Here is a 144,179-nt window from a genome sequence, read left to right on the forward strand (position 1 = left end):
GGCAATGGAAACGTAGTCTTTTCGTATGTCTATTACTTGATTTCAAGTCTGTGGTTGTACTCGGTGTGAATAGTGTGAATAATTACTCAATCATGCAAACTAACTTTACAGGGTTTGGGTATGTTATAGCCCTTGTTCAAATTGTCTTACCTTTGACCTCTTGTTATTCATGTATCTCTTTGAATTGTTTTAATTATGCCTCATTTAAAAGCAATATTGCTAAGAAAATGAAAGATAACCCACAAGGGACCAGCTATAACATCTCGTGCCACACATACATCACCACACACTCTACCCCCTGAACAACAGCACAATCATCTTCTCAATATAGTAGTAACCATTGGTGTTTTTTCCTGTAGATCCGTCCTTTGTGGAGACATTACTTCCAAAATACACAAGGACTCATTTTTGTGGTTGATAGCAATGACAGGGACCGAGTTGTTGAAGCTAGAGATGAGTTGCATAGAATGTTGAATGAGGTAATAGTATGGATAATAATTGAGTGAATATGGAAGACAGTTTTTTCAGATTATTTGATTTCTCAGCTTAATTCTGGATGTTATTGGATAATCTTATTTTGGCAGGATGAGTTGAGAGATGCCGTGCTTCTAGTTTTTGCCAACAAGCAAGATCTTCCAAATGCTATGAATGCTGCAGAGATAACTGATAAGCTTGGTCTGCATTCCCTCCGTCAGCGCCACTGGTAAATATTGCTCTCAATATTCTTCTCCTCACCATCCATATCTTCCTTCCTTCCTTCCTTCCTTCCTTCCTTCGTCACTCATTCTCACCTACATGCACTGTACCTCCAGGTATATCCAGAGCACATGTGCAACATCTGGTGAAGGGCTCTATGAAGGACTTGACTGGCTCTCAAACAACATTGCAAACAAGGTTAGTGCTGAATAAGTGAATAAGTGGATGATTTGCAGACTGAGCAATTTAGACTACAGCTTGGCAGTTTAATTCATGCCTTTTATTTTTTGAATGATTTACAGGCATAGAGATTTGTTAGTTAAACGCAAGGAAGTTGAGTTTACTTCGGCCATTATGATCTCCAGTTTCTAATTTTCTTGCCCTACTTAGATTTTCATTACTTGAGCATGTATTTTTCTTGAAAAAGAACAGCGGTTTGTTACTGAAGAACAATTTGAATTTTTTTTCCATGTATAACCAAATAGCATTGTTTACTATTTGATTTGTTAAGTCAATTGAATTATATAAAGCCTCGTATTATGTCTATGATTCTTGCCACAATTTGTATTCGACTGTGTCCCGGCAAATTGAAGGGAAGACATGGTTTTTATTTTGGAACCCATCTCTCTTTCCTTTGAAGGAAAGATATTATACTATGTAAAATCAAATTCTAAAGCATATTAAATTTAAATTATTATTATGGAGCCACTAATTGAGTAAAACATGTGAAAGAACAATTTTACAAAAAAATGAGCTAAAATTTAATTAATTGAATTAATGGGTGGACGTACAAACAGGATTTGGCTTGGTGACTTCTTGATACCCTATTCCAAATATACAAGTGATGCAGCACTAAGAAATTAATACTATCGGAAGTGAGTTGTGAGCTTTTGATCACCCCATCCATCTTCAAGATACCTCAACGCAAGTGTTAAACGATATAAGATCATATTCATTTGTGTTCAATTGGCCAATTGGGGACAAAAACAAAGACTCAAACTGGAGAATCGTAATAGTTTAAACATCCAGGTAGCCTGTAGGTATACCTGAAAGTGTCACGGAAATTTCATGTTGGTACTTGGTATGGAGGGCCAGGGTATTTATCACATAGATTGGTCCACAAAAAAGGATCCAAATCTTCAAATTTCCAGGTTGTAAAGTTGACCATAAAAAGTCATCGAATTCAAACTTTTTGAAAACCTTCCAAAAGGTTTTGAATGGAAAAAGCAATGTCCAAAGGTCAATACTAAGTATCAAAACCTCGTTAGTTCCCGAACATGATTGTATGCTCAAAGAAAGAGTAACAGATTACCAATGGAATGACAGTAACAAGCAAGCTTACCACTTCCAACCAGTTCTATTCTGCAAAATGCTTGACAAATTGTGCGCATTTTACTCAAGCAAACAGCTGATGCTGATTAGTCTCAGTGGAGCCAATAACCTCTCCCATCACTTAGAATGCCTAATCTTTACTATACTGATTCACTTAAATAACTGTTCAACCGTCTTATCTGAGCTATTTTTCTTGAATCTTCGCACACATTTCACAACTCATTCTAAAAGGCATAACTGGTCTCTGGGTCATGTTTCCTACAACTTCTGCCACAGTTCAAGACCCTGGCTCTTCCTTTCATTTTGCCATCATCAGTTCAAACCTTTAGAAAAGAGAGAACCTGGTGTCTCAACTGGGCTCACCGTACTTGCAATGGTCGCCGAAATATGGCCATTTTCTGCGTCAAGCTCTGAAGGGCCTCGTGTCTATTTGCTAGTTCCATGAGAACCTTGATTCTCCTGAACGACACATGACTTGGCTTCTGCCCCTTCTCAACCATCTCCAAGAAACACTTCTCTGCTTCCTCCAACTTACCCATATCACAAAGCAAATCAAACAGCACATCAGAAACCAATGTATACGACCCAAAACCCTTCTCCACCATGTCCCCCCATAACTGCATCGCCATCTCCACCTTCTCATGCCTCTTAAACAACCTCATTAAGAACATACAAAACTGCGTATTCGGAAGACACCCTTCAATCATCATCCTCTGGTACATGTTCCAAGAGCTCTGTAAATCATTGGACCAGCAAAAGACCCTAAAGAACAAATTGTAAGTAGTTGCATTTGGACTCAAACCCTTGCTCGCCATCTCCTCCACCAAACCATGAGCATCACCAAGCCTCTTGGCAATACAAAAGTTCCTGATGTTGTACGCCGCAGCATCAGGGTAACACCCATACTCCTTCAAAACATTCCTAGCCTTATCAGGCTGCCCAATCAACCCCAAGCCACAAATGATACAGGTATACGTGATCACATCCGGCGACAAATCCCGGTCACGCATTTCATCAAGAATGTTGACTATTGATTTTAGGGACTGTTTCAGCTGTTCCGGCGTGGAGATGCTGCTGAGGATGCCCAAGACTTTCTCTACGTCTTGGTTTTGGTTGGAGCTTAAGAGGCGGTGCAGAATTAGGGTTGAGGGAGGAATGCAATTCGACGGGGATTCAACGGAGTAACGCCTCAGCAACATTTAAAATTTGTCAACCAAACAGAATATGAAATTCTTCATCATCTCGAGAAACATGGCATGATGCATTATCTTGTTTTTCTAAATTTGTTCATTTGCATGTTCTGATGGCCATTTTTCTTTGATGGCTGATAAAAGTAATTGGTTTTGTTTCAAGTGTCCCAGATGTTCTATTAACCCTTTACCTTCTTATGGACACTTGATTGACCAGAAAAAAACACACCATTTTTTCTTAAAAATCTGTTCATCATCAAATCAGGGCCTAGCCACATTAGGTTGTCTTCTCTATAGAAATAAAGTTTTTACAAAATAGACCTTGGACTTTAAAGAAGAAGAGGATATTCATACATTGTAATTGTTCACTTTGAAAGGCATGTAGGGTGTTGTTGTTTTACCCTAGAGTCTGTAGCAAGTTAGCAGCCTTAAGTCATTGGCACATCGCTGTGTATATGCTCGATTATCATCGGACGTTTAGATTGAAACTTGAATTGAACCAACAATTAATTTTAACCATATATTCTTGCTTTATGACTCGTAAATTGTTTGCCAGGGACATTGAACGGTAAATTCTTGTTAAATATGTTGATCTGGATTGATTGCTCTATTCCATAGCATGTAAAAAATATTATCAATTATGAAAAAAAAAGAAATTTTTTTCTTTTCTATATATTCCATAGCATAATAAAATACTTTTTTCAGAATTAAGTGTCATTTTTAGTACACTCACGATCGACAATCATCTTATTATCACCTAAGAAAACAAAAATAATTTTTCTCTCAATAAATATTATTTATTAATTTGTTAGTTTTTATTAATACAAATAATTGAATATGCGATTTTTCTTTCTTAATCACGCATAACTGAACCAATTTTATATCTCTAAAACAATAAAGATGGTGGGTATATCCAGGTTGAGTTGTGATTTGTCCAAAATGATAAGTTGATAGCTCCAAACTCTATAGTTATCCACTTAGGCAGGCTGGTGACTTACCCAAACACAAAGTAATAGGATTTATTCATTTGAACTAAGCGAAATCAGACTGCACGAACAATGGTAAGTACCTACAAAAACATTTATGATGTTTAAGTCAATAAGAACTCCATGCAAAAGCTAAAAGTTATAAACGCATATCTATCCTTTTCTTTAGATACCAAAGCGCATATCGATCTTACTGACATTAAATCACAAAAAAATATTATATTAATAACATCACAACGCATAAACAGTGCATGATTACAATGAGTCCTATCAAACAGAGGACAGCCCGCCCCCACATATACACTCTTTAAAGCAAATAGCCTATCCTTGCACCTGACCATCGTATAGATTTATAGACATATAAGCTTTTAAAACTAGCCAACATAGTTCATAAATCTTAATATATACCACTGTGGCCAGAGCATATAATAAGATACGTATAGTAATATATCCCACTGACATTAGTAGTTACTAGTATTTATAAGAATAGTTGTAGGTTGGATTTCTACACTCAAGACCCATGATCTTCATAGAGACATTGCATTTATGTAATTATGTATGCCGTTTTGGATTTGTAAATACTAACTTAGTCTAGGATTTTATTTGACCAAAGTCAACAACACTTCAAGGAAAGAGCTCTGGATCATAATTGGGCCTAGTCCCCTAATACATAACAAGTTAAGAGAGAAAGTAAAAAATATTTGATCATGTGATAAGAAAAAGAAGAAAGAAAAGAAATAAAGAAAAAATGAAATTAAATATAGGAAATATTTTATCATTGTTGTATCACTTGGAATTTTCCTCTTTGTCATTTTATATAATTTGAATCACACATTATGTTTTTCATGAATTATGTGTTCGTTTAAGATTTTAATTTATATGAACTGTGAACTAGCATGACTAAATATCTTCGCAGTGAAAACTGTCATTTTTCGGTTCAAAGTTCAAACCAAACCTGCATCATGCATGCGATTGGATCATCTCACAGAATCTTGATGACTTCAACAATTTTTCCAATTCGATGGCTATTTGGTCTTTTCGTCAACGAGCCATAAAACATATCAACGAATTTTCTCCTTTATATTCTTGCGCTGATCGCTCCCCATTAACGAGAGATAATTACATGAAGTCTAATTCTTCTTCTTTCTCATTGACTAGTCACTTAGCTTTAGTGCACAGATTTTCTCGGAGTATGTTCTTACAAATTAATCACCCAACACATTCTAATCATGAATGAGAAATTCGTGTATGTGTGCAGAAAAGTGGTGGGTAGTGGGCAATTTTGCTTCCCATTCCATGGTCAATACTCAATACCATTCTTGCTTAGTGGGAATAAACCATGGACCCATCTCATGGTTTTCTTTTCCATGGTTCTTACGTATTAAATCAATAGAAATACTAATTCAAGATTAAATTATATTATACAAAACAAAATAAATAGAAAGAAGGAAGAAATAAATAATAAAACGAATGGTGTGATAAAGTGAGATAAAGAAAAAGAATATATATAATATTATATAAATAATCTAACTCATAAATTAAAGTCAGGTTGGAGCACAAAAATCATGCCTTAGTGGTCGGTCTCGTAAAATAAATCATTTAGCGTATGCAAATCGTGGCCTTACATCACGACCCCATCACTCTGATACGAAGCATCCCCAAGAGCATCTTTAATAAGGGTTCATGAGATTGGATTCATCATTGCTTAAGAATTTTTTATACTGAAGATTAAGTTTTAGATTATCTTTAATGGAAGAATCCATTTTGAATATTTGGATAATTTTTTATGGATCTCATGATATTATATATGATATAAGAATTTTTTTTATTTTTTATTATAATGGTAAAATTCAATTTAGACTCTTAAATTTTACTTATACAAAAGAAAAAAAAAATCTTTCTTTTCTCTCAAATGATATTTAAAAAATTCTCAAGAAAGAGTAGTGTTAGATTTAGTGAACAAAAGTTATTAAGTTAAAAAAACTCAACTCAAGAACTCGTATTAAGGATGCTTACATGAGAAAAACTTTCAAAAACTCATCTTTTTTTAAAAAAATATTATTTTGTAATGTCTCTTTCTCAAACTAATTTTAAATATGGAATCCATATATAAAAAATATCTAAAAAATCAAATTGAAATCTACTACTAGAGTAAAAAAAGAGAATTTTTTTACATACTATGTATATGATATTATAGGACCCAAAAAATAATCCAAAAATCCAAAATAAATTTTTCCTTAAAAAAAATACTGTAAGAAACTCCTTTTCTTTAATAATGGAGTAGTACTAGAAGTTTAGAATAATGAATGTATCAATGAGTTTAATTTATACTTTCATCAATGTAAAATTTTTATCTTCACCAAAAAAGAACTATAAAAATCTTATATTATTAATTAGTAATAAATAATTATTTTAAAAATTAATAAAATTATCATTTATAATAATATACATAATATTTTTTTAGTATGATGAGAGTGTAAAAGTATACATGAACTATTTACCCCTTTTTTTTTATCAATTTAATGAGTGGAGTAAATCCTTATAAATTAAACAGTCATCCAAAATACAAACAGACAATCGTAGTTAATTTTAAATTCTGGAATAATTTATCATTAACTTAATCCTTTAATACATAAACTATTATTAATTAAATTACGTTTTTGTTAAAAAAAACAAAGATAAAATATGATGAACTTTGTTATAAGAAGTCTTTAATGTTAAAGAGTTAAGGTAATGACAATATGGCACTTATCCATTACTAAAAAGACTAAATTGTTGTAAAAAATCGTTGAAGTATATTAACAACAAAATCAATTAACGATCAAAGTGAGATAATACTTTGTACACTTAAAGGAAAAGAATATTAAAGTTTTACTATAAAGAGTCATATATGCTAGTATATTCTATTTATATAAGGTGAGATAATTAAATGTAATAATCAATGACATGTGGCCTGAAATCCTACAAGCATCTGGAATGAAAACATGCTCTTTTAGGTTACATGCACATACTGTAGAATAAGAATGGTAATGTTGGTAATGAAGTTATAGTAACTACAGTATATTATACTACATATTTCTATATTCATGCTTTAATAAAATTAAATATTTGTTTTCGGATTCGTATCCGTCCATATAGTAATTTTACTTTAACATATTAGATTGTGTAAAATTTGTTTTTTTTTAAATAATATATATATATATATATATATATATATATATATATATATATATATATATATATATATATATGTATAGAGAGAGAGAGAGAGAGAGGTATTTTTAGATTGGATATCAAGAGATTTAATTAATTGATTGACCATGATATAAAAAAGTTGTAAATTTTTATATAATATTCAATTTCTACCAATAAAAAAAAGGATTGAATAGATGGGCTTACATGATCGTAATCCCTTGTAGCATACATAATGAAGTTCTTAGAATTAATTGAGTATGTGTTTAGAACTATGTTGGATGCGCACGTCAGAGAATGAAAGAGACACAGCAGCAATAAATAGATGCATCTCATTCAATTCAAGTCACATTTAGCACATTAAACGCGAAACTGAACACCATGCCAATATAATAAATGATTGTTTTTTTTAATAAAAAACTGTGATTATTACTTAAAATTTAAAGCTAAAGACCTGATGTAGATATTTTTTTTTAAGCCCAAGGGTGGGGTGGGGTCGTGAGGATTGGAAATTACTCAAATTAGTAGGATGGATAACACCCATGCTGCCCTGCTTCTTACATATCAACAGGGAATACTACACAATATATGTTTTAAAAGACAATTATTTAATAATTAGTAATATAATACAGTTTTCATTAAGTTAATATTTAAATGTATACTTTATGAAATAAAAATATTAATAACACTCCGTACCATATTCTTTATAACACACTTTGTTATTAGTTAAAATTTATTGTTCTAAAAAAGATTTCTTCATTGATGAAGGTGACTTAGTCCAAAATGTTTCAGTAAAATATATTATTTAATTAGCCTCTCTATGTCAAAGTGAGGTAATTTATCATAGCCTACTAATGTATTATTTTTAATATTCATGGTTTGAGACATTATGACATATTAAAATATTATACTTTATTTTGAATTTCGAGAATTTTAATATGTGATTGTGAATATGCTAGCATTATGGTGCACTTAATCCTTTGGAGATGACTGAATATTAAAATAAGGGGGGTGCAAGTGCACCCCCTTAAATGAATTTAGGTCTGTCACTGGATCGACCCAAGGTTTGATTTGGTGGGAGGTATATTATAAGAGTTTCATTATGATCTAATTTGAATGATATAGATCGCTTGAGTTTCAAACATAAAGTGTGTAAAGACTAAGTTATAGGGATCTAATTATGATTCGACTCAAAGGATATATTTACAAAGTTATTAGAAAAAACATTCAACAAATGAGAAGTGAAACCTACTAAAATTTATAATTTTTAATCAATAATTTAAAATATTTTTAAAGAAAAAAAGTTATATACTGACAATATAAAATATTTTATATAATTATCTAATCACAACTATTACTCATTATATATAATAAGTTTATTGATTTTTAAAATAATTATCTTAAAATAATAATTTATAATTAGATTTTTCTATAAAACTATTTTACACGTTAAAAAGTAAATAGATATTAAACTCATGTTAACTTTACTTTTATTTTTTAATCAATACTTTAAAAAAAATAGTCAACATTTTTTTAATAAAAAAAGTATGTGTGACTGTTTGAACAACAAACGAGAAAAACAAAAAGGGGCGAATGTGTATAATAATAATTACTTATAGGAATAAAAGTGTGAAACGGTTACCAGATTCCAGATCCCCCACACAACTTGCAGTCTTTGCACCAGTAATCTTTGCGCGTGTCTCAGACTCAGAGGGATAAGAAAGAGTCAACAGACAAACCCCAAATAGCAAGCTTACTAGTTTAATTAGTTCCATCTCAATCCTAAGAGTAGCTAGTAGTATAAATTTATTCTAGTAACAATAATATTATTGAGAGATAAAAATAAATAAATTGTAACAGTATAATTAAAAATGAAATGGAATGTGTGTGGTCCGCGTCCCTTTTGGTTCCGTGGAGTGAAACGTTGGAGTGTCCTTGCTCCTTATTCTTATCCAACTCTATTATATATATATAACTCCACATGCCCCCAATAAGTGAAACCATCAATCCCCTGTATATATAACCACTCTTCCTCTCCTCCAAATTAAAACACTTATCATGGATGTTAAGAAAGGTGGGTCTGTAGTACAAGCACAAGTGAAGTTGCAGAAGCATAACGAAAAGGAGATGGGCATGAGAAAAGGTCCATGGGCGGTTGAGGAGGACACCATTCTGGTCAATTACATCGCCACACACGGTGAAGGCCACTGGAATTCCGTGGCACGATGTGCAGGCATGCATGCATCTTAATTTCTGCATGTGCCAAGTAATAATGGTATATATGTTAATTATGAGATTTATCAATTACAGGTCTAAGGAGGAGTGGGAAGAGTTGCAGATTAAGGTGGCTAAACTACTTGCGCCCAGACGTGCGGCGTGGAAATATCACACTCCAAGAACAAATATTAATTCTCGACCTTCACTCTCGCTGGGGCAACAGGTATGGTATAAAAATATTCCACTCTCTCTCTCTCTCTATATATATATTAATTTGTTTTATAAGGTTGGATGTACACATATATAACATAGTATGAATGAATGAATGTTTTTTGATAGGTGGTCAAAGATTGCTCAACAGCTACCAGGAAGAACAGACAACGAAATAAAGAACTATTGGAGGACCAGAGTGATAAAACAAGCGAAGCAGCTAAAGTGCGATGTGAATAGCAAACAGTTCAGAGACACGTTGCGTTACGTTTGGATGCCGCGCTTGCTGGAGCGGCTTCAGCCCACATCACAAGCACTGGAGCCAAACCAAAGTGGACTTGTGTTACACGCTTCATCATCACTGCTTCCTTCGAATTCCGACCGTAGTATTGAAAGGGGGTCGGATCTGTGGCCAGGTTTCAATAACCAAATGTTGTTGGAACAGGGGAGTGGCGGTGACTTGTTGGAAAGTTTGTGGGATGACGACAATATGTGCTTTTTGCAACAGCTTTCTTATGACCTCCAAATGAAATAAAATACAATTCCCTTCCGTCACGCATTCTGCAATGCACAGTGCTGAAAGTTGAGCATGCGTTCAATGAATATTGTTTTCCTCACTTTCATGTACATATTAAATCTTAGAGACTAAACTAGTCACGTGCCTAAAAGTTGATACCAGTTGAAATAATATGGTTTATTAATCTTAATTGAAAAAAATAGTCTATGCCTTTGTTTATGTAGTTATCATAAGAATTACTCCCTCCACTACATATTGATTAACATTCAAGTCTTTTTTTTTTACACAGATTAAAAAAACAATCACTCCAATACGATAGTTTAAGTTGTAAAAGTGTAAGTAATAAAGTGGAAAGTAGGGTTATTGTCCGAATGAGGACTTAGTTGATTACCAAATACGTAGTACTTCTTACTAAGCATTAGTTGAGCGAGTTGAATGTTGGGAAGATTATCACAAGTTGGTCGTTAGCAAGTTAGTGAGAAAAGAAAATCTAACTACTTAGCGCACAAAGACGTAAGAAAGAAACAAGGGCTCAAGTTGAAATGGTAGATCAATTTCCTTTAACTTTTCACTTCTAGCTAGATCACATTCTTTCGTAATCCTAATCTCACACATTGAAGTAATGTCCAAATATGTTCATGTAAACTAGTCTCAATTCTTTGGCAATTAATTCATTATTGACCAAATAAGAACCTTAATTCCTTATGTGTTTTCACTTAAAAAGCAAGCATTGGGTTCACGATTCATAAAGATCCACAAAACAACATGCTCCTGTCCTTAAAATATATGCATTATGTGTCTTTAATTCTCAGTTTTTGCCTAAGATTTAATTTTCCAATTGTAACGTCAAGCATCTAATCAGTCAATTGATTTTCATCATATCAAAAGCACTAAACATAGAGAATCAGGATCAAAGTGAATCACAAAGTTCATAAACATCTAAAGTGAATCATAAAGTTCATAAACAAACAATCGATGATTACAAAAAGACTTAAAAAAACAAAACTTTTAGCTCAAGATTGGAGCATAAGAAGACATCCAATAATGGAATCCATGAAGCTCAATATTCATTCCTAGAGCAAATCTCCAATGAAAAACATCTAAGAACCAAACCTCACTATACTCTTCCACCAAGAGTAAACATAGAAGATTGAAAACAAGAAAATTAAGAAAAAGAAAAATATATTAGGTTTAATTGTATATCTTATCATCCAATTATCATTTCACAAATTTTTCCATTTAAGCTATTTTTTGGGTATAAATTTTATCGCCAAAATTTTTAATTTTCGCGCATAGATGTATCTCTAAATTTGAAACAACACTAAAAGTATCCAAGAAACTGTATATATAAATTTTGTGCTAATTTAAATTTGCACTCTTCAGCTCTGTGTGACACTGTGATTGGCTATGGGAGGATTCTTCAGCTCTCTGTTTGTCATACTGTGATTGGCTATGAGAGGGTTGGTCACTGTTTGTGCTTGCTTCTACGACTGTAAAAGCATGTAATTGGTCTGCTTTTTAACTTAGAAAAGAGTTTGTGAAAAGCAAGCAAGCAATGTGTTCCATGTGAGTAGGATAGGACACTTCCAACCCAGTCCCCAAATCAATGGAAGTTGGTGCTCCGGGCCATCTCTGAGGTTGACCCCTCTCCTTTGTTAAAGATCACCATGAATAATAAAGTTCTATCAAGTATTTATTGTAGCTGCAATACGCAAAATGTTATCAGACACCTTAAATTGACATCTGCACATGTAACACGATATCATAAGTAACTTTGTTTTGTTAAGATTCTTGGCCACCACATCTCACAACTTTGCAATGATTTGAAATAAAGGGAAATCATGCTTACTACGAATTTCTCCTTATGTATGTAATATTTTAGTAATTTTTGTTGTCTTGTATAAGTTATTTAAAAATATATACAAAAATATTAAACATTTTTCTAGGTTTATTCTTATTTTCCAACAAATCACGTTAAATTATTTTATACTTTCTATTAAACTTCACGTTTCAATAGTGGTTGTGGTGCTTAAATGAAAATCATTATTTCGAGAGAATGATTTTTTTTAAAGGATTTCAACTTTCGAGAAAATGATGAAAGATAATAATGGATAGAGTAAAAAATTAAAGAGATTGATGAAATTTAAATACAACTTATTTACTGTGTGTTTGTAATATGATGTAATTTAATTCAGTTAGTCGAGTTATAGTAAAATTCTTTATTTATGTTTTTGATTTAAACAGATAAAAAAATAATATACAAATATTCAATACATTTGTAAAATATTTTAAAATATTATTAAATAACTTTTGTATTTTTATATAAAAAATATTTTTTGATAATAACTTCTTATTTTTTACTTCATATCATGTGTTTATGAATATATTAACATGTAACATAATTGATACTTAATCTTATATTTTTTAAGCATATGTTACTTAAAAATACGAACTCAATTCCACCTGATTGACAACATATTGGTTTTAGCTGTCGCTTTTGAAAAAAATATATATTTCTATTTATTTATCATTTTAAGATTTGGAGATAGTATTAAATAATACTTTCAATTATATCCTTATAAAACAAAATATTGAAAGATTATTTCTCTCTCTTTTCCTATATTAACAGTGTATATTATATCAAAGTGAACATATAAGAAGGATAACTGGCACACTAAAAAATTCGAAGTAATTTCAATAAAAATAAATAGTTTTTCTTCTTCTTAAAATTTAACCAAATAAGCAGAAGGAATAAAAATAAAGAGAGATACAAATTGCTTTTTATCTCTTCTATCATATAGGAATATGCACTAAATTTATCTTTCAATTTTCTTCTCTACAACAATAATTTTTTTTACTTAACTTATCTTTTAACTTTTTTTCTATAATAATAATTTTTTGGTAAACTAAATTTTAAAATCATCATTGTTTAAAATAGTTGATAATCAAATAAATATACGAGAGATTAAAAACACAATTTACCTAAAAAAATTAAAAATAAAATAAAATAAAAAACTTTAAATCCTTAAAGAATTGAAAGAAAAAAGAACTTTAAAGAATTAAAATAAAAAATATCCTATTTTATAAGGACCAAATTTATAAGTCTGATTTCTTTAATTTATTTTTATCTAACAAAATAAAATATGTATTGTTGACGATAAAAATATTTTATTTTATTTTATTTTCCTAATACATTATTTAATAATAATAATTTTTTTGCCGGTATAATATTTTTTTATAGTTGTAGGTTATATTTTTATTTTAAAAAAAGTTATAATTTAAATTAATAATTTCCCAAGGCTTGTTTGTTAGTTGAAAATGCGGCGTAATTCTTGGTATAAATTCAGAGCTTGTGCGCGAGCGCAACTCTGCAACGCCGATGTTGAGGACTTGTTCTTCTCCGACTCTTTGTTTTCTGCGGTGATCTTATTTCATTTTCAGTGTTTAATGTCTTTTTGTTTGTTATTTTTTAAACGTATTGGTTAAATAGTTCATGATGATGACCACATGAAATTCAAGCTCAACGGTTTTCTCTCTTCGAGTGATTGCTTTGCTGAACTGAGTGAGTGATCTCTTCCAGAAAATCAAAATAAAATCAAATGGGCCATCGATTTTCAATTCTCGTTTTTGTTTCAATTATTATTATTGTTGGGGAAAAAGAGTTTTCACGATGAGGATAGCAAAACTCCCTCTTCCAAAATTTCAAGTTGAGCAAGTCCGCTGGCTGAATCGAACCATAAATTTTATTGCCACCACTGAGTGATCTCTTTCCCCTTTTACTTATTTTTTTTTTCTCCATTCGCACCTAATTAGACCTTGTATCTGTCAATTTGATGATACTTTAGTTGTGAATGATGTCAGTGATGATCAAACATTTTGCTACATTGGTTGATACAATTTACAACGATATTTTGGCCAAGACCAAATATGCAACTCAGCCTAAAGTTTGGTAAATCCGACGGCTACCAAGTGGGTGGAATTTGAGTAATGAGTGTGGGATTTGGTGCTATTTGATTTAGATAGTTCTGTTCTTAATGCGAGTGTGTTTGATTATTGGCTAAGTGGAGAACTCCTTTGTTTATTTTTCAGGTTAAGCAGAATAGATAAATAAGGATTGGTGCTAGTTACAGCTCTTGTATTTTTTTTTTCAAAATTAACAATGTAAAATTCAGTTCTCATCTCCAAGCCTTGGATTGGGGCGTGTAAACTAGAAACCAAAAAGGCAGAACATTGGGTTAAAGAAAATGAAGTATTGAGAAAATCTTAAGATTTATCTTCTTGTATGTGAAAATGTTTTAAAGCACCTTTCACTGTTAACAGTTGTGACGTTGTGATAATGAATTATGAAAGGACGCTAGCTTGTAGTTGATTTTAAGTGTGTTTAAATAGTATGTTTTGTGATAACGAATTATGAAATGAACAGTTTTCAATGAAAAAAATGACATCAGATTCCTCAAAATTTTGTAAATCACGTCATAATAAACATATGTTTGGATAAATATTGTGAACATATTCTTGGAAATTATAATAGACATTTCCAAATTTCAAGTTACAAAATGAAAAGCAGTAAAAACTTATATCCAAATCAACACTGGCATCCCTGCTGTTATAAGGTGCTTGATTTCTCTTCTAAGAGTTAAACTTAAACCAATACATCAAATGTAAGTAACAACGAAAAGGGAGTCGCCAGAGGAGTTAGACTTGTATTTGACGTGTGGCTTTGGAAGAGTATTCAAGTGCTAAACTTTATTAAGCTCCACATATGTAGCATCCAATTTTATTCAGGCATATTTTTTTTTATTTAATTTTTTCAAATCATATTATTAGTTCTCGTTGGTTTTCCTTTTGGAATTTACATGTATGATGTATGAATTATTGTCTTTTCCTATTGCTTTAGCTTATGGAAGCTCTTAGATCACTAATTTGAACTTGTATTCATGTGTTCATCCCACAACAGCGGTGCTTAGTTGTCGTTTTGTTTTTTTAATCCCTAATTAAATTCACTGACAGGTCCCTAGCCAAACCATGAATTTAAGGTGATATTTTAATTTGGACTGGACCCATTGCGAATTAATCCAAAGGCTGGAGGTGGATGTTTGCCATTAAGCATTGATCAAGAAAAGGAAAGTAAACACATGGTAACTGCTCCAACTAGTAAAAAATTTCGTCATACACACGTACTTGAGGGAGACAAGTTTTTGCTTTTCTTAACTTGCTTTGCAATTGCACGCACTTCTTCAAGTCTCTATTTACTTAATCCACTTTTTCTTGCGCATGCACAACTTCCAAAACTATCTCCTAATTAAATTGTTTTTGTCACAAATTAACTCCATCCTTTGCATACTCGATTGCATGCGGGTTTATGGACGAGTGAGCGTGGAAAAGTACGTGGAAGAGATGGCAAAAGCGAAATCTCTCTGTTCCAATTATTAAGGTGCATGGGGAGGAAGTTAGCCTCATGTGGTATGGATTGATCAAACTTACGTGTTGTTTGTATAGGTGTTTCTCTGTTTTGATTATTCTTCTCATCCTTTCTTTCTTGCTTTCATTGCTGTTATGATAATTTGGTGATGGTTATGAACTTATTAATTATTATAAATTGTTTGGCTTTCTGGTAAAAATTGTGGACCAGACTATTGAAAGCGATAAAAAATTGTGAAACCGTTTAAAAGAATGCTAAAAATTAGAGTTTGAGGGGGTCATTTAAAGAAATGGATCGACCTTAAGGCATTACTACTATTGATTTGCCATAGTGGTAGAAAAATATAAGGGGAAAAAATAAATAAATAATCTACTAAATATAATCTAAAGCTTTAAAATACAACTATAAATAATTGATTAAACAAGTTGAATACTAAATTATGTATTAACGCTAATTATAATGATATTTCAGTAAGATATACTCTTAACTATATACCTAGCCAGACAAAATAAGTGGAATAGAGTGTAAGATGAGATATGTCATAAAATTTAAAAAGAGATTGTGATTTAAATGAAGACTTACCATAAAATTTAATAAAATTAAGAACAAAATATCCAATTCAAATTCTTAAGGGTGAGTAACGACAAGAGGGATAAAAAGATACATGTGTGAATTATCCGTAATTCAGTATCATTGTAATTGATTCTACATTGATGAGTTATTCACATTGTCACATGCATGATGGCCAGTCTTTTACAATAGAGTTATATGACTTATATCGAGTGAAAATATTGACTTTTATCTCTGGTTAAGAGGATTTGTTATGAATTGAAGCCTACTATTTGCAATTGGATATTTGATATCAAGGAAATTGAGATCCTCTAATAAGATTTTAGAATCGTATAAACTCTAATAAGATTGATTATAATCATATGATGATCTGTCTGATTCACGTCATCCCACAGAAGATCACAGGGTTGCAACTTTGTGTCATGGCTAAGACGATAAGCGCATTAGCATTCATGATGAATCACTATAATTTATCAACAATCAGCGTAGCGTACTGCACTTACCTTTGATACAAACTGATCAAGTAATTAAGCTAGAGATCTCTTGATATGTGTTGAACTTATGTTGCCACCTATAAGAACGTATAAATTTTCATATATTATTAACTTGCAAGTTGCAACATTTAAATTTAGTTTATTTGCAAGATTAATTACCAACTTAAAATTTCAACTTGTTAATAAAAATTGAAGTTTACCCTGAAACACAAACCGATAGAGAACTATTTGGATTTTGGAATCACAATACTGAGTTTGACTGAGTGTTAACACGCACTGACTCTTTAACACCACGAAAAAGTATTGTTATTATTTGGTTAACTTGTTTCTGTTTGCGTGTGAAAAGTCAAAGTCAAAGGGTCTCAAGTCTAAATGGCAAGGTCAAAATCAAAAACAAAAAACATACCAGGAAAAACTAGTTTAATGTCTCTCCTCTAGATATAATTTAACAATTCAGCGTTCTGCAAGACTGCAACTATTGGGCAATCTTCGCAGCCTCCCACTTTATCTTTTGACAAATATTCAATCCTCAAAGTGCTCATCCTCCTAAATCCAATGTTAGCTAGCTAGCTCTTTTAAGCCGTGTTCTCGCCCTATATAAACCACCTTCTCTATCACACGCTTAACGGAACAAGCTAGAGATATTTTTTCACAACCACCTCTTTCAATTCTCTCCTCTCTTATTCCAAATTCAAATTAGAGGAAAAAGGGTCAAATAATAATTAAGTGTAATATGGATACGATCAGTGTTCAGGCGATGAGAAGCTTATCAGATAGTGACTCATTATCATCTGCAACATATGCAAGTGAAGAAGATATGAAAATTAAGAAAGGTCCATGGACTGAGGAAGAAGATTCTGTTCTGATCAACTACGTCAACTTCCAAGGCGAAGGTCAATGGAACTCCCTCGCTCGCTCTGCAGGTAATTAATTTAAGCATTCATATATTGGGATACTGAGAAACTGTTAATAAGACTCAATTATATATCATGTAGAAATTAATCGGGATCATAGGCTTAATTATGTGTTTGATTATTTGACATGCAGGTCTAAAGCGAACGGGCAAAAGCTGCAGACTGAGATGGTTGAACTATTTGCGACCAAATGTTCGACGTGGGAACATCACCCTTCAAGAACAGCTCTTGATTCTCGAACTCCATTCCCGCTGGGGCAATCGGTACGTATATTAATATTATAAGGGATACTTTATATATAGTATGGCATCATTTAATTAACTTACTATAGTTTTGCAAGTTGATCAAGCTAATTAGTGTTATTATTCAATGAAGGTGGGCTAAAATAGCAGAAGAATTGGGTGGGAGAACAGACAATGAGATAAAGAACTATTGGAGGACTCGAGTGGTGAAGCAGGCCAAGCAACTCAAATGTGATGTAAACAGCAAACAGTTCAGGGACACGGTGCGTTTCGTTTGGATGCCGCGCCTTATGGAGCAGATTCAGGCTTCTTTCAGGATTGTTCCTTCAGATTCTTCCCATGGCCTTGATCAAACCACATTGTGCAACACTCAACAAACAGAATCTAGTACTGATGCCAATCCCACCATGTTTTGTGACAACTCAATGGTTTCATCGTACTCATCAGAGGTTGATCTTCAGCCTCTTTCTCTTTCTGATACAAGTACAACTTCATCATCGGAAAGTGCAGAGAAGAAGGAGTCCATATCCTCCTCCCTTTGGCAGCAATGGGACTACTCTGACCTCCAAGCATTTGAACCATGCAATGGTTTTGGTGATGCAGACTTGTGGACCGATGAAAACATATGGTTCTTGCAGCAGCATCTTGCTGATCACTTATGATCCAGTTTTGCAATTAACAAGTTCAAAGATATATCATAGTTTGCCTGATATGGCTAATTAAACTACTGAATGTCATTATTTAACTGATGATTGATTGTTTGTAATTGTCCTATTATATGATATATTAGTTTTCTTATGAAATAAGATACTTGTAGTTGAATAGTAAATTTCTCCAAGAGCATGTAGGAACTCAATTTAAGTTGACCCTATTTTTAGTGTCCGTTATTGTTACATACAATTTGATACTGTAACATTTATTAATGTTTGCTCTAATGATAAAACTTCAGTTTTTCTAGTGAGATTCATTTTATCTTTCTACTCACACGGCATCTCTCATTCTAATTTTGACCCTATGTTTAAAAGTTGTTATATGATTAATTTTTCTTAATAGTTAAGCAACTTTGATTGTAATTAGTGTAAACAGTTTTTTTTTTCTTTTTGAAAGTAAGCGTGAAACGTTGATAAATTGATAGATAATTTAATGATAAATTGATTCCTAAACTTTACAATTTAATGTCAAATTGATTAAAAAAAATATAACTTATTATTAAATTGATTATTGAATATTATAACTTGTTGATAAAATTGTTTCCCAAATTAAGGGTAAGATTAATTTATAATAAATTTAACACATTTAGATACTAAATTTATATTTTTCAGTTTTCAAGCCGAATTTTTCACCCAATTATATTTTCAAAATAAATTTCACTACTTATCCTTAAAACAACTTCTATAAGAATTCCTTTGTTCTTATAATATTTTAAATTATTTATTTTTAAGAACCAGAATTCCATTGAAACCAAATAAAAAAATTGGATTTGCTTTTAGGGAAACAAATAAAAAATCTATTCGGGACATTGAAACCATGTAGCAAACAAGTATGATTATGATCCTCTAGAAACTAAGTAGCAAACTATGCATTGTAGTTTGCGTTATAATCCTCTAGAAACATATGAGAAGAAGAAAAACATGATGGAAGTTTGAAATTAATTAACAAATCAGGAAGACTGGGATCACTGGATCAGTATTAGTTTATTGGTTTAAATTCAATGGGTTTCTCATTGGATGCACCACTAAGTGCCGTAACCTTTGAAAAACAGAACCTTTTACGATTCTTAAGTTATTCGAGTCTTGAATCGTTCACACGTAATTGGGCGGTCAACTAACTATATTGTTTCTTTTTTCTTTGCCTTTGGATGTCAGTCTCTTGTTGTAGAGTTGTGGTCACAGCTGACCTCATATATCCCAGATCAAAACACAACTGTTTTATTTTCGTTGTTTTCATACTAGGTTTCACTTGACTGAATGCTGTTTCACCTTGCTTAAAATTTTCAATGGTTCATTAATTCTACCTACTCTTCTACCTAAGTATCTATTATACTTTTTATTTTTATTTACTTAGTTGTCCTCGTTTCATATTTGTCCCCTCAGAATTCTGTAACAAGCCGCCAGAGAACTGACAATATTTAAAGTGATATTAACTCAGGTCGCCATTTTTAAATTTAAAACTTTTATAATGTGAATGAAATACTTAAATTAAACAGAGAGAAAAACATAGTACTTTATCCAGACTTAAATATAAGAAAAAACAATGTCCAAATTTAATAGACTGTAAGCAAAATTTCAACTAATTTAATTTTATTTAATGTTAGTATTCCAAAAATATCATTAAGTTAATTTAAATGTGAACACCATTTTTAATAAATATGATTAAAGGTAGTTTTAAAAATGTAATTTTTATGAAAATAAGAAAATTGTATGATTTTGACTAACATCCCTAATTATTAGTGTGAATTAGGTATTTTTGCCTTTCATTGATCATTTTAACTTTGATCTAACTTACATTTAATAATTAAAAAAACCTACTTAGATTGCATGTAACCTTGTTTGCTAGCGATATTTGGTTTTAAATAATCGAAAAAAATGAGAGGACAAATTGACTATCGATCATTTGGGTTATGCCGCCGTTTATTTGGACTGAGAATGGGTAGTAAGTTGAAAAAACAAGAGTTGGTATATATGTCTTAATTGCATTTGGACTCTGGATGAGAATACATTTATGATTTTCAACTTTGTGAGAGTGAGAAAATATAATTACGTAGTCGAAAAGCGTCGGCACTAAGATGTCTTTGCCTATGACTCCGTAAGAAAGATTCAACATTTTGATTGCTAGTTTACTCTTCATCTTATTGTACTCCATCACCATCACACTAAACCTCGCGTATTCTTTTCTTTTTCTGTGTTTATTATATACCCTTGCTATTATATATGTAAAGTTGTTAGAATAGAACCCGTTAACGTCGTCCCGTGCGTGAACCGTGAGACATTTACTAGCTGCACAACCCTACGTAGGGAGATATATAACTTGATATTACTATTTTCAGTATTTTGATATTTCTGACACTAACATCTACGGGATAGCTAGGTGATAATGATAGTATTATCTTTGCTATGCATGCATTTCTTGAATTTGACTTACGTGTAGGTCGAAATCTAAAAGTTAGCATATAATGTGATAATTGTGAAGGGATTTATAAGTTCTATTTTATTTATATTTATACACACCTTTTATGTCTCGGGTTAGGTATTTAGAGTATAAAGATTGTATAAATGATTTTTGTTTTGTTATTTTTATATCGCACTAGTAAAGTCATGAGAGTAGGTAAATTGTACCGGAAAAATAATCAAATTAGATAGATGCTTGGTTAATTGAGGATTATTCAATATTAAATTTATGAATATTTAATATTTTTTAATTTGAATTGGGTTTAATTCAATCTCCAAAATCCAACTTATGAAATGATATTATCCAAATTTTTATAAGTTTCACTTTAATTGCATCTAATTGCATCTATAACTGATGTGAAATTATACAAACCTGACAAAGACAATCTTAGATGCAACAATACAAGATTTATTCAATAATGTACTTTTATAAAATAAAGGAATTATTCCAAAAAATAATTATTAAAATAATATTTGCATAATTAATTTTAACACTCTTCTTACTTTGTATTTTATTTTTAGGAATTGAATTCAAATACTAGGGAGTTTCCTTTTTTTTTTTTTATTAACAAAGACTACTATTACAAAATATTTAATTACGGAAAACGGAAGGTGGTCTGACTGTAGCCCTGATTTGCTTGGGCTATTTATTGAGCACGTGACTAATATCTTTTGGGCGTTGCCCCAATTCAAGATCTCTACATTGTTGGAGGAAAAAAAAACACTCTTTCATTGCAAAAAGTGAACTTCTTGTGACTTGTGAGTATTTTTTTTTTGTTATGAAAGTTAGGAGAAAATTAAATTAATGGGGGTAGGTAATGAGTCTTTTGATTAGGTTAAAATGAAGATTTTTAAATAATAAAAACATATTTTTAAAAAACTAAAAATGGATATGAAGTGGATCCTTTTAGGCATGTGGATAGGTATTAAATATTAAATTATTCTATTTAAAATTATAATTACAGTTATTAAGTAAGAAAAGAAGTTGATGTTTCAAAATGTATAGATAATAAATTCTCAGGCATTTTATATTTTTATAGAACCATATTTTGTTTAGAGAAAATGTGAGTGTGTGTATATAGATAAATCATAATACAAGAGGCATATAGAGGCCTTTCTAACTTAATTTGATATTTATTCAAGATTTAGCAGTACTTCAACATTGTGGCTCCTAAAACGACAATGAGAGTGAGTAATTTACAGAAGAAAAGGTAATGGGAGAGAAAATGATTTTTTTAATCTTTGCGGGAGTTCAAATTTTGGCTTAAATATTTTTTTATCCTAGACTTATGATTAAATTTTTGTTTTGGCCGAATATTGTTTTTAGCATTTTGGACTCTCACAAATTTTTTATTCTATTTTTATCCCTCTAATGTTATTTAAATCACCTTTCAAAGTGTAATCAAAGCAAGTTTTTAAAAAAAAACAAAAACAAAATTATTAGGGACCAAAATTTTGAAAAAAAATATTAAAAATTAAAGATAAAACATATATTTAAGCATTTTTTTCAAAAGACAAAGGAACGTGAGTAGACCATTTACTTTTCAATTATGAACCTTTTCTATTTCCTTTTAATTGGGAAATTAAAAAAGAACAAGTTCGTTTTTATTTTAAAAACTCATTACAAAGTTTGTTAGTTACTTATAACTTATAAGTTTCAATGTGGTCAATCGCAATTACATTTAATATCTATTTTGATCAGTTCATTTAATATCTATTTATATCTCAGGAAGGATTATTTTCAAGAGAATGTACCAAAATAACCAAGAGTTATTTATAAGCTCGGTTACTTATATCAATATTATACATGCACTACCCTTCTAAAAAGAATTCACTTTCTATGTAACCCCGACGTCATTTTCTTCCATTCCATTATTTTTTTTTTGTCAGTTTCACAGAAAAATAATTAATTTGTTATCCATTTTACCACCTTTTATATTGATTGTTTATACATATTTTAAAATCAAATGAAATCTTGTACAAGAGTGTGTATTAGTAAGGATATGTTAGAAAGTATGCATCATATTTCTCTCTTTTTACACATGACTACAAATGATAAATCATATTGCGTGACCAACATGCTTGATAAGCCTCATGCAATAAATATATAGTTTTTTATATAAGTTCTACCCCACGACTATTTGTTGCCTATACATGGAATTAATTATGTGTGTGCTATGTGCCTATATATGAAACAGGCCCTCCCACCACTACCATTTATACTTTTGGAAAATGGAATACAGCTGAGCTTCGGCAATTTTCTTCCTCCTGCTTCATTATTCCTTCACAGGGGATTAGGGGTCCCAGACTCCTTCCTCAATAGCCACCACCAAGTTTCTTATTTTGTTCTAGAAAATGCTTAGTGCCCACTAAACAATTGGTACAGCTCTAAGGGGGATGAAAAGAAAAAATAAATAAAAGGTTGGAATATCCTTCAACTTTATTGTCATGTGTTAGAGTGTTATTGTCATGTGTTAGTTACACTCTGTTGTTCGTTTTCCCGTAGATGAGGGTTAGTTTGGTAAATAATTAAGAGATCTCTTGTTTTATGTGATTTTTTTTAGACAAAATTATATTTTTGGTTCTCTTAGTTGTCTCTAATTTCGATTTTAGTCTTCTTCTAAATTTATTTACGAATTTAGTTTCTAATTATGTAAAATCACGTGCAAATGTAATTCTCAAGCCAAATTTAAACGTTGATCGTCACTTGTCACGTTCTTTTGAGTGGAGACAGTTAACATATATTTTTTTATGTCAGTTAGTTCAAATCTAAATTTGAAAATCACATTTACAAAATTTGATAAATTGGATGACTAAATTCATGAATAAATTTTAAAAAGAATTAAAATTAAAATAAAAAATAATTAAGAGGATCAAAAATATAATTTTACTTTAGTGACATCTTAACTTACGAGTTATAATATATATATATATATATATATATACTAACAATACCATGGTTGCCAAATCCCATTAAGTCATAATTCTATTTCTTCTTTCATTATTATACATTACATCCAGCTATACTCATACACAGGCTGATTTTGACAAATGGGTATCAAGGAATGTCAAGAATTATCAGAAAAGGAACATTTTGGAAGCCAAATTGAAAGTCGCTGCACCTGGTCCAGATTTGAAGCTGACGCAGGCTGAGAATAACAAAGTTAGCATAAGATCGAGTTAGCCAAGATGGTACTGGTGACTTCAAGACCATTACAGAAGCTCTTAATAGCATTCCACCACGCAACACAAGGAGAGTTATAGTATCGATCGCACCGGGTGTTTATAGGTACTACGTTACAGTCTCATCTATATAATATATATATAATTTCGTGAAAAGATATATATTTCATTAATTTTAAAAATCTCTTACATTATTTTATATAGTAGCTACTCATATTCATATAAGTCACAACATTGAATTGAAATTAATTGTTTAGGGAGAAGGTGATGATCCCCAAAACATTGCCTTTTATTACATTGTTAGGGGACGCCGGGGATCCACCAACCATTACCGGAAATGATACAGCATCTGTCTCCGGAAGGACGTTCCAGAGTGCAACTGTGGTGTAGATGCGAGCCATTTTGTGGCCATCAACATAAAATTTGAGGTATGCACGCAAACTTCTTTAATTAATGCTAAAATGACGTTTCATTAATTTTAATTCTATTGATAACTAATTTCAATTAAAGAATTTGACTCATCATTAGTCAGATTTTTTTTTTCATTCATATTTTTTTTTCTTTATAGCTCAGATTAACGATTTATTTATTGATTGATGATGCATTTTATTAAAAAATAAATTGATAGATATCAATATGAATACAATATTGCAATTTTTGTCTCTAAGAAAAAAATTGGTATCAGTATCCACGATCAGGCCAGTGTGATCACCTTCAAAAAAAATATTATTATAAAAACATTAAGGTTAATTATAAAAAATAGAATTTACACGGTATACAAAAATTCACACAGTCAGTATATTCTAATTAAATTATAAAATGTAACAAAATGAAAAATTTTAGTTAATTAAAAGTAAAATGAAACGTAAAATAAACAAATAAACATACATTTGTGTTCACACAAACGTATATGTATCGCATAAAAAAACACAAACGTATTTTTTTTTACAGTATTTTTTTACATCTCACACACAAACGTATTTTTTTTAATGAGTTAATCATTTTTTTATGAGTCACACACACAAACGTATATAAGATTTAACGAGAGTTAGTTTCATTTCACATGTGAATGAGAAAAATAAATATCAATTATTAGATTTTATCATAAATGATTAAAATTAAAATATTAGACTAAATCTAGAAATTTTCACATAATTTAATATTTTATCAATTAACTTTATCTCAAAATACAATATACTTTTTAGAATATAAGTAAATGTTCGTATTAATTATTTATCTAAAATTTTACATAGATTTTATCACATGATTCGACAGTTGGATTTGTAAACCTTTAAATTTAGAAGAAAAAAAGCTATTAAGAGAGTAAAAAAAAACTTATACTCTCATATTAAGTTGATTCATATATTAATATATAATATATGGATTTGTGAACTTACATCTTTTATAATTATTTAGAAGGAATATGTAAATCTGAATAAAAAAGAAAATTCTGAATAAAGAAAGAATGGATATTTTAATAAGTAATAATTATAATTTTTTAAAATATATTAAATGTGTAGTTCGGTAACGTACTTGAAAATTCTGTTAATAATCCATAATTGTTATTTTGGAGTTAATTTAAAAAGAAGAGAGCAAACAAACGAACATAGAGATTTCACTAAAACATATATAATTTTTAACAATATTTTTTTGTTTAATAACTATTAAAAAAGTTACTAAAAGTTTTTGATCAAATATGAATAAATGTTTGTGATATTTTATGAAGTGTATAATTCATATATACAGTGAAAATATGAAATGGAAAAAAATAATTTTGTTGGTGGAGGATGGTAAATTATTGTGTGCATGCTAAAACAGAATAGTGGTCCGCATGTAATTGGAAGGAAGGGAGAAGAAGCATCTCAGGAAGCAAAGCTGGTTTCTACAATTGCAGTTTCTAGGGATCTCAAGACACTCTCTATGATCACAAAGGCCTTCATTACTTCAACAACTGCTCTATTCAAGGTCCCTTTACCAGGTCTTCTTTATGTTTTTTAGCACTGCAATTCTAGCCCAATATGCCTCCCGGCCCAATCAAACTTACTCATCATCATTTTATTATTTTCTTAAGAAATAATTAGCTACACTATGTATAAATTTTTTATTTCATTTTTTAAACATATTCTTTATTGTTAGAGTTTAATTGTTACACATAATTAGTGTAATGTAAACAAAAAAAATCAGTCTAAAACATTTTACACTATCAGTCCATTAAAAATAATCATTACTATGACTTTTAAAATAATTATTATAAAAATCAATAAATTTATTATATATAATAGTATATAATTAAATAATAATATAAAATTAAGTTATATTATTAATCATAATTTATTTTATTATTATTATTATTATTATCTTCTGAAGTTTACTTAAAAAATGCAAAATTTTGTTAACCCCACTTGCCTTTTTTTTTTTTTTTGATAAATTTCACTCATAATTTTACACTACCAAGTATTAATAGTAAAAATATGTTAAAAATATTGTGTTAGATAATGTATGGATGTTACACCATTTACTCTTCTATTTTCATACTAGCATGAACTTTTGTTGGTTAGTTAATTTACCATTGGTAAGTTTTTTATTGAATTGGCAAGCAGAATTGCTATCTAAATTCCACAACCAGGAAGGTGGCTTCCATCACTGCTCAAAAGCGTACCAATTCGTCATTGGAGAGTGGATTCTCATTCAAAAACTGCACAGTAATAGGTAGTGGGCAGGTTTATCTCGGAAGAGCATGGGGAGATTATTCCAGAGTTGTTTTCTCTTACACCTTCATGGACAACATAGTTCTCGCCAAAGGATGGAGTGATTGGGGTGACCAAAAGCGTGACTCGTTAGTTCAATATTACATCGCACCACACTTGGAATCCTACGTTTTCTTAATACAAAATTACATAATGAAGGGTTAATTTTGTGTTTCATTGGTTTGTGTATTAATTTCAGGAGAGTATATTATGGAGAATACAAGTGTAGTGGACCAGGAGCTAACTTGGCTGGAAGAGTGCCATGGACACGGGTGCTTACGGATGAAGAGGCCAAGCCTTTTATTGAGATGCAATTCATTGAAGGGGACACTTGGCTTATTAGCCCCTAAACAATTATAAATTATTAGATGCTTCAGAATCATCCATAATCTCAATCAATAATCATACTCAGACGATACCTAAGCAACATATAAAAATAAAAAGATGGAGACTTGAAAATTATGTTATAAATTTAATATGTATTTACAAATTAATAATACCCTATTTCTGAATTTTCGCTATTCATCAATGCTAGATTATTTACAAATAATCGTTTACGTTGCTCTAATTAACTACTAGAAAATAAGAGCACTACATTCATTCATGTATGTCGCACCAAGCCTTGTTGCTTACATTACATGTGTTCCTTAATGTTTAATACTGTTTATGATGGAATAAAGACCAATGTTAGCACAATGAAACACCACACGCGTGCGCAATGCTAATTAAACCAGCTTTATACCCATCAATGTACGGAAAAGAAAAGCATTAAATTTTATCTTCTAGCTTGTGAGATATGAATTGACAACATGATGTAGCAAGAGTAACCAAGAAACACAAACATAATGTAGTAGAATAAGACAGGGAAGATAATTTTAAGGCCAAATGCAACACTCAGCTAATTTCCAGTGTTTGGTCTACTCTATGTGATCACTGAAGAAACTCCAGAAGCCATCAAGGTTGTCCATGCCTATGGATGCTTTCCCAGCTGGTTTCTTCACCTCAATAATGTGTGTCAAGTCTTTTGTCTCTTTTTCTTTCCACGTTGGACTCTGTGGCACAAGTTCATGGTGACAACATCTTATCAAGGCTTCTAGTAATAGCAAGATTGAAGCCATTAGTAGACTAGAGATGGGACATTTGATTTGAAGGCTTTGCTAGCTAGAAATAGATGAGAAATATCAGATATATATCAAGTTCTGCCCTTCACCCTTACATGTTTTTAATATCAAATTTGAAGAAAAGTTTGTTCTTTCTTTTGTAGAAATAAAAAATCTGGATTGCTTATGAAATTAAACAATCATAAATATCACATTTAAGTCAGGTCTTCAACGGCTCTTTCATTTTCTTGCCAAATTATGACAATTAATGTAAAATGTAATAATGGATTTGGATCGTTCGAACCAGAAGTTTATATAAAATTGTTAGTTGGTGCGTGTTTAATTTGGTGAACAAAAATAGAAAATTCAAGAGCAGTTTATCCGTTGTTAATTGATGCCTTAAGAAATGCTTTGAAGACTAGACTAAACTGTTCCTCCAAGTTATGCAATGAGTTTGACATCTAAAATAGAAAGATATTATAAACTATGGGCAAGTTCATTATATTGCATGACCTTGCTGAAACTAACACCAAAAAACTTCCCACAAACACATGTACACTTGGCTTGTGATTAATGGCTTAGAGTAAGAATTTCTTTTTCTCTCGTCGACAGCATTTGCCTGAAATTTAAGTTTAACAACTTTGAAAATGATTTGTTATCGTTAAAAAATGGACATTAACAAAAAGAAATATAAATGATGATTGCCATCATCCCCAATAAGTTGTTACCCGCGCTACATTTTTGTTTTATAAATTTCTTTTGTACTACTTCAAAGATCATGGCAATAGTTGCATGAAAAAATTACTGTCCACCAACCGTATGCAATTTGGGAACTGAATCTACCCAAGATAGTATAGAGAAAATCTTCTTTCAGGTCAGTGTCTAGCTACACCTACCATTTTTGGTTAATTCAAGCATGCATCGTAAAGGGTTGATGCAACAACTGTGACTTAATTCTTCGTCAAATTAGTCGGTAAGACCGAAATTAGACAAGCAAAACTTCACTATCAGGCCTTCTTTCTTTTTGTTTAATTTACAATTGGTGTTTGCTTGTGATCGTGTGGCTGGAAGTGTTTGAATCATATTCATATGGAATATTACTCTTCAACCAATAAAAAAAATGATCAAATGACAATGACACTAAAACCATTTGCATACTTGAGTCACGACCACTAAAGCTGAAATGTTGGTAAATGTGATTTTCCTAAGTAAATCATCAGCCTAATCAAATCTTATTGTTGTCAACGAGTTGGCAATAATGACTGTTTGCATGATAACTGGTCTCAAACCGAGTCTTACTAAAAGGCTTGAAACGTGAAGAAGGGATTATCTTCATTGTTCCCTTAACATGAGGCCTTCTTGAGTAAATTGCTTAGGTCTTAATCTTGATGTGCTGCACTTTTTATGTACAGAATCTTTCGCATTAGATAGTGATGTCTTGAGGCTGAGAGAGCAAAACACCATTGGTGTGAAGCCACTACAAGAAAAAAGGGTATTTGTAACAACAGTTTTTGTTAGCAAATATTTAATATTGATGTAAAAATTACTTTTGCCAGCGAGAAAATTGTTTGTTGTTGCAGTTCGCTGCAATAACATCTGGTGTGAAAAATTTTGCAGCAACATTTTAATGTCGTTACCACTCCTAATGTTTTTGCAACGAAAGTTTCTGCTGTTACTACTAACACTTTAGCAACAAAATTTTTTGTTGTCACTAATGTTTTCACAACACAAATTTTCCTGTTAGTATACATGTTTTTACAATAAAGATTTTGTAGTGATTACTTTTGTTTTCAACAAACATTATTGTTGACACTACTACTTTCACGGACATTCACTTAATATTTTCACAACACAACTTTTTCCAGCCACCTAGGGTTTCTCAACAAAAGTTTTCGCTGCTCCTACACTCAGAAAAGGCTGAACGATGATACATGCTATCTTGCTTTTAAATAAGCTAAACTAAGAACAAGCTTATAAAAGGTTATAATTTACATATACTCATATATTACAAACATCTATTTGACACTTATGTTATTTTTAATTTTTATTTTTTTCTTTCTATCAAATTATATTACCTATTAAAAACACATTTTTCTCTCTTCTATCTCTTCTTATCATAAAAGTGTTTAAAAAAAATCAAACTTTAAAGCAATCAAAAAACCTTGTAGACTTAACATGCTGGACTATTTAAGTAAATATTGTTGAAACCAAAGACATAAAAAGATGTCTAAGTCCCTAAAAATTTCATAATTTTGATGATAACAAATAATACGTTCAAAGTGCTATATAAATGAATTTGCATCCAAAAGCATATTCATAAACTATCAGCATCTAACACTTTGTTTTTCATCTAACGTTTTTAAGAAAACTTAATTACACTTTGGTTTAGATATTCACTTAAATATGTTCTGTCCCTACAATTGCCCCCCTTGGATCCAATCCTGTCTTGTATTCTCTCTCTATTTTTTAAATATGCTCTTTGAACTTGAAAAACAAGCTATACATCAAGGCTCGGTACAAGAAGAAAATTAAAGTGAGTATAAGCAAAAACAGTAATACAAGTCTTCAAAGAGTGTCACTGCTACTTTTTTTTTCCTCCTATGCAAAAATAGACACGTCAAATGAAGTAACGCACCAAACTTTCCATGCACTAAATGAAGTATTCTTAGAACGGAAATAAATTCAAGGGATTTATCTCACAAATGATACATCATCATTCCAGCTTATATAAAGACCCAAAGAAAAGATTAAAAGTAATAAGTTTAACGATTATATTGGATAAAAACCTTATACTTTGATACAGTCTTTTGGATGAAACAATCTGTGCTCTTATTAGGTGGGTTCTTAAAATTAAAATTAAAAATTGTTTTTAACTAAGTTTATTATTGGAAAAAGATGACACGAATACCACGTTGTAAGAATTGTTCTTATTTAAAAAGCAGTTTTTTTTTAAAAGGATTAAGAAGCAGTTTTTAACTGTTAAAAATAATTAAGAGGTAATTATTGTGATGTATTTAAAGAAATATAAAAAGTGAAATAATTTGTGGGACTCATTTTAAGATCTTAAAGAATTATACATTTAAAATGAAAGGTTGCTAAAATTCTTAAAACTGATATGACATAATAAAACTTTATCCAAAAAATAATATATAAAATTAAGCTAAAAGTAACGTAAACATAAAAATATTAAATTACAAAAGATTACGCATATTTTAAAGTATACATGAATCATAGTAAATATAATAAAATGATAAATTTTATCTAATTATTATGATATTTCAATCTATTTTAGCATAAAAATTTGAAAAGTAAAACTAAAAAAAAGTTATGAACTACAGATAAAAGTATATGAAGTATTATGAGATATTTCACATATAAATATAGACATAGACATGTATTACAAAAAGGACATGACACAATTAGTACTTAAAAAGGATGCGTGTTTCCTTCCTAGCCAATAATATCTCGAAGTGCCAGTTAATTATACTGCTTGATAGGAAGCAAGAGTTTGGTCCAAGCCAGAGGCTGTACCAAGACGTAAAAACCAACAGTAGTAATCTGAAAAAACAAACAACAACAATAACAAGCAACCCCGAGACAGAAATGAAAAGACCTCAATTTCTTATGTGACCACAAGATAGATCAATAGAGCTAGCTAGCTGCAATAGCAACGAACCGGACCCCCACCCCCGCCAAATCAATGCAGCAATCAAAACACTACTACAACTGTCCGTGATCATTCATAACTGTGATCTTGTCCTCTCTACTTGTCATCTACCACGAACCCACCTCCACCTCAGAACATATAGCTCAAGCTTTGCCACTTCCATGTATTTTTTTTTTTATGGGCATATGCTAGTTTTTTGTTAGAATAGGTGATCAAAGCCACGACCTTCTCTCTTTTTTCTCTTCTTCATTAACCATTCAACTCATCTTATATCTCCTGGTCACTTTAATATATAATATGGGACTTACTTCAAAGTTCAAAGTGCCAAAGGACCACAATTTTCACCCTCTGCGCTACCTAGTAGCTAGCTCAAACAGATTCCCTCATTTTTCAAAGTACGTACTACAATATATGTATGTCATGACTGACTGGACCCGTTGCAGCTAGCTCCTACATTATTGCTGCCTGCAGTATAAGTCTAGTGATCCGTAATTCAACAAGTCTGTTGCCCAAGCTTCAAATTTTACATCTAATTCAATGGTTTTATATTTGATATCTCTAGATTTTTTAGGTAACCATCCAGTATTCCCAAGCCAAAAAAATCAGAGACTAAAATCACTTGAGTGTTGAGTTTCTGTTCAAAAACAGAATAGGTTGTAGTATTGAACATAAATAGCTGAAGGAGCCAACAGAAGTGTTGTAGAACGAAACTAGCAACCATACACATACCAAGATGGAGCAAAAACTGATTTGTTGTATTTCAGTTATGCAACATATGCAAAGTGTTACAATGAGCGTTTAAATACAATAGCTATAAAAGTTTTCGATTGGGCAGAGCAGAAAGCAATTATGACTAATGTGCAAAAATAATTCAAGCAACCCATTTTAGAATGCAAGCAATTTGATTGTATCATGTCTTGCAATTAGAGCAAATGTATAAAAAATATCAACACCATGTTCCTAAAATTAACCTTTTTACCACCAAATCTAACTGAGTTTTTTCATAAACCCATCAAAATTAAGTTTAGTTATACAGACTCACATAACACTAATTACCTTTTGATTATTTGGTCTGTTTACCAATTGCCAAATATTTGGTTTTCTCTATCATATTGATATTCTCTTGTATGAAAACTCTCCATCCTTCTATTTCAGCAACTTCAACATTCATTCAGTTGTAGCTAAATTGAATCTAACATAGATGTCATTTAAGGTTTTGGTAACTTTCATTAGAATAATGTCACTGTCATAATTTTCTCCTTCATCTCAGAAGTTTCCTCTTACAAATTGTCTTTTCTAGGCAGTCCCTTACTTAAGCCTTCAACTTAACATTTCTCCCAATTCCATTTTGATAGCTCATCAAATTTCACATATTTGCTGACAGTAATTCTTTTAGTGTCTAATTCGTGGTCATACACTGGTCAAATAATAATAAAACTACAATTGATCATCTCTCAAGGATATCTGATTGTTACTGGAAAAAATAAAAGGTTGATTTAAGAACAAAAACATATTGTAAATAGAAATAGAAACCAATTCAATAAAAATGACCAATCCATTTCTTCAACATCAAAATTCTTGATTCAATTGTATTTTGACCCTGAATTCAACCAATTAAGCATCAATAATTTCAATAGAATATCCACTGAATTAAGCAGCCAAAATTTAATTAATTTAGGTTTGACAATCAAGTGCCTGCCTTCTAAGTCACCAAACCAATTTCTAAATCGATCATTTTTTTTAATCAAATCGTTGATTAAGCATCAAAGACCCTATCAATCTCAATTTGAGTATGACAAATCATGCATCACGGTCCCTGATCAAGAATACAAACCCAAATTTAGATGATGACGCATCAACCCAAAAGAATTCGCAATCAAGATTTATAGAAAATGAAAAATATTGATAGAGAAATAATATAAACTAGAATTGATAAGCAGTTTAAAACTAAACCTCAATATCTAAAAAGAAATCTCAAATGGGTAATATACCCAAGCGAGAAATAAAGCACAAAACAAACTGTAAAGGATCTCTTATCAAAGGTCCTAAAAATAGGTTTAAATAGAGTATATCAAGGATAAATTAAGACCTTAGCCTGAAATTGGAGCTCATTAGTGTTTTAGTAAGAGCTTAAATACAAAACCTATTAAATCCCCTTATCAAGTAGAGCAAAAAGTAATTAGAATAATGTGCAAAATTAAACATCATTAGCCTTCAACTAGTTGTTACAAACACAAGCAACCATTAATCAACTTTAGAAGCGATTTGAAACTATAGAGAAAATATTTTAATTTAAAAATCTCAAATTCTAACACATTCATTGAAGGTTTTTCTTTGTAACAACACTAATTGAAGTGGTCGATTTCTTCTAATAAATATTAAATATTTTTCCATACACGTATAAATATAAAAATCAAACATCTAATCATATGCTTAAGAATGGCTATCTATTAATTATACCAGACCATCGTTAATGGAAACTTCAACTAGTTGTGAGACTCCAAGTGCCATGTGAAACCTGTTAAATTAATTGTCAAAGGAGCAAATTCAGAAGTTTCATCTCAACTACGGGGAGCTGTGGCTTTTTGATTGGTCAAGAGCTAGTTATGTACAGTAGACAGAAGAGATCTGGTTTCTGCTCTCCGTCAAAATTAAGTTGACTTTCAAATTCAAATAGCTGGCTTTCTTTCCTTTGTCAGTGTCAACAAAGACCAGAATATCAGTCTCCGGTTGCATCATAGATTGACTTTTACAATTTTAAATGCAAAACTAAACATGCTAGCACGTTATACTTATTCAACAAAAAAGATTCCAACTTTTTCAACACGTACAAATCAAGTGATCAATTAAACATTATTTTTTTTAATAAGCTTTAACATAAACTTGTTAAAAAACCATGTTGAAAGTTTTTAAATGGTACTAAAAATTACTCTACCTGAATTCCTTTAAACATTGTCAAACTTTGGGGGTAATAAAAAATACAAATAGAAGCTATATTTTAAAACTTTACGCATTTTTTAGATCCGGTGGCTCTGTACCATGATGGCCTTGAGCTAATAACTTTGCTTAAAATAAATATATAAATGATGGTGCTGCAGAATTCATATTAGGTCATAATTCGCTATGTCAAAATACCCTTGTATAGGAATTCAAAGGTTGCCTATATTTTACAACAGTACCAACTATATAGGTAGATTTTTCCCCCCAATGTAAGTCACTAATGGCGACCTTATAAAACTATAAAGGCTGTAAAACAAGAGAAAGAAAGAAAAATAAGGGGCTATATATGAAACACTCGAATTAACTATTGACAAACACAACATATTAATTAGGTGGTGGAAGAATATCAACAATGAATAATGCGATCAAAGTGTCAGGTTGAAGCAGGTGCGATGAGATGGGTATCTTGTTGTCGTTGGATCTTGAAGAGGTCAAGGCGAGCGTCTCCCAATCTTAGAGAATATGCTGCCTGCTTGTATTGGGCCCAGGTGAAGGGCTTATAGAGACTTGGATTGTGGGGTGTCACCATCTTCGGCAGTGGAGTGATCCACCAATTCAGCGGTGGTGCTGCAAAGTACATCATTGACATTCTGGCCTTTGTTGTGTTCGTCAACACCCTGTGTCTCACGCTTACAAACCTTCCATTTGTCAAAACCTTTACAAACATATCAAAACAATTTGTCACCACATTGTTGCTAGGAAAATGATGTTCATGAATATTTTTTTTAAAAAGTCTCATCCATAAGGCATGTCTATTGTGGGGGAATACATTCAATTATGCATAAATTAGTCAAGTTATAATTAGGATAAATTGTGATTTTCCTCCATCAAAGTTTTGAAAAATATTTATTAATTTTCTTAGTTTCAAGTAATCGTGGTTGTGAGTGTGATATTGAGTTGATTAGAAACCAACCTGCAAGGCATCACCAACCATAACGAAGAATTCATTGGGGTCAGGGGGGACAGGGATCCACAAGCCATCGTGGGTGGAAATCTGAAGGCCATCAACGTTGTTGGACCGCATGATGGTCAAGATCTGAGGGTCAGAATGCTCTCCAAAGCCAATATTGTTGTTGTTGTTATTATTATTTTCGCTCTGGAGTTGATGTGCCTCAAGTTTGGACGTGTCCCAATTCTTGGTGCCCTTTAGGCTCACGGGAGGGTATTGATTGATCCTTAGGAGTGAGTCACTATGGACGTCTCTGATGAGCTTGCTGAGTGAGAACTTGTCTTGGACCCACAAACCCTCCTCCACCATATCGAGAACCTCACATGTTAGTTCTTTAACTGCTTCTATGTAATCATTCACGGCACAACTGCAAAATCGAAGGCCAGAAAATTAATATAGGGTCATCACTCACGGTATATTAATTTGTATCGTGTAATTTTTCGCACCCAGGTTACAAAGAAGATACCTTTAATACACTGAAACAAACGTCTTTTCCTATGTTACCAAATACTAGCAGGCAAAGACACATGGAGGGTCATATGATGCACAACATTATTTTTCGTTTTTAAGTAGGAAAAAAAGTATTCTTCTTTCTGTATTCTTGATTTGATTGTGAGTTGTTGGTTTCTATGTGACTGTGTTAGCCCAATATTTGGTCCATTTTCTTATACTGAAATGAAGATACATGATCACTGGCTTAGTACGTACATGCTAGGAAAAGTAGGCAACGTGGCTCCACAATATGAAGAAAGACCAATACTAGTCATAGCACAAATAACAGAAGTTGTTAACATGGTTTTGCTGTGCTAACCGAAGGCTATAACCACATGTTGTATTTGTAGCCTTTTCGGGTCACTCACAATTCTGCCTAGCTAAAAGATAAGAAATTTGAAGCCAAAGTTAGCGCGTGATTTTCTTACAGAAGATAAGTTTAAGTACTTGCTACCTATATACTATGTAAAAAAAAAAGGTACTTGCTACCTATAAAATGCCACCAAGTAGATCCCATTTTCAAATACAAGTAACTAGTGTGTGCTTGGAATGATTTTGGATAGTACAAAATCAGGTTATAATCTTAGATAAATGTTGATATTAGTTCTATACTATGAGGAATTTAGTTGAATTTTTTTAAGTAATTTTTATATTAAATATAAAAATACAAAATTTTACAACAGAGTTACTTTAAAGATAAAAACATTTAAACATAAAAAAATTTATGTCACAATTAATTTTAAATAAAATCAATTTTTGTGAAATCACTGCCACATAATGACTTGCCGTAAACCCAATATCGTGTTATTATTACTATGGTTCTATGTGTTGGGCCCACCACTCGTAGACAGGTGCTCCATAAAACCAAAACAGTTTTATCTGCGGCCGAATGTGCCATGCATTTTAAAGAAGAAACATGACACATAGACGCCCATTTATAGATAAATTAAGGAGGTGGAAAAAACAAAAAAGAGAAGCAGAAAAAACCTTTAAAAAATGTGATATGCTCAAAAGAGAAACAGATGAATATATTATACGGGTATATGAATATACTTTTTGTGTAAAAAATCATTATTAATTTTAATGTTAAAGATGCTGCTTGATGAACCATTATAAAAAAAGTTACATAAAAATACACGATAATTCTTATATACTGGTATCACGGTATTTTGAAATGTGTACAATTTATTAATTTAAAGTTTAAAACCAGAGAATTCAACTACAAATCAAACAGGGTTTGTACTCCCAAGAAAAATAATTTACAAGGGTTGTTCGGCACAGCCATTTTTTGTGCACGTGTTGCTTATACCTTTTCAACCCAAATATTCATATTTAATGGATAGAAAGTTAATAAAAAAAGCTAGCATAATTGTTGTTATTTTACTTTATTGGTTATACACGGAAAGTGGTAGACAGAGCCTATTAAATTATATGTATAATTAACTAAAAGAAACCAAGATGATGATCAATATGAATAGAAGCCTAGATGGATCCCTCCCCTAATCGATCGGAGTGGTCTCCAACTAACGAAAAAATGTGTAGAAATCTTTACCAAACACCAAGTAGCCGAATCAACCACAATAAACTGCATAAATGCACTGATTCGAAAATGGTAAGGTGAGGCAAATTGAGTTTTTTTTTTTTTTAGAATAAAAATGATGAGCTTGTTAAATATTGAAGGAATTGTAAAATTCTGTAGCATGCACATAAAATTTACAATATAAAGGCAAGATGTCCCTGTCAAGGACACAAGCTAGCCCCAATGATATTATCAAGTTTCCTAAATAAACTTTTTTTTTCATCAATCATTTTGGGAAAATCTCGTCATAATAAATTCTACTGTTTATATCAACCACCCAGAATAAATTGTGTTCGTTTTAATTCATTCCAACCCTGTGAAATGTTATCTCAATATGGAAATATATCACCAAAAAAAGGAAAATGAAAGTTATATCCATTTCGTCAGAGCTAGAGACTCAAGCACCTACCAGCTTGGCTCTTAAGAAACACAAACAGATAAGGGCTTGGTCCCTACCCTACATCCTCACGGACCCCCCCCCCCCCCCCGGCTCTCTACCTATCTCTCTCACACACATGCCAATATACAGTAATTATTATATAATTTATATATATTCCAATAGTAAAGCTTATAAAAACGGTGTTATTTTCTTATCCGTATGAATCGAACTTAGTTACTTAGAGATTTATTTACAACATTTCACGCATGCCGCTTAAACTGTGTTACTATTTTCATCACGTATTATTAATTATGATATGAAAGATGTAACGCAAATATGGAATCCGTTATGTGTTGAAGTTGTTGAGAGAAGAAAGGAATTGAAATAGTAGAAGAGTAGTACAATTAATGAGTGAGTACCTGAACTTAGTAGGGTCATTTGCTATGGTTTTGGATCTCTCAGATATGGAAAGAGGGTTGGTATGAAGGAGGAGATACTCGAGGTGACCCATATCGCCATTGGGGCCAATATTTCTGCAACCATAGCCAAAAGGATTGGCAGGGCCAGCTTGGCGCTTCTCCGAGGAGGTTTTGGAGAAAAACTCCTTTCCCTCCTCTTCCAATCTTGCAATGACCTCTTTTTGCACACTGTGGTTCACCACCTTGAAGAAACCATATTCCTCACATGCTTTCACCACCAGTTCCGACAACTTGGACCTTTCCATTGAAAGGTCTATTGTCGGAACTCCCATGGCCTTTGTTTTCTTGGTTCTTACCATCATGGATGTTGGACAAGGCGCAACCATTGCTATATATATATCGAAGAAATATATCTATATATATTTTGATCGATACAGAAATTATCAAATGAATTGCTAGCTTATACAACTAATATTATGAGACTCAGGAGAGGGGTGTAGGTTTTTGGTTGGAGAAAGGTGGCATCATAGATCATCTTTATATACTTGACAAGTAAGGGGGTGGGAATGGGAGAGAATGAGAAGAAGGAAAAAATGTCATGTTTAAATTTTAATATTTTTTTATTAAAATCAATTAAATTATTACGTGCAGGACCGACATGGGGTATGGTGATTAATTAACATATTTTTTTTATATAGAGAGCAATGATATTTTATATATATAACAATAAGAAATTGATACATTAAATCTTATGTTTATTTAAGGTGGCGTGGATTTTGTAGACAAGACAGTCCAAGATGGGTGAAAAAAGCAAAAGGAATTATATAAACTTTGTGTGCATGAATTGATAGAAGAAATTGGTCAAGTCCGAAATCCTCCAATCCTAGCTATAGCCTCTTCGATAGTCTACACTAATTAAGACGAAATCTAAACAGAAAAATAATGAAATATTATAATGCAGCGGAGTAACTAACTAATCAGAATTAGTGTAAACAAGATCAATGTTCAACAAGTCATTAGCAGTAGAATAATTTATAGAAGACCTCAGATTTCTACTGTTACACTGTCACATTTATTTTATATTTTTGAGTAAGATTTGAAGGTAAGAAGTGGCCAGATTAGGTTTAGGTGAAAGAAAAATTAGAGACTTGGGAGCCAACTGGTAGCGGCTGTTTGCTGCCTTAATTGGACTCGGCTACTACCAAAGCTTTTCAGAACCGCGTGGTCTAAAAGGTGCTCTTGCCTGCTCTACATATGTTAGATATACGTGTTACGCGTATATTTTTGACTCGGCCACTTAATTCAAGCTTGCACTTTACAGCCCTGGGATCATTTTTATTAAATAAAATTATAGACCCGTGAATTCGTATAGTTTCTTTTATTGACCTTTTTGTTTTAATCTTTTAACTTGTAATATTTGTAGAATAAAATTTTTAACGTGTGATAAAACACATGTTATTAATAAAATGTAGAAAAATAAAAATTAAATTATATCTTCAATGATTGTTATGAAAAAGTTATATTATTTTGATTTTTTTAAGTTCTCATGACTCTCTCTACATGATGATATATTAGATGAATTGGAAAAAATAAGCTCACATCAAATATATGTTATATATAAATATTTTACTATCAAAATTATATTTAATAGTCATTATCACTCATTAGTGATTATTATTATCCATTAATAACTATTCAATTTAGTTTTTCAATCTTAAAACTGATGAATTTTTCATTTTTTAATAAGTTGAGACCAAAATTATTATATTTTTTCACGATTATAATTAATTAAATATTATACATGATCTTCTTCAAAAAACACCCAGAGTCAAGACTAGGTTGTTGGTTCAGTGGCACTGGTTTGGGCATTTGGCTGAAGGTTGAGTGAAAGACGCCACGACGCGAGACCCTTAGTTGAAGGTTTGAGGCCGAGAGTCATGTAAGTCTTCTTCCAAACTCGTTCCCCCTGTCTCTTTTTGTCTTGCAATCTCTCCCTGTTATTCTCTGTTTCTTTCTCTCACACTAACGGAAATTTACACCTGCTATATATCGAGTGCCACTGTGCCAGTAATTAGTTTCATACAGTTCTTGAATGCACACAAAAGATTATGTGATGTCTGCTGCATAACAGAACATGAACTATTCCTAGTGAGCTCTAAACATTGCTTTGATGGCTGATTTAAGCGTTATTTATTTAAATGTTTTAACTTTTTGAAAACTTATGCTTTGTAATAAACTAATAATATGAATTATGAATTTATTATCTTTTTGTTTGTAAAATGGTGTGCTTTGAATATATTAACTTGCATTTTTGTTTATAAAGTAAACACTCTTATTATTTTAAGTTTACGTAAATTTTTTTATTTTGATAATCTTAGATGTCATTAATTAGTCTTGAATCTTAATTATAATTAAAAAAAAACTAGTTAGAAAAAAAGATCTTATTAAAAGTGATATAAATTAGTTATTGACAAAATATGATTAAAAAATAAATTGTGTTGAAGGAACACAAGTTTAATATCAAATTTATCTTTTGGATAGATATATTAATAAATATTATGGTAGGATGTATCAGTAATATATTGTAACTAGTCAAAGTGGGCATGATGATGTTGGGTGGTGCTGAGAAACTAAAAACGGAGAATCTACTCTTTCTCTAATTTGCAGAAGACATTGTCGGGTATCCTTATTCTCTCAGGCTGTTTTTGTTGAAACATGTTCCTCTGTGGTTCAAAGTGAAACCATTTTAATTTGAGAGAAGTAGAAGGTTAATTATAGATCTCAACAAGTATATCATACAAACTTTAAACATATAGCAGGTGTTGCCCAGGCAGTGTTGGCCGTGAGAGGTTCAAATTTATTTTCTTTATTCATATTTAATTTTTATATTGAGAAGGTGGTGGCTTGTCAGATTTGGACCATGTTCTTTGGAGTCGGCCATGTTCCCCCACACTGTTTTTTTCGAACAAAGTTAATGGCCAAGCTTTTATATAAAGTCTATTTTTAACTAGACCAAGTTAGTATAAAGAGGAGTGAGAGTAAGGTCCTCTTTTTAACATATCTTTTTAGTGGTAAAAAAATATTAAAATTTATAAAATTATTAGGTATGAATATAGGATGTGTTCACCTCGAAAAACATTTACATATATATGTAGTCTTAAAAAAAACTAACATAAAAATAACTTAATCTTAGTTAATTACTCCAACCATTTCAAAAATATAAATAAGTAATTTCAATGTGAATGGATTTTGTGTTTGACAATTAATTTGTTGCATAAAGTAAATTTATTAACTATTATAAAGTAAAATTCAATATATTAATTATTTTTGTTAAGTTTTATTATTATTTTACTTCATTAAAGGAAAGCAATCAACCTATAGCCATTTCTCTCTGTTTTTAATTTTTTGTTCTTTCATAAAGCAAGCTCATGTCTATATATAATAAGTAATTGTACCTCATTCTGTTTCATTGATGCAAATAACAACTCGCGGATTTATTATACACTGCATCTTTATTTATATTTTTCTTGAGAATATATTGTAAAGTCACTGAATTATTTTATTTTTAATTTTATAAATACTCATTCTACTGCCACTATTTCTCTTACTCTCACATTATTATTGATGTTAATAACTTATTTATTAATTAGTACTACATTTTTATAGAACCAAACATGAAAATATAGTTGTATTAAGAATAAATATAAACTTTTTTATTCATAAGAATCAAATATATGTACCGAAAAATTTATAATAATTCACAACACATATTATTTAACTAATTAAACTAGACATTCTTAATAGAATAAATATAACTTAATGATATGCGTGAATTTATAGAATAATATAATTTTATCAAATAACAACTTACTAATAAGTTAATTATAAATTGATTTTTTGTCATCAATTTAGAATCCATGTAAAGTGAGTAAATTAAGTATAACTTTTAAAATATTTATTTTAAAAATTAACTATTTTTATTTATATACCTATTCCTAATTAAATAATAATGCAATTTTTTTTATCTTATCCATATATTTCATTTATTTTCATTTAGCTTATCATTGTATTATATTTAGGGTCAGTGTCTTAAAAATATTAGTTAAAGAATTAAAATAAAAAATATTTAATGTGAAGATCCTACGAAAGCCTAAAAAATAATAAATAATATAATTTTATATATTCTAATAAAAAATTAATTCTTTAACAAAAGTATCTTAAGAACCCTTATCAGCATTTTGCTTATATTTTATACTTTATAGTAAATGGTAAATGCTGGGACTGGAGTCTTTCTTGAATGTGGAAAGCAAGCAAGGACGAGAAGGGATGACAAGTACATATAATTATGAACCGCCCTTCTAAGATCACCCAGTAGGGTGAGTGTTGAAATATTCAACAGATGCCATGTGGCACCTTTTCGAGACGGATGTTCCCACTGGGTGGCCCATTCAAAAAGTGGCATAATCAACATTAATTTAATCTTTTCTCCTGCAAGAATCAAGATCATATTCATATATAATCGCCCATGGTAATGCTAATTCTGGGTTTTGAACTCATCCACAGACATTGCTCATTTAATTCATTTGTTATATGTTTTAATTTGATGGAACAGTGTTGATAATATATAATATCATATCTTCTAGTAAAATAATAAAACTTTATATCTCTTTCATTCAGATAATCAATATGTAGTAAGAAATTTGAGTACATTATAAATTTAATATTTATACCATCAATTCATATATTAATAAACTTTAGTAAAACTAACACCTCGAACTAGAAATCCACTCATAATATTCATGCAATAAATGAAGGCAACATGTTCGTAGTATTTACAAAACTACAAATATACTACTATAATAAAATTGTAATGTATGAATATGCAGTATATTACAATTAATACTATTTAATAAGCTGTTTTATTAAGCCATGAATATTCAATAAGTAATGAGACTATTGATTGATATTACGCATTAATTATATTCATAACCTTTTTAATCCAATACTTTTAAAAATTGTACTAAATAGACCCAATAAATAACCTCACAAGACTCGTGAAAAAAATTAAACCTCATAACCTTACATTCACCACCCCTAGCATTTTTATTATTATTTAATAAAAATACACACACCGGCCCAACAAAAATATTTAAGCAGCTGATCAATAAGCAGATGCTTCACATGCTCTAATTAAACATTTTCTCTAATGCGGACTACAGAAAAAGTACACGCTTAATAAGGTCAATTGACACTAGCACCTCATCTCCCTTGAAGATGCTATTAGAATCAAGACTTTTTGCCCAGTACTATTGTTCTCCCGTATCTGCAGATTTGAGTGAAATGATATACATGCATGTTTATGCTTCACCTCATTAATGCTGACCAAAGTCAAATTCAAATTGATAAAATGATCAAAACAATTTGAAATATGTCTCTCATACACAAGCAATATAATAGAAAGAAAGAAGAAAAGTTTGATGAAATTTGTGTGGAATCGGTGACAGACGCGAACATTTTGCCATGTGGCATTAGCCACCTGATGAGCAATGATTCTGCGTAAGTTACGGGAGGAGGTCTATTAGATTATTATATTAATTATATAAAATAAATGTATAACGTTGGTAAAGACAAGGTCTTTGACTCCTGAATACTCCTGGCTACCCCACCCGCAAGAATTGGTTATTTAAGAAATTCATTAAATAATTTTAAAATTGAGGAATATGCTGCAGGTGTTGACGTGAATTACTCTGCTACTTGCAATGGTAGGTAGAATATACTGATAATGGCCATCAAGTGGGGTGGCATTTTGATGATGACGATGATAACGACGATGGCGCAGTGATATATTATACTACTATATTCTTAATGCAGTTAGTTAATTACGAAAATGGTTTTAAAAATCTAGCCATTAGATAATGAAGAACATGCTATCTGCCGAAATAATTGGGACAAAAACGCCTTTTTCATCTCCAATCATATATTAATTATATATGCAACCTGCCACCCCCTTCCGGTTGCAGTTGCAGTTGGTAGTGTGCTCCACCCTTATCTGGTCGCTACCATGCTCCTTCTCACTATTTAATTTTGGTCCTCTTCTATTATTTTCTGGGTATATATATCTGGGGTGGGGTATCAAGCCTCTCTTTTTTAATATCTATTTTCAACTCAGTCATTTGGATGTCCCAAGATGTTTACCAACAAAATATATTATTTAATGAATATAATCATTAAGTATCATGTGAAAAATAATTTAATTTTAATGTGCTGATAGTAAAATACCAGTGAATAGAGTCATTGACATGAAAGTATTCTAGCTAGTAATCTTCAGTTAGAGTTTTAGATTGACATTTGTTTGGAAAATTTTCGTTTATAATTACTTTATTTGATTCAATTAGAATTGTTTCTTGTAAAAAAAAAAGATGTGGCTTTTATAAAATAAATATAAGCGATTTTTCCATTATCATGTACAATTAGAAATTGTCATTAATTATCTAAATTTATTATTTTTATAATAATTACTTAATGCATATGAATTAAATTCTAAATACGTAGGATAAATGAACAGATGAAATCGCGTCCTAATTATGGGTTTAGTATCTTTTATAGTATAAAGGCAATTTTGTCTTATAAACATTCAGTTAATAATTTTAAGAAACACGAATAATAATGCAATGAGAAATTAACTTTTAGAGGGAAAAAAAGTCAATTTTTTGGCTTCAATTTGAAATTTTCTCTCTTTTCTCGAACTAACAAAAGCTTAGTATTAATCTCTTAGATACTGAAGATAATTAATGAAGAGTAGTCCTTGGCTTAAGTTCTAGCTTGTTGTTCACATGTACCTTGAAGAAGGGCATGGCGGATTGTTAGCCTTGGATTCAGATTTCGGTCGAGAAGTAGATATTATTATACTAACAAAAATTTCTTCCGGCAGAAAAAAAAGATATGTGTTTAGTAAAATCTTGCACATTCTAATGATCACGTATCATGCATGACAAGTCTCGCAAATACTAATTCATTCATTTTATCAATTATTAGCTTATAAAATATGTATATATTCACTTCCCACCTCCGTCCTGCCGACATGTGTCATCAGGAATAATGAATAATGAAGTTCATTTATCTGTCTGTAAAGGGGGGAAATATTTGATAATATAATACCTTAACTTTTGTCTGAAGAATAACGATGTGGAAAACAACAACAAATGGAGACAGTTGCTTATGGACAACTACTGTTTGTGCAAATAGCTATATTGAAGTTGTTGACAGATGCCTATTGTTCAAGAGTAATAATAGTAAAATACTAAAGGTGTCTCTTCACACACTTAATTTTTACATTCCCAACTAATTAAAATTTACTTTAAATTGTTAAACCATTATTACAAAAATCATATATCTTATCATAAAAATTTATAATTAAATTACACTGGAATAAGCTTCTATATATTATAAGTATATTCTAATTTAATTCGTATAACAAATAATAAAATGTGAATTTAATTAAAATAAACTAACAGTGTATAAAAATTATATTATTATTACTATTAGTTACAGATTATCTTGTATAGTAAATTTGTTAATTTTTGTAATTAATTAATAGTGTAAAAGAAATTACATTGAAAATACAAAAAAAATACTAATAAACTCATAAAATGTTAGATACACATGCCGAATTAGAATAAAATGTTTAGAGAGCAAAATAAGATTTTTAAGGGAACCGAAGCTGTGTTTTATAAATTAAACAAAATTCAGGTTCTTGAGTGTTTACACAGCTTGAGTTGGATCCATTGTTCCCTATGATAAGTAATTCAACTATTCATGTACAGATGCTAAATGCATATTAAAAAAAGTTTTCTTTTTACCATACAAGCGCCTGCAATATTGAAGCAGAGTATACAAGGGCAATACAAGACAACATGGAATTGACAGCAAAAAATAAAATTAAGAGACAAATGTGATATATGAAAGGTTAGCTTGGAATATGACAATGAGAAGCAAAAGCCAAATACTCTGTCGTTTGGGTAAAAAAGAGGAAGTTTGTGTACAAAAATGAGTCAAGCATTGGAGGCTTTCTGTTGTGTCTTGTTGAGTGGACTCTTGTGCAAAGTTGAATCAAGAGCAGCTTACAACAGCTTTTTTGTGGAATTTGTGGCGTCATCTGATTTGAATTTTCTTTCACTAACTAACTAATATTTTTTAAAATAACTCAGGAGGCCTGCAAATGAAGATTTCAGACTTAAGTTATTTGTAATCTAAAATGTGCAAAGCCATCTATTCCGAATGCTTGCATGTGTTACAAATACAAGCCGTGTTACATTAAAATTAACTAGTTGGTTTTATTTATATATTTTTCAATTCGAGAGTCACATTACATTACAAACAAGTAACAACATTATTTATTCTGATGTTTCTCTCATTATTGGCGCGGCTATAATTGCTCTCATCAATCTTTTCTTCTGTTACAAAACGTTGTCCTGGTTCTTTTGATAAAATTATGATTGGAGAGAACTGTTGATAGAATTTTAATATATTTTTTATTTGGGGTCTGTGTGTTGACCTCCACGAAGAGGATAATGAGATTAAGAAAGAAAGGGAGCATAGTGTATGGTGGACCAAGCCATAAAACAATGGTGATCACCAAGAAACAGAAAACGAACCAGCCCAAAGAGACCGTATCTAAGGTGCATAGTGTCGTGAACGGGGACAGGGAGGACAGAATCGGGTGTAATACGTTGTTTATTAATCAAAACTAGAGTATCTAATTCAATAAATAAACTGTAATTTTAACCAAGTTACAGAACCTAAATTTTGTCCAGATAGAAGAAACTGGTTGAAACCAAGAAAAAATAAATTAGCTAGAGGATCTAAGATATAACAGTGGGTTTTAGTAATTTACAGTAATGTATAAACTTTATTCTGCACAGAAGCAGATCGGTCGTGATATTTATAAAATAAATATTCTAAATGTTAATATATATTTAGGATACTTATAAACATATGTCATTCAATTTATAATATTGATAAAGTAATGTAAAATCTCGTTAAATTTACATGAGGAAGAATATTTATTTAATAATTTATTTAATGAAAGAATTTATTTTGATATTAGTCTATCTAATTACTAGCGGGTTAGAGAATATTAGATCAAATTTTAAACTTGATTTCTAAAACTGATTCAATTAAATCTAAATCAATATTTTTCATTTATAAATTTGTCATGTCACTCATGTTTATATTTTTATTTCTTTAATAATTATAAGATTATCACAATTTATTATTTATGAAAATTATATTTAATTAAATATATTTTTTTTAGTAATTAAAATTGAGTAAAGTACACAAATATAATTATCAAGTTGTGCAAATTTACTTTTAAAATGTATATTAATAGAATTAGACTACTATTAATTATATAATGATATGCAAATTGGGAAATAGAAGGATACACTCTTTCAATAAACTTATAGGCTTAGATTTTATTATATCAGCATGCTTAATATTTAAAAAGCTACATAAATATATGATTTTAATATATTATAAATAATTACAAATATATATTAATTTAAATACATCCATTTATTAGGTTTAAAAGACTTTTTGAATAGACTAAACACTAACATATTTAACTAAATAAGTATTTATAAAAAGTTCTAGCTTAACTTATTTCTTAAACATTCATGGTCTAACCTAGTCTAATATAAGCTAAGTCATAAGTCCTATCAAACGACTTAACATATTTTTACTGACCCACTATAATCACTTCCCTATTAAGAAGACACAACATAATGTTTTTCAAACAATTAACTTAATTAGGAGGATTAGTTAATATAATGTATAAAGAATATCAATGTAATATTTTCAAAATAATTAAGATGGTTAGTGTTGGAATAGAGAAAATAGGAGAAATTTGTGTGAACTCATTTCCTCTAATTTATTGTCATTTTTAAAAAATAATTTGTTTTCATTAGAATGATTAAAATTTAACAAAATGGGCTATATAAACAATGATAGAAGGCAGTAAGGGAAAATATTTTTTTAAAAATTATTTTATGTTTTTTTAAAAGCTAAATTATTTTGTTATAATAAAATATTTTAATAATTAAACTTTAACATTGAATTGAAATGATAACTTTACCAAAACAAAAAGAAAATGACATGATAAACAAATATCGTTCAAAGAAACATGAGTATTGTTTGATTGTGTAAAAAAGAAATCTACACTAACCTTGCATAAAAATTAAAGTGAAGAAAATGTACATCCCTTCTCTTTTCCTGTCTCAAAAACTAATCCAATTATTTTCTTTCTTTCCTTCCCTGAATACGCAAAGAGGGATAATATGCAATATCTTGTTGCATGCGGTTCCTCTTCCTTTCTTCAGGGTTCCGCCACAACAGTTATCCTCTCCCCAGAATACGCAAATTCGGTTTGCTTAAGCCTCACTGTGCTCAGAGACAGCAGAGCCGAACAAGCCTGAGAACATCATGGCCTTCGGTGTCTCTTACACTTTTTGGCACTGGCTTCTTACTTGGTCCCTTCTCGATGCTGTAGGAGTCAGGTTCCACTCCACACAAACATTTGGGTTGGTTTTAAATTTCAACTTGCACTTTGCATATTACCATATTATTAGCTCAAATTTTTATTTTTAATCTATCTCTCCAAATTTATAGCTTCCTTTCTTGCTGGGGTTATTTTATTCCTCTGTTGATTTGCTTCAACTCTACCTAGACGAAAAGGTCTCGAACAGGGTTCAAGAGGCAACTTTAGCAAAGACAATTCTCTCGCCAATGTAAGTACCTACTGCATTATAGGTTTATAGTATGAAATGGAGAATGCAGAAAAAGTATGTATATATATATATATATATATATATATATATATATATATATATATATATATATATATATATATATATATGGGATTAATTATGATTTGAGTGCAATAAAATATCATGATTTCTTTTATTTTAATCCTTTTATAAAAAAAACTATTCATTTTAGTCCTTAGTTTAATAAAATGACATGGTTTATATCTTACTTAAGAAATTAAAAACACTTGTAATAAGCAAACTAAGACTATATCATTTTAGAGTCTAAGAACTAAAAATGTATCAAATATTTACAGAGATTAAAATAATAATAATAAAATCATGATATTTTCATAAATTAAAGTGATATTTAAACCTTATAGGGTTATCCAGTCCTAGATTGCTGGCGCTGTTTATAGAACTGAGTGCCGGAATAGCGGACAAGATTGAAGCCTACATTTTATTTGCTGCAGCAGACTCATATGGTTTTACTTGGATAGGACATGGCCAGGTTTCACCTTGGCATGCATTGTTGGGCTTGGTTGCCCATTGGCTGAGGTTCCAATTATGAAGTAAACCCTTTTTTCTCTCACCCAATTGAAATTTGAAAATATGTTTGGCTAGGTATTCATGAATACTTTCTCTTTTGCTTCTTTCAGGTTCTTCCACCTTTGGTACTATCCTCAAGCGAATATTGAAATCTTTGGCCAGGTACATGATATTACAATCAGTTCCCACTAAATGTTGATGATTTCTAATTATGCTCCTCAAACTGAGGACTCTTCCTAGAAAATTATGTACCTGTGCTGTCTATTCCATTAAGTAGTACTAATAAATAGCATCAATTTGCAGCCTTTGACGGACACATTGTGGCAAGGCATTATAATAAGGCCTTCTAGATCAATATATCACACTCGTGCATTAATGACTTAGCGCACTTGAATTAATTCTTTATTTTAAATTTCCAACTCCTCTAGCTCTTTGTTCCTATTGAACAGTAAAGTGAGGTATTTTTCAGTGATAACATTACTATAATTTTAAATATTATAGTGACAACTAAACAGTTAAGTTTAGGAACTACAGTAATATAATAGATTTTTTTTTTATACACTATCGTTTTTATTCATTGCATAATGCCATTGTGGCTGTTGCTTGCTTCCTTTATTTTCTATTGTATTATGGAAAGCTTATTCTAAAATACGAATTACATTTTTGAATGAGTTTTTCATAATGTAATGAAAAGTACATGAAGTAATAGTGAAAGTGCAAGAAGTTTTGTCTGTCGTTGTGTTTCGTTGTGTTCTGGTGACGAAATGATAAGCCAGAATTTGAAAAGGGAAAGGGAATGGGCTAGCCCGATGCCGAAACATAGCTTGTCTTGGCCCATTAAATGATTTGGGCTGGTCTAATTTTGGAAAGCTCATTCTTTAGTTGAGCAATTCATAGATGTTAAATTAGCTATCAGCAATTGCTTCCTAAAACCATAATTGTTTCCTGCACTTTTTTTTAATCTTATGGAAAGTTTAATCCAAAATATAATTTTATATTCAAGATTAACCTTTCTGAAATATTATTCAAAATGTAATTTTTTATATTTCAAAATCACTAATTTGAGATGTAAATTACATTTTGGATTAGGATGCAGGAAGCGATTGCCTTAGCTATCAGCTCGTCTGTATTTCTCCATCCTACAAATTCTAATGCCCACGTTTTTGCGTCACGCACTGTTGACCTAACGACCCCACTTGTACCTTTATAATGTAGTAAACTAGTCACTAGTAATAAAACAAGAAAAACACAACGAAAATAATTGTTTGAATTGGACTATGATAGCAAGCATTTTTTTTCCCTAAAAGAATATTTTCATGGTCAAAAATTATGAAACTAATTTTTAATACCTATAGATTATTGAAATAAATTATATTTTTCAATGAAATCTTCTTCACATGCATGATAAAAAAATTGAACCCCTATCTATTTGCTTAAAAATTCTAGTCATTCATCAATTATGTTGAGCCTTACTAATATAAATCTATGACAAGTTAATAAGTGTAGTTGGACATGATCCTACTCGAGAACGTTTGTGTTTGTCACGTTATATGGGAATCTAATTCTAAATACAACATAGGTAAGAGGGCTCTTTAAAAATAATAAAAAATGACAGTACTTTAAATAAGACTTGTTTTTTTTACTGAATACTTTAAATAATGATATATTCAGAGGATGCTTGTGAATTGAGTTAGATGAATTTAATGTAAAGTTCTAGAATCCAAGCTTACTTAAAAAAATTTAGAGAACTAATTAAAAATTTTAGTAAAAGCAGAGTGCGGAGTAATTAAACTTAAAATATATAATTAAAATAAAAAGTATATTATTTTGAAAATAGAAATATATTTCCAAAAATAGGCAAAAATATAATAATAATAATAATAATAATAATAATAATAATAATAATAATAATAATAGAAATCGTATTGTTACATAAAGCGCATAGCTAAGTATTAAAGGATAGCATTTATAATGATTTCTGGTGCCAGAATGGAAGTTAATGAATCTTCAGAAAGGCGCGTTCAAAATAAAATTCAACAATTAATGTAATTTATTTAATAATTTTTTTTTCTGTACAAATTTATGTAAGTTGTAAACTGAAAATGCCTACTGTGTTGAATGAACAAATTATTGAATATCCTGATATTATCTTAATAATCATCACCAATTTTAGATAAATCAATAATTTTCTGTCTCACTATTTTATACAATGTATCAGTATCGAGCAAAGTACGTCTTTGTTGTCCTTTTCGGGGGTTATCCACATCAATTTGGCATGCGTTTCATTCAATAATTTAAGAATAATTAGGGGTCAAACGGTTTTCATTTTTATTTTTTGTTTTTATTTTCTGTTTTCATTGCTTGAAAATTGTTTTTATTTAATAATAATAATAATAAAAAAGTCGAAATAGTGTATGAATATTGTGTCAAGTACGTTGTTGTTGTCCTTTGTGTGGCATTAATGTAAACCTAGCTACTGTCAACCGACAATAGTGCTATCCAATAACGAGATGACAAGAGGGGAAGGGCAATGACACCACAACTAATTCAACATGGAACCACAAATCACAAGGGAATTAATCAATATTGCCATGTAAATGTCACTATGACTATAGCCTATAGGACAGGGACAATTTACTTACTAATACAATCACTAAAACATAATGTTGAATGTACCTACTTTTGAATATTTCGTCGTTTGAAAACTCTACCGTTAAGCATATCTAATTTGAGTAATTTTAAGATAGAACACCTATTGTGAAGTTTCTTATCAAGTGTCTAAGTTAGACAAAACATGCTAAAACATTTCATATAATTTTTTTAAAAAAAATCCACACAAAGACAAATCTGTATATTAACTGACAATTTTAATGCGGACCACAAATTTACTGTTTAGAAACTAAAAAAGATTTTTGAAAAAAAAAATAATCCCTCGAATTTAATATTTAAGAACTAACAACGTTCCATTAAAAAAAACTGAAATCGTATTTTTTTATAAAAAAATTAAGAGATTAAAATAAGTATTTTTCTCAAAATTTAGGAGACTAAAACTGAATTTTTCCTAAATTTCAGAGACTAGTCAATTTTTTATAGTCTTATTCAGTATTGAATTGTTAAAATTATCATTGATAATTCTTGTGATAATTATTTAAAAGTCACATTTAAAGAATTAACTTAATGATTACTGTTTCCACAGCACCTCTGATGCTTTAATGAAATTGCTATTGCTGAAAAAAAAAAACTTAAAGATCACTATTGTCACTGATTATCCAAACCGGCAGTAGAGCAACCTAAAACACCATATGCCAATAAAACTTATTAAAGGGAGATACTCTATCAAACACTGTCCAAACGTAGAAATATGTGCGCTTTTGTCACTGATTTAAGCTTGAATAATTAATAAAACGGATTTGCATCCTTTCATGTTAATAAATATTAGGATAATGTTTTATATATATATATATATATATATATATATATATATATATATATATTTGCTAACATACACTAATTTGTGTTTTAGTTGAAATACATTAGTAAGTATAATCGTCTACTTTAAGATAATTTTATTTATGGCTTACTTACTCCAATTTAAAAAACATATGTGTAATTACTATTTAGCAAATTTAAAAAGTAATTGTTAACATAAACACAATTATTTTTTAATTGAAATGTGTTATCGTTTAAGATAATCTCTAACTAATTAAATATAATTTGTTAATAAAAATAAGACATTTCATATTTAAAGATGCAAATCTATTTTGAGACAATATAATAATTTAATACTTATATTTAAAACTCAATTATTTATTCTCTTCTCATTCTTTTTTAGGTTCCTTGTTTTACATAAAAATACTCAATTCTCTCTCCTCTCTCATTCTTCATGTCTAGGGGTGGAAATGAGTCAAACAGCTTGTTGAGGGCCCTCGGTTCGGCCTATGTAAGACTCAACTCGACTTGACTTGTTTATTATAAAGGTCAAGCTCAAACTTTTTAAAAAGTCTTTTTAGATAAAAAGGCCAAGCTAAAACCATAAAAAAAGCTTGTTAAGCTTAACAAGCCAGCTTGTTTAACTAATAATAATAATAATAATAATAATAATAATAACTTTATTTTATCAAATTTTATCTTATCCAGATTTTATTCTATCTAGATTTTATTTTATTCAGATTTTATTCTATCTAGATTTTATTTCCTCCAGATTTTATTTCATCTCATCTTATCTTGTCCAGATTTTATTTTATTTCATTTATGGACTTGGACTTAATAGATTTGTAAGCTTTGGGGTTGAGAATAAAATTCATTTTCTGCAAATCATCTCTACTTCATACGTTTTTTAATATTATGCTCTTTTTATTCTTTTTGATATACTTTGTGCTTTAACGACTTAAATTCAATATGATTTTGTATATCAATTATTTTTGGATTTGTACATTGGAAATTTTATAAGTTTCTTTTTTAGTTAGTATTTCACTAGGTTTTAAAATAATTAATTAATCAAAGATGTCTTTAGGCGGACTTTTAAATAGGCTCGTGGACCAAGCCAGACTTTTATATAAGCTGAGCCGAGACTTAAAAAAAAGACTGACAGGTCATAAGTGAAGCTCAAGCCTTACGTATTCAACTCAGACCGAGCTCAAGCCTAGTAAAACTTGACTAGACTTCCCTCATTTCCACCGGTCTCATTTCTCTTATTCTATCTCATCTCCAATCAATCAAGAGGGATGGGTGGGATTGACATAATAAAAAGAAGGATGGGTGGAGTCCGTCATTGTTAAGTTGTAACGTAGTACTGCATGCTTACACACGACTTAGATTAAGTTCTTAGACACAATTTCAAATTTTGCACCCAATTGAAATCAGGCTGGTTTCTTTATTCGTTCCCTTGTCTCAATTTATGCATATGGGAGAAAAGTCCTCCCCATGGTTGCAGGGTCGAGGACATTAAAATTAAGATAGAATGAGTTTCTGTTGGGATCGATCGGTCAGAGATCCCTAGATTTGGAATTGGATGAAATGTGAAAAGAGAAGATGAATGAAATCAACTATTTTTGCAATCTCAACTTTTCGGATGGAAAAGTGGAAAGAAGTGTGAGATAAGAGTACCATTTTTTTATCTCAACTTTTCGGATGGAAAAGTGGAAAGAAGTGTGAGATAAGAATACCATTTTTTTTATACGCTTTTAATTAAAAATATTTATATTATTTAAGAGAAAATAAAACTTTTTTTAATTTTTTTTCTCTCTTATTAAATAATTTAAAAATCGTTTTATTTCTAACTCTTCTCTCCCTTTACTTTAATTAACTTTTTATCTTAAACCAAACAAAACGTAAGTCATCACCTTAACGAACAATATTAAATTCCATCTTTTTAAGTAAGATATGAAAGAAAGATCCAACTAAGTGGTCAGTCAAAAAAATTTAGATATCACCAAAATCAATATGTAATTAGTTCACACAAGTATGGTACTGTTCAGAAAAAACATAAATGAATAGGGTGAAAACAAGTAACCTAAGAGCACGAGGGAGGAGATGGTCACGTGGAAACAATTGAAGTTTCTGTAAGATAGGGCTCCTCTTCATTCCTCATTATTATTCGTTTCCAACTTTCAACAACCTCATTTACACTAGCTAGCAACTTGCACTTGCACCTCCTTTCTTCGCTATAAAATTCTCAACTTGCTTCTTTTATTATATAAGCCACCCCTCAAATAACCAAACTTATCCTATGTCTGACTTCTACCTTTGTTTCAACACCAAGTTCAGACAAAAAGCAGCGAGGTACACCCTATACACATACACAGCAACCTAGTCTCATTTCACACGTACACCCACCCACGCCAACGTCCGCACCTATCTGTAACCATGTTTCTCTTACATGCCATGAGATTTTGACTTTAGTATCACTCACCCTTTTCGATTTTCAGTTGTCTTTTCTTTTAATGTTATAATTACTAATTAATATGATTATTTGCGATGAGTAAAGCCACTCTAAGTTTCTAACATTCTCCTTCCGTTCCCTGGGATTCGGAACCATGCTTCTAATGCGTGTTTTTTTTTTTTTTCTATGTAAAACTATTATGTTGCCTTATTCTATGCTCCGGGACCACGTAAGCCAAACTCTAACGAATAATTAACTTTTTTTAATTGTTGTGAAACTGTTAATAAGAACTTGATTACATGTTTATTTAAAAATTAGTTGGGATCATATATTAGTCGATCGATGGATAAGTAAGTGATAGTTTCGTTTTGGACCATGCAATGTAACAAGTCGTACTTTATTTTTGTCACTCTTATTTTAAGGACTTTTTAATCATGCTTGACTTTTTGATGCATGTCCTTGGATGATTTAATCATACTAGAGAAAAAGTGCACGAAGTTGACAGAAATTTATGGGAGTTAATTAGTGCTCGTTTTCCTTGCCAGGCGGCTGAATGTTTATACTTGCGTTGTGTCTTGTTGATCAGGTTTTTCATAACAAAGGAGAATGAAGGCTTTTTCAGTTAAAGTTGAGGAAGGAAGGGAAGGTAAAAATGGTAACCTTTCTGTTGGTCCAGTATACCGTAACCTCCTCTCAGAAAATGAATTTCCTCCAATGGATCCTGATTTCAGTACCACTTGGGATATTTTCTGGTAACTAATTAATTTCAGTCCTTATAATTATTCAGGAGTAGCTAGTAGGATATAATGTTATGATCTATGTTCTCTACTGAGCTTTGCCCACTTAATAATATGGTGGGGTCTGTTAAATGTAAATATAGAAAATATTGAAAGTTGGTAGTTGACCAATGAATGATGTTTTGATTATTGCAGTGTGTCTGTCAAAAATCATCCCAATAACCGGATGCTGGGAAAGCGTAAAATTGTTGATGGAAAGGTATCTAATGGAGACAATTTTTTATTTTTTTTTGTTATAGGACTTTATGTGTCATGAAAATCAAGTATTTTAGTTTTTGGTTCATAACGTTCATAGATTGGACCATATGTCTGGAAGACATATAAAGAAGTCTATGATGAAGTTCTGCATATGAGTTCTGCTTTACGAGCATCTGGTTCCGAACCTGTAAGTGCTTGTGAAAGGGCTTCCCTCGTAATTTATATGCACAGTAGATTTGTAGTTTTCAAAGGGAATTAATCTTCTTGATGTCTATTGTGGTGATCCTGTCACAGGGCACTAAAATTGGAATTTATGGATCTAATTGCCCTGAATGGATTGTGGCAATGGAGGTTTGACACTTCTATAACCCTTGTGTTCTCAACGTTTTCTCTCTTGTTCTTTCTATAATGCTACCATATCATAGTTCATAATCATGTTTATATTGGTGTAGGTTTGTTCTGCTCAAAGCTTTATTTGTGTGCCTCTCTATGACACCCTTGGTAAGTTTTCTCTGAAATGAAAATTGTCAAATAAATTCACGTATCCCCACTTCTCTCTCTCTCTCTCACACACATCTTTATTGTTCTGCGGTTAAGACTTAAGAGTCATGCCAAAGAATAGATATGATCCTAATCGAAGCCAATCTTCGAACTTTGTTCATTTTACATCTCTTAGTAAACAGCTATGGTGCTCATTTTCTTTATTAGTGACACATTATTTAATTAGTTTTCTGGTCTAAATAAAATAAAATAAAATAAAAAAGCAGCATTCAAATTTTAATTAAGGCATTTTTTTTTTCATTTTTAATCCAGGACCTGGTGCTGTAAATTTTATCATAGATCATGCAGAAGTAGATTTTGTGTTCGTCCAAGATAAGAAGGTTAAAGAGGTGAGGAAGAAGGAACAATTTTTTTTTAAAATAATAATTAATATTCTGCTTCAGATAATTTTATAAATCTGAGATTCAGAACAGCAGTTTATAGGTTCTTACTTAGTTTCTATACCATTTGCAGCTTTTAAATCCTGAATGTAAATCCTCAAAGCGACTGAAAGGTAAATTTAATTAGGTGTTTCAATTTCAATATTTCTGTGCTCGAGCTAGCAGAACGATTAAATGAATTAAACTAAAATTGATTATGGTTACAGCCATGGTGTGCTTCACTACATTAACAGAGGAAGAGAAAGCTAAAGCCACAGCAATTGGAATTAAGCCATATTCGTGGCATGAATTCTTGCACTTGGTTAGTACTTAGTACGTAAGGAATTGGTCATTCAATGCATAAATCATCCATCTATGCTTAGCACTGAATGAAATTGCTATCTTGTATAACTGCTCGGTTGTTTTCTTCAGTTGCTTGCACGTTTTTTATTTTTATGATGCAATTGTAGAATTGGGTTTGTTTTGTGAAGGTTGGATGCTTGCTCTTTCTAAAAACTTGTTCACACTGGATTAATGAGTTACTTTTTTTCTTTTGTAAAGGTGTTGTGTTATCCATATGAACCTCTTTAATTGAATCATTTGCTCTTTTATGAAATAAATGTAATCCCAAGCTGGCAGAAACTTTACAAAAAAAAAAAAAAAACCACCATATGGATATATATGTGGTGCTAAAATTGTTCTCTGTAGGCTATTCGTGTGATTCCTCGTACTTAATTATCTCTCTGATCTGGTTAAAACGAACACCTTATTATTCTTTCAGGGAAAAGAAAACCCAAAAAGTACTTTTCCACCTCAAGCTCATGACATTTGCACAATAATGTACACTAGTGGGACAAGTGGAGACCCTAAAGGTGTTGTTTTAACGTATGAAAACGTAACGGCTTTAGTAAGAGGAATGGATCTTTTCATGGAACAATTTGAAGACAAGGTAAATCTGGTGCTTAATACACAGGAAAAGTGTTATGATACCATTTAATTTTCTCGTAACAAAAGTGACATGAATATTAATAATTTGCATAGATGACCGTGGATGATGTGTATTTATCATTCCTACCCTTGGCTCATATCCTTGATCGCACTATTGAGGAGTACTTTTTCCGTAAGGGTGCATCTGTTGGATACTATCATGGGGTACGTTTGTCCTCCAATTTCTTGTTAATTTGGATTTGCTTGGTAGGATAATTAACTATTGACATGATACTATGGATACTATCATGAAGCACAAATATTCTGTGTTTTTTATTTATAAATTTTCGTGAATTTCTTGAATTGTTTGCTTGAAGGATCTGAACGCGCTGAGGGATGATTTAATGGAGTTAAAGCCAACACTGTTTGCTGGTGTCCCACGGGTTTTCGAAAAGGTCTATGAAGGCAAGGCCCTCAACAAAAAAAAAAATCTATTGCTTGTGGATTAGAAATGCGAGCAACACTATACATGTTTTGAACACATTTTTTTGTTGTTGCCTTAATTTTATTAGAAACTATAAAATTTTATGAATCTTATTAATTTTATAATTTCTAATAAATTTTAATTAATCAAAAAATGAGTTAGAAGAAGTGTGTTGTTTACACTTTGTTTCAATGAATGAGAAATTTGTTTCAGGTATCAAGAAAGCAGTGGAAGAACTCAATCCAGTGAGGAGAACAGTTTTTGGCATGCTCTACAACTAGTAAGTTGGAATTCTGTATGATGCTATATTATCAGCAACAGTTTCGGTAAAAGTAACAGTACTCTCATTTATTGAGATCATGGATTTTGGGCTGAGGTAGTTTTGCCAATTCACATTTTTCTTTGAATGCAGCAAACTTGGTTGGATGAAAAAAGGATATAAACATAGAGAAGCATCACGTTTAGCCGATTTATTAGCCTTCAGAAAGGTTGTATAATAGTATCTCTTACTTAAAACTTGTATTTTTATTTTAAAAGATCAACTTCTCAAAAAAAATTTCTTTTATTTTTCTTGAAATTAGCCTTCTTTTACATATGGGTAATACCTTCTCCAAATTTTCAACCTACTCCTCCTGTCTTACCCCCTCCATTTTAGGTCAAAGCTAGGCTTGGTGGTCGTGTTCGACTAATAATATCTGGTGGGGCAGCTTTGAGCCCTGAGGTGGAAGAATTCCTGCGTGTCACTACTTGTGCCTTTGTATGCCAAGGCTATGGTAAGGAGAAAAGTTATTATACTATAAGAAATATTAACAACACCTTTTTTTTCATCACACTTGAAATTTACTTGGGTCTTATTAAATATGTAATCTCATTTTCAAATTAGTGAAAATCCAGGTTACAAAAATTTCAAAAAAAAATAGAAAATTTAGTAAAAAAATGTATTATTAATCAAGAAATTATAATATAACTTGAAATGATGTGATGTTAATCGATGTTCACATAAGTGTAACCATATTTTTAAATTTATTAAAGAAAAAAACTAATAATATATCACATGAAAATTGGTCAAAATTACATAATCCGGAACCATATAATAAGTTTGATTTACTAGTCTTATACTAATTATAAATTAAAAATAAGATTAAACAGAGAAAATTTTAACATTTTTATGTTGGACATAACACAACATAATCAATACGTTACATTGACACACTGGTTAATCCAGGTCTGACAGAAACATGTGGACCAACTACTCTTGGCTTTCCTGACGAAATGTGCATGCTTGGTACTGTTGGAGCTGTATCCATATATAATGAAATAAAGCTGGTGGAGGTTCCAGAGATGGGCTACAATCCTCTTGAAACTCCTCCATGTGGTGAGATATGTGTGAGAGGGAAAACTGTTTTCACTGCTTACTACAAAAATCCAGAGTTAACAAAGGAAGCTATTAAAGATGGATGGTTTCACACAGGTAATTGAGTTGTCATTTCCTGCCTCAAAATAATCTGTTTTTAGGAATCTTAATATGGTCTAATGTGATTGTCTGTCATTGTTTGGTATCCTCAGGGGACATAGGAGAAATGCTTCCTAATGGTGTTATTAAGATCATTGACAGGAAGAAGAATCTTGTTAAACTTTCCCAAGGAGAGTATATAGCACTTGAGCATCTTGAAAATGTTTATGGAATCACTCCTATAGTTGAAGATGTAAGTATTTTCACTAGTTCAGCATAGTTTTTTTTTTCCCGATAAATGTTAGTTAATTGTTAATTTTTTGGTTTGCGGGAGGAATCAAACTCACCATATTTCCCTTCTTCTCTTCTCCTTTTACCACCAATCCAACCCTATAACTCCTAGTTCAGCATAGTTAATTGGTACACTTTTTAGTCCATAAACTCTCGATTGTTGGTATGTTTGTGATTCGTTTTTGTATGTTTTACTGTTAGATCTGGGTTTATGGGAATAGCTTCAAGTCAATGCTGGTTGCAGTAGTAGTTCCAAATGAAGAATTTGCCAATAAGTGGGCATATTCGAATGGTCACATAGCTTCTTTCCCCAAACTCTGCTCTCTTGATCAACTGAAGAAATATGTGCTATCTGAGCTCAAGTTGACAGCTGAGAGGAATAAGGTAACATCTACAAATAATGAAATGCTGTTAAAGTAAAAACTTTATTGCTTTAGGTATGAAAAAAAAAAACTTAAAATTATTATATTATTATTTTTGGAAAGATTTATAAACTATGAAGCATGGAGGCTACATAACAAACAGAAAACTAGAAAGACTTTGGTCTTGCAATCATATAACATCTGGTATATGATTCTCTAATTGTCTTGTGTCCTCTTCAATTTTTTGTCCTTCATAAAACTAGCTGAGGGGCTTTGAACATATCAAGGGGGTGATATTAGAGCCGCATGAATTTGACATGGAAAGAGATTTGGTGACTGCAACACTGAAGAAGAAAAGAAACAAACTGCTCAAGTATTATCAGGTGATCAGATATCCTCTTATTTTGGTCCTTACTTTGCTTACTCTCATTTATTGCAGTCTATTTAAATAGTGGTGTACACTAGAAATACTCACAAAATTGTTCATATTGTCACAGGTGGAAATAGATGAAATCTACCAAAGTTTGACAGGGAAAAAAGCATAACTTCTGAGGTTGCTAAATTCTAGACACGGATATGCCTATTTAGTAGTACCCAGTAACCCCGTTCCACAACTCTCATCTATATATATAATCCTAGAAGCTCAATGCTAGTATTTTGTGTGAGGTATTATGCAGCAACTAGCAACTGCTGAACCATGATATTTACCTAATTGTCAAAGTCTATATATACGAGAACAATTCATTTCGCGTGGAGAAAGTATGTTTGTTGTCAATCCTCATATGCCCGCGGCACGCTACAGCCTACAGGCATGTTGAATATAAAATCAATTTTTGCACACGGAATGAAATCAAGTCCATGAATTAGATTAGAGAATAGGTGGCCAGATAATAATTTCAGGATTCTTACGCTAAGTTACCCCGAAAGTTTGATAAAGTTAAAATGTTGTAAACAAGTACTGCTATATATATATATATATATATATATATATATATATATATATTAAGATGGATCACATCAGTTACAAATGACTAAAATATTCTTCCCCAGACTTTGAAAATTCTCTCTCTGAGGTAGCTTTTGAATAAGTTAACTCTAATCAGTTTCTAACATGATGTTTAAATTTACTCAATATTGTTGTTAGGCTAACATACTCTTGCGGCTAATATGTCTGATATTGAGCATTTAAATAATGGACAAAAGAGATAAAGATGATATGATGTGATAAACAGAGAGAAAAATGATAAGTGTTGAATAAGTGTTTAAAAAAAATAGATGTTCAAATATGTAGTTCTTCCTATTTTCAACTCACGGACACTCAGACTCTATACATCTACAAAAACAGACACAAGAGCTGAAGGAAGTAAATGAATATCCCATCAATCCTTTCCACCAAATTTGTATCACCCAATACATATATGTACTTGAAAAACCCTCTTTGTTGCAACTCTTTTCAGTATTATTACTTGCTAGAATTCATTTTTTACTAAACCATTAAAATGTTTGTAAGTGATCATTATCGTCGCTCAATTGTTGGAAGCCTCGTTGAACTGAAATCTGAAAGCTTCTTGTCACTCTACTGATGTACCCTTGAAAAATCCAACCTCAATCTGGTTCAGACAAACAAATTCAAAGATCAAATCTTCAATATGATAGTGCATCGAAATGAGTAATAAATAATTTTGTATATTTTCATTTCAATTATCATCTTGATTGTCAATTGCCATTTGATAAGGTGGCATGTGCCAAGGGAAAATATACTTAGGACAAAGTATGATTGCTACTAGTAAAAGTATGTGAAGACAAACAAAATATGACAAGCTACAATATTCAAATAAAACATCATCAATTGACCTCTTTTCTTTGGGAGGGTTTAGTATACAAAACCTACATGGGAGTCTATCATTTTCAACCTAAAATTTATGGAAAAGTTTAAATAAATTTCTACCTTGCTTATATTTGATTAGACACAAAAAAAAATTAAACTAAAATATATTTTTGATCATTTATTTTTAAAAGACTTATTTTGATCTTTTAACTTTAAAATTGGAGTTATTTATTATTTCATCAACTTCAAAGTAACATCATTATTATTTTACTTTTAGTCATTTATTTTTTAAGATTCAATTTGATCTTTTATTTTTTAAAGATTTATTTTTATCTTTTAACTTTAAAATTGAGGGAGTTATTTGATAATTTCATCAACTGCAAAGTAGCATCATTATTATTTTACATTTTGCACCGGTTATAAAACACACCAATAACAATTTTAATCCATTAGTGAGCCAAGGAAAATATAACAATTTACAATATTGAAATAAAACATCACTATTTCACCTCCTTACTCGACGGTGTCTTCTTAGTAGCTCTACTTCATCTTTACACATTGTATTGTACTGAGGTTAAATAAGAAGAAAATCTTAATTTAAATTATTTTTTATAAATTACTTTCATTTTATCTAAAGACAGAAAATTTTCTAATTTTTTTTCATTCCATTTTCCTTTTACTTCTATCTTTTTTATTTCCTCTTCATTTCCATTCTAATCCAAACAAAACACGCATTATTTATTTTTTTACAAAATAATAGCCGTTCTTTTTTCAGAGCTTTCAATACAAATTATTTTAATAAAAAAAATGAAAACATATCTCATTAGAAAAATGCATGATAAGGCCTCCAAAATAAAAATTAAAAATAGTAAAATTCCCATGGTCAATACTTAGGTGTATAAGAGCAAAAAGTGGACGAATATAAAACATGTAATACACTAATAAATAGTACAAGAAACACAGCCTATTTCTCATTAAAATTAACAATCAATAGGACCTTCAGAGGTAATAAAACAGTACCACTCGGAAATTTTCCCGTGACAAAATTACGATGTCAAAATGCAGGAGACTAAATATCCAATTCCAATTCAAAGGCAAAAAAGGCATGGATTGTAGGACTTCATTTACGACTCCTGGCTTCCTCCTTTTCCTTTTCTCGCTTCTTGTAAAGCCTCTCAAGAACACGCTTCGCTTCACATTGTGGACAATTCGACAAATCATAGTAATGTGGGGCTACATCCACTAACCTGTAAAGTTGACTACATCTTAATAACATCTACCAAAGAAGAACCACAAGGTCCACAAAGATAAATTCGACAGTTCATCATGCAACGCTTCTACCAGCTAAATCAAGGAGTGGATGGAATTTAAAATGACATATTGGGTATATATCCCTGCTTCATTTCAATCTCAAAACCAAATGTTTCTGTAATTTATAATAGAAAACTATATATTTAATTGATTAGTTTCAGCGTTCTTTTACTCTAAAACAAAAACAGGCCTCCTTTCAAATACTATACACGAAATGTGTTTACGTTTTCACCATTTCGAGGTTGTCAAACTCAATCTTAGCTAAAGCATTCCAGATATCAAACAAAAATCTTACCCACTCCGGTTTGTGGTCCAGGCAATTTGATGGATGCAAGAGCACCACCTACTCAGAAAACAAACATAAATCATTAATATAAATATAATCTTCCAGCCTTCACGGTAGCTCTTTTAGTAGTGCAACAAGAAAAACAGAGAAAGAACTACAAACAGCATCTCTTACTAACAAACCTGGTTGTTTTTCACTGTCAAGTAAATGTCCTGTCCGCTCCAGATGGGCCACCTGCATGAAATATCCTGCCAGCATTGCCTTTCTAATGTTGACATAGTAGTCACGGCTATTGAAATCAGTGATGCATAACTTCAAGTTAAACCGAGCCATGATTCGCACAAGTTGTTGTCTAACACTGTCCGCTGATTTCAATGCCCTATGATTAACAAAGTTATCATAACACCAAGAAGGATCGTCATCTGAAAAGCCATTCATATATAATTAACAAATTTGACATCAGAACAAATAAATAGCAAGAATTCAATAATTAAAATATAAAAGGTATCATAAATATGTACTTACTATTTTGCTTGTAGGCATGGTATACATTCAAGAGCGTGAGATGATCCCCATCAATGTGTCCTAAACTAGCTTTTGCTTCATCTGCAGCATTTTGTGCTGCCCTAGGCCGGACAAAGCAATTGGGTACTAAAGAAAGAAATTATTATCACACAGGAGGCCCACAGAAGGTAAGCAGATGCATAGAGGCAAGACCACACCATTTTCTTCAAGAGATTGAGAGAATACTGAGAAACTGCAATTATCTGCATCAGCATTTACTCGGCATCCTATGGTGCATGCCAACGAGGGCATGGAACCCAGAGAAGACAGTTGCTGATGACTACCTAACAGGACATTTTCTACTAAACGCATTCATGCGCATCTGAGCACATGTGTAAGCAGTCAAACATCCCATCATGTGCACAATATTGCATCTGTGCAGATGTACAAATGCCGGACATCCCCATCAAAGTGGAGCCCAGCAAACCGACATTCCCTTAGCATTATGATTGCACTCTAGAGTCTAGACAGACACAAAAATAAACAATTAAAAGAAGAACACCAGATAGCACGGCAGAAACGGAAAGAATCTCATTTGAACAGTTGAATTCAGGACTAACAACGAGCATCTTTGGCATCTGAGGGTCCAGTGGAAATTCACTCATAATCTGACCCAGCTTTGTTAAGTTACCATCATCGTCCAGTGCACCCAAGTAATTCAACACTTCCAATGCACGCATTAAGGTCTCTGGGGCAGGAGGGTCCATGAAATCAAAAGGCACTAAATCATCTATACCAAGTTTCTTTAAGGTAAGAACAGTGTAGGCAAGATTAGATCTCAAAATTTCAGGATAGGTCTGCGGCAGAAGATCATTGTTGAAACTTTTTCAGTATAAAGTCTAAAGCATTTCCCTGGTTGAGTTCTTCCAGCATGTCCAGATCTCTGGTGTGCACTAGCCTTTGATATTGGAGACACCAACAAAGACTCAACACGCATTCGAGGGTTATAAACCTGCTGCTTAGCAAATCCAGGGATTTAAGGATAGGTCTGCGGCAGAAGATCATTGTTGAAACTTTTTCAGTATAAAGTCTAAAACATTTCCCTGGTTGAGTTCTTCCAGCACGTCCAGATCTCTGGTGTGCACTAGCCTTTGATATTGGAGACACCAACAAAGACTCAACACGGATTCGAGGGTTATAAACCTGCTGCTTAGCAAATCCAGGGTCAATAATATAGACTATACTATCAATTGTCAAGGACGTTTCTGCTATTTTTGTTGATACCATAATCTTCCTTCCAGGATGCCCTCCCTCCTTAACTGGAGGTGGAGCTGGCTTGAAAATCTTCTGCTGCATTGCAGGAGGAAGAGTAGAATACACAAGGGCACCACTTTCACAGGGCCCACCTGGTCTCCCATATTGGAAATTTCTTTGTTTATTTTGCGGCATGCATCCTCAATCTCTTCCTCTTCAGTGAGAAAAACGAGTATATCTCCAGGGAGTTCACACATGTGAATCTGCACCACCGTCCTAATAGCAGCCTCCAACTAATCCCTTTCTGGGTCCTGAGTATAGAAGATTTCCACCGGATGTAGTCTTCCAGGAACCTTCATAAGAGGGGCCCTGCTAAAATATCCCTGGAAATTCTCAGCTTCAAGTGTTGCACTCATAACAACTAACTTCAAGTCAGGTCTATTTCTAAGCACTTCCTTAAGAAGGCCAAACAGCACATCTGTAGCCAAAGTCCTCTCGTGTGCTTCGTCAAGAATAATTACTTTGTATCGTTCCAAAAGCGGATCCGTCATTGCCTCTCTCAGAGGCATACCATCAGTGAGATACCTATTGGCGGGAGAGAAAAACATAAAACATAAAACATCCCATTAGAGACATAAAAGAGCTAGCAAAAAACAAAAAACATTATACAGCAAGCTCTGAATTAATTAATTAATTAATTAGTATAATACAACATACTTCAAAAGTGTCCTGGCACTACTGCAATCCTCAAATCTGATGCTGTAGCCAACCAACCTCTTCTCCAATGTTGACATCCATCTCCTCAGCCACACGCCTGGAAACAGACATCGCAGCCACTCTACGAGGCTGAGTACACGCAATCATCATCTTCCTACGTTTATCAGGGGTTTCTATATCCAAAGCTTCCGAAACAAATTGAGGAATCTGTTCCCCAAAATATAAAACAAAACACAATTAGAAAAGTACATTTTTTCTAGCAATTACTCCTAGTTCGATAGTAGCATCGCAGAATAAGGTAAAGCAAAAGCAATATATATGGGAGTTTGAATAGAGAGAGAGAGAGAGAGAAACCTGAGTGGTAAAGCAGCCTCAATGGAAGAAGCTCCTAGAAACTGGTAAAAAGAAAAGAAAAAAAAGTGAAGGAGGAACGTGGTGTGCGATTGAGATTCTGAATATTTATTTGGGCCGACAACGTTTTACGAGTGTGGATCGGGCTGTTTGCTATCGGGTTGGGTTTGGGGTGTAATTGTAATTGGGCCTAGTTTATTACCTTAATTGCACTTACGCTGTATTAAGATGGGCTTATTCTGTATGTTCACTGCTACGCCCATTCCAATATCACCAGTCGGTCCACTCCTCGTTGCTTAGAAAGAAAAATTTAGACAAGTTATTTTTCTGGTACTCATAAGGAAACACTTTTTTTCTTCTCTAAATTAGTTTGAAATAGGAGGATTTTTTTATTGTTAAAAATAATAAATAATTTCATGTTAAAAATAATAGATTAAAAAGTTAAACTTTTTAAATTAATGTCAAAATATTTAATATGATTTGTTTATTTTAATTTTCTATTCCACTTATCAAAACAAGTTGTAAGAAGTTACTATTTTATTTTGATGATTATAAAAATTACTTTTTTTCTATATATTTCATCGACATTTTCCCCCTGATATAAATAAAGGCAAGCATACGTAATAATAATGCTTGAGTTGGCAGTGACCAATGTAGACGGTTGCAATGGATAATTGGACATAGTGATGTTCGCCCGTGTCAAAGTTTTTGAAAAGGAAAATGTATGTAGGTGGAGTAGTGTGTTATAATTCGATTTGGAGGATGGTATAACCTACACATAATCATTTGAGATGGATGTTTCTGCAGTACGTTATGGTGCCCGTGTGATTGATACTGGTATATCATACACAATCATTTGAGGTGGATCCAGTACGGTATATTGCCCATATGATTGACAATTTTGCATGACATTCCAACTTTGAAGGTTATGTCACTTTTTTAACTTTTTTCTTCTAAAGTGCAGATATTTTTTTGCTGGAGGTAAAGTGGCAACTATTCTCCCTTTGGACTTCTGATTAAATAGGAAAATCTTAAGCAAGTTAATCCACCTATTTGAAAACAGATGTGATGTCAAATCTGGAAGCACATAAAGAAACAAAACTTAAAGGTTGGCCTTTTACAATTATTTCATCTTTATATCCTTGAAATATATAATAAAAAACTCAATTGTGTAACGTCTCTGTATTTAATAAATAAATAAATTACTTATCCAATAAATAAATCTTTGTAAATTTTTATTAATGTTTAAAATATCTAAAAACTAACTTTGTTAACTTTAATTATTAGATAGTTCTTAGGATAATTACTTAAAAATAATATATGAATATAATTAAGATAAATAAACAATCAATTCATATTGTTTCATAATTATTATGTTATCTAACTCTTGCCTATAATTAAATTGCTAGGTTGTTTCAGTGATGACATTTCTCATTTAATTTTACCATAAATATTTTCTTTATCTCATAAGTGTTACGTAAGAGAGAAAAGGACAGAGAAAGTGATAAAATAAGGAAACAGTGATTGAAGGTTTGATACATTAATTCTAATAGATACTTTTAGGAACAAGCATAAAAATTATGGATTTGAATCTCATATATAGCTATAGACAAATAATATACTACGGGCATAGGTATCATATAACCCCAGCAAACCATGGTATTTCAGTTCAATTTCTATCAGATGGGCATAGGTAACATGTTAGTTACAAATGTTTAATTTTGCTATTGTTTATTTAGTGATGAATTTAAAATCATGAGCATAGTTAACATATTCGTGTAGTTTTTTATTATTATTTGTTACTATGATGTGATAGGTCCAAAATCATTAGTATAGTTTACATATATCTATAAATATAATATTTTATTACTATATAGTAGTAGTACCATTTAGTGATATATTCATAATTATAAATAAAAAATTATTTTATATGCGTACAAATGTTTGTTTGAATTGTTTCCATCCAAATATATTATAGAAATGGGTTTTGAAACTGTGGTTGTATACTTGTATATTTCATATTACATACTCTATTTCTTTTTAAGTGTCGAATTGTTGGTAAATTTTTGTTTCTGTCTATCTTCCGTTTGTAAAATTTAATATTACATTTATTATTCTTATTTATCTATTAATCTATAATTAATTTATATATGTATTTATTGTGGAGGGAAAAAAAGGTAAAAAAAAAGAGAGTCTTACAACTACAGCATTTTATCATAATAAATAAATATTATTGTATTTTTTTTTGTTTCTACAAAACAACTTAAAAGACAAATAATAAGTCGGGTTGATTTTTTATTTTTATGGATTGATCTAACTCAGTTTGTTGAATATGATTTCTGAGTATTGTAAATATATAATGTATAGTGATGGAATTAATTGTTGTGAGTTACAGTTTCCCATAAATAGAAAAGGCCATTAGATGCGAACCTCAAGCTATAGCTAGGTCATGTAACATTCCCGGGAGTTACGTCCAACCTATTAACTGAGCCTCGAGCAACTGCAGTCTGCACATATGAAATTTAAAAACCGTCCAAGATAGATGAGATTTCATCATCGAGTAAAATAAGTTAAGAGGTTAGTACTATTGTTAGTTTTCGGTTCGGTGTCACAGATCATAAGTTGTGTAGTTTGCATGTCCTTTTAATTCACGTACTGATGTACCTGGCAACTGTTTCATAACTAGGCATTTTCAAAAGTACATGATGATACGTATCATAACTTGGCAACTATAGTTTGCCTTCCTGTTTGGATTACAACTTGAAAACTTCCCATTTTCACCATGCATATAGTCATCTGATTTTTTTTTTTAGGAGACATATATTCATCTGTTATACATATTGGAAAAATTTCATTAATCTGTGATGAAATATTAGTTGCATTTTACACTAGTATGTATAATCTGTTTTCGATTAAACTATACAGTACTTGTCATCGATCTGTTTCCAATAACACATTATGATGCGTAGTAATAATTATAAATATATATATATATAAAGAAACTTATCGTTTGTGGTTTGTACTAGGCATCAGTTTCCAAATTCCTAACTTGAGATTCGTGGTAAATACTCAATAGATGGTTCCTTCTTTCTTCCGAAACCAGGACCACTGGTGGTTGTTACAAATCCAATTAATAGCAAAGTGAGAGAAATATGATACCTATAGACTATAGTTGGCGGTTGATGGAAAAACAAGTGACTATCCATTTCCAAAACTGATTCTCCACTGTGGGATCGTTAATTGGTTACTCCTATTCCTATCATCCTCACTCAAGTTCCACTGCCCAACCGCAACGGGACCTATCTAGCCGCCTCATTCCCGTCCTACAACAACTGTATTTTCTTCTTAAAATGTCAGACTAACTAATCAAATTAGTTAAACATATTTAATCACATTAATTTTAATTAAAAAGTAATTTTTTTAAACTTATCTTTTATTCAAATTTTATATTAAGAATGAGAAACAATCAATTAAATTAAAAATATTTTTAAAATAATATTATTAAATAATATAAAATTAGTTGAAATTTTTTTATATAATATTTGAGATCAAGAAAAAAGTTTTTTTCTTATAAGTAAGACCAAAGGAAATATATTAAGTTTGTTAATTTTTATAATAATTATTTTTGAAATTAAATAAGATATGAGTTTAATTAATTAATTAATAATATAGAAATAAAAAAATTACACTTACAATGCATGCATTGTCGATTGAACTCTTTCTTTTAATATTTGTTTAATTTTGATTAATTTGATCTGAAGAATTTGTTTGTTTTACATAGATGTCATTCATTATTGTTAAATAATACTACTACAACAAAAAAAGTAAATAAACTTATTTTTTGTGTGTGTGCAGAGTTGAAATTAAGCACTAATGAGTAATGAAAAAAATATATGTGCAGGTCATGTAATAAAAAAAATTATGTCTCCATGATGGATGCATTGTACATTTGCATTGCATCTATGAGTTATGATTTTTTTAGTTTGGATTATAAATATTTTTTATTGAAGATAATTATATTTAAGTTAGATAAAATTATTGTGAGCAATAAATATCTCCTTCCAAGTATATGCTGCGATTTTCTTCGCAGTCAAATCACATGTTGAGTGCGTTCAAGCCTTCAAGTTCAACCCTTGGGCTTGAAGTATGCTATTAGTCTTTTACTACAAGCTTATTAATTAGTGCAGTCATATTCAAAACCGTCGCCATGGTTCATTTTTTTTTTAGATTGGCACAAACTCTTTGGCTGGATCAGAAATGTTGCAGAAGTTACGTACGGACCTTACGGTGCAACTTGGTCTCATGCACTCATGATCTCGGCGGCAACTATCACTTTTTCACATCAAACTTCTTACACAGCTATAGTTGCAACACAAAGAACATGTGCATTTCCATAGCTTAGAAGTCGATAGAGATAATATAAACAACAAAACTAAGATTAAGATGAACGACGTAAGAAGAAAACAATTGTGAGATCCATAACTTCCCTGTCATGTTTCCTTTTACCGCGTAGCTAAAATTAATATTTTATTAACCCTTGGACTTGAAGTATGCTATGAAGTCTATAGTTGGCCAATTGGAGCACTCGAAAGTTCTGGTCAAATAGTGTTTAATTGCTTATTCCCCTCTCCCTGCTCTATCTACTCCTGCGTGCGGACGTTGCGCACTTCAAGAGCACAGCATTTATGATTTTATCGTTAAGGAAAAAAATACGCAGCATTTATGATTTTATCGTTAAGGAAAAAAATACGCAGCATTTATGGGACTACGAGACTAGACTGTAGTATTTTTTTTGCGGCATCATAATACCGTGGACGAGAGAAAGAGAACCATGTATCAAAATATTTACTGACGGCTTAAATGGGATAAAGTGGTTTGGTTCAATTAATTTTTTTCAGTATATATAGACATTTTTCTACTACTATTAAATATGAGGATGGATATATAGAAGGGATTCAAGGATTAAGGCTCAAACTTAGCCACATCATAATATATATATATATATATAATAAAAAGTATGAATAATTTTAATTTTTTAAGGTTTTTATTTATTAAATGAATATAATATCAAAAAAAGATATTGTAGGAGCGCATAATTTAATATAAAAAAGTGAAAAATTCTTTAAAAAAAGATGTTAAGTTGGTCCAAAAGTAATGATTTTTGAAAAGCAGGACATAGCGAACCCATATTTCATTTTGTTTTATTTTTACAGAAGAGGATCTATTTTATGAAAATCATAACAGACGAATATCAAATTTGATGGAATAAAAAGAGAAATTACAATAAAACACGGAGGAACGAATTTGTTGGGCCGCAAATAAAATACTAGAGAGATTTTCATTTTTTTTAATTTGTGGGAATCAAAGATAAATATTAAAATATTTATAATAACCCACACATTCTACTCAATCAGTTAAACTAGTTAAACTTGTTTGATAAAGAGATTTTCATTAACAAGTCACAAACAAACTACATAAATGCAATGTGTTTGAATTTTTGGTGGATTTTTCTGATTAAATATATGGATTTTTCATATTATTTTACATATTATTCAACTTTTTTTACCCATAAATTTGGGATATGTTTGAATTTTTGGTGGTGGAAGGATCCAAAAATATATTTAAAGAGTAAAATTAATTTAGAGTCATGATTACTCTTCAAAAATATATTTGAGTAAAAAATTTCTTGCAAAATCAATTTTAAAGAAACAAATTAAAGTTATGATACTTTTACAAATTCTAATCCAAACATACATTTATTGGTTCCTTCTCATTTCACATTTATCTAATCACAACAACTATAGCTATCAAGTATATCAATTAACTAAATTATTTGTGGTAATACTATTTAATTACACTGTAAGTTTCCTTTCTAAAACATTATATTCCAAATTGTTTAGTGTATATCAAATATTGTTGTTAAATATCTATTTTTGATGACATAAAAAAATTTTTCTTGTAAATCATCTTTAATCTTGCAGGAGATCCGTACATAAAGGAAGAAATAAATTGAAAAGAAAACAGAAAAAAATTAATAAGAAAGTGACTTATTAGACTAATTTTTAGCACAAGTATTCTTGATGACACCTGTTTTCAGGTGTTAAATGCTGGACAATTAATTACTGGAGAGTTAGGTGCATTAAAACTGTATTTGCGACATACTCGATCTAATTATGCACAATAGAAGTTTTGACTTTTGAACATCCAATTAAGGAACATTATAGATATTAAATCACATCTCAAACCATTTTAAAAATTCCGAGGAAAGAGAGTAGTACTACTTTTTGATTTTGACTTTGATAGTACATGATAGGAAAAGGTCATGGACAAGAAAACTGAGAAATGCAAAATCAATAAATGAATGGGATCGGAGCTGTGAAGACTATGTAAAATCTTGTTCGAGTTAAATTGCATTTCTATCTTAATTATACAACATGAGTGCATGTACATTTAGGCGGTAGCTCGATCCATTAAATTGCATGCATAATAAGAAGGACTATATATAGATGAGAATTAATTATTAAAATTGCTTTTGAACGTACTACACAAGGAATTGAATTATTACAAAGTTTGAAATAATAGAAAGGAATAGGAGTACGAATTTAATTAATTTTACTGGAGGCCCCATTGCTTGGCCTTGTATCTTTTTCATGGATCCTATATATATAAATACATAATTGGTCATTTTCGTCACAGCTAACGGTTGTTGGATGACTTTACAGAGGGAAACGTACTAGCTAGCTCTCGATCTGGATTTCGATCCACTACGACTTGGACTTGCTTTTGCATTTGGTGTTGGAATTAACAATGCCTTCATTACCAGCTAACATCAAGTACTTGTCCTTTCGTGTGAGTTTAGTGCACTCAAACCCCAACGCGGTACCAATCTGTGTTTGGACCCTATTAGCCACATGAAACCTCGAAGTTTGATGGTCAAGAACGCTGGTGTTACTGGTGTGAGATGATAGTAATTGGGAAGGGAAAACATGGTTGAGCAGCTGAACCGTGTAAACAGGCTCGGGGTTCATGAGAAAGAAGAATGGGTCCAAGCACTTAAGTCCACCAGCAGTGGTTCCGTGGAACATACTAACGTGGGAATCAACTGCAACGGGGACAATCTCATCGCACATCTCTGAGAACAGAGGGCTGAACCTCAATAAATAAGGTTCTCTACATGTGGTCCCTTCAGGACAAACCACCAGGTCCCCTTGCCCCAGCAAATTTTTCATCATTTTCGCATCCTCGTCGCGGTTTCTAGTTAACCGCACCGTTTTGATTGGGGCAAGGATCTCAGACATCCTACTCAAACTGTACGTGACGGCGGTTAAGTTTTTTTGCAATGAGAAAGATATGTAGAGCGGGTCTAATAATGTTCTGTGGTTACACACGTAGAGATTACCAACAATGCCCTTGTTGTTTTGTTTAATGTTGTGGGGGCGTGTGGGTGCTGATGTTGTTGTGGTGAGACGGATCCCACTAAAGACCAACAAGGGGGTTGAGATGGTAAATGGAAGAGAGAGAGCCAGGGAAATGCGAATAACAGAGAGGATGATTGCATAGGGGAACCACATCAACATTGCTATGGACTCCGCTGGAGTGGGTCTTAGCGCCAATCTTCCATCGTGAAAGATAAGGCCTCTGGGGTATCTCTCCCTTGCTAGCTTTTGCCAGCTCCTCTTGTCTGCTTCTGACACCACGTACACTTCCTGTATTTATTGTTTACAAACACAAATATTAACATCTCAGGTTAAATTTAAACTGCTGGAACTTCTCACTTCCCAGGGCATTGTACTCCCACATAAATATAATTTAATACTCTAATACTTTTTCATTCAAAAACTTCTCAAATTTTTCCTAGTTTCTTACTACTAGTAGTACTATATAGTATCATGTGAAGATCATCGTGGAGTCCTTTACATAAAAAATCCAAGAGGCTAGAGTGTTACAAACACCACACATTTTTTAATATACCTCTAGTATATTATTATTTATTAACAATTATAAAATTATGAATAAAACTAGCTAAATAAAAAAATAAACTTACAAGATTTGATAAAGAGCTAGCGTGCTTTTAGTATTTTTCATAAATCACCAAGTTTGACCGTTGTGGGTTTTTTTTGTTTGAAAATAATAAAATATTTTTTTGTACTTTCTATATGATATATTGTTTATCTTTTAACGAAAAAATTGTTTCTGGTTCCTTAACTTGTAGAAATAATACATACTAGAATGGAAAAGAAATTTAAGACGTACATACTATACGGAACTTAAAAGGGTAGGGAATTAAAGGGAGACTAACCTTGCAATGAGAGAAAAATAGATCATGGTCGCGAATGTTGCGAAACCTTGTGATTCCGATCATGTCGGAGCATCCTTTCCCTTCTTTTACTAGCTCCAAGGCATGCATAGTTTTTGTGTCCTCCATCAACCCCACGTAGTATCCGCAGAAAACTTTCATCTCCCTTCCCACAACGAAATCAATGTCCAAATACTCTCTCAAGAAGCTTTCCACCATCACGTGGGGTAAATTGGTAACTCCCACTGTCTTCCCTCCTTTTTTGAGTGCCTCAAACATTTCTGCACCAACGTCCTCCAAGAAGAATTTGGGCAAAACGGACCTTCCAACTCTGAAGCTCGATGCTTTGATCCCGAAGAAGCATGCCATGACCATTATCTTCAACCCCATCTCTTTTCCTACGACACAAACAAAAGGGTATAGAAGAACCAAAACTATGGCTCTAACAAGCCCCCCTGCCTCAAAGGCCACGAGCATGAAATATGGGAACAAAGAAGAGGATTTCAACAACGCGTTTTCGACATCAAAGATCAACATGTGATCGTTGAGGTCTGATCGGTGGATTAGAGAGGGGAATTTCTGGTACTTATTAAACTGTGTTGGTGTTGCACCCGAAAAAGAATTGCTTATGGTTCTGTGGAAACGGATTAGGTTCCTTAGTTGCCTAAAGAGAAAACGGTACCAAAAGAAGAAAAGAGACTTGAAGAAAAACGCTCTGAACAATTTAGCCATCGAAACAAAAACACAACACCGTTGTTAGGTACTGTATGCTGCCATTTTCAGGAGGGGAACGCCTTGTATTTATAGAACCACGGATGCGTTAACACCCATGTTTTTGCGCTATTATTACGCTTCTGCCATTTTTTATTTGTCCGTGTTGAGCCAGCTTCACATGGCTTGCCAACTGCATTTTTTTTTTATTTGTTTTTTGTTGACCAAACTCCCAAGTCCATTACATTAATTGCATGAGGACTTTTTTCGGTGTTTTCCCTTCATTTGGTAAATATTTACAAAAGTTTAACTTCGTTGACTTGAATCACCATGGCAGACTCGGGAATTTGCAGAAAAAATTTCATATACAGTTGTGCTGTAACAATAAATTCCTGTGTCGGCATAGGGCTCTCAAGTGGCATTACACATTAGTAAAGCTTTTCAGCAAATGATCGAGTTCCCAAAGCAATTAATTAAAGATGATGAATATGGCTGAAATTAGAAGAAAGTGGCTAACTAAGTCTTACTATAACGGTATTCATGGCAGTGTCTTAACCAATCCATCGCCTTAGCCAACTTTACAACATCATGAATTGTTGTAAAGCTTTTTACAATATTTTCTTATTAAATTCTGTAAAAAATGTATTTTCTTATTAAATTCTTTTTACAGAATTATTACAAGATGTTGAATTTATAGTTGAAAATCTACGAAAATAAATATTGGAAAAATCTTTATTCATGACCAACAAACAAATTACATTAATAAACTTCACACCATGCATATTTCAATCTAGAACCTTAAGACATCATCTTTGCATTATTAGAATAAAATCCAATATCATTTTTCTGCCTCCTATAATTAACTAACTAGTCAAGAGTTCAATATGATTAATGATATTATTCATGAAAAACTAGAGTTAAAAAAATCAAGAAAATGATTAACGTGAGCAATGGTCAATAATAATAACTTAATAACATGCTCTAATTACAAAACAGAGAAAAATATTGGCGATATTTTATGTGACACTGTGTTTTTTTTTTACTTTATCTCCTTATTTTGAGATACGATTCACACAAAAAATGAATAATTTTCAATACATTTAAGTTAATCATATATATATATATATATATATATATATATATATATATATATATATATATATATATATTATTTGTTCATTACTTCTTTTTTATTTTATTTGTTGCCGACCTCAAGAAACTAATGGGCTACAAATTGAAATCCATGTTTTCCGTGAACGAAGGCATATGACTCTAGATCACAAATTCCCGATTCAAGAAAGACTTCAATCTCTATGTATAGCAAATCACATCAATCTCCGTGTATGTTCTTGCGAGTATAATATTTAATTTCACAATACGGAAAAATTAATAGAATATATACTATAATTTAAAAAACTCAATAATTACTATCAATTTATTCATAAATAGTCTACTGTTATATCTTTTAAAGCAATCACTTAGTTATTGAAAGCATGTACATTGGTGTACATGTAAAAAATAGGAACTGTCACTTGATATTCTCTCTTTCACAAATTGGCTATATATTAGATGAAATAATGAGTCATGAGAGAACATTAAAGTCAAATGGAAATGTTTTTTTTTTAAACAAGTCAAATGGAAATCATTCTTTTTTTTACTGAGTCAAAATGGAAATTTTATCCTTCTTTAAAAATAAACAAATGATTTAACATTCATTTATGATGATGTTACGTCCATTAGACCATACATACAAATTTGACGTATTTACCAGTAGGGTTTAACAACATAAACATAGACACATGACTATTCTAAAAATTAAAATTATATCACTTAAAAAAATTGAGTTTACAAAGAAAAATATATTAAGGTATACATTCAACCTTCCGGGCCGTGTCTAAAAAATTTAGAATCTAAGACAAAAAAATTGTCGAAATTTAATATAATATAAATTATCAATCTTTAATTTAATTTGAAAAACTTTTTTTAGCAATAGCAACCATTACGGGTATTGCAAGTAAAATTTTATAAACAATGTATACATCTGGAAAAATATTATCTTTTGTCATATATAGTCTAATATTTTGGATTTTTAATTTCTTATTTTAATAATTCTTCCAATACTTTCATAATACTAGCATAATATCTAAAACTTTTACGGTAAATAAGGCCAAGGCTACGGCCAATAATTAATAACTGGTTGCCAATTATAAAAACAATCGACAAAATAGTTTTTCTTACACACAGACCGTAACAGTTGGATAAAGAAATGGGGCCTTAGGCGGTTGCCTAGATGGCTTGCCCAATACACGGCTCTGCAAACTTTATATTAAAAAAAATCATGCATTAACTCATTTTTTTTAAGGGTTGAACTCATATTTTAATAAAATAAAAAATAATAATATTTAATATATATAAGATCAATTAAACAAATTTCTAACACCTACAACTACAAGTGACTCCATCACAATGTTATTATGTTTGGATCAATAATCAACTTGGTTAGAATAATGAATCATTAAGTTAAAGATTCCATTCAGATCTAGAGAGTCATTAATTGACATGTATAACTCGATCAATATTAAAAAAAATTAAATAATTTAATAATATATAAACTTATACACTTAAAATTTAAATTTAATATATTTAGAAGCATAATTATGAATTTATTTAAAATTTTAATGATGCAACATATTTATTTAGAATCCAATATAAATAAATAATCTTAAGTTAGAATTTAGATTTTATATATATATATATATATATATATATATATATATATATATATATATATATATATATATATAATTGTTGTATAATGATAAACATAATATAATATACATACAAATTAGCCAAGGGAAAATTAAAAATGTTAACAATTATATCATCTAAAATTTTAAGATGTGGTTATACTCAGTAAAAATAAATTAGCAGCAAATCTTTAAACAATCAAAGTGTAAGATATAAATTTATTTTTCTAATATTAGTGATGTTGTTCAATTGTAAAAAAAAAAATTAAACATTACATGACCCATTGATTCAATTGGATCACTGAGTCACGTTTCAAGACTAAATCATGCCAAGTTGAACTGGGTCAAATGTGGAACAAATTCAACAATTGGCTCGAACCCATTGGATGTCTGATTCCTAGGTCAAAACGTGGACTTGAGTCCAAATCGAGATTAATAACCATGCTATGTCCCCTTCAAAGGTTATGGAGCAATGCAAGCATGAAGTTTTCACAAGTTTGTTTCCCAATGCATCATTAAAAAAATAGGAGTGGTGATATTTAGACACTTCTCGTTAATAACAAACACCCACCAACATCTTTAATTTTGGTTTTATTTCTTTTTTTCCATCTCATCATATCATCTATCATATTTATGTTTTTTTCTACTCATATATATATATATAGAGAGAACATGATTCCGTGAGAACAATATTTTGTGCGACAATATAAGGAAAACTAAAAGAAATCATTAGATCAAAATTAAAAATAATAAGTAATTGAGATTAAAATATTTAAAATTTCAAATTAAAATATAATATATCATCAAATCTCTAAAAGATTAATCAAATACACCAAACACATCTATAAAAATATCGATTATTACTTTTTAAATCATCTCATTTAATCCATCGTCACCATCATGATTGTCGTTGTCATCATCATCACTACTGACATTAACCACCACCTCCATCATCAACTTTCATAACATCTATCATTATAATCTTTGTCATTGTCATTATCACTATCATGATATATCGCAGTCCATGGTTTGAAGTCTTTCTGTCAAACAATATGCATGCTGTGGGCGCTCTCTACCTATTGGAATGGGGATGGTGACTTAACGGAAAGCGAGACATCTCCGACGTCAAATTCTTACATGTATTATAAAATTTCAACTATTATATATTAGCCTCATAATTGCTTTATAAATGCTAGGAAGAGGCTAACATCATGGACAAAGGATCCATATGCCGTGGCAAGCATTTATTGTGGCATTGTGGCATTATGGCCATGCTCTATGGACCATATACCATAATGTCAAAGGATCAAAACCCATGTAATGTAAAGAAGGATTATGCAATGCACACTCTCTAGTTTCTTCAATTTCTTTCCGTCTTTGTGTTCATGTTCCGTGAATTGTACAATAAATTTAAGTTAATCTATATATATATTATTTGTTGATTACTTCTTTTTTATTTTATTTGTTGCCGACCTCAAGAAACTAATGCGCTACAAATTGAAAGCCATGTTTTCCGTGAACGAAGGCATATAACTCTAGATCACAAATTCCCGATTCAAGAAAGACTTCAATCTCTATGTATAGCAAATCACATCAATCTCCGTGTATGTTCTTGCGAGAATATTTAATTTCACAATACGGAAAAATTAATAGAATATATACTACAATTTAAAAAACTCAACAATTACTATCAATTTATTCGTAAATAATCTACTGTTATATCTTTTAAAGCAATCACTTAGTTATTGAAAGCATGTACATTGGTGTACATGTAAAAAAATAGGAACTTTCACTTGATATTCTCTCTTTCGCAAATTGGCTATATATTAGATGAAATAATGAGTCATGAGAGAACATTAAAGTCAAATGGAAATGTTTTTTTTTTAACAAGTCAAATGGAAATCATTCTTTTTTTTACTGAGTCAAATGGAAATCTTATCCTTCTTTAAAAATAAACAAATGATTTAACATTCATTTATGATGTTACGTCCATTAGACCATGCATACAAACTTGACGTATTTACCTGTAGGGTTTAACAACATAAACATAGACACACGATTATTCTAAAAATTAAAATTATATCACTTCAAAAAATTGAGTTGCAAAGAAAAATATATTAAGATATACATTCAACCTTCCGGGCCGTGTCTAAAAAATTTAGAATCTAAGACAAAAAATTTGTCGAAATTTAATATAATATAAATTATCAATCTTTAATTTTGAAAAAAAAAAATTAGCAATAGCAACAATTACTGGTATTGCAAGTAAAATTCTATAAACAATGTATACATCTGGAAAAAATATTATCTTTTGTCATATATAGTCTAATATTTCGGATTTTTAATTTCTTGTTTTAATAATTCTTCCAATACTTTCATAATACTAGCATAATATCTAAAACTTTTACGGTAAATAAGGCCAAGGCTACGGCCAATAATTAATAACTGGTTGCCAATTATAAAAACAATCGACAAAATAGTTTTTCTTACACACAGACCGTAACAGTTGGATAAAGAAATGGGGCCTTAGGCGGTTGCCTAGATGGCTTGCCCAATACACGGCTCTGCAAACTTTATATAAAAAAAATTATACATTAACTCATTTTTTTAGGGGTTCAACTCATATTTTAATAAAATAAAAACTAATAATATTCAATATATATAAGATCAATTAAACAAATTTCTAACACTTACAACTACAAATGACTCCATCACAATGTTATCATATTTGGATTTGTCATCGACTTGGCTAGAATACTGGATCATTAAGTCATAAATTGATTCAAACCCAATGAATTATCAATTGATCCGGATTAATATTTAAATAATTTAATAACATACAAATTTGTATACTTAAGATTTAAAATTTAATATATTTAGAAGCATAATTATAAACTTATTTAAAATTTTGAATATGTAACATATTTTTTTTTAGAATCCAGTATAAGTAAAAACCTTAAGTTAGAATTTAGAATATATATATATATATATATATATATATATTATTGTTTCATAATGATAAACATAATATAATATACACACAAATTAGTCAAGGGAAAATTAAAAATGTTAATAATTATATCATCTAAGACTTCAAGATGTGGTTATACTCAGTAAAAATATATCAGCAAATCTATAAACAACGCACGTGTAAGGTATAAATTTATTTTTCTAATATTAGTGATGTTGTTCAATTGTAAAAAAGAAAAAACTATAAATTGCATGATATGTTGATTCAACTTGATCATCTAGTCATGGTTCAAGACTGAATCATGCTGAGTTGAACTGGGTCAAATGTGAAATAAATTCAACAATTAGCTCAGACTCATTGGGTGTCTGATTCTTAGGCCAAAGCGTCGACTTCGGTCCAAACCGAGTTTAATAACCATGCTGTGTCCCCTTCAAAGGACATAGGAGCAATGCAAGCATGAAATTTCCACAAGTTTGTTTTTGAGCGCATCATTCAAATAGGAGTGGTGATATTTAGACACTTATTCTTAATAACAAACACCCACCAACATCTTTAATTTTTGTTTTATTTCTTTTTTTCCATCCCATCATATCATCTATCATATTTATATCTTTTTCTACTCATATATATATATATATATATATATATATATATATATATATATATATATATATATAAAGAGAGAGAGTACGACTCCGTGAGAACAATCAATATCTTGTGCGACAATATAAGAATAATTAACAACAATCATCAGATCAAGATTAAAAATAATAGACGATTGAAATTAAAATATTTAAAATTTCAAATTAAAATATAATATATCATCAAATCTTTAAAAGATTAATCAAATACACCAAACACTATAAAAATATCGATTATTATTTTCTAAATCATCTCATTTAACTCATCATCATCATCACAATCATCGTTATCATCATCACTTGCATCAACCACCACCTCTATCATTATAACTTACCTTTGTCATTGTCATTGTCATTATCATGATGTATCGCAATTGATATTATCATTTGTCACCAACTTTCACTATTATCGTTATCAATTGTCACCACCAAGATCGTCATATCATCGTTCTCACAAAAAAATAATTTTCAATGAATTATATATATATATATATATATATATATATATATATATATATATATATATATATATATAAGTAATAGGAAAAGGGCTAGAAAAAACATTCAAATGATTAAAATAAATAAAACTTAACGTACTTGATTATTTTATGTTTTCTAAAAAATAAATATATTTTATGTATACAAATCTTTAACCCCCTCTCCCCATCCAAAAAAAAAAGTAAGAGAGACGGGCTGCAGTCATCCATAATTAAAACCAATAAAGAAAAAGTCATGTGAATTTACAATATGAGTCATGTACCATAATTAAAACCAATAAAGAAAAAGTCCTGTGAATCTAGGGTATTCTATTTCTATTAGTAGAATGCAATTTATCACCACATCCTTCTCATCTTCTTAATTTATAGTTTCTACACCATTCGTGCACAAATTGTGGATCCTCAAATGATTGGCCAATTCCCGATATGTTCAAACTTCCACAGCATTATCCAGCTAGGCAAGAGTGGCCCAAAAACAAATATTTCAGATACACACATATTAAGGAAATTGAATTCAGCAATCATGCTGCCCACCCCCCACTTTCTTTGGGGGAGGTGTGGTTCAGTCTCAGTGCATTCACTGATTCACCCGCAACTCATTTCTAGAAAATCGTTGGTTGTACATGTATGTTCAAACTTAAAAGCATACATGAATCTGTGATTTGAGGCTACTCACATGGATTTAATAAGTATTTATTTTGTACACTTATTTGTATTTTTTAAAACTAAATTACAAATATACTAGTACATAACTTGAACTTAAGAAAATAGTATTTAAAATAAGTAATACATGAAAACAATTAATATCAAAGTATAGACAATTGAAACTTGAGAAAAAAATTCTTTTAAAGTTCATAAATATCTACTTTTAAATTAAATTTGAGTTCTCATCTTGAACGAAAATACTTTTAAGAGTCATACTTAAATGAGAGTGTATATCCTCACTCTTATTAAGCCACGTATTTTTTTTAAAGCCTCATATCTTATCTTAACCAATGTATCTAGCATATAATTTTATTGTATTTTTAACTTTCTGATTCTTCTAAACATACTTCTTAATTTTCATTTTAAATTTTAAATCCAAATCATTATATCAAACTAAAGATATTTTTCTTATAATAAAAAAATTAACATCACCAAAATGGTGTAATTAAGGTGTGTTTGATTTACATTTTTATTTTTTGAAAATTATTTTTATTTTCAAAAAATTAGAATTCTGAAAACATGTTTAATTTAACTTCTTGTTTTCTGTTTTCAAAAAATAAAAACAGTAAAATTTATGATATATTAACTTCTTGTATTTTTTGTATTTTTAAATTTGCTTAAAATTATATTCTTTGTCATTATATTTTCATTTTATTAAAATGAGGTTTGTGTTTTTAATTGAAAACAAGATTTTATTATTTTCATTTTCTGGTTGTTTCCTGTTTTCATTTTCACTAAAAATGTTTTAAAAAATTCAACCAAACACATTTTCATCATCATTTTTTGTTTCCAATAAAAATGAAAATAAAAAATAGTCAAACCAAACACCCCTTAATTTTTCTTTAAATGAAGAAACTTTCAATAGTTTCTTTTAAAGAAACAGTCAATATAGTTAAAAATAATCATATAACGCACTTTAAACTATTCATTAAAAAAATAAAAACATGGACAATTATTTTTCTTATGGGTGAAGGCGATCATTTAAGAATAAGCTATATTCTTACATGCAAATTGACAAAATTTTACATATCATTTTTAAGAGGTAAAAAAATCTGCTAACAGAAATTAATTGCCACAAAAAAACAACTTCTGCGTCGTGGCATTCTGCCAAAAACCCAAGTATTCTAAAGTTGTTACTTGCATTAGCTTATAATTTCCTATCAAAATCTTATGGATGAAACGGTAAGAAAAATGATATTTTCTCAAAAATCTAATACTAGTAAAATCTAAACATGCAATCCCTAGGAGAAATCAGCAGTGCCATCATTACCAAGGTGGACAAAAAAACTCACCTGGACATACTGCAAGCTAAGTCAGCAGAGACGAAATAATTTATAAGCAAAACTCTTTTTTTTTTTAATTAGCATTACCAATCAAGTCACTGTACAAGCAAACTTAACAAATGGCTAAGATTCCTAATGGCTGTACAACAACACATACATAATCCAAACTATTAAAAGAATAGCCTAAAATCACATTGAAAGGGAAAGAACCTTCAAAATTTCCACATTATCTTTTCTGCTGAACTGCAATAGTACAAAACAGTAGGAAAAGAATCAGATTGCTTCAATTTTGATATATTCCCATTAGTCCATTACCGTAGAGTACATAAAATTTCCTTCAATTACATAGTTGTGAAAAAAAAAGAAAATACACACATGGATTGCGAGAGCCAGGTGCATCTCCTTCATTTCTATTGAAGTCTGGGGGATACTGAATTGAAATCAAACCCTCATTTCCTGCAATTGTTGCCTCAGGGGAATCCATTAACCCAACGGCAGCACTATTTGCAGATCTGATTCCTGCATGCAATGTCTAAGGAACATGAGTATTTCCTAAATACCAGACTTCCAAATGAAAAGCATCCAAAACTATAAAGTTTGATGTGCATAAGAAGCCAGATTCCCCCTAGAGTTTGAAGATAAACTGTAAACTTTTTGCTGAAGGCAGGACGAAACCAAGAAAGCAAGATAATTTTACATGGTAAATACTATTTAATGAAAGCCAACTTTAAATATAATTGCACATAAACAAAGCTGAATAAGCACGGCTTAGTAGGATTTAATAATTATGCAAAAATGTTTGGCCATTCCAGGGCAGAAAGTCAGAAACCACATAAAAAACTAATAAAAAGAACGAGACATTCTCAAAACACATTGAAAAACTATTAACAAATCCTTAGCTCCAATAGTCACTTTACAATATTTCAAGATGTTCAATTAATATTCAAGACGGTAGGTCAAGGCTCAATCTAACTCCCCAACATAAATATTTACAGTTTATGTTTGGTTTTAGTTTCCTTATAATATAATGCATATTCAGAAGGACAAAATTATCATGTATAATGTGAAACGATAATTTAGTATTAGGATACATTCTCAAAGCTGTAGATATATAATATCATAGACAAACTTGAAGAAGAATGAAACCATTAAATACATACATTGAATCAGAGATGAGATTTGATTTGGTGAATACACGCATGCATTAAGCCAAATACCACTCATAAATTTTTTCAACTCAGAATAAGTATTCGATTTTGTAATAGAGCTTGTTATTTGTTACCATGATGAAGGAAAGGTAAAAGTAAAAAGACAGGGAAACAACAAAAGTAAATCAGACCCTAATGATATAACCTATATCTTGGTGATGATGAAATTACACAGTAAACTTTTCATTTAAGACAAGTCTTTGCTGTAATAGTCAGAAAAGTAGCCATGTATTTTTTCAGAAAGGGTAGATGTAAATCAACTAATTAGTGAAAAGATAAAATGCTAGGAGATATTTACCATGAGATAAATATAAGAAAAGAGCATGAGAAAAAGATGGCGTACAGTAAACTAAGTTTCAAGTTTTAGCCATCAATATAAACACCAAAAGAACCACAGTTGCAATGCAAATGAACTCAAGCCAGTGTATCAATACAAGCAGCTCTATGCTTCGGATTAATGTACAGAACGAACAGAACAAATGCTTCTCTCTATTATTCATTTCTAATCACCAATTTGGTATTTGGGAGGAGACAGTTTAGCTTTGATGTTAGTTTGAAAGTGGCTACATATATGACATGACACCGATTTGAGATTTGGGTGGGTGGTGTACTAGTAAACATAAAGTGTGTGTTTGAATTATCTCATTTACATTCAAAACAACTTATGTATTGAAAATCTCGTTGAGAGATCCTTAAAACTATATCAAAATTCAAATGTGCACTAATTACACCACTAGGAGGACAAAACTAACAAAAGAACTGCTTATTTACCGTGAAGTATTATGACAAGGAAGAAGAAAACAGTGATGACCATGGCATAAAGACTGGTATATGTTGATGATGACGATGAGGACTTGCTCGCTTTCATCTTTCTCACTGCTTTCATTTTCTTAACCCTTGCACGCTTCTGCAAGGCGAGCTCCGCAAGTTCCTCCATAAACTTCTGATCACCAGCATCCAGTGAAGGACCTCTTGGAGGCAGGGGTGGCTTTGGAGGCTTTTTGGGGATAAAGAGCTTAGTCTTCTGTTTTGCATGATTACCATTTACATTGGAAAATTGGTGTTGGACAAAACCCTTGTCCACAAGCAATTCCACATTATTTTCATCCATAACCACAACATCACCAGATTTTGCTGAATTGCTACATGACTCAGTCCCACTTTTACCCTTATATGATCCATCAACATTCAAAATCCCATTCCACGCCCAACCAAAAGCACCCTTTGATTCTCTATCACTAACATAAAGATCGTTGCCTACATCCTCATCGCTAGAGTTCCCACCACATTCAAGGTCAAATTCAACGTCTTTCTCTCTTGGAACAGTATGGTCCATCTGACGTTAATCAATTTCATTAACAAAGAGTTTCAATTTTAAAAACCCAGCTCCTAATCACGCTAAAGATTAAATTTTGAATGTTTAAAAGTATGAACAGATTACTCAAAAACAATGGATTCAAAAATTAAGATGAAATAGATAAACATAAAAAAATGGCAAATCGAAATATAATAGAAGATGAAGAAGAATAAGAAGAGGGATGTACCTTGAGTCAAAGGGTAGAACCCTAGAAACATTCCTAACTAGGAATCTATCGGTACCCGCAGGCGCACTCATACACAGACATGACATTTTTTTTTTTAAACAAATTAAAAGACGACAATTTATGTTTTTTTCTCTTTGAATAATGGCCAATGGTTTTTCTTTCCTTTTTATTTAATTTTAAAAATCTATTTTGATGTTTTTAATGAAGCCGAACGTCAATGGTTGAAACTTGAAAGTTGAAAGGCGTCTATTGGGAATAGAGTGAGTCAATACAATAGAAATAGACACGCTCTGTCCTCCCAATTCCAAGTTCCACAAGACGACACAACAACTATTTCCAGGTTGCATCCATTATCCATTACGTGTCAATTGCTCAAAATCTTCTATTTTATTTTTACAGGAATGTTATACAGTTTGTTCTCCCTTATAATTCATTCTAAAAATTATCCTAGTATACCTTTTATAATTTATTCCATAAATTTTCCTACTAATTTATAAAAAAATTAATAAAAATAATATATTTAACATTTTAAATAAAAAATTCAATATTTATCATAAAAAATTACTAAAAATATTATAAGAAAATTCAAATATACTCATCGGATATTGATCAATTCATTTTCAATACAGTTGTTAGATTTTTTTATCATACATACAAATAAATTTCCTTACCAAATTCCAAACTCGTATTGATAATTTTGTGAGTTTCAAAAGAAATTAATTTTCTGAAAAAAATTAATTTTAAAAGAGTTTCAAAAGGTTTTGTGCATTTCAAGATAGAAAGACTAGCTAGGAAAGATAAAAATAAAAAAATAAAAATACAATTAATAGTTGTGCACCGCAAGATATAATGGGCAATATAATTGTATTTTCATTTTTTTTTACCCCAACTATATACAAGAAAAACAAATTTTGGTAATGTGAATAGTAACTCCCTTCAAATAACCATGAGCAGCCCAAACCACCACTTCCGTAGTTAGTTTTTTTTCCCACTATATTTCAATAAATTATTTTTTAAAATACCTGTACCCTGAAAAAGCCCAAAAAATAGTATCCTATTTCATTTTTATTTGGGTAAATAACAACTTTAATAACCAAACCAACAATAAAGCTTGTCAATACATTGGATCACAAAATCAATGGTCGAATTTCAAAATCACCGACTGAACTGATCACTCGATATTGTAGTGTTATAAATAATTTTTTGTATATTTATATAATATACATATTATAAACATAATATTTGTCAATATTGTTACAAGAATAACCTCCATCTTAGTGTAAGGTGTGCTTGTGTCAGTTGCTGACGATAGATTTGAGCCTTGATATGTTGCTTTTTGTTAATTTATTCCATTAAATACGAATATCTTATTATAAATATCACATTTGTCAATGCTAAAAAATAAAAAGGCTCCAGGGTAGTGGTAAGACTTGTTTATCTCCCATCACTGGAGATATATTGATACCTATCATTCCACAACAAAAAAAAAAATTCCTTCCTACCACTTTACTTGATGAACTCAGATCCTTTTCATAAGTTGAGTGTAATCAAATCAATCATATTCATTGGATTTCAATAGTTTCTTTTAATCTTTATCAAGTGAGAATTTATATTTTTCATTTGCTATAGTACTTTGTAACGATTTAACTCAGATCCTTTCGGCTACGAGTAATTATTTAGAGAAAATAATTAATGTATTGTCGCATATTTCCCTGGAAGTTGTATTTCATGGAAGAATCTGTGAGATGATGGGTCTAGACCCTCGAGTTTCTTGCATGAAACCCCTTCAAGAGATTGTATTGGAAAGTCACAAAGCTAAACACACGGGTATTTTATCGCTATATATATATAGTCCTTCTGTTCTTTTCTCAAGCAAGGTAATAGATATACTTGCTAGTTACAGTAACGATGGATTTTGATGAGTTGTTTGATCTGAATGGAGTGCTAATCCAGACCCAAGTCACAAAAAGGAGAAATGTAATTGATGATGTTCTACAATCTTTCCCGCATCCTACACATAGTGAGGAAGTGAAGGCTATTGGGTTCGATACTGAGTGTCATTTGTCAGATGAAGATAATGAGTGAAAAGAAGTCAATCCATGTCACTGATGGAGAAATAGGAAGGGAGCCCAAAAAACCCAACACCTATTACCAAATGTGCGACTGTGGTGGAAATTCATGAATCATTATTCAGCTGCTACATTTGAATTCGATTCCTCTGTCACTGCTAAATTTTCTTCGTATGCCGGATTATACTTTCGTGGGTGTTGGTATTAGAGAAAATTAGGATAAGTTGGAGAAACAATGTGGAATTAGATGCAGAAATGCAGTGGAACTAGGACCTTTAATTTGGCTGCTACTGTGATGGAGAAGCCTCGTTTGAGTAGTGCTTGCGGCATTGATGAACTTGGTCTTCGAAGGCATGGACCTTTGAGTGTGGTCTTTATGGATTGGTGCCAATATAAACTAGCAACAAACGACCTACTAGCTACTCTTGTTACGCTGTTGGGAGAAAATTGCTTGCTGCTAATTTGTTTGGGAGGGGTTTTATTAATTAATAAATAAATACTGATGAGTGCTTGTGGTAATCTGATTATTAGGTATTAAAATTCTATTTATTGGCGAAGGGAAAATGCTAATGTCATGGTGTGAAGTATTTAGTTTTTTGTTGATATGTTTACCGTGTAATTTGTACGTTACCACCATCAAGTACCACATTCATCCGGATATTTTTAAATTTAATAGATCTTGAAATTTTTAATTTTTCGTCAAAACTTATCTTTAATCTTTAATAAATGAGGCTTTTAATAATTTCATGGAGTGGTATTAACAATTAGGAAAGACGAGCTATTTGAGGATCCTTTCGGCTACCAATATTAATAAATCTAAATTAAGATTTAATCTTGGAACTAGTATGCAAAAATAAAAACAACGTCTTTAATTTCGCATATTTCCCTTGGAAGTTGTATTTCAATTTCATGCTGGAATTTATGAAATTGGACTAAACCCTCGAGCTTCCTGCATCAAACCTCATACATTGATGAGATTGTACTGGAACGTCAAAACGCTAAACACACATGCATGTATCTTATCCCTATATGTAGTCCTCAAACTTTGTTTTTATTTTCAAGCTAGGCTGATTTTTTCTCAACAACTACGGTATCAATGGAAGAGTTTGAGTTTAGGTTCGGTAGTAATATTCTTGTGAAGACTAACGTGGCAAAGAGGTAGGATACATTTATGACGTCATTATATTTTCCTTTAAGTTGTTTCTTCTTATTTTTTATGTTTCGTATGCCATTGAGTGAGTTGTTAATAGAGTATCATACAATTAAAAATTAAGTAATTATCTAGCGTGAGAATGGAAGTTTGGATACAATTGTTTTTAGATTAAGGGATGATGACCTTAGTCTAAATTAGGCTCGGCCAAGTGAGAGATATTACTTTAGACAATTCTATGTAATAGACATCTTATGGCAAACCTTCATATATGTCCTTGAGATAAGGCTGATAATAAAAATAAGTAGACATACCAATTTTGTAGTAATCGAGATAGTATAGAGGTAGTGCTGCTTAGAAGAGCAACAATTGATAAGAGTATATTTCTTAGCATTATCTACGTCATAAGTTGATATCTGAGTTAAGTTAATCACCTTGATCAACAATAATGTTCAAGATCTAAGCATAGTGTAAAGAACGATAGATGTGATGTATAGGTGCAATAGAAAACATTATTGCAAGTGCCTATAATTATGTCCACCATAGGCATGATGGAGTTGCATAGATTGTTAGACACTTAATGAGTGGGGGTGAACTAGTTGTGATAGTCATTAGCTTAGTTTGAGCCTAACTATGAAGAATCCTTTATAACCATCAAATTTCAATATTTAAGGAAAATTTAAAGGAAGATAGATGTGTAGGAAGAACATGTGATTTGATCTTGATTTTCTAGGACAAAAATCTTTTAAGGAAGGTAGAATTATAACACCTCAAATTTTGAGTACTAGGAATATATCATAAGGAGAATTCTTATTAGGAATCTTTTATTATATTTTTTTGTAAATATTTGTTATTTTTATTTGTATATTATTGATTTTGTCCTAAACATGTACTCATGTTGTGATAGTGTGTGTTCTTATACATGTGAATATTTTATATATATTATTATTATTGTTGTTGTTGTTGTCGTTGTCTTTATCTTTATTATATTATATTTGGTGTTAGAAGAGTATTAGATTAAATTTTTATAGTTAAAATGCTTGAAAAGTTGTCTAAGTATAGTGTTAGTTTTATTTTGGAAATCCTAGAAAGACCATGTCATATCTTGAGTTATAGTTGTCTGTTTGATGTGTTGTTTGCGTCATTGAAAAGCTTACTAAAAAAAATCATAGTTCATTCACATACCTTAAAAATCAAGATTAGCTTCTATCTTATGTTGGAAATCCTAGAAAGATTACGTCATATCTTGAGTTATAGTTGTCTATTTGATGTGTTGTTTGCGTCGTTGAAAAGCTTACTAAAAAAACTATAGTTCATTCACATACCTTAAAAATCAAGATTAGCTTCTATCTTAGAGAAAAAATAGCTCCTAAGTGATCATGAAAAACACTCTAAGTCCCACATTGAACAAAATAACCTCATGAATCTCTTTCTTCTTCTAAATATATATAAGAGACCAACAAGCCTTATATGCATCAAAGAATTAAGTGACCCTACCCTTAGGCGCGTAAACCCTCCTTAAGTTTATGATTATAACAGGTTTCTTTTCTTATACGGGTTGTGAATACCCTAAAGCACTATATTTTGTTATGATTTGGGTGAATTTGATTGTTGAATGTGTTGATATTTTGTTATTTTGATATTCTTGAAATTGAATTTCATAATTGATGTGGGACGCACATGCTAATTTTCTAATAGAAAACTTTAACTTAGAATACCAAAACATGTACTTAAATGATAAAATTAGACTTTAAGTTTTGTTTGTAAGAGTTGTAGCCCTGGATGGTAACTCCAGATATTGTAATTTTAGTGTGTAAAGGTTAAGTTGTCAAAATTATATAATCAGTTTGTATATTTTCTAATTTTAGGTTTCTAAACAATTGAAAGAGATTTTTAGGTCAACATAGAAGTTATAGATGACTATATTATCTTTTTGACGAAATATGAACCAACTCAATAGGATTAATACAATTCTAGACATGATAATTATACTCTATGAAGATTACAGTAACATAGAAGGAAAAATAAGTGTGTATATTGATATCATATGTTTTGAAGTGAAGGACATTTATGAACTTAATCGGCGAAGTCATGAATGAGTTTATGTATGACTCTGATCGTGGGATGCAATAATTTGGAATCTCCTTTAAGCTTATGCTAATGACATGTGTTAGAGTATCCTTTCAAGGCGGCCAAAACAACCTAACGTGCTACCAATAGTGTTATCTCGATGAAAGTGATAGTGTCGGGTTGCCCATTGTGTGACCATTCATTGACTACATGGACTCTTGGGCTACATTCGCAGTATTTTCCAAAGTGGTACCACATGCATATAAGTTTACGGGTCTAATGTGCATCATGTTTTGTGTGTGGCTTTGTGCATGGAATGTTTGGTTTGGATTAGGCATGTTTGTGTTATGGAACATAATTGTTTATAAATGTATCTTATATCATTATGACATCTTTAATGTTTTAAATTTATTGTGAGATATATCTAACTTCCCATTTGTTTGTCTTATTTGTATTTAGACTAAATGTCACTATCACATGTGAATGTCTGTATGGTTATGATGATGATACTACATAAAAGAATTAGGTCTCCACTTTATATTATTATTAATTTTAGTATTATGGATTCTTTCAAACAATGTAACATTGTGACACAAATTTTATTCATTTATCTAAGGATTAAATTAATGAATAATTTTTCATCATATTTTATTTATTATGGTTTGTATGGACTTTGTAGCGTCAAGATTTGTTTAAAATGGAATCACGTTATTTATTGATTTGTTTTCTTCAAGTTTGCAAATATCTAACATGTAATACTCTTACTTTTTTTTAAAAAAGTCGATACATTTTTTTAATTAAATTCCGGTGGGAATGTATTTAGAAAACATTATAAGTGTATGTGTCCTGGGAAAGAAGGATGTTACACCTATCCTTCAAAAAGTGAAAAACAAATTTCTTTTTCCTTTCAATGAGAGATAGAAACCTAAGATATTTTTCAGTTCCAATCAAATAAGAAACAACAAGAAATGATATAATGTCTTGTGTTGGAACTAAAGAAAATCTCAGATTTATGGAAGTTGATGATTTATCCTGATGCTCTTCCATAGGTGTCCAAAACATTTATTAGAGTGTTTGCTTCTTCTTTAGTAACCCTAAAAAAAAAAAAAAACTATCATAAGCAAATAAGAGGTGTGAGAGGGTGAGGGCCCAACACACATCTTGATACCATGTATACCTCCCATTCTCTCAAAGTGTTTTAAGATACATGAAAGTCCTTCTGTACAAAGTATAAAGAGGTAGGATGACACTGAGTCACTTTGTTTGAGACCTCTCCCAGGATAAAATTGACCTACCAAATCCTTATTAACCCTAACAGAAAATTAAACATTTTTCAAGTACATTTTCATCCATTCAATCCATTTATCTTTGAATCCCATTTTTCCATTAGATTGAAAAGATAGTTCCATTGGACCCTATCAAAAGTCTTGCAAAACTCAATCTTAAGGGCAACTTCACATGTTTTGCATTTCATGTGTTGAATGATTTCAAAGGCAATAAGAATATTGTCAAGGATGAAACATCCTTTTAGAAAGGTAAATTGTTCTTAAGGATATGCATTTGTGAAGAATAAGTTTGAGGCGATTTGCAAGGGTTTTGGATATGCATTGTCATGTATATCTATTTACTAGTCAGTAGACTATTTAACCTAACCATGCCATCAAATTAATGGTAACTAATCTTTTTATTAATCAGTTAATGTTAGTGCCTTTAACAGCCAATGCTAGCAATTTAACTTTGAGACTAATGCCAATTTTTAAAAATGAAGGGACTAAATTTTTAAAATGAGAGTAGAGGAATAAAAATTTTAATTTAGTTTTAATTTAGTAAAAAAATAAAATATATTAATTATAAAATTATATTTTTTTTATAAAATGTATTAATTTTTATCATATTAGATACAAAATATAATTTAAACAATTATTACAATTTACAATCTATACCCAAGATAGATAGATTTTTCCCTGCAACTCGAGGTAGAATTGTAGAAATAGAAGTAAAGATATAAATTAAAAAAAGTTAATATCCTTATTAATTTTTTATCATATCATTTATTACTTATTTTTTACAACTTCCTTCATTTATTGTAATTATATTGGATCTGAAAAGTTGTGATTAAGAGTCTAATGGACATAAGAGTATAATTATAAAAAATGTAATTATTTCCAAAAAATTGTAATTAAAATGTTGTTTTAAACTTTTAAATTGATAAATAAACAATTTTTTTTCCGAAAATTAATACTCTTAAAAAGTTTTACATTAATTTATCTAAAACACTTTTAAAAGATTGGAGTAAACTTTTCTTGACATCCAACACTTAGAGAGACAAATCAAGTTACTGATTGTTTAGCTAAGTATGGTCCGTCTATTGAGGATAGAACTCATATTTTTTATGTTATTCTGTCTTTCATTTATTTGGTCATTTCGGCTGATGTAACTTTTACTGTGTTTCCTCGCTGGTTTTAGTGGTTCTTGGGATTATTTCTCCTTTATTTCACAAAAAAAAGATATTGATTTTGTGCTAAATTGATAAAACAATATTATAATTATAATATTTTAGGCTAATATAAATTTTTTTATTCATAATTTCGCATAAATAAGCGATTATTTAAATGAGAATGAGAATTTTCTTACCTTCAGCCTTCAAGACTTGAACTAACCTCTAATCCTCTAACTTCTCCAGGTACATGCAATTCTAATTTCTAAACATTATACAATCAATCATATTAGCAATTTTGTCATCATAATAAAAAAATTATACGAATTGAATCCTTTTTCTAATTATCCCATATCTAACTAGTTGGGCTCCTCTCCAGTGGATATTTTTTCCCATCTAACAAACTTTTCTCCCCTTCTCAAGTACATTGTCACTTGTCAGTCCTAACAATAACATCCTCAATTTTCGTAAACCATTTTTCTTGTTTCTCGTTTAAACTATTACAATTTTTGCCCTTTTAAAGTTAGCGACTTTGAGCATTCGTAAATCCTTCAATTAGCAGTTACAATTTATACTCGTTTCCTTTAATCATTTGATGCTGTTGTCAATTTGACATAATTGAGGTCCAGTTCCGACTACTAATATTTGAAGTGAATTATCAAATTTGACAAGGTACTTAGTGTTCTCCGTTTGATGTTTTTCTTCTAAGTACTGCCACATCTGTGTCACTTGTGAAAGCAGAGTAATGTTTTAACCCGTTTTTTTTGTGCAGGGTTTCTGCAACTTTGGTTATTAGTATTACTCTTTAAGAGTCATAGCTGCTCTGACATACATTTGTCATCCTCTCGCTCCCAACAAAAAATGCTCAAAGAGACAGGTACATTCTGAAATATAGTTCTTCCACGGTGAAATATAAAAATCAGCAACCTTTTTACCCTGTTTGATTTTCGTTTCTTTCCAATCAAGGTTTTAGATTGTGGTCACAATGCCATCATGGTGAGTCCAAAAACCTTGACTTTGCGGACCTCTTTTGAAACCATGTTTCTAATTGGTTGATTATTGTTTCATAAGTGTCGTGTAGTCCCATTGAATTTCGTAAGGCTTTAACTTTGATTTATCATGCATAAACATAATTGTCTTGCAAAAACATATGGTATGGTATCATTTCTTTATTTCGCACAAATGTGTCAGTAATTCCAGTAATTCCAGTAATTCCTGTGCATTCTGATGACATATTCCTATTTCAGTAATTCCAGTAATTCTACTTTGGGGATATTCTGCAAGCCAAACCAAAACAGGGTTTATTTTGTCGACTTTGTGTACTGGTGCAGTCCTTGACTTTTTTAGTATTGTATATTCAAAACCATTAGTGATTCCCCTCCTCACTTTTTCCCTCCCAGAGTAGATAATTATATATTGGCTTCTTCAATGAGTTATTTTGGTTACTTTGTACTTGTTGCTATTTGGGCATTGACGATGGTTAGACTCTTGTCCATATTTTGCACATGCTAAGTTTTTACTTCTTGAAACTTGTTTAAAATGTAAATATGATCATACTATGACACATAATTTTTTTAAAACCAAATTTAATCATGTATTAACAGAGTAGCCTATGTTTGTTGCTAAACTTTATTTAGCCATGGTCTGCTACTTCATATTAACAGAGTAGCCTATGTTATGCAGGAAAAATCATGCTCATTGGCTGTCAGAATCAACTCAAAACAAGTCCTTTTGCTTGGCAGGTCTATTTATATTATTCTTCTTGGGTGGCTCAAATTCCAGATTGTCTACAATTACTATCATTGCAAGACTTTTTAACTTGCTTCATAATTTATTTTCTAATGTTTCTTGTGGTTGTTTTTGTTTGGTATCAATTGTGCGCTTCAATTCTTTATTCTAAGCAGAGTAGGATGTTCCTGAGTTAAAACAAAACTCCTAATATCCATCTCCAAGTGAGAGAAAAACTCCTCAAATCTTATTCACTTTTCAACTAGGATGTTGCAATGCTATTATTCTTGCTAACTAATTCAAACTAATGACTAACAATTTGTAACTAGCATAACTAAGTATACTAGTGTATTCTACAAATGCACCCTTACTTGTATCATAAGCTATTACTATTCGGATATTTAGTTATTAACTCCCTCCAACTCCTCAAGTAATTAAGGAGAGTTGTAGAGTACGAAAGTGAAACTCTAACCATTGTTGATTTAAAATAAAGCATCGTATAAGCGTTATTAAACCACTGTAAATCAATGGTGGCTAAACTCTCGATCACTTTCTTAATTTACAGCAGCTAAATCTTGATATTGGGGAAAATTGTTGCATTTCTATTTTCATAGCTGGAACTTTACTCTAAAAGAATATATTCTGGGTAATATTACACTCTGAATCTCTGATAGCTAGATAACCAAATAATGCGCTAAAATGTTCCAAATAAAACCTGTTTAGACTTGTGGAAGTAGGATAATTTAGGTGATTGTGAAACATCCTCCCTCACACACAAAAAAACATGACTTTTTTTTTTTCTGAATAAGGCGTGCTATTCGTATTTCATGAAGTCGTGCCAGGCTTTCCATTTTCTTGGTGGGGGCAGGTTATTGCAGCTGTTGATGCACGTTTTCATGTATGGCAGTAATTCATACTCGGCTAGTCAATCAAAGAAATATTAGGATTTTTATTCGTACTTTCATCGCTTGTAAGGTGTGAGAGGAATAAGAAATTAATTAAGCCTACAAGGCAAGATAAGAAGTGTGGCTCCACTACTACAGTAGGCACCACACAATTTAGATTCGCTGTCTGCTTGGTGCATTACTAAAATTTTAAGACGAATAATTATATTGAAATTTGACATAAATGGCGTTTTCAATTCAAGTAATGCCATGTGATAAACGGTGCCAAAATTTCCGTTTCATGCAATGGTGTTGCCTTTGATGTTAAAATTCTGATTGGTTGTTGAGGTTCTTGGGTTCTTTTCGACAATCTAGAAAATGGATTAAAAAAGGATCATGGATTTTTTACTCCCTTTCTAAACAAAGTTTAATATATTGTTTGTTTAATCAAGTCAACAAGGCCGTAATGCGTGGCATTTATATGTCTATTGGCCGAAAAAATCGAAGTAGGCAAATCAAGAGACAATTTTGGCTTTGTAAGAAGAGTGACAGGGTTACAGATTATTCCCACTTTATGAAGTGAAAGATTGTAATTCGATGCAATGTATGTGGCATTTGCCGTTAAAGAGAAAGAAAAGGAAAGCATACGAGAGAAAAGGGAGCTGGTCCCAGTAATTTCTTTGACGGTGGCGTGTCGTATATAACATCTCACAATATGTTAGCCTATGCCTATCCGTGAACGGCTATATAAATATCTCAAAAACTTCAATAATTCTTCACTGTGAGAACCTCCTTCAACTGCTCAATAAAACAAAACTTGTAAACAAACACGACCTATCTTGATACCTTCATAAATAAAAACTAACATGTGTCGTTATCAAAATCTATTCCATCATAGTGACCATATCACACTCGATATATGCTTAGCTTGTATGTATAAAAATTTCTCCTTTTGTATTTGTTCTTCTTTAATTCTCCCCTTCTCCACCACTATCCAATCCATGAATGGATTGCATCGCGTGCAGGATACACAGAGGCATTTACTCATTCACCTCAAAAGAGGGATCAGAATGGTTGAATTACTCTTCCCATTTATATCCTCGTGTCCATATTGGGACAAGACTTTTAGCACCATATCATCCTAATTTGAAAAATATTTTTCTATAATTAGTTTCGGTCGACTTCCGGGAACAAAACAAAGCAGCAAGTTTCCACACCAATTCTTCCCGTTTAAAATCCTTAACCTAACAATCTTCACTGCTGTACATCTGTGAAATCAATGCACATTCCTTCAACAAGAAGAAACAAAAAATACAAGACAAACGAGGAGTCAGAATCAGAATATTAAAAAGAGGACAGAAGTCCATTTAATTTATCTATTTCATTTTTATCATTCACACACAACCCACCAACGTTCTTTTTTATGCTTTCTTATTTTTTTAGGGGAGGGTGTTCAGTGTTCTATACCGTAGGAAATTAAATTAATAGGTGTTACTAACTAGTGTCTAAGTTAAACTAAAAAAAAATAATCATAGAAGAACATAAAAAATATTATAAACAATATAATTTTATATATTTAAAGAAATATTTTTTTTAGTTCCTTAATAAATACTGTAATGATACTAATTAGTATTATGCTTAAATTAAAATAGAAGCAAAATAACTAGAACTAGAAGTAGTCCCTGCATTAGATCATAATCCATCATGTTATACAGCCATAATGATGTCCTATGTGGAAAAGGATAAAGTGGGTTTTACAAGTATATATGATCATGATCACTAATATTACCACCGGTGGTCAGGAAGAAAAATTACATGTACCAGTACTAGAGTTCTCACCTAATTATCCCATAGGAAAAAGTCAGCAAAAAAATAAACCACATAGAAGCATGTTGACTACTAACTATGGAGTTATATCAGCTCTACTCTTCTTTCAACATGTGTGAAGGAACAACATCTTGAAGAAGTCCATGGTCCCTCAGAAACGCATTCGTCCCTTGATTACTACAAAGCCGTCTCTCTTGAATAAAAACAGCGTTCTTTGGAGATGAAGAATCATTGTAAGGAAAACCCAAAGAGGACAATGTGTTGACAAGTAGCTTTTGTTGTTGGTGGTGATGGTGCTGCTGCTGATACTGGGATAAGTAGTTTCCTAGTGGCAAAACTGAAGCAAAGTTGTTGGCGTATCCAGAAGAGACAACTGAGCGAGGCATAACTGGGCTGGGATGTGTGTGTTGGCCTTCATAGGTTGTCACTACAACGCTTGGATCAGTGAAAGATCTCTCCACACGTTTCTTCACATTACATGAAACACTGGTGCAACGATAGTAGCTCCTACATGTGATTGATCCACACAAAGTATATTCCAAATGTTAAGTTAAGGCTATTTATTTATTTATCTATTTTATAATTATATATTTGTTTATTTTGTTTTGGTGCAAGTAAATTAAAGAAATTAAGAGAAGTAGGGAAGGAAGCAAAAGTAGGTAGGTGCAGGTGAGTTAAGAGTTAAGATTTGAGTTTATTGAGAGAATTACAGCATATGTTACCTGGGAAAGGGGCTATTTTTCACGGCCTTTTGACCGTACTTTCTCCATCTGTACCCATCTTCCAGATGATCGACCTCGCTTTTCGTCATGAACGCGAATCTTGGTTCTCTCTGTCTCTTCTGATTTGTCTTCTTGGGCTTCAACCTAAACCCAATAAGAACCAGATCCCAGAAACCATCAAATCTTAGAACCTTCCTCACATCAACCACACCACATGTATGTATATATTCATTGTTATTTTATCTCTAAAGGAAAAAAAAAAAGTTAACAAAAGGCATGCCCATGATCATCTCATTTGTTTATCTAATTGGATGGTGAAATATGTTCTCCCTTGCTACATATTAAAAGCGAAATCAGATATAAAAACACGTACTTTATACTAGAGATACCAATCCTAAATTGTGTGTTCTTCACAACCCATCAATCATTCAATGCTAAAATTAACTTTGAAAATAGAAAAGGAAAACAAAAGCACAGGCTTAAACACTAATAGGATTGTTTCAGGATACTTATGGTCTTAACAAAAAATACTAAATACTTGCACAAATTAAAAAAATTAAAAAAACCACCATATATATTCTTATCCTTTCATTATGAAAAAAAAATGGTTTTCTCCAGAAAAGAAAAAAGTGATGAGATAATTAGAAAAACCCACTGTTTCTTAGTCTTGTGTTGTCCTTCATCATCATCATCATCATCTTCTTCTGCTTGGTCTAGAGTCTTCTTCTGTTCATCATTGACTGCATCAGTGGACGCGGATGAAATGGAAGAAGAGTTTGGAGTGGCAGGCTGGTGGTTCAACACCTCAGAACACTCTTTCCCGTTATCAGAAGGAACCGTAACTGTAGAGTGATGATGAGATTGCACGGACACAGTTGAAAGTTGAGGCAACTCAAGCAGAGGACTATAGTCCTGCACACCCAGTAACTCCATAAACCCTAAAGAGCTCTTTTCAACCTCAGAGAAATCAAACGCGTTCGAGAATGGATAAAGGTTTGAATAATTATAACAAGGGAAAGAAGAGGACCCAACCGCATCCTCAGTTTTCACAGCCATCTCTTTCTTCTCCATATACCTAACAAGTTGATCTCTTTAAATGGTAAAATCCTTCATATCTTGCACACCACAAACTCAAACTTCACAGTAGTAAGAAGTGGAGAGAGGTAAGGTTGATCTGGTTTATAGCTTAGGTTTGTGTAAAAGAGAGAGAAAGGTTGTGTGTAGTTTTGGGTTTACAAAGAAAGTGAAAACAGTGTGCAAGGAGCAAAGATAGAAATGAAGCCGAGAGTTGACCGGCAATTGTAGGTCATAGACTCGTACGGAAAACGTTAAGCCGGTGGCAATCAATGCATGCCATTATCGACGCTTTCATACGTAGCGTTTGACCACTCAACGGGTTTAGACTTTAGGTTGTGTGTGTGAACGGGGTTTCCCCATCTTTTGGATTCTAACGGCGTTAAATGAATATATAAATAAATATATATATATATATATATATATATTTATTTATTTATTTATTTTCTTCCGTCTTTTGTGAAATGCCAAATTGTAATAATAGTGTTCACTCGTGTGCAAGTGATGATCTAGGAAAATCTGATGAATCTTTCAAAGTTTATCGCCACTTTCTTAATTCTTTAGTTTCCTTTTTTTCTTCTTTTTGAACCCTCCACTTTTATTTATTGATTTATTTTTTGGTTTCACTGTGCGAAGCTTTTGCAGCAGGTATTAATAATCCCTTGGAATTCGGCCAACTTGTCTTACAAACGAACAAAGCACAGGGAATTCGTGAATAGATTATGAAAATTGAAAAAGTCGTACCAAGAAAAAATAATAAAAATAAATCGCGTGACATGGCAAAAAAATAATCCTAAATCCTGAAATGAATTAACGGAAACGATGAGTTTAATTCCCATAAAAGCAAGTTCTCGTAAGTAAAGGACAAGTTAATTTACATATTACATGTTAATGTAAAAAAAAAAAAAAGCTGGAGGGAGAAAAGCAGACCAATGCGGCAGCGAATTATTTATTATTCATTCATTTATAAATAGCTAGAGAAAGAGAAATACTGAATTACTGATCATATAAGTATGATTCTTCATGGTTAAACTGGGAATTGTACCAAGTGAGGGTTCCAATGAGAATATAGCCCATTAGCATTACTGATGGAAGCAAAATTAAGAATATAAATTGGAAGCCTTCGGCTTTGGTGTATAAATTAAAATTGGAAAGAACTGATCCAGTTTTCGTTGAGTGTAAAGAGAATAGTCATTCATATATAGACTTCTGTTGGAAAACCAACCACATTCGAGACGGAGGCAGTCATACAGTAAGGATTCGGAACCACAAACCTTAAGTAGCGCGAACGCATAATATTTAAAGATCATATGTATTGTCGGTGGATGCATCCTTTTAATTTTATTTTTTTCTTACTTACAAATTAATACTAGTAGCAAAAGTATATATAAAACCCTTCTTCCTAAATTTCATTTCCAATTTTCCATGCTTTATTGGGAGAGGGTACGTAATCGCTGATTTTTATGTAAGGATTAAAGCGTGAAAACTAAAAGAGCAGAGAAATCACAGAAGAAAAAAGGGACAAAAAAAAAATAAGAAACCAAAAAAGTTGCAAGATATGGAACTCTTTCCGCAATACTAATACTTCTCTTTTGTGTGATGGGAAGGGGAAGGGGAATGGGAAAAGCTCATGCACGTGTGGTTTTAAGTGAGCCACGACCACTAGAAGCATGCTGACATTGTTTCCGTGTGCAGTACTTGACTGCTATCGAGCACGCGCCTCAATTATTTCTGTTTCTTGCTAATCGATTATACATTTTGTATTTTTTTTTTCAATTTGCTTATATTTTTATTTCATTACGGGTATGTAATAGTAGTACATACATGTAATAATTAATGTAAATATGTAATCTAAATTAAAGCGTTGTATTCCATTTGTACATTGTCATCTGAAGATATTGATTTATGTTATATATACATCATGCATCACTTCGAGATTTTTCTTGTTGGCCATGTATGCGTGTTTACACATGGAAGATAGTTATGTATTTATGTATTATGTATAACAAAGCATTAATCATAAGTTTTGTATAGGGTATCATAGAGCGATTAGCCAGAGGAGAGGTTCTTTTTCTCTATTCTTTTTTCCATCACTCATTAATTATTCAAGTTGTTTTGCAACAATAAATAAGCTCTTTGGAGTTTTCTCAAATGAATAGCTCCTTTAAATGTTGGAGATCTGTTAGGGCTGTACCTTGTAGTACGTCACCTATTCTTCTGGATGTATGCCCGCAAAAAAAGCAAGGTTCTTTCGTCCAGTTCTAAATTTCATTACCTTGAATGGTCCCTACTCCATTCCCTAATCCCTATTCATATCTATAATTACCGTATAAAATGATTTATTGAATTCAAGATGTCAGTGACAGCAGAAAAAAGGACATGGGGACGTGTAAGGAACCATACATGATGTTAGCTTAATGGAAATGTAATAAGTTATATAGAAATTAAGAGGTATTTGATTTAGAAGAGAGAAATAAAAAAAGAAGAATAAAAGAAAAATCTTTGAATTAAAGTTAAATGTAAGAGAGGTATGAGTCTTATAAAATAAAATATAAATTTTTTCTTGTATATTTCAAAACAAACACACCAAAGCGATTATTGTGAATGAAAATTCGAAAGCTACATTAATGTTAAATATAATAGATAGAGATATACAAGAATCTTTAATATAAAAAAAATAAAGGGGAAGGGGGATATTTTCCTTTCCGATCTTGTCATATCCTAAGTTTCTCTTTACAAAATTTATGTCACTAATACTAAAAAAAAAGTCTCTTTCTTTATTCTACATTGTATTGTACACCAAACAAATTGTCCTTTTTTTAAAGTAATTCTACAACTCTATTTGAAAACACTTCTCTATAAATAAGATAAGAAAAAATAAATTAAGCTTGGCTTATAAACTAAATTTAGTTTAAGTATAATTTAAAATTATTTTTTAAAGAAGCTAAGTTAAGAAAGTTTTTACAAATTAATTAATGCATACGTTAATTTAAGCTTATAGAAGAAGTTAAATCATTTTTCTTTGTTATTTTTTCACCTAAAATTGCTTATTGAAAAATTTATCCATATAAAAACTATAATTTATGTGAGTCTTCTTGTTGATTTGATTTTATTTTTTGTCGACAGAGTCTTCTTGTTGATATAGCATAGTTATACTCTTTCACCTAAATCCTTCCTACATTAGGAAAGTATTCAGAATAGATAACTTTTGAAGAGGGATATTCAAATTGATTTTCTTAGATAAAAAAAAACTTGGAGAGGTTGGACAAAAGTTACATTAATTGTTCTAGTCACAAATTTACCGCCCTTTTCAACATGATATAAAACAACTTAATTTCGAAAATATAAATATACCACCCACGTGATTAATTAATGTACGTACGTAGGGCACAAATTTTGACTGCCTAAAATAGATTAAAAAGTGTCATGACTTAAAACATCAAATCCATAAACTGATGCACATCATTAAGAAATAAAAAACCATAAGCTCGTGGATTAAGTAAGATTCCATTAATCATATATTATTTTTAGAAATAAGTACTCAAATTTTGAAGAGTTAAGAGAATTCAAGGGAAAAGTATTGGATTGGCGCAAAGGGTTTACGTAGAAAATTCAAAGGAATGGCATGATCATGGCGAAAGCAACACGAGGCAGGATACACGGTGGCCTGCCTTTAAGGGGTGATGGGTCCCCTTTGCATGTCCATGCGCGAGCTGAGGAGATTTTTTATGACTATTTATTATTATTCGTGGAGAAATTTTTATATACTTTGAATGTCGTAATATTTAACTTTTGAGATTTTATATATAAAAGAAGTTATCCAGAGAATCTTGATTTGACTCAGTCAATATTTATATTTTTTGTTGAAATGAAAAACCATAACTATGAAAAGAAAATTCAATACCACCGAAAGTTATTATGAATTTTGATCGATTAACTGTGTAAAATATTTAAAAAAATAAAAAATAAAAATGACATATATATATATATATATATATATATATATATATAAGTGCGAGCCCTGCCTCATACCTTCTCGTAGCGAAGAGCCTCTGGACAATGGAGTAAGAAGTTTTATATATATATATAAACAGATGAAAAAATAACTTCTAGCTCTCCTTTTCCTTTCTGAATCGCACAAGTGGAGGGACTCCTTATATGGCTCTTACCCTGCAATCGGTATCCGGCCCATCCCTATAAATGTTTCCAAGCTTATTTCTATTTTTTGCATCCCACGTTATATATAGCCATATGTACTCCCCATTATTAATGGCAGGATAAGTTCTTAATATTTCTATGTTCGTTATATTTTCATTTTTCCCATAATCATTGAGTTACATATCAGTAAGGAATAAATAAAAAATGAGTCACAAAGTTATGGCCCACTGTTCAACAAAAAAAAAAAAAAAGAAGGTCCCTTGATACTTGATTTGATCTTCATCTAATCAGTTTAATTCCCAATTCCTGGTTCACAAAAATGGTAATTTACAACCTTGTCAACTGGTTAGTAAGATTTCTCCTCTCTACAGTGTTACTTATAAGTGTGCTTGTTTTTTCGTAAAAAATTCAAACTTACATCGAAGTTACTTCTTATAAATAAAATAGTACATTAGAATGCGTGTCAATCGATTTCAACTGTAAGATAAATACACCCTAAGTCAATAGCGAAGTCTACCGTTAAATACACTCCCAAAATAATAGAAAAGGCACTGTGCATGTTTAAAGTTACGATGATTAGTTTCGAATTTAATCAACCTTGTTTTGGGGCGGGGTTTTTAATTCCATTTCTACATTTCAAGTTTTACGGTGATTCAGGGATGTTTGGATAAAATAATTGCTAAATCATTGCTTTAGTATATTAAAATATAAATATATAAAAACAAGAGTATCATCAATCTGGGACTGTGTTTGATTGGGGTTTGCTTGCTTCTGGGATACGTTTGGAGAGGTGAATGTAGGGACAAAAAATAAAGAAATAAAATATAAAAACTAATTTTGTCTTGTCGCGATACGTCACCGTCTTCTCTTACAAGCCCAATCTGCCAATGAATTGACCACTGTCACGAGTCCACGCTACTTATCCGATGCTTGCTTGGTCAATTTCTATTTTTCTACTCTCTTTTTTTTTTTTATTATTATTCCCCTCAATACCCTCTTTTTCATTTATTGTTTATTCTCTTTGCAATGCAGTTGCATGCCACATTCACCGTGCATCCTAAAACCTAATCTTTCTTTTTTAAGGTGGCTCTATTTTGAATGTTTATTTCCTTTTCTTGCTCTCAATTGCACGTGAAGATGCACTACAATCCCCGATTATATTATTGAACAATAATTTCCTTGCTTATTCGTATAACCAGTCACTGTATATCCTTTTTCTCGATTATTGTTTTTATTCGCAATGTTAGACACATACTGATATACTTGATCATCGAAACCAAACCCTGCTATTACAGTCTAACAACTTATTAGCAGTTAACAGAGACACATTAATTTAAGAAAGAAGGAATCGCAGTATAACGATTGAGTTGCATACCATCTTGGATCAATTGCTATCGTTTTATATATTAGGTTGCCAATTTTTAGCATTGGCGTGGATTTTTTTTGTTTGCATTCTTAACTTAAACAAATTAATTTTAGAGTATTGTATTTATTTATTTAAATAATTTAAAAAATCTAACCGTTATTTAAGTTTTGATTTAATATTATAAATTAACTCATTTAATAAAAAAAAAAGAAAAGAATTGAAATTGATTCTAAAGAAAATAAATACTTGAAGAAGACACGATCAATAAAAAGAAAATCAAAATTAATTAACTATTAGTTTTACCCATTAAATCCTAGCTGTTGAACTTTATATGGAAATAATTAAGTTAAAATAATTAAATGTAGAGAGTATCATTCAATGTACGTCATAATTCATGTTTGGGATAGATTGTTTTAAAAAATAAACATTTCTGAAAGCTCTTGAAATTTTGTAATAAAACTAAAAATGATTATTTTTTTAGAATAAGCTGACAATACTTTTTGTTCTTGATGTTTGGTAGGTATTACTTTATTTCATTTTTCTTTTCTTTTCTTCTGTTAAAAAGATATGAAAACAAATAGAATATTACAAAAAATGGTAGGGTGGAAGCCGTACCTTTGGGTTCGTGTTATCGGTAACAAGTTACAGCACCTCCATTATTGCCGGGTCATAAGCTGAAAAAATAAATGGTTAATTGGTGGCATTAGTGGTTGCTCAAAGCCTCATGATTCATGTATATTTGATACAAGATTTCTTACCCCACCTAACCGTAACTTTTGATCACAAATGACCCACTTGGAGTGGTGAACTTATCCTTTTTCATGACCGAATTTAAAAAATAATGAACCAAATCTTTATGATAATCTTTTCCCTCTCTCAATCTGTGGGAAGAATTTCTAGAAGATTGACATAATTTAAGGCAAGAGAAGCTCCGGCATTTAGCCAAATCCAACTCGTGAGTGTCCATGAAGCTTCCGCTTTCTATTTCCTTTTTTCTTTAATAAGAGAAACAATAAAATATCTCACGATTTTAAATTAATTTGGCGTTTGGATGAGTTTTCAAAGCCTAACATAAAGTTAAAATTAAGGTGCTCGTTGCACATGGAGTCAATTAAAATATAAAAACCATTTAAGTTAGATTGGCTTTTTGCTATGTATTCAAATTCAACCCCCTCTCTGAATTGAAGATATGATATTATTATATATAATTTGCTTGGCAAAGAGTAGCTCCTGGGTGGGAGTCAAGTATAAAGAGACAAAGATCCATACTTTTTAATACTACCAATCCTTTTCTTCATTATATCTGGAATCCAATAAACACATCCACACCCTTCACTGTCTTCTTTCGGATAGGGTGCGGCAAAATTTTCTTTTGTATGCTTGCAATTCGTTTTCTAGTTATCAATTTCACAATAGCAAAAAAAAGAAAAAAGAAAAACAGAAGAGCCATTGATCTAGTATTGGCTGTGTCTTTGTGATACGTCTTAATCGAATATTTTTAAGCTTTGAGATTTTGCTAGATGAGCGTATAACATCGAAAAAAGAAGGACATTGCGTAAATGGTGAAAGAAAAGGAGCAACCCATGACTTGGTGTTGGTGTAGGCTTATTAATGAAGGACTATAAATTTTTCTCTCTTTTTCGTGGGTTATTATTCTGTGCTACATTTTGTATTTGTATTATTTGCACATACGAGCGAAACGCTGACATTCATCTACTTTTCGTTGGTCAATGGTGCCTACCGACAACTTTATTAAAATGGGAATATTTTTCAGCAGAAATTGCTAATCCAAAAAATATTACCTTCCCATTCCTACACTAGCTCTTATTCAAAGTTTAAAAGATAGGGAAATTTATGTACAAGTACCACTCCATCATCACCAACATCAATTAATGAAATGGCATGTCATTTCATTTTCTGTTAATTTTGTAATTAGTTGTATGGAAATATTTTTTCGTCTTATTGTTAGGAAAAATAATAATATTATTATTATTAAGATAAGCAGACATAGTAATATTAATATAAGCCACATGCGTGTGGGGGATATTTTCCCTTTTTACCTGCTGATGAAATGACCTAGCTATTTGATTGGTTTGACATACTATTATTATCTAATGGGCATTAAAGGTATCATAATGCATGGTGAGTCCCACTTGAAATGCAGAATGGCGTTGGAAATGTTCCAAATCCATGGCTTTTAGCGATAAAGATTAGATAAAACAAACTCATGAGAAAGAGTGATCATGTGATCTTGTCACCACCTAAATTTGTTGAGCCTACATTAAGTTTAATTCACCTCACCAAATAATAATTAAATAATTTGATTATATTTTGCATTTCTGTTTTGGAAAAAACACTTTTAGGTGGAGCTCTGGACCTACAAATTCTTACCAGAAATTCCCACTGCTTTGAAAATCCAAATCTTAACATAGATAATCTAATCTCGATAAAAAAAAAAATGAAGCAATAATATACTAGCTCGTAGCTGCTAAATGAGTACTTTTAGCTCCACCACTATTTGTTAACCCTATCTCTAGTTCTTGGTTTGAACATCATTTTCTGTGGTTGAATAACAAGCAATCATTTTTTATAGATATAAGATGGAGCTAATAGTAAAAGGAGACAAAATGAGAAAAAGATGAGATTGTGAGTACAAATCTTTCTGTTAATTAATATTTGCCTATCAAAGTAAACAATTATGTTTTTCTTTGAGTCTACAACATCACTGGTTTTTTTTGTCTCCTAATAGTAAAAGTAGACGAAATGAAAAAGAGATGAGACCGTGAGTTTAAATCTTTCTACTAACAACTAATATTTCCCTATCACAGTAAACAGTTATGTTTTTTCTTTGAGCTCTGCAACATCATCGCTTTTCGGTGTTTTTTGGTCCATAGGATTTTCGTTTTTAATGAATGTTTTGTAAGGCCCAACAACTAACAAGGGAAGGCTACTAGGGCTGCTCATCCAAACTTTGGATGGGCTGGATCAAACAATTTCATTTTTCAATTATACATTGAAAAAAGGATGTTTAAAAGTTTTTTATTTTACCAAGCGAACTCAAAGCCTTATCCTTGACAAAATTGAGACCCAAATGGAAAATCCTACGTGGAACAGGGCCTAGTAAATCACCTCAAAAAGGGTAAATTAAATTTTGATTAACTTTGGATTTCTTTTGTGTAAGGCCCACCAAATAACCTGCCCGACTCGATGCTTAGAGAACCATATGATGCGGTGCCTAAGCCCTTATGTTAATTCTATTTGAGCTATGAGCATTTATTTTCATGTTTTCGTGAATTGTAGATTTTAGGTAAGTGTCACAAGTATTCTACATTATCTGAATATATGTTTGATTTATCAATAAAGTAAAGTAAAATATGATATGGTTGATAAATAATATATATTTTTTTAAATATGTGATCATGAATTTGATTCTTAATCCATACAAAAGGATTAATCCTTAACTTTTTTTACTAAGAAATATCTTATTTTATCAAAAATATATATATGTTTGATTTATGGAAGAAAATAAAATAAATTACATTAATTATTTCTAAAGTTTTGTGAAATAATACAACTATTCCCTGCTTTTTTCTCCTATATTATTTCTCTTAATTATTTGTTTGATTTTTTTTTCTATTGGACACTTTAGATAAAGAAAAAAATAAAAAATATGGTAAATAGTTAAATTTATCGTTAGAAGTGTGAGGTATTGATAAATTAATCCCTAAAAAATAAAAAAATTAAATTTAGTTATTGTGTAAAAAACGCTACTAATTAATCCTAGCGAGAGTTTAATGATAAATTGGTTCCTAATTTACAATTTAATGTCAATTTGCTTCTAAAAAACATAATTTATCGTCAAATTAATCTTTGAATAATATAACTTAATGATAAAATTATTTCACAAATTTAATAACTAATGTGTTATACTTTTTACATATTTAAAAATTAAATTTATATTTTTTATTTTCTAGAAATCAATTTATCATTACATAAATTTTCAGAAATAGATTTGACTATTTACCCCTAATAATACAACATTAAAAATATTAGAAACTTTAAATATTTTAAAGTTGATGTAGTATTAAAATGTTTTAATAAACGTCTTATTATTTTATGCGTTTAAATAAATAAATTTTGTAATATTTTTCGTAAATGATTAAAATTATATTTTATTTTAAAATATCATTTATTTAACAACTTATTTCAAATTAAAATGTTATTTAGTTATAAAATATTCTTAATGTGATTTACTTTTCTTAATGTGGCATATAAAACAAAAAAATATTACTAAAAAAATTATTTATTTAACCACAACAAAATAAGCGACTTCTTAGACTTTTATTAAAACATTTAAAAACTATATCAAATTTAAAATTGTTGAAGTTTTTAAAATCCTAAACGTTTAATTTTTTAAAATAATTTTATTTTTTAATTATTTAAAGTGCTCACGAGTAAAAAAAATATGAATTTAAAAAAATAGAAAGGAAGTGGATTTTATTTTAAATTAATCAAAAACACCTACACGGTGCAATAAAAAAAAGCTTAACGCTCGGGAGGATTTTGTCTCACAAAACTGATAACGTTAATTGCATTATATATATATATATATAGGGAATCTACATTGTGGGTAATGGGGGCCATTGGAAAGTAAAATTTACTTGAATATATCGAATAAATATTTTTTTCCTCTATAAAAAAATAAATCTTGCCCCAACCGGATAGCTTTTTCATAAGGTAAATATAAATAAATGTAAAAGATAAAAGAGAATAAATTGATATTAATTTATCCTTTTAAATTTTACTATTTTTATTATCATTTTTAATAAAACTTATATAATTGTTTGTTTGAGAAAATATTAGACTATTTTTTACTTAAAAAAAATTTCTAGATCCAGCATCTTAATTTTAATACATACTGGTGGATTAGTAACCCATGATTCGATCACAGACCTATAATCCAGTGTCTCAATCCGGTCATTTTCCCCATAATATGGCGCAGGAATACATAAAGAAGATGAAAATCTTTATTCATTTCACGATTGTTAGGTGATCTTGTTGCTTATTGCACCTCTGGAATAGCTAACCACGTGCAACAATGAATCAGGAATGGCTATTCCAAAATAGTCAGTGATGTTTCAAAACATGACTTCTATATTTCATTATAGCTATTCCTAAATAAGATATGTAATACGGAAATGTATTTCATAATAGGTATTCCTAAAATTGTTATTCTAGAATAGGAATATGCAATCTAAAAACCTTTTTGAATGAAGGGTAATATGAGAATTTTAAAACATTTGGGGGTGTATAAAACAACAATGGGTGCAGGAAGCAATTGCTCAAGTAGACCCACAAATACAGCTGCACTATTAAACACAATATTTAAATGCCAGGAATTTGATATCCAAAAATCATAAATCCTTTGCATATATTCTCTATGCTGATATGCTTTTCTTTTATGTGGTGCAGATTTTACTATTTTAGGAAATATTTATTTGATTCACCTAAAAAAATATTTATTTGAGTAATTTTTTTACAGATATTTGATAAAATAATTAGAATTATTAATTCATAATTGGAAATGGTTGCAGCATGGCTTCACTGACCTGTCCTGACACTGTAAACTGTGAAGTTCTAGTACAACTTTAACTTATCGTTAACACTTAACAGCAAGAAGTTTTACCCAAATGCAGAACTTAACAGCACACAAGAATTTAAAAGTTAAATTTGTTTAACACGTGGACAGTAGTATGAACATTTTTTTTCATTGTACATTTTAACTTTGACTCTTAATTAATTGTGTTTTTAATCTTATGTATATGAAATAAATTTTATTAGAAGAAAAATATTTATTTTGTATGTATTTATGGTTTTTAACAAAGATTAATTATCACGTTTGACAAGAATTATTTTATATCAATATGTAAAAAAAATATTTTTAGTCCATAAATTAAAATGTTTTTTAATCTTTTAAATAAAAAATATATACTTTATATTTCTTTAAATTCAAAAGGTTTTCTTCTAGTCTCTCTTCAAATGAAAAATTATATATTTTTTAGTTAGTCAAATTTTGGGGAAATGAATAAAAATATTATTTTTTAAATTTGAGAGATTAAAATACAAAATTTATTTGGAGGATTAAAAAAATACACTCCTTAATTTAAGGGACTAAAAATATAATTCAGCTTACATTTTAAACAAATCATTTTCTTGAATGACATATTTTTAAAGTATATTAAATGAATTTTATAAATTATTTACATTTCATAAATATGTCCATTGTAATTTAAAATTATTGGCTTGTTTTTTATTTTTATTTGGAGATAATAAAATAAAAATATTAAAAAAATTTAACTATGTTTTGGATAAAATAATATTTTGGAAACTATATGTAGTAATTTTGGTTGGGACAAAAGTCACAAAAAAATCATTTTATTTGCACAATTCATTTTTTCATTTCCGTTGAAAAAAATGATTTCAAATTATTATTATACATATACTAGTTCATGTTGCTGTATAAAATACTACTACTACTACTATGTATTTGTGTCCGTTTCATTTCCCAAAATGGAATAAAATGATGGCGTCATTGCTGAGCCTACGATAACAATCAAACGGCTAGAATGAACTATTGGTGGCGTGAGAACCTCGAGAAGCTTCGAGATGTAAGTTGTAACGTAACGTTCCTTCCTATTGCATTCAAATACTAGATAGGCTTTTTAGTTGTACATGTGAGAGACAGAGGCAAATCGCAGGTTCGTGCGTGAATCTAATCAAAGTTTCTCATTAACTTCTGCGTTAGATTCACGCACAAACTTGTCATTTCCCTTTTCTTAACCTTTTTTTTTTCCTTTTCCGTCAAAACTTTGTTTGTTACATTCGACTTCGAATTCAGATTCAGATTTCTCTGTTTAGTGCTCCTCAAACCGATGACGCCGCGGCTTGTTAGCTTCTGGCTCCGCTACGGTATGGCATCTTCCATATTGCACCCATTTTGTTCTTTTTTTTTTCTTTCTTTCTTTTCCCTAAATTTTCCATGTCAATATATGTAATTCTGTAAGGAGATTTTTTTAAATGTAAAGCCATGCCTCCATAGCTATTTTTTTTTATTGGAGGTAATTCGTTCGAACTGGACTATTATGAGTGACAAACAAAACTTTTTCTCTAAATATGCAATGCAATTCTACTCCAATATGAAATCTTTGATTAAACTGCAACAATATTACCATCGCACTTGATGGCATTCAGTGAAGAGTTGATTGCATGGTTTTGTTGGCACTTGATTTGTGTAATTTCATATCCATTTGGATTCTTTTCGTTTAATTTCTTCAAAAGTTAAAGATAGATAACTTGATTTCAGTATGTAAAAAGCCTCTGAATATATATATGAAAAGTTTATCTGAAACTTAATCATGCTATTTGTATTTGTTCAAATTATAGTTAAGGTTGAGGAGCTTTTGTATGCAATTTGGTGATTGACATGTTGATTTGACGCCGAAATTATACAAGTTCATCGTTTTGATAATTTTTACAACAAATTTTGTGTAAGTTATATAATTAAGGGGAAATCAACATTCAATATTGGCTTACAAAATTGCAATCAGTTCACAAGATTTTTTATTCAATATATTTACTATCTAGTTACCCTGTTTAGGAATATCCTTCGGTCAACAACACTGCTAGAAATGGCTAGGCGAGAGTCATGGGAGTTTGGGTGTTAAAAACATCTCTACTTTTAATGATGCGTTGTTAGCTAAATGAATGTGGGCCTTGTTTAACCAAAGTCAATCTCTTTGGGTGGATGTTCTAGAGTCTAGTGTGAGGGTAAAGGGATCTTTTGTGTGAGGAAAATAAACCTAAGAAGTCTTTTAAGTGAAAGAATCAGTTAGGTAGTGGTTTTTCACGTGTGTGAAGGCTTTACAAGTCTGAAATTTTTGGTATGGCTGGCTAAATTTCATCACAGTTCTACCACAATGCCATATCATGCATTTTTGTCAACACTCACGTTATTTAGATGCATCAAAGGAGGAGGACTGTTGAATGGTGGTTTGGGCTGCCATTGTTTAGTGCGTATGGAATATGAGAAACCTTTGTGTTTTCAATGTGATGGATCCTTTGACTTTGATCTTCTTATGCAGAGAATTATTTTCACCTCGTGGTCCTGGTTGTAGGCTAGATGTCCATAATTTAGCTATTTTTTTATGCAATTGAATGGAAAATTTATGGGAACGAACTATTTTGAGCTTGAGTTGAGAATAATTAAGCATAGAAATTGATCAAGGTTTATTTTTAAATTTTTAGATAAATTTAATTTTGTCTTTTTAAATATAATTTTGAGCCTTCCTTGTTATTTAAAAAGATTTTCTTTAGTTCGGTCAAATGTTTAGGAACCACAAATGCCTTGGTGGAAGAACTGTAGAGACTAATCTCTTTCCTTGAAGTAGTCTGGGAATGGTACCAAACATCTCTAGTGGGAGTGTGATTCCAAAAGTAGTTCAACTTGTGACGAAGGGGTCCAACACGAATCATCCATGCTGTAACACTATAAAGATTTGATTCCAAAAGTTTAGGAAACTCAATTTTTGGAAGGCAAATAGTGTGGCAGATTGACCAACACGTTATTGTCTTTCCCAACCCATTAAGATTGTTCCTCTAGCTAGGGTGAATTCTAAGGTGAAGTGGTAAAACACTTCCACACCGGTGAGGAAGTGTTTTTTACCTGCGAGGTCAGTTAGTTATCGGAAATAAAAAAAATTGAAAATAATATTTAAAAAATGAAATTATTAAAAGTTAAATATCTTTTTAGTCTTGTAATTTTTTTTTTTACTTTAAGTTTTTTTATTTCTTATAAATAATGTTTGTTTTATTTTTAATTATTAAAATATTTTAAATGGTGTTTTGAAGTAAATAAAATTATCTAAAATATTATAAGGTCAAAAAATAAAATAAATGTGTAAGGAGCAAAAAAATAAATAGTAAAAAATAAAAAAATATTTAATCCTATAAAATATTTTTTTTACGCTCACTTCCTTTCCCTTTTAATTTCTCTCTTTATCTTTCTTTCAAGATCAAACTTTGCCGATATCACCCTCCACCACGCCGACCACCTTCCATTCGCCGTTGCCAACTACGCCTTCTGCCACCATTGAGCCTTTTCTCCACCTCACCTGCAACGAAAACTTTTGCTCCACCTCTCTCTCTCTCTCTCTTTATTTGGTTTTTTGTTTAGATTTGAGGCTTGCGGCTCATTCACAGAATACCGTAGAGTCTGTGAACGTCGCCTCGGCAGGCATCGTCACCACCCTTTTTCATATCATCGATCCCTTCCCTTCTCTTCTGCAACTTTGTTGTCTCCGACCACTCTGCGGTCAAGCTCGCCAACCTCCGGTCATGGAAATTAGACTTCACCGTAGAAGTCATTGTTCCTCTATAGGAGGATGTTCTATGTTACTTGTAAAGAACTTTGATGGGTTTGTCTATCCCATATTGTATCCACAATGTAATTCTTTTGGGCTTTTGTCCTTCTCAATAATAATAAATAAAAAAAAGACTCCACATAAATTTTCTAGTCACCATATCTTTTCCTCTCCCCTCTAGTCACCACTCACCACCTCCACCTTTCTCTTTTCTTTACCCAACCACCACCTAAACCAACCCCTTCACTTTTTCAGTTGTTTGTTTGACAATGGTGCCCCCTTTAGGTGCCTACCCTTGCTCCAACACATTTTCCCCTTACAAATGAATTTGTTACAACAGTCTTTTGCAACAAGTATCCAAACTACTAGAGTTTCTTTAGGCAACACTGTTTTACTCAGTTTTGTTGCCTTTTAAGCGAGTTCCTTTGCACAACACTGATCATCTCAACTTCGTTGTGGGTTTTTTCGACGGTCTTAATTAGATTTTGATTGCTATTGGACAAGTGTTGATCATGGAGGGACAAAAAAAAAAAAGAAGGAAAAAGCGAGACTCTATCATGTTTGTTTTGTAATAGGTTATTTTTGTGTTCTAGTCTTAGGATTGCTAAAATGAGTTGCTTTTTAGCTTTGATCGTGTACCTTATTAAATTTTAAAATCCTTTATCATGCATAAAAATACAAATTACATGAACCAAGAAATAAAAACCATTTGCATAAATTATATGATATACGTGCATAATCTAGATCGTGTATGCTTGCAGCGATGAAACAAAAGTATATACAATAAAAAGAAGAAAAAAATTGTCAATTTGTAAGAGTATTATTACTTTTGGATTAATTATACGAAGCAATAATTTCTTTTATGTTAAATTGTGATGGGACTTTTATTTATTTTATTTTACCTAGATTTATTTTTATTTTTTCATTGGCTGGCCTTTTGAGTCATTCATTTTAGATTCGGCTCTTCTTCGGAATATGTTTTCTTTTTTATCAATGAATTATCGATTTTTTCATACCTTATTTTGAATTCATTGAATTTATACTAGATTTAAAAGATCAAAACATTATTTATATACAAGAATCATGTATTTTTCTTAAGTAATTTTTTTAACGTTCCAATTGAGTCAAAGTTTTGTGACCAGGCATCTCAACTCCGCCAACCAGGTTAGTCGGAGTCCAACCGAACCAAACGTGTACCATTCCTGAAGAACATTATCCAATTGTTGCAAGTAGAAGGAACACCAATGCACAATAAGGTGATGCACTTTCAACGTTTTGCCACGAGCCAACAAGGTTTGGCTAATCATGGGAGTCTAATTGGCATGATGAATATAATTTAATTCTATTTTGACAATAATAGTTTTTAAATCATCGTGAGTAACTTTCTTTACGACCATTGTAACGAGGTGGAACAAAGCTTTCACAATGAGGATACGTGTTGCACACCTACAAACAAGTTGAGCGAATAAAAACATTCAAAAGTGCTAAGCCTATAACAAAGCAAGCAAAAAAATATATTACTATAATCAAAATTCAAACGAAGCAAAACATTTCAATTTACGACAATCCAAATTATTACTACCGAAAGCGGTGTAGAGTGCTACCAAAAATTAATCACACTCCACGGGACGTCATTCATACGATCATGATTTGATAAGTCGTTAAGCGCAACCAGTGGTGATATAAAAGAGGTCGAGTACACTAATGCAGGTAGTACATGTACATTAAGATACTACGTTAATATATTACTTTTTAAATGGGTGTGATGGTTTCACACGCATAGTGCATTATAGACATCAATGCTATTTACGGGTGTAGGTTTAGCTAAAGAGTGAAAGTGAAAAAAGTTTTTATTTCATTTTTTTTATAGATACTTCAGGATTAAAAGTTAAAACGACAGAAGCAAGAAAAAAAAAACAGCAAGCAAGCTACTGTCTCACGAAGACTGTGCCTATAGAATCAGCCAACCTATGCTGATACACACATGCTGGGCAGTGGGCACGACATTAATGTTTATATCTTTATATTTGATAATGTTTGATAGTAGTATTTTGAGTAAGATTATTTTTTAAAGACAAATATCTATAACGTTCTTGATAAATACTTTGGCACGTAGTTAAATATTTCTCACGCACTAAAAGTATATTTTATCTTTTATAATTTAGTTGTATTATTTATACTATTTATTTTTGTATTTATCTCTTTCTATTAAAGCATTAATTACAATTAAAAAAAGATATTTGTACAAAAAATTAAACAAAAAAAGTTTATAATTAAGAGAGTGGAAGAAAAAAAGAAGATAAATTTAAAATGTAATAAATAATACAATAAAAAACAGAGACAAACACAAAAAAATAATAATGTTATATATAAATCACATCTCTTTTGTAATTTAAGTTTGTATGATAACATTTTGAATGAGCCTTTGCTAAACTTCCAACATAAATAAATATTTTTTAAATATAAATTATTGGAGAACTAAAATTTATAATAAATAATTATTTTAAATATTTAAACTATATTTTAAATTTACAATTAATAATTTAAATTATAATATATGTTTTTTTAGTTATTGACTATTTCTCTTTAAAAATATTAAAATTTAATTAAAAAAGATAAAAAAATAAATTGAAAGAGATAAACAATTAAGAATATCAGATATATAGATGAAGACAATATTTTTTTAAAAGAATTGAAAGATAATTTTTTTATTAGTTACGAGAATAATATATGAAATGTAATTCTAAAAAGAATAAGGAAAAAATTACATTGAGAATGTTCATTTAAAAACGTGAAGAGAATGAAAATCTTTTTCAATAAATGGCATGATTTTAAATAAATTATTCATTTGACTTTAATAGTTGTATAATTTTTATATTTTAATTCTTATATTTGGATGTTTTAATCTATATGTATGCACTTTTAGTTATGTTTTGATCGAGTTACTTGTATTTTAATTTCATTAACTAACATTTGCGTAAAAATAATCCGTTAACTAGGAAAACCATTAAATATAGATTAAATTGTAAATTTATAATTTTGGTGTCTCAAGGATCATAAATCTATTTGTTTTGGTCTCTTAGAATTTAATTGAAAGATTTAATCCCTAGTTTTAAAAAGTAGCAATTTTGGTTCACTTTTTAGATTATTACTTAATAATTATGATTAAGAAAATTATTAAGTTAATTATAAATTAATTTTAAAATTTTTTTTTATGTGCCTTTACAAATCTATCCCTGACCCCCCTCATTCTGTAATCCTAATTCTTCGTCAACACACTTCATCGTCATAGCCAACTCTCCCTCTGTCGTCGACGTCACTTTGCCGGAATCACTCCCTTGCCACGATGACCCACTCAACATCAACTTCTTGGCCACACACTTCCTCTTCCCACGGCAAGCCACCCCTCAAAACCCCACCACCACAGCATTCACGCGTGACAAACCTTTTAACAGAGCATGACACTAAGTACAATAACCAGTGCTTCTCGTCGAGAGTCAGACGCAAAGGTTGATGAAGAATGGGATTTTGGTTTTGAAGGAATTAGAGAGAAAGGGGGTTGCTAAAGGATGGGTTTTCGACCCCAAAAGTCAGTGCTTTGCCTCGGTTGGATTGCGCCCAAAAACGTATCCAAAAATTTGGATCTCTCGATCCTGCACCTCTTCCAGATCGTGCAGGCCGCAAAGTCCGTGCTCTTCCTCGGCCTCGACTTCGGCGGCGACACCCACTCCATCATTGCCACGAAGCTTCGCAACGTGACAGTGGTGCTGCGAGGGCTAGTGTCGCTACAACAATGACTACCACTGTTGACGGTGCGGTGGATCTGAATTGAAGAATTCTGGTGACGGTGATGGAGTTTTTGTTGTTTGTGACAAGATTAGGGTAACATAGAATGAGGGTTAGGGACAAATCTGTAAAGACACAAATAAAAAACAATAATTGTTTTTATTTAATTTATAATTAGTGTAATAATTCTATAAATTATAATTATCAATTAATAATTTAAAGGGTGAACCAGAATTTTTATTTTTTAGGGGATCAAATCTTTCAATTAAATTTTAAATTCTAAAAGAATCAAAATTATAAATTTATGATATTAAAATACAAAATTATAATTTAACCTTAAAAACCTTACATTTAATTTTCATTGTTACAAATTTTTTCATACGAAAAAGCATTGTTACAAATTCTTTGTGACACTTTTTTTTTATATGGAAATTTTGTGACAGTTGTTAAACCACCGCTAATGTAATAATTTATTGTAATTTCACAATTCCAAGAAATTTTTGTTCTTATAGATATAAAACAATGATAATTTAATTTTTGAAAAAACCATCTAATTTAGTATCTAAATATCTAAAAAAATATAACAAATATTATCATTAAATTTTTGTGGACTATTTTATTAAATTATAATATTTAATAACTAATTTAATGTTAAGGTATAAGTAGAATATAATTGTTTTACTCTTTACACGTTCATCCGATTATTATAGTTTCATTCTTTTATATACAGGATTTTGATCCCATTATATTTTTGGGATAAAAATAATTATTTACACATTAATAATGTTTAACATAGTTGTACAGGTAAATTGAACAAGTATATACTTATTGTATCTATTTGTTTATTGATTAAAGTAAGAGAAAATCAGGCAAATTGTTTTGAGAAGATGCTTCCGATAGATGACAAAGGCAGGTGGGGTGTGTAAGGCGTATATTTCATGGTAATGGTTGGGTAAAAATAAAGTGTCCACTGTCCACTGTCCACTGTCCAGGGAAGGCAGAATGAAAGTGCTGCTTAAAAGGGAGAAAAGCAAACAAAAGTCTAGTGCTGTGCGTCACATCTAATGTCTTAGTTTCTGTGATCTAATCTAAATTTTCAAGCTTCTACAAATACCCACCCAATCCATTTTCATATATAATCTTCTACCACGAGCACGTGCTGCCTCCATTCCAGAATGCTTCGTTACCTTTTGATGTTCTTCTTATTGGGCTTGGGAACCCGTGTGGAGTCACACGAGGAATCGGGTCATTGGAGCTGCGAGTCCGAGTCGGAGATCCGAGTCGAGGCTGAGTTCAAATACGGTGTAATCACACTGGATGGTCACACCGATGATTGGAAGGACATTGATGGGTCCTACTTTCCCCTCCTTCCCGCCCTTGACCCAGATGCTGAAAATGAATTCAAAGGGGGAAAGATCACCGTTAAAGTATACACCACACATTCTTCAGCCAGTTTTATTATTTATTTTCTCACTTGGTGGTCATGATTTTATTGCAGAGTGTCCATGACGGCCGCGATATCTTCTTTCTGCTGCAAGTAGATGGTGACTATGCCTACTCTAAAGGGTAAATATGTCATGCCAAAGCAGATAAAATTTCATCTACGATTTATGCTGCTTATGGCTAACGTAGTTTAATAACTCGTTGAGCTTATGTTATTAACTTGTTTCTATTGATGGTGTTTTAAATGTTAGAGTGTCCAACATGTTTGGAAACAAGAGAAAACAGTTTAGAAATAAGAATTTAATTTAAATATACTCTCAATGTATTTTACATAAAATTTATAGTTATGTTCTAATTTTTAGTTTTTTTATGAGTTGAACAATTTGTTTAATTGTTCAGTAAATAAGTTATTTTTTTTAATAATTTCTAATATTTTTTAAAACACTAAAGTTTTTTAAAATACTAATTTCTAATTTTTTATTTTTATCCTTAATATATTTAGTAAATTTTTTTATTATTCTTTTTAATTAAATCATAATTTTTTTATTTTTTCAATTATTTTAACAATTTTATCGAATACTTATAATTTAATAAATTAATTTTTTAATTTTTAACTAATTTTAAGTAACATAGCTTATGTTTGATTTTTTTTATCATATCATACTAATTATTAACATGACCAGTCAATAAGGTGAATTCCTATTTAATGTGTGTAAAAAAAGTTTTACACTAATATCACATATTAATTAAATTCTTTATAAATATTATATTTTTGGTGTGTTAATCCATGATGAACTTTTGTCTGGTTGTTGCAACGCAGAGAAAGCAATAAATGTCCATCTGTTGCTCTCATGTTTCAAATTGGAGATGGTGCCTCTTATCATAATGTAAGTTTTGCAGTCTTTTCTTGCTTTCAATTATAATCCCAACCTTACTAGAAGATTTTGTAAAACAGTATTTGATAAAGATTGTGTTAATTGTTATAAGATGGGTGGCTGTGAAGAACATCCGACCTCGTGCACTGACAAGAGCTGCAAAGGTCATGAAGTTGACATTATGCACTTTTCAATAGGAAGTGCCATTCCAGGACGACTTTACGGTGGCAATCCCCTAGACAATAGATATGGAAATGGCGGCGATAGGTTATGAGCTAAAAAATTCCTTAACTTTCAATTCATGATAGTTGTGGGCTATCTTATTTGTTGGTTATGTTCATTCAGCTTCCTATATTCGTTATTGGTACAGGTTTGGTCACTTGGTTGATCTATATGCTTGGAATCCACATTGCAGATACTTGGATGGAATTGGTCCTCCAGGTTCTGGTATGTACAAATGCAACACCATTGATAAGAATTATATGCTTCTATGACTGAAAAAAAGCAGAATAAATAGATTACATTATTAAAACATCAAGTGGAAGTATCACAGATGCTTCCTAAAATTTTAAAAACTACTGTTCTGTAGTTGCAGTAAATATGAACATTGCTTACATGACTTCACTTATGCCTTTTATTCAGGTGTTCATGCAGTTCTTTTAGGTGATTTGTACATAAAGTAAATTACTTATGTAGAACATGTTTTATTCTTCTATATACATTTTCGATTGTCATATTGCTTGTCTTTTCCTATTGTACATTATTTAGTTTGCTTACTTATTAATATCCTTCATAGTTTTCTCACTTTGGCCATATAAATAATAGCCATATCTTGTTTTGAACCATGCACAAGGTGGTCCATTATTTTATTCCTTTAGCTTAGCCATGAAAAAATCAAGGTTCAGGTTTGATATTAATCTCTTTTGACTTTGCTCCTTAGTTTTTGTAAAATAATTTATCCTTGTCCTACAAATCCCAATTTAAAATTGATGTAACTTTACAGATGAAAGTGGATCCCAAAATGATTAAGCAGTGATTGGATTTTGGCATGTGTATGATGCGTCTTAAATTACTATAAGATGGATTCATTCACATTGGAAGAAAGGGATGTGTCAAAATTAAGACATCTGATATTTGTATACTAGAGGACAAGAAGATGGAAAGATAAGTGCTTTTTATGCAAACATTACACAGACAACTTTTTAAGTTCCTAACTCAGGTAAAGGTGAAAGTTTTAAAATGGAATGACACAAGATTAGCAAGCGCGATTGTTGGGCCCACAGTGCATGGCTCTCAAGACAACAACACCAAGCAAATCGTAATCATAGTCGCTGTCTTACATCAGTTCCTTTATACCCAATGGGATTTTCATAATCGCCAACATATAATATTTTCTCTTTGTATCTAAAATGATGATGTGTGCTGCATAACATATCAAGTCTCATAATGCCAAACCACATTATATTATTTTCTTTTTCTGTAGAAAAAGCGTTATTTCAGTGATTTCAGTGAGTACAACAGCATCACAAGCTACCAACAAGGTTTAGCATAGTTGGTAGATGACTGAGTTCCTCAAACATGATGACAGGGGTTCGATTCCCTGACCATGTGTATGGAAGAGACTTTGTTGGGAGAGGCAAAACCCACTTTGGTGATCTCTACGCCTTGAGGTTAGTCTCATGGTTTTCGGCTCTGATACCATCTTAGAGTGTATAATGTGAGTGAGAGGTCTAACTCAACCCCAAAAGCTAGCTCAAGGGGTGAGGGTTGCCCCTCACTTATATATTCTAATGTGGGATTACTTTTAGCCGATGTGGGACTTGGATTATTTCCAACAGTGAGGATATCTTGCTTCCATTAAAAAAAAAACATCACAACCTTTATTCCACTAGGTGATATCGATTGCATGGGTTACACAATGCCTTTCATTTCAGCTAAAAACCAAAACTTCAATGATATTATTTATAACAAGGTTCTTCTTAACAACTTTTTCAATGTTCTTCTTAGTCTCTCTCTCCCCTTTTTCATAGAACTAAAAATAATGTAATCTACTCTTATGTTTCTTGTGGCCTTTGTATGTGTCCAAACTACTTTATCCGATTTTCTGCTTTTCCCCCTTAAATTAGTGCAATATCAATATATTTTCATACACAATCATTTTGTATCTTGTCTTTTCTTGTGTGGTCACACGTCCATCTTAACATTCTCATTTCTACTACTGCGGTTTTCTCTTGTTATTCCTTTAAAGCCCAACATTCACTACCATAGAGTATAGTTGGATGTATAGTAATATGATAAAACTTGCCCTTGAGCTTTGGTAGGTACTTTGCAATCACAAATAACCGTCAATACCTTTTTCCATTTTAGTTATCCCACTTATGTCTTGTGTGACATCTTTATTAATTTCTTCGTCATTTCGTAGTATTGATCCCAAATATTTAAACTAAGAAATCTGTGGCATGACATCTCTCAATTTTACTTTCAAGTCATATTTCTCTTGGCTCTTGCTAAAATTGCAATGTATATACTCTATTTTACTCCTATTTAAACGAAAATCCTTTGTTTTTGAAGTTGTCTTCAAAGTTCAAGTTAACAACTGTCCTTAATTCAAAACTATATCATCCACAAAAAGGATGCAATCAGGGATAATCTTTTGTGTCCCTAATAAGCACACAAAGACTAAATTAAACAAATAAGGACTTAAGATTGAATCTTGGTGTAGTCCTATCCCCATCGAAAAGTTCTTAGTCTCGTCTCCTGGAGTTATCACACTAGTAGTTTCCGACTTTCCCTATCATACGTCTTATATAGTTTAGATATAAGTCGCACAAACACCTTTCTTTTCCAAATTCTTCCAATTTGTCACCCTGAACTCTCCTCTTAAGTGATTTAATGTTCCTCCTCCTTCTTGAAACAATTGTTCATAATCCTAAAATCATAAGTCATAGAGAAATAAAAAATAAATGGTCATTCTTTATTTAGTTCTCTAAAACTAGAGCCACCATGGGCTCCTATAAATTGCCATGCCTCACTACCAATATGTCCATTTAGATCCTTCCAAAGAAAATATTTTCCTCTTGTGGAATGCCTTGAACCAATCCCACCAAACTTTCCCAATACTTTTCTTTTGAAGTGCTTGTAATCCTACTTGTGATGCGTAAGTACTGATGATGTTGGTGGTCTCCTATGCAACCAGTAATTTGAGGCTAAAATTGTGTCCAATTCGTTTTACATCCCCCAGACCCTCTTTCTAATACTTGTCTGCAATAACACCACACCATTCTTTTCTCTAATTTTCCCTGTATACCAAAATTTAAATCCTACAGTACCTAACTCCTTGGTCTCTTGTAGGCGCATAATGTTAATCCTCCTTTAAATTATGGGTCTGTCACCTTCATCGACTTACCTGTCATAGTACCAATATTCTAAGTAGAAAAACCTTTGAACTTCTTTATCCACATCCATCCAATAAAATATGAGGACTCTTGACCACTTAACATTATATTTGAGAGCACTTATGTTGCGACTCTAAATCATTTGACTTTGTACTCAAGTCATACAATGCCTTACTTGATCGAGTAACTTTTGAATCTAATCTCTTATGAGAATCAAGTTTATGTTGGTAGATTTTTAACAAGAAATTGTTAAGGCACATTGTTGGTCTATTAGAGCTCATTTGATGGTCAAGATATGATAAGATAAAATATAAGAGCAAAATAAGAACTTGATAAGATAAAAATAGGATAAGCTTTAATACTATTTAATGGTTAATGCACATCATGATACATACTAGATAACGATAGGTGGTGGCTGTGGTGACAACGACAGACAGTCGTGATAGTAGTGGTGACGATGATAGTATTGATGGTGACGATAATGGTGACAATGAATATAGTGACGACAATGATTGGTGGCGATGATGGGAGTGATGATAGCAATGGCAGAAACAGTGATGAAGCGGTGAGGGCAACGACAGCAACGATGGTGACAATGATGGCAGTGGCGGTGGTGGCGACGATAGTGACAATGACAATAATGATGACAATGATGGTGGCGATAATGAGAGTGATGGTAGCAATGGTAGAAACAGTGGTGAAGCGGTGAGGGCAGCGACAACAATGATGGTAACAATGATGATGGTGGCGACGATAGCGGTGACAATGGTAGGAGTGACAGCATCAGTGGTGGTGGTGTGGTAGTTGTCATAGTGGAGATGGCGATGATGGTGATAAAGATGGTGACGTTGGTGGTGGCATTGACGATGATGACAATGATGGTTGCAATGGTGACAATGATGGTGGTGGAGTGATGAGAGGGAGGGAGAGAGCGACTATCCTATTTTGTTGCTCTCTAACCAACACACTCTGTCAGGATAAGAAATACACTACACCAATAAGATAGAATAAGCAATTGAATAAACAAATCATATCCTATTAGTGCACCAAACAATTGATTACAACAGCATGGGATAATTATCCTATCATATTATACCATATTCTAGCTACCAAACAATCCCTCTTTGTTTATGATTTGAGAGGTACAATAAAATTTCCATTGCTTCATAAGTTTTGAATAGAATGGCAATGCATCTCTTTTTTAAAGTGTCAAAAATCTGTAAGGAAAGACACTTCCCTCAAGGCAATTAATTTTTTCTTTATGTATTATGACTTGGAATGTTGTGGGTTCTAAGTTATATTATAGACTGACCATTTTTCTGTTGTCAGCTAATGATTCAAGTGCGCAGAATGACTGGAAAGGTGCTTGGTGGCATAGCAGCTTCACAGTTCACTCAGGTGATTGATTCATTTATTTATAGATCATAAACATTGTCATATCCATTAACTGTAGTTGGAAGCTGAGTCTAGACTGAAATTTTGGTTGGTAGTGACAGGAATCTCAAAACAATATATTCTAAGCAGTAGTTAAAATATGTTTCCTTATATATCTAAATACTTCTTATGAAGTGAATGGTTCGTATATGAGATAAAAGCATGCCTTATACTATGCTTCATTTATGAATTTTGTTTTAAGATATTTCAACAGCACTTTAAAAATTTTCATACATGTTAGTGCCGGTTGTTTTCAATAATGTATAAATGGTGCCATATAGAAGGGTTAATCTCCCACTAAGTGCTAAAAGTTCAGTGATCCATTAAAGGTCAACCCGCTTTGTTTCTTATGGCTTCTTGCCATACAATTCTTTTTTTAAGATTAATTCATTTTTCGTCCTCCATAGTTTCAAGCCCCGTCACTTTAGTCTCTCAATTATTCAAGGTATCATCACATCTGTCCTTCTTTGATGACATTTTGCTTGATCGAGAGACTAAATTGATGACATTTTGCATTGTTTAGTGACTAATTTATGTTGGAAATATTTGGAGTGTTAAAGTGATGACTCTTTGCATTGTTGAGGGATTAATTTGATGATAAAAATCTTGAGGATAAAAAATGATCACACTTATTTCCTCGGAGGACAAAAGTAGGGATTTACTCTATTTTTCATGATAAAGCATATTTTGATTTCTATATTTCTAGTGCATGAGTGTTATCAAAAACTCGTCATTGACTCAATTAGGTGCCGGGCCACCGTTTCAAAAAGTAATTGGTTTACTGGATGGACCATATATGTGTGTGATAAATATAATAATAGGAACATTATAAGTTTATAACTAACTTGGAGTTCTGGTGAAATGGTTGATATAAATTGAGCTGTTAATCATTAGGTTGTAGGTTCAAATATAAGCTCATAGATTCAAATTTTACCTGGAACTTTATACTAAATATTTTACAAAACCAGTAAAAATCATTAACTTCATACTAGGTATTACTGATTACAACTTGCAACCTTGTGTATGCAATATGAACATTTGCCTCAAATACAGTACCTTAAATTTGATCTCTCTGTTTTGTTTTGCCCTGTCATTTAGTTAGTTTGCATTTTTTTTCTTCATATTGGTACTCTCATGCTTCTCTGTAACAGGATTCGTAGAGGATGAGAGTCCATATGCAGATAATGGAAAAAAGGGCACTTACTTTTTTGAATTCTCGAGGCCTTTGAGGACTATGGATCATCTTCAACAGGTTGGAACTTAGAAAGTAATTTGATATTCATAAGTTTTATTTGATAAGAGTTTGCATTGATTTGTTCAGATTTTCTTTCCCAATTAGCTGAATTTTTTGTTCGCAAGTTCTTTTTCAATTAATTTTTGGGATCATTTGTAAATCTAATGGATTGTGGATGGAAAGACATGAAATTATTTATCAATTTTAATCAATGTTGGCGCAGAGTACCCTAAGCCATGTGATAAAAATTTCTTTTTAACTAGGTCTCTGCGTTATTTGTTGTTGAAACAACTTTGACTTTGAACTTGTACTGGATTGTTTGTTTTACATTGTTTCCCTATGCAAACCTGCCTTCTGAATATATATTTCTTGGCTGTGGCCAAAAGCTTAAAAACAAGATTTAGATCACTGCCTCTTTTTTCTCGTATTTTGTTTGGGGTGGGGGCATAAATGAAAAAGATCTTTTCAAATATAATAGATGTGATTGAAGGAATCTTCTGAATCACGTGGTTTTTGTTTTAACATGCTGTGGTTATTGTGTTTATGTTTTAGTTTCTTTCTATCCAGGGACTCATTTTGTAGCTTGAAACCAAATATATTTTTGTTTTAGTAGCATTGTACCAAATAGTAGATATATTCCTGAATTCCATTTATAAGATAACAAACAAGTAAAATGATGTAAAATAATACCTTTCAGGACGTGCAATTTAACATCGGTGGATCCAGTAAGATGTCTGTTGCATTCTGGTATCCAGTAGATGGTCAACCGTGGCATGGTTCCGGGCACTACTCTATTTACTGTGATTGGGTTCCCATTGACATATCTGTTGGTAATTCTTTGAGTGGCAAGTCAGTTGATGCAGCATCAAGTAGCTCGTGGAATGTTGCTAGTGCCTTTTCTGTTATACTATCAGTAGCAGCACTTTGCGTGTCTGTTTTTGTGAGCTATAGGGTGTTCAGCCCCAAGAGTGTCTCTTTTACACCAATAGAGAACAACAACCTTTAAATATTGAACCAACAGCTTGAGTTTGGGATTGTACTATTCATTAGGCTTGTACTAGATAGGTTTGTACTGTTTAGTGCTTTCTCTTTGCTCTATTTTTTTATTATAACTGAAGCATTACTTTAGTTATTTTAAGCAGTGTCAGAAAAGTATTAATTCATTATCAGCATTATGGAGTTCCATCCTCTTTGGCTTAGTTGTTGAAATTGCAGTACCGTTTGCTTTTCAATTTTCAGCATTCATTCATTTCAAAAATGAAACCTGAGAGTTGCAATCCGGCGAAAGAGAGAGGAAGATTTTGAGTATAAATATAAATAAATTGAGACAAATTGAAAGCATGGCTCCTTCCTTTTTGGTTCACAATCAGATATCTTGATAGGCATAACATAACCGTGAGATTGACTCTTGTTGAAAGTGACGGTTAGGTAAAGTTTTCTTTAGATAGCAGTGTAAGAATTTAAATTTCTAACATTTCAGACAAAGTTTACCTATAGTTGTAGTCTATTTTCACTTCAACTAGTTTAAGTGATAAATTGTTCAATACAAAATACACACAAGGGCAGCCAAATTGAAATGACAACATTGACGAGGGATAGGTGATATAATTGAATTTAACAATCCTTTTGTATAATTGTATCAATGTTGCCATTTTAAATAGTTAAAAAACTATGTCTATTATCAAATAAACTAGCAAGAGTAATAGCGATATGAACATAAAAATACTTATCGATTGGTCACATAATGTTTGGGTCTGTAATTACTACTAGTATAGCCGTGCTGGTTTTTTTTTTTTTATTAACGGGTTGGGTCTTTTATTTCTCTATTTTTGTAAAAGTTATATTAGCAATGCTTACATTATTTTTTTGCGTAATTATAATGGTTCTAATTGAAGAAGAAGAAAAAAACAAAAGTCAAAATAAAAAGGTTAATATTATGATATTGGGCCTGTGATTGAATAGTTATAGATCATTTTAAAATGTAGCAAGCCACTTCAATGGGCACTCATAGTTGAATACCCTCTTTCAAAATTATGAAGGAAACATAAAAATTAAAATGTGATGAATTTCTGCCTCCCTATCAGTTTAGTCCATGACAAAAAACAAAGCAACCTTATAATATAGTTGTAACCTTATTTGACTCTTAGGGAAATTAAAAAACTGATTTGGCCGCTTCACTTGAGATTATTGTCGAAGTTACAAATTCTAAATGCAAATGTGATTTCAGCCATGCAAGTTTAAATCCAGGCATGATCAAAACTGATAGCCTTGGTAATCTTGTACAACTCATCATGACCATCGACATTCATCTCTTCTTCATAGTACTCCAGAAAATCCCAAACAATTTGTACTGAAGAACGCCATTCATCATCACCCTTGACTTCTGAAAACGCCACCTCTAAGTGCCTCACAGCATCATCCAACTCATGTATCTCCAAGAAATACGACATCAACTTTTCCTTAATACTAAACAAAGGTTCTTTGCTCCTTCTCCTCCTAGCTTCCTCAAATACCAATGCAGCTTCTTCCACCGTGTTCTGCTTCAAGTAAGCTGCAACACAATCACTAACCAACCTCACATCATAGGTATCACAACTAGACTCCCACTACTCCTTATAGCATCTTGTTATGCCCTCCAAATCATTAAGCTCCCTGAGGGTATCAAACATACTCATCAGATTGTTGAAACTTGAAAGCCTGAGAATTAGTGACATAACCCAATTCATCCATTTTATCAAAATGCCTCAATGCCTCGTCTTCCATTAGTTCATTTTCACAGCAGCATCCACCCCTTTGGTTTGCACACAAGATCTAAATACATTGCATAATTGTTCCCGGAAAAGTTAATTTTCCTCTTCTCCATCCATTTTAATATCTGCAATCATTATCATTAATCATTATAAACTTCAACCAATTTCGAAATAAAAAAAAAAAAAAAGAAACATAGAAGTTTCCATAATGAAATTGATATATATTTTTTAGTTAAATTATTTTTTTAATTTATTATTTAGGTTCGATTTCATCCTTTAATTTTTTTTAAGTGGAATTTGATTTTTTAATTTTTAAAAATAATTTCATCTAAATTAAATTGATGATATTAAAAAATACATATTTTGTAACAGTTTAAAAATCACTTAATAAATATCCACAAAGTGAGATAGAGTTTTGGCTTTTTGGCGAGTGTCTTAGACAGCCTGCCTTGTGTCCCTCGGCGTAGGCAAAACTACCATTTAGGGTTTTTTTTTCTTCTCAAAATTATCAAATGGAGATAAATTTTAAATGAATATCTAAAAAAAAAGTATGCCATAAGGTAACCCATGACTTCTACGTTCAAAGTCTTAAATTATTTTAGAACTTTTTTTGTTTTGTTTTCTACTTCTTAATTTTTTTTAAATACCACTTCAAAGTCGTAATTGTTTTTATGTTTTTGATAGAATTTATAACTTTAAATTTATATATATATTTTTATTTAAATTAATATTTATTTTATTTAATTTTCTTTCTATAAATAAAGAACTAATAAAGTGAAATTATGATTATACATACAACTTTAAAATCGAACTCATTGAAATGTATTACAATTAGGAGAAAAATCATTAACATTAAGAAAAAAAATATTAAATGAAATATAAAAAACTAAACAAATATATTAAATAAAAAAATATACAAAATAAAAAATATTAAATAAATAATATATAAAATATAAATTTTTTAAATAAAACTAAAACTAAAAATATTAATTTAAATAAATTATTTGTGACTTTAAAGTTATAAATAATTTATAACTTTTATAAAAATATATATAAAAAAACTTACAAAGTCGTATGTAAAAAAAATAAAAAATCATAAATTATTTTACAACTTAAGTAGAAAAAGAAAAAAAATTACGAATTTAATCACAAAAATCATGACATATCCTAGGATTTATTTCTTTTTAGATATTTATTTAAAATTTATCCCTATTTAATAATTTAGAAAAAAAATTTATCCTAAATGATAGTTTCTCCCTGTGTGTAGTACATCTTCGTTGATCAGTGCTGGCTCTTTGTCTCCTGTTGGAACTGGAATCCCTTGGAGGGTTTACCAAAACACACAAATATGCATGGAATTATAGACTTGGCAGCTCCACCGAGGCTAATATAGAAAATAAACTAGGATTTTTTTTTCTTTCTTGAAAAATCTATTGTGACATGATATGCCAGGATCCTTTTGTAATTCGGTATTTTTTTTGTCAAGAGGATATGATATTATCTTAGTTTTTATTATTATTATTATCATTATTATCTCATAAATGAGAGTTAATTTAGAATCAACAAGTAGATAAATTTTCTCTCTCTTAAATTGAATATTATACTAATAACAATTAAGATTAAAAGTCGTCAAAATAAACAATAAATTATATTATTAACAAAAAAATTATCAACATTATCGATTTAAAGATTAAACTTTTTATATCTTTTTAAGATTAGAAGTTGTCAAAAATAAAGAATAAATAAATAAAGTAGCTTTCGAATTTCAAATTACCATATCTAATTAATAATTAGTGACTTAAAGATTAACTTTCGAATATTGTTCATATCTTGGTGATAGAGAATTGTGATAGTATATGGCTAGTTGAAAGTAATAGAGAACCAATAGGGTTTCGTTTTCTCCGCAAATTCTCCGGGAGACCAAGGCTCAGGTAATGAACACCTCCGGGTGGCAGCGTCTTTGTCCAACAAAATGTTCCGTTCAGGAATAAGATGATGAGTAACAAGGAGAAATCATTTTCTCGTGTGTATAGATGCACATATTCCTATTCACTTAGAAAAAAAAAACACATTTTTTCATCTATTTGATAGGCACCAAGAAACCTATTTTATCATTACTCTTAAATTCTACCATTAAAGCTACAGAGAAAATCTAATAAAGTAAACTATATTCTTCTTCATTGATGATAATAGTCAAATGAGAAATACAATACATAACCTAATGGTTGTTAATAGCAATCATACAAGTGTCCCAATCTAATCTAAATTAATATAAAAAAAGTCATCTAATAGCTAACTTAACTATTTGAGCTTCTCTCCATGATGTCTCTGGTCCATACGTTTAGAGGCCTATCACGATCATGTCTAGTTCTTCCTTCAAAGTTCGAGCATTCTTGTGGGTTATTTGAAAAATATTGAGGGCTGCAACGAAAAATAAAAAACGATCGAAAGAAAAACCTGAATGGTAGAAGGCGTATAATTTTATTTTTTTGACAAAGAAGGCGTATATTTTATTGAATAGGAATATGTGCATCTATACAGCACCAAAGAAGCTAGAATCGCATGAAATCTGCAACAGATACCTAAACAAAGGAGAATTTTATATGCTATTGTCTTAGGTTATCTCTAGATCATCATCTAGAGGTTTCCAGTGACACGGACAATCACCTAACAGGTATATCAACTATAGACTTCAAGGGTTTCATATTTAAGTTAATCATAATGCAGTTGTGTTAAATTTTTTGGAAGAAGAGCTTTACTAACAGTACTAGTGTACTACTTAGTTCAACATAGATTAATTAGATATCAATATGATATCCATATGCTAGGGCTCCAAGATAAAAACTAATTTTTTTTTAAGAAAATAGACTGAAATAATAACTAATGAAAATAAAAATAAGAACTAAAAACATTTCCTTATTGAAGTATTAAATTACGAGTTAATTATAATCATCATCCTTATAGTTTACTTTTATTACATGTTATCTTTTTCTTTTTTATATTCCTTTTAATCTCATTTATCAATTCCGTGAAACTTTTGTTAATAAATTTAATAAAACATGTGATGTCTTTTATCTTTTGTTTTATAAAGCATTCATTTAGAAAACTAGAAAACTTTACTTAGAGAATTATCCATTGTTAAAGTTTTTATTGCATTATGAGTAAACATTTCAGAATAAAAATAGAAAACTTAGAGAATAAAAAAGATTCATTTATGAGAAAAAAAAAAGATGTCTATATAGTGACATGAAAATTTTTTTAGAGTCATTGTAATACTAAATTACATGTAATTTTTTAATTTACTTAATTCAACTTTAAATCTTAATTTAGTTTATTAAAATTTAATGTGAATCATTTTAGATACATACATTTCTCAACAATCATTTTAATGTGAAATAAATAAAGAACATTTTAGGTAAAAAAATTTTTTATTAAAAATCATGTATTCCTTTCTCAAGTTTAAAACATCAAAAGATATATGGCGAAACAAAAAACTAACAATTTAAATTTTTTTGTAGGATTAAAAAAAAAACAAGAATGTCTAATGTAATAAAAGCAAATCACAATAGGTGATGATTGTAATTTTCTCTTAAATTATAAACGATTATGCAGAATTTGTTCCTTATCTTAGGAAAACCAAGTTAACAGTCAAATCACTTGCTTCACATTAATTGCACCTACATGCTACACACAATTGTTTTTCCATGATATCTAGTAATCTAGTTCTCCTGCGCATGGTAGACTTGAGAATCTTCCTTCATTCCTGGATCAATTTCAGGAGACGATTTGGATGCAGTAATGCAACTTTTAATCCAGGAATCATCAAAATTGTTAGCCTTGAGAATCTTGGACAACTCATCAACACCATCCACATCCGTCTCTTCTTCATAGTACTTGAGAAAAGCCCCAACAACTTGTGGTGAAGGACGCCATTTATCACCCTTGACTTCTGAAAGCGCTGCCTCCAAGTGCCTCACAGCAGCATCCAACTCATGTTTCTTCAAGAAAAACTTCATGAACTCTTCCCGAACCCTAAAGAAAGGCCCTTTGCTCCTCCTGCTAGCCTCCTCAAATACCAATTCAGCTTCTTCCAACATGTTCTGATTCAAGTGAGCACTAACACAGACACTAACCAACCTCGCATCATAGCTAACACAACTTGCCTCCCACTCCTTAAAGCATTTTGTTAACCCCTCCATATCATTAAGCCTTCGGAGGGTACTAAGCATAACAAGATAGCTGAAGTTGGTGACAGGGGAGACAGACTTGAGGGAATCCCACACTCTATGAACCTCCCCAAGATTACCAGTCCCTGCATAAAGGCCAAGCAAGCAATGGTAAGCATCACGCTGCTTCGGCTTCACTTGTTCCTCCAGCATCTTAAGCATCATCTCAGCTTTCTCAAAGTCCTTAAACTTTACATAAATAGAAGCAAGGTTGCTGTAAGTGTGCCAACCAATTTGGCCTTCATTTTCAGTTTTCATCTCCTCATAGACTCTCTCCGCCCCACCAAGATCGTTTGAAGAGGCGCAGCTGTTCATCCAGATATGATATGTGAATGGGGACATGGGAATGGTCCTCTTTTTCATAAGCTCCACTAGCTGAGGCACTTTCTGGGGTTCACCCAGTTTCATAAACAGAGTCATGACATTGTTGAAAGCCAGATTAGTGACATAACCCAATTCATCCATGGTGTCAAAATGACTCAATGCCTTGTCTTTCATTAGTTCCTTACAGTAACAGTTCAGAAGAGCACCGTAGGTATACCTGTTCTTGGCTGGAGGAGGAAGACCGCCGAAAAAATTCTCCGCAGCATCCACCCCTTTGGTTTTGGACACAAGATCTAATTGCACAGCATAGTTACTCCAGGAAAAATTAACTTTTCTTATCTCCATCCATTCTATTATCTGCATTCATTATAAAATGATAGAGTTCAACATTTTAGAAAAAAATGTGAAAGGTTTACAAAGTGAAATAATTGATATTTGATACCTCGAGTGCGTGCTGGAATCGGCGATACTTTCGGAGCTGCTCGACGCACCGCTCGAGTTCTGGTTTTTTGATGACTTTGCCTTCCATTATATATTGGTCCAACGTTTGCGACACGGTGCCTCCGGTGATGTCCAGCGCCGATAACATTCGATAGAGGTTTGGCTTTTTCGCGGGAGTCTCAGCCGCCGTGCACAGTCGCCGGAGAAGCCATCCTCCGCCGGAAATCAGACGGGCGTAATTCATCTCTTTTGATACGAGATTGTGACACAGCCAGCAGGCACGGGTGCTCTCTGTCTCTTCTTGTAGGGGTTTTGTTAGGGTTTACCAAAACGCAAAACGTGGTGTCGTTTTGAGTTTCACTTGAATTAACCGGTAGCCGGTAACCTTTTTTTTTGTGTGTTTTTAATTGAACAGTGAATGGGTACGGTTGGAGAGAAAATGAAGGCGCTAGGCGCTGTTGGTGGTGGTGGTGCCCCAGTGCCAGTGGTATGTTCTAGTGTTCGGAACCATCGATTTCGCGTTTCTTTCTCTTCTTCTTCTCCGTCGCCGGGACCCAAAACGGTGCGTATCTTCCACTTTTGTTTTTCATATTCATGCTACAAAAATGTGTTGAAGAATTATTTCCCAAAATGTGAATCAGGTGGAACAAGTGGGAATTGGAGCTCTGAAATCTGACTACAAACCCGGTGTGTTTGATGACTTGTTTCTCAAATTGTTCCGTAACAAATTGGTACAGGTAAAGAAAACCTTGTAGACTCTTCTTCTTATATGATGGTTGTTATTGCTATAGTTGAGTGTGGAAGTATTAACAGGAGGTGGGGTGGGACTCGAAGAAAGCTGGATATGATGGACTAATTGAAGTTGCCAATCGTCTAATGATGAAGGGCACTACCAATTCTGATACCGTAGAAGCAGCGGTATTTGCATTTGCTCGTTATAATTACACCCCTTATATAGTTATATGCAATAGCATTTTCTCCAAATTGTTGACCTTAAAACTAGTATTGTTATTTGTATTTGGCTCCTTTAAGATAAGAAAGTGTATACGATGAGAAAGCCTAGCTAATTAATTTAAGCATCTTCTATAGGAGTTGTTTATGGGGTTCTTAAACTTAAGAATCAATTCTTATGCAGTTTTACTTTTACCATTCAAGCAATCCACGGTGACAATTCGTGTATAAGAAATTAAGAATTGTTGCTTATATCATATAAGCAACGTTCTTACCAGAGTTTTTAAAATTTGTGAGATAATTGCAGAACCCATTTTAAGTTTTTATGAATTGTACCATTGAAGAGGAAACTTGTTGAATTTCTTAAGTTTCATGTGGGATTGTAGGATCTATCAAAAAAAGTGAGTTAAGCAACTCCATTATGATTGCACTGCTGGAGTTGCTCTAACAAATATCGATTGATAAAATCATTTCAAATAAAGTAGACAGACATTATTAGGTAAAAATGAAAATTTGTTTTGTAGTTGATTTTGTTCAATTGTTTGAGCTAGTTTTATCTTTTAAGTTGATCAGAAATTGAGGTCATGTTGACTCTAAAGTTTCTTATTAATTTTGAATGGTCATGTTGTCCGAAAGTAACTTCACTAGCTGTTGTGACTTGTGTCAGGTACGAATATTGAGGTCTCTGTTCCCTCCATATCTTTTGGAGCTCTATAAAATGCTCATAGCTCCCATAGGAGGAGGCAAAATTGCAGCTATGATGGTTGGTGAGTCTGATCAGATACAATTCATTTTTCAATTCTTCTAGATGAGTCCCAAATCTTTGTTCCTGCCTGATGTTCCCCCGAACTTTACAGGCTAATAAACTTGTTTAGATATCCTAAAACGTTTTGGTTTTGACTTTGAAGCAAGGGTTACTGTACTGACTTGTCAATGGCTCATGGGCCCCTGCAAAGTCAATTCTGTAGACCTACCAGATGGAACCTCATGCAGTAGTGGGGTGATCACTTGTACCTTTCCATGTGTTTGATCTTTTTTATGAGCTTTATAAAACTCATCAAATAATCCTGTAATTTTCAAAGTGGTTTTATAAAATCTTGTAGGTGTATGTGGAAAGATGCAAGTATCTGGAGGAAAGCAAATGTGTGGGTATTTGCACCCACACCTGTAAGTTTCCGACACAGGTTTGTGATTCTTCAAAATACTTGCTCGTTTCTTTCATGTCACAATGAGAGCTAAACATGTTGTGCATGCTTCGAAGTGAAGTTTTTTGCATTCTCTGGATGATTGCATCTGATCTGACTCTATTTTCAATCTAGACCTTCTTTAAGGACCATATGGGGGTTCCATTACTTATGGAGCCTAACTTTGCCGATTACAGCTGTCAGGTAATATTAAGTAATCCTTTTTGGAGACCACCTTTTGAAAGATGACCTCCTTGTCATTACTCGCTTATCTTTTAAAATTGCAGTTCAAATTTGGAGTTCTTCCCCCACGGGATGATACTATCGTGAAGGAACCTTGCTTGGAAGCATGTCCAAATGCAAAACAACGACGAATGGTTGCCAGAAATATTGATATAACTGCGTGCCCAAAGACATGATATATTTTTCTTGGGCTTGGGGTTTTCACATCATTTATGTAGACTTTCCAGTTTGCAAATTCTGGTCCCAACCTGTACTTGAAGATGGAACTCCATAGCGACGATAGCTCATCTTTGACGAAAGCTCAGATGAATTTATTATTAATATAATTCATCCTTTTGTAATTAGATTATTATATGTTAATATTTTTTACTTGAATACGTTGATGTTTAATCACCTTGGTTTAGACATTTTAAGGTTATGTCAAATATAAAATATATTTTTCATTTCATGGTTGAAGATAAATTAATCAGAACCTCCACAAGTAGTATGATTACCAGACCTTTAACCCACCATTGTTGCCTCTCTTGGCCTAATCTACCTCACAATCTATGTCATCATTTTTTTTGAGGACGGTGATGTTAGGGTCCTCAAATTCAAACCCTAAAATACTCACTTTTGTAATTGAAAAAGAAACAACAACTGTTCTTGAGCTGAAAAAGGAGTATTTGAGCATTCCATTTGTTTACAATATTTACAATTAGACCAAATCCATGAAAAACTCATTTTGCTTTAGCGACATGAGAAGTTTATGGTTAAAATAAGTATTGATATTTTCGGGATTCGCTTCTATGAATTTTTTAGTATGTTTTTTGTCTTCGTAAAATATAAATACGTGATATTTTGACTCAAAGTTAAATTCGGGAGATTCAATCCTACATGTCAATGTCATCGAATCAACATGTCAAGTTTTAATTATTATGTGATAAAGATCTGACATTGATACTTAAGATCAGATCTTCTAAATCTAACTCCAAACCAAAATATCACACATTTATGACAAAAAATACATTTAAATCAAAATTTATTTAGATTTTAGTCACATAAGATAATCAAAGTCACAAGTCAAGTAAGATACATGGATGATGATTCTCTTCTCATAGATGCTAAATATATATAAATATAATGTATGATGAATATTGAATGGTGATATAAAATGAAGAGCTAATAAATTTAATGTAACTCGGATATATTGTTATATTAAATATTTAGAGAAATAATTTTATCATGTATAATGATTTTATATGACTCAAATAAAATTATTTTTAATGAAAAATACGGTTTAAAAAGAATTAATAAATGGTCTTTTTGATAAGAATTTTTTTTACTAAGGACTTGTTTTAAACAAAATAAATAGATAATGACAATATTTTTAAAGACTAAAATATATTCAAGTGAATATCTTTATATTTCATAATTCTTGCATGTTAAATAATTTAAAAATAAAATATTTGCTGGAAAATATATTATTCATTTTTTATTTAAAAACTCTTAATAAATCTTGTAAAAATACTCCTTGCACTGATTTTTTTTAGATTAAAATAGATATTTGACACTTTATCGTGTTATCTCATTAAAAAAGATTATTCAAAAAATTATAAATTAAGAAAGTGTACAATTACAAGATCCAAAATATATCTTTTGATTTTGTTATTAAGAAAGTATCGTTATTTTTAATCATATTCTGGTTATATTTTTATTCACCTTGAATACACATTGACTTGAGAGCATTATGTGACCTAAAATCTACACTATCTTATTGTGTGTGTGATTAAAAGATTAAACATGCGCAAGTATTAGCCTAATACTTCAAATCAATCCACAACTTCAAGAAAATACTCTTAAATTGAAAATAAAAATCATACTAGTAAATTTTCTACAGATATTAATAATATTTTTTAATACATGCATCATATAATAATTTTATTATTATTTTTAAAAGTAATTATGTATTTTTCTTTATTTTCCAAAACAATTTTTTTTTCATAATTACTACTTTGTTTCTTTAATCAATGTCTTAATTCACTAATTAATGTTTGTCATAAAAAATATACTCCTATTTAAAAATATCTTAAGCTATTTAAAAATTTAGTAAACAAATACTACTACTTTGAAAATGTTACTTAGGGAACAATTAATATTACATTAATTATGTAATTAACTAATATTTTTAAAAGTTAACATATTAAACATTTCGTTGAATTTAACAATTATTTTTTCATAAAAAAACAATTGTTTTTTAATATCAAATTGCTTAGAAAAAACTCTTAAAATGACGGCAAACAAAAAATGTCTAGTTTTTAATTACTAACAAATAATGATCAAGTAGTCTAATACAGTTTTTATAGTAATATTTCTGCGTTGAAAAAAATCCCGGTGTGGTGACAGGGCGTGGAAAAGATAGAGAAGAAACGTAATGGAGCTTCTTATCACTTATCACTTATGTAATGTTTTTGGAGAGCTACCTGTCCCTTTAAGCTCTTACCGTTACCTTACCGTTAATGTCGTTCTTATTTCCGTTAACGGTGGCCACCACCTTGTGGCCCCGCTCCACAATTAAGGCCTCCCTCATCAAAAACACACACACGCATTTTTCCCCCTAACCCCAAAAACCAAACCAAATCTTCTCCCTCAGGCCACCACCGCTAACAGTAACACCTCCGATTCAACTCAGTTATGCCCACCTTCTCCACTCCGAGTCCCACTTCACTCCCTCCCCGCCGTTGATTTTATCCCTCCCCCCGTAGATCTGATCTGGACCGTCCCTGGCGTCGCTGATGTCGCTGCTCGCCGCTTCCACCTCTTTATCTGGTTAATGATAGGTCTTAAATTATTTTATTTTGGTTAGGTTGGGTTTGTTTGACATTTTTGCAAATAATGCAGGTGGATTGAAATGGTGGCTTGTGTTGTTATCTTGCATGGTTTGGTTTGTGGTTGATTATGGTGTGTGTGGAAGAGCACTGCAGCTGGAAGCACCACCTTCTTTGTCTCCTGCTGCAGCACCTGTTGTTGCTGTTGATGATCTGCCACTGCCGGTAAATGCTCATGGGTTGAAGCATTTGCCTGCACCGTTTCCGTCACGCGCCAATTTCACCAAAGGGAGAGGAGAATTACAACATCCTCCGGTTTCTGGGTTTAAGAATATTGCCCCTATGCATCCCATTGCTGATGCTATTCCTTCTGCTCTCGCTCAGCCACCATTGTCCCCTTATGTTTCCGGTAAGAAAAGAAGAGGAAAAAAAATACATTTCTAATGGAGGAAACCCCACTTTAGTCCCTGATTTTACCGACCATTGTTATAGTATTAGTTTATGAAATTAGAAAAATGTTATTAAATGAATTCCTGATATAGATGCAAATGCAATCATACCACTGGATCGAACCGGAAGCTTGTTTGGACGATAGTAATACTAGGATAGATAACCTTCCGAGAAGTACTCATGTTGTTACACCTATCTTGAAAAAAAAAAATCCAGAAATTAAAATCCGTCAGTGACATTAGTCTCTGTCGTTAGCTTTGTTAAGAACTATAATGATGCTAACTACAAAGGGTGTATTTGGATTTCCGTTCAACACAAACAGACGGACGGACGTTCATCTCAATCCATACTTCTTCGTTCAACTGACTTGGAATTCGTGCAAACCATAAACCGAACACAGACTAAGTTATAAAATTTAGGGACTATAATGATGATAAATTGTGCATTTCAGGGACTAAAATAATAGCAATGTCAGTTTAAGGGATTTATTTGATATTTTACTAATTTGAGGAATTACTATGCCAGCGTCTCCTAAAATGGGGGTTTGCTCAGTTCTAATGCTATTGTGTGTTACTTGAATTGTAATGTGCTTTTTTAAATTTTAATTGGTGAATTAGTTTCAAAGTAAGGCATTATCTCTCTGTGTTGTGCCAGATTGTTGCAAACAAGACATGGTGTGGAAACGTGGCAGTGAGGTTTGCCACTGTGCTTATCCCATAAAGATAGACCTGCTTCTTTTGAATGTCTCTCAAAACTCCAACTGGAATGCTTTTCTCAATGGTTTGGCCACCCAACTTGAGCTGCAGACTACACAAATTGAAATTATTAAATTTTATCTACTCAGCTTATCAACATTGAATATATCGGTGGATATCACTCCACATAAAGGGGTCAGTTTCTCGGCTGAGGAAGCAGCTAAAATAAACTCATCGCTTTTACTGCATAAGGTTCAACTAGACCGCAGATTCGTGGGTGACTACAAAGTAATCAATGTAACCTGGTTTAAACCTTCACCTCCTTCTCCGGGTAAGTTCAGAACTTTAAAATTCTGAAATATGACATTGCAAATCATGATGCTTTGGTGTTCTTAATAATTGAAACTAACAGTGACTGTAAAATGATTATTGTGTAAAAATTACACATCTAATGTTTATTTGCACAAGGTATCAAAACCTTTGTAATGTTATGTGTTAACTCATTGGCAAGTGTACCAAATCTTTACAAGTAATAAACTTCTCGGAAGTCCGAATCCACAGGGACTTTGTTTGTACTTAGATTAATGCAAACCCAATTTAAAAGCAAGAGATAAGAAATTTAAAATTTAAAATAAAAGATAAAGATAATAGATAAGATAAGATGAAAGAAATTTAAAATAAAAGATAAAGATAATAGATAAGATAAGATAAAAGATTTTTAAAATTTAAAATAAAAGAAAAAGATAAAGTCAAGAAGATAAGATAATATTGGAAACTGACTTGCCTGCCTAGGATGTATGAGTTTATGATTTTTTCTTTACCAATTCAGGTGATTCTATCTCACCCACATCTATT

General features: G+C 31.2%; 14 protein-coding genes, 2 long non-coding RNA genes, 1 other non-coding gene and 2 pseudogenes across 23 annotated transcripts in view; 10 read left to right on the forward strand and 9 right to left on the reverse strand.

The window, feature by feature from the left end:
• LOC114369128 (ADP-ribosylation factor-like) overlaps window positions 1–1,242 on the forward strand; it is a 2,612-nt gene extending 1,370 nt beyond the window's left edge. Inside the window, exons 4-7 of the mRNA XM_028326309.1 lie at window positions 360–479; window positions 585–703; window positions 813–894; window positions 999–1,242. Coding sequence (XP_028182110.1) covers window positions 360–479; window positions 585–703; window positions 813–894; window positions 999–1,004 — 327 coding nt within the window. The 3' untranslated portion in view covers window positions 1,005–1,242. The remainder of the gene's footprint in view (window positions 1–359; window positions 480–584; window positions 704–812; window positions 895–998) is intronic.
• A 1,145-nt stretch (window positions 1,243–2,387) lies between these two features.
• Window positions 2,388–3,227, reverse strand: LOC114370083 (putative pentatricopeptide repeat-containing protein At1g02420). The gene has a single exon (XM_028327367.1). It carries the CDS (start codon window positions 3,225–3,227, stop codon window positions 2,388–2,390), a length of 840 nt encoding a protein of 279 aa, XP_028183168.1.
• Window positions 3,228–9,378: 6,151 nt separating this feature from the next.
• On the forward strand, window positions 9,379–10,567 carry LOC114370233 (transcription factor MYB78-like). Its single transcript, XM_028327528.1, has 3 exons — window positions 9,379–9,629; window positions 9,707–9,836; window positions 9,953–10,567. Exons 1-3 carry the CDS (start codon window positions 9,455–9,457, stop codon window positions 10,356–10,358), a joined length of 711 nt encoding a protein of 236 aa, XP_028183329.1. The 5' UTR covers window positions 9,379–9,454; the 3' UTR covers window positions 10,359–10,567.
• A 3,433-nt stretch (window positions 10,568–14,000) lies between these two features.
• LOC114372767 lies at window positions 14,001–14,103 on the forward strand. Its single transcript, XR_003658331.1, has one exon. It is a non-coding gene; the product is annotated as a small nucleolar RNA R30/Z108 (small nucleolar RNA).
• Window positions 14,104–17,278: 3,175 nt separating this feature from the next.
• LOC114370654 (transcription factor MYB78-like) lies at window positions 17,279–18,937 on the forward strand. The gene is made up of 3 exons (XM_028328044.1): window positions 17,279–17,749; window positions 17,874–18,003; window positions 18,116–18,937. The coding sequence occupies exons 1-3, from the start codon at window positions 17,560–17,562 to the stop codon at window positions 18,642–18,644; spliced, it is 849 nt and encodes a 282-aa protein (XP_028183845.1). The 5' UTR covers window positions 17,279–17,559; the 3' UTR covers window positions 18,645–18,937.
• A 3,394-nt stretch (window positions 18,938–22,331) lies between these two features.
• Window positions 22,332–27,688, forward strand: LOC114370090 (annotated as a pseudogene).
• A 7,206-nt stretch (window positions 27,689–34,894) lies between these two features.
• Window positions 34,895–39,168, reverse strand: LOC114370505 (gibberellin 2-beta-dioxygenase 2-like). The gene is made up of 3 exons (XM_028327866.1): window positions 38,665–39,168; window positions 35,760–36,162; window positions 34,895–35,501 (listed from the first exon to the last, which is right to left on the reverse strand). The coding sequence occupies exons 1-3, from the start codon at window positions 39,048–39,050 to the stop codon at window positions 35,220–35,222; spliced, it is 1,071 nt and encodes a 356-aa protein (XP_028183667.1). The 5' UTR covers window positions 39,051–39,168; the 3' UTR covers window positions 34,895–35,219.
• A 16,518-nt stretch (window positions 39,169–55,686) lies between these two features.
• LOC114372491 (long chain acyl-CoA synthetase 1-like) lies at window positions 55,687–62,168 on the forward strand. Of its 3 annotated transcripts, none has more exons than XM_028330066.1 (20): window positions 55,687–55,796; window positions 56,483–56,648; window positions 56,829–56,892; window positions 56,989–57,078; window positions 57,186–57,242; window positions 57,344–57,392; window positions 57,705–57,781; window positions 57,906–57,945; window positions 58,039–58,133; window positions 58,593–58,760; window positions 58,853–58,963; window positions 59,116–59,203; window positions 59,436–59,502; window positions 59,635–59,710; window positions 59,878–59,995; window positions 60,448–60,693; window positions 60,789–60,928; window positions 61,168–61,350; window positions 61,592–61,711; window positions 61,826–62,168. In XM_028330066.1, the coding sequence occupies exons 2-20, from the start codon at window positions 56,503–56,505 to the stop codon at window positions 61,871–61,873; spliced, it is 1,983 nt and encodes a 660-aa protein (XP_028185867.1). In that variant the 5' UTR covers window positions 55,687–55,796; window positions 56,483–56,502; the 3' UTR covers window positions 61,874–62,168. The 3 variants fall into 3 exon arrangements, with proteins under 3 accessions (XP_028185867.1, XP_028185868.1, XP_028185869.1); XM_028330067.1 differs by having other exon boundaries at window positions 55,790–55,874; XM_028330068.1 differs by lacking the exon at window positions 55,687–55,796 and adding an exon at window positions 55,841–55,860.
• A 1,841-nt stretch (window positions 62,169–64,009) lies between these two features.
• Window positions 64,010–69,237, reverse strand: LOC114370096 (annotated as a pseudogene). The gene is made up of 6 exons (XR_003657761.1): window positions 69,205–69,237; window positions 67,229–67,435; window positions 65,279–67,096; window positions 64,936–65,175; window positions 64,763–64,810; window positions 64,010–64,403 (listed from the first exon to the last, which is right to left on the reverse strand). The product of XR_003657761.1 is annotated as a probable pre-mRNA-splicing factor ATP-dependent RNA helicase DEAH2 (transcript).
• LOC114370093 (probable pre-mRNA-splicing factor ATP-dependent RNA helicase DEAH3) lies at window positions 64,277–66,024 on the reverse strand. Its single transcript, XM_028327377.1, has 5 exons — window positions 65,820–66,024; window positions 65,279–65,404; window positions 64,916–65,175; window positions 64,692–64,810; window positions 64,277–64,403 (listed from the first exon to the last, which is right to left on the reverse strand). The coding sequence occupies exons 1-5, from the start codon at window positions 66,022–66,024 to the stop codon at window positions 64,277–64,279; spliced, it is 837 nt and encodes a 278-aa protein (XP_028183178.1).
• A 4,859-nt stretch (window positions 69,238–74,096) lies between the features above and the next one.
• On the reverse strand, window positions 74,097–76,636 carry LOC114370658 (probable glycerol-3-phosphate acyltransferase 3). The gene is made up of 2 exons (XM_028328050.1): window positions 75,879–76,636; window positions 74,097–75,285 (listed from the first exon to the last, which is right to left on the reverse strand). Exons 1-2 carry the CDS (start codon window positions 76,605–76,607, stop codon window positions 74,344–74,346), a joined length of 1,671 nt encoding a protein of 556 aa, XP_028183851.1. The 5' UTR covers window positions 76,608–76,636; the 3' UTR covers window positions 74,097–74,343.
• An 8,839-nt stretch (window positions 76,637–85,475) lies between these two features.
• On the reverse strand, window positions 85,476–88,319 carry LOC114369820. 2 transcript variants are annotated; one of them, XM_028327076.1, is made up of 4 exons: window positions 88,183–88,319; window positions 87,410–87,974; window positions 85,806–85,949; window positions 85,476–85,673 (listed from the first exon to the last, which is right to left on the reverse strand). In XM_028327076.1, exons 2-4 carry the CDS (start codon window positions 87,972–87,974, stop codon window positions 85,657–85,659), a joined length of 726 nt encoding a protein of 241 aa, XP_028182877.1. In that variant the 5' UTR covers window positions 88,183–88,319; the 3' UTR covers window positions 85,476–85,656. The 2 variants fall into 2 exon arrangements, with proteins under 2 accessions (XP_028182877.1, XP_028182876.1); XM_028327075.1 differs by having other exon boundaries at window positions 85,479–85,949.
• Window positions 88,320–99,165: 10,846 nt separating this feature from the next.
• On the reverse strand, window positions 99,166–102,316 carry LOC114372304 (WRKY transcription factor 23-like). 2 transcript variants are annotated; one of them, XR_003658198.1, is made up of 4 exons: window positions 101,725–102,316; window positions 101,070–101,213; window positions 100,360–100,854; window positions 99,166–99,809 (listed from the first exon to the last, which is right to left on the reverse strand). XR_003658198.1 is itself a non-coding variant. In XM_028329797.1 (3 exons), exons 1-3 carry the CDS (start codon window positions 102,138–102,140, stop codon window positions 100,443–100,445), a joined length of 972 nt encoding a protein of 323 aa, XP_028185598.1. In that variant the 5' UTR covers window positions 102,141–102,316; the 3' UTR covers window positions 100,181–100,442. The 2 variants fall into 2 exon arrangements, 1 of the variants encoding a protein (XP_028185598.1); XM_028329797.1 differs by lacking the exon at window positions 99,166–99,809 and having other exon boundaries at window positions 100,181–100,854.
• An 11,935-nt stretch (window positions 102,317–114,251) lies between these two features.
• LOC114370630 lies at window positions 114,252–118,539 on the forward strand. Its single transcript, XR_003657888.1, has 2 exons — window positions 114,252–114,636; window positions 118,229–118,539. It is a non-coding gene; the product is annotated as an uncharacterized LOC114370630 (long non-coding RNA).
• Window positions 118,540–121,751: 3,212 nt separating this feature from the next.
• Window positions 121,752–130,452, forward strand: LOC114372397. Its single transcript, XM_028329929.1, has 8 exons — window positions 121,752–122,299; window positions 122,371–122,438; window positions 123,136–123,202; window positions 123,303–123,457; window positions 123,561–123,637; window positions 127,915–127,983; window positions 129,171–129,271; window positions 129,951–130,452. The coding sequence occupies exons 1-8, from the start codon at window positions 122,048–122,050 to the stop codon at window positions 130,257–130,259; spliced, it is 1,098 nt and encodes a 365-aa protein (XP_028185730.1). The 5' UTR covers window positions 121,752–122,047; the 3' UTR covers window positions 130,260–130,452.
• LOC114372398 lies at window positions 126,930–130,077 on the reverse strand. 2 transcript variants are annotated; one of them, XR_003658207.1, is made up of 2 exons: window positions 129,944–130,077; window positions 126,930–127,574 (listed from the first exon to the last, which is right to left on the reverse strand). It is a non-coding gene; the product is annotated as an uncharacterized LOC114372398 (long non-coding RNA). The 2 variants fall into 2 exon arrangements; XR_003658208.1 differs by having other exon boundaries at window positions 126,930–127,554; window positions 129,944–130,066.
• Window positions 130,453–135,553: 5,101 nt separating the features above from the next.
• Window positions 135,554–137,289, reverse strand: LOC114372053 (pentatricopeptide repeat-containing protein At1g02370, mitochondrial-like). The gene is made up of 2 exons (XM_028329442.1): window positions 136,996–137,289; window positions 135,554–136,910 (listed from the first exon to the last, which is right to left on the reverse strand). The coding sequence occupies exons 1-2, from the start codon at window positions 137,236–137,238 to the stop codon at window positions 135,723–135,725; spliced, it is 1,431 nt and encodes a 476-aa protein (XP_028185243.1). The 5' UTR covers window positions 137,239–137,289; the 3' UTR covers window positions 135,554–135,722.
• A 116-nt stretch (window positions 137,290–137,405) lies between these two features.
• Window positions 137,406–139,820, forward strand: LOC114372054 (beta-carotene isomerase D27, chloroplastic-like). Its single transcript, XM_028329443.1, has 8 exons — window positions 137,406–137,556; window positions 137,636–137,731; window positions 137,808–137,912; window positions 138,613–138,712; window positions 138,854–138,945; window positions 139,049–139,129; window positions 139,265–139,333; window positions 139,417–139,820. The coding sequence occupies exons 1-8, from the start codon at window positions 137,413–137,415 to the stop codon at window positions 139,546–139,548; spliced, it is 819 nt and encodes a 272-aa protein (XP_028185244.1). The 5' UTR covers window positions 137,406–137,412; the 3' UTR covers window positions 139,549–139,820.
• A 1,973-nt stretch (window positions 139,821–141,793) lies between these two features.
• LOC114371147 (proline-rich receptor-like protein kinase PERK3) overlaps window positions 141,794–144,179 on the forward strand; it is a 7,107-nt gene continuing 4,721 nt past the window's right edge. The window contains exons 1-3 of the mRNA XM_028328578.1: window positions 141,794–142,180; window positions 142,253–142,588; window positions 143,284–143,655. Of these exons, the coding sequence (XP_028184379.1) occupies window positions 142,147–142,180; window positions 142,253–142,588; window positions 143,284–143,655 (742 nt within the window). The 5' untranslated portion in view covers window positions 141,794–142,146. The remainder of the gene's footprint in view (window positions 142,181–142,252; window positions 142,589–143,283; window positions 143,656–144,179) is intronic.

This window comes from Glycine soja, chromosome 10 (assembly GCF_004193775.1).
Source record: "Glycine soja cultivar W05 chromosome 10, ASM419377v2, whole genome shotgun sequence".
Classification (NCBI taxonomy): domain Eukaryota; kingdom Viridiplantae; phylum Streptophyta; class Magnoliopsida; order Fabales; family Fabaceae; genus Glycine; species Glycine soja.

Excerpts from the sequence above, each read along its gene's own strand:
- LOC114370093 (XM_028327377.1), bottom strand. The coding sequence starts at position 66,024 with ATGGACCCTCCTGCCCCAGAGACCTTAATGCGTGCATTGGAAGTGTTG. Across the intron at positions 65,405-65,819 it reads CGTTTCTGCCGTGCTATCTG|TACCCAATTGCTTTGTCCGG; the intron begins GTGTTCTTCTTT and ends TTCTTTCTTTAG. Across the intron at positions 65,176-65,278 it reads CCATGCCTACAAGCAAAATA|ATGACGATCCTTCTTGGTGT; the intron begins GTAAGTACATAT and ends ATGGCTTTTCAG.
- LOC114372053 (XM_028329442.1), bottom strand. The coding sequence starts at position 137,238 with ATGAATTACGCCCGTCTGATTTCCGGCGGAGGATGGCTTCTCCGGCGA. Across the intron at positions 136,911-136,995 it reads GATTCCAGCACGCACTCGAG|ATAATAGAATGGATGGAGAT; the intron begins GTATCAAATATC and ends TAATGAATGCAG.
- LOC114372491 (XM_028330066.1), top strand. The coding sequence starts at position 56,503 with ATGAAGGCTTTTTCAGTTAAAGTTGAGGAAGGAAGGGAAGGTAAAAAT. Across the intron at positions 57,393-57,704 it reads GCCTCTCTATGACACCCTTG|GACCTGGTGCTGTAAATTTT; the intron begins GTAAGTTTTCTC and ends TTTTTAATCCAG. Across the intron at positions 59,711-59,877 it reads ATTTATTAGCCTTCAGAAAG|GTCAAAGCTAGGCTTGGTGG; the intron begins GTTGTATAATAG and ends CCTCCATTTTAG.
- LOC114370233 (XM_028327528.1), top strand. The coding sequence starts at position 9,455 with ATGGATGTTAAGAAAGGTGGGTCTGTAGTACAAGCACAAGTGAAGTTG. Across the intron at positions 9,630-9,706 it reads TTCCGTGGCACGATGTGCAG|GTCTAAGGAGGAGTGGGAAG; the intron begins GCATGCATGCAT and ends TATCAATTACAG. Across the intron at positions 9,837-9,952 it reads CACTCTCGCTGGGGCAACAG|GTGGTCAAAGATTGCTCAAC; the intron begins GTATGGTATAAA and ends GTTTTTTGATAG.
- LOC114370658 (XM_028328050.1), bottom strand. The coding sequence starts at position 76,607 with ATGGCTAAATTGTTCAGAGCGTTTTTCTTCAAGTCTCTTTTCTTCTTT. Across the intron at positions 75,286-75,878 it reads TATTTTTCTCTCATTGCAAG|GAAGTGTACGTGGTGTCAGA; the intron begins GTTAGTCTCCCT and ends CAATAAATACAG.
- LOC114369820 (XM_028327075.1), bottom strand. The coding sequence starts at position 87,974 with ATGGACCATACTGTTCCAAGAGAGAAAGACGTTGAATTTGACCTTGAA. Across the intron at positions 85,950-87,409 it reads CCTTGTCATAATACTTCACG|GAATCAGATCTGCAAATAGT; the intron begins GTAAATAAGCAG and ends CATTGCATGCAG.
- LOC114370654 (XM_028328044.1), top strand. The coding sequence starts at position 17,560 with ATGGATACGATCAGTGTTCAGGCGATGAGAAGCTTATCAGATAGTGAC. Across the intron at positions 17,750-17,873 it reads CTCCCTCGCTCGCTCTGCAG|GTCTAAAGCGAACGGGCAAA; the intron begins GTAATTAATTTA and ends TTTGACATGCAG. Across the intron at positions 18,004-18,115 it reads CATTCCCGCTGGGGCAATCG|GTGGGCTAAAATAGCAGAAG; the intron begins GTACGTATATTA and ends TATTCAATGAAG.
- LOC114372054 (XM_028329443.1), top strand. The coding sequence starts at position 137,413 with ATGGGTACGGTTGGAGAGAAAATGAAGGCGCTAGGCGCTGTTGGTGGT. Across the intron at positions 137,732-137,807 it reads TCCGTAACAAATTGGTACAG|GAGGTGGGGTGGGACTCGAA; the intron begins GTAAAGAAAACC and ends AAGTATTAACAG. Across the intron at positions 138,946-139,048 it reads GAACCTCATGCAGTAGTGGG|GTGTATGTGGAAAGATGCAA; the intron begins GTGATCACTTGT and ends AAAATCTTGTAG.
- LOC114370083 (XM_028327367.1), bottom strand. The coding sequence starts at position 3,227 with ATGTTGCTGAGGCGTTACTCCGTTGAATCCCCGTCGAATTGCATTCCT.
- LOC114370505 (XM_028327866.1), bottom strand. The coding sequence starts at position 39,050 with ATGGTTGCGCCTTGTCCAACATCCATGATGGTAAGAACCAAGAAAACA. Across the intron at positions 36,163-38,664 it reads AATGACCCTACTAAGTTCAG|TTGTGCCGTGAATGATTACA; the intron begins GTACTCACTCAT and ends TCGATTTTGCAG. Across the intron at positions 35,502-35,759 it reads TGGTTGGTGATGCCTTGCAG|GTTTTGACAAATGGAAGGTT; the intron begins GTTGGTTTCTAA and ends ATGTTTGTAAAG.
- LOC114372397 (XM_028329929.1), top strand. The coding sequence starts at position 122,048 with ATGCTTCGTTACCTTTTGATGTTCTTCTTATTGGGCTTGGGAACCCGT. Across the intron at positions 123,458-123,560 it reads TATGGAAATGGCGGCGATAG|GTTTGGTCACTTGGTTGATC; the intron begins GTTATGAGCTAA and ends TTATTGGTACAG. Across the intron at positions 123,638-127,914 it reads AATTGGTCCTCCAGGTTCTG|CTAATGATTCAAGTGCGCAG; the intron begins GTATGTACAAAT and ends TTCTGTTGTCAG.
- LOC114372304 (XM_028329797.1), bottom strand. The coding sequence starts at position 102,140 with ATGGAGAAGAAAGAGATGGCTGTGAAAACTGAGGATGCGGTTGGGTCC. Across the intron at positions 101,214-101,724 it reads CAACACAAGACTAAGAAACA|GTTGAAGCCCAAGAAGACAA; the intron begins GTGGGTTTTTCT and ends TATTGGGTTTAG. Across the intron at positions 100,855-101,069 it reads AAAAATAGCCCCTTTCCCAG|GAGCTACTATCGTTGCACCA; the intron begins GTAACATATGCT and ends AATCACATGTAG.